The sequence below is a fragment of the Melitaea cinxia genome, chromosome Z (genome assembly GCF_905220565.1).
Source record: "Melitaea cinxia chromosome Z, ilMelCinx1.1, whole genome shotgun sequence".
NCBI lineage: Eukaryota > Metazoa > Arthropoda > Insecta > Lepidoptera > Nymphalidae > Melitaea > Melitaea cinxia.
The window spans coordinates 19,273,430-19,380,370 of NC_059424.1; the positions used below are offsets into that span (position 1 = coordinate 19,273,430).

General features: G+C 32.6%; 2 protein-coding genes across 2 annotated transcripts; both read left to right on the top strand.

Moving 5' to 3' along the window:
- Positions 1–13,648: 13,648 nt before the first annotated feature.
- Positions 13,649–15,697, top strand: LOC123668900. The gene is made up of 4 exons (XM_045602592.1): positions 13,649–13,904; positions 14,686–14,874; positions 15,321–15,345; positions 15,503–15,697. The coding sequence occupies exons 1-4, from the start codon at positions 13,649–13,651 to the stop codon at positions 15,693–15,695; spliced, it is 663 nt and encodes a 220-aa protein (XP_045458548.1). The 3' UTR covers positions 15,696–15,697.
- Positions 15,698–22,635: 6,938 nt separating this feature from the next.
- On the top strand, positions 22,636–87,641 carry LOC123669025 (cold shock domain-containing protein E1). Its single transcript, XM_045602695.1, is given in 16 exon segments — positions 22,636–22,677; positions 23,395–23,840; positions 24,115–24,338; positions 24,654–25,030; positions 26,518–26,725; positions 37,496–37,684; positions 48,338–48,489; positions 59,563–59,695; positions 61,005–61,202; positions 65,555–65,677; positions 66,790–66,971; positions 72,800–73,017; positions 79,536–79,712; positions 82,668–82,843; positions 85,528–85,672; positions 86,824–87,641. Coding segments are annotated over 15 exon segments (2,637 nt in total). The 5' UTR covers positions 22,636–22,677; positions 23,395–23,722; the 3' UTR covers positions 86,841–87,641.
- Positions 87,642–106,941: the final 19,300 nt, after the last annotated feature.

Here is a 106,941-nt window from a genome sequence, read left to right on the forward strand (position 1 = left end):
AACCTTTTGTATATAAATTGTATATATTTTGTATATTCATTGAGCCTAGTAAGATACAGGTAATATTTAAATAAATAAACTATTTCTTATTAAATGTAATAAAAACAGTTCTTGGATCAACACAATTATGCATAAAAAAAATTTGTTTATAATAATAATATGTTGTGCTAAACATTAAATGTTTATTTTTCCAGAACTTGAACCTGTATCTGCATTTGATACAAATTAAGCCAGTTCTTCATCGTTTTTGTCACTAGATATTGGGTTTGTAGATTTTTTTAAACTATTTAGATTACAATTTTTTTTATTACACATTGTTATTGAGAAGCATTGTACATACATAGCACTTTATTTTATTATTGAGGCAAAATACATATAAATTAAATATATTTCTAAAATATTTAGCAAAATTCGTGGGTAGATAATAGAAATATCATCATCAAGCTAATAATTTGAAGCAGCTGGTTGTCTGGGAAAGTACCTCGACCTTATAGAAGATCACAGTCAAATAATACTGCCCACAAGTTGTGTTGAGTTCTTGTGGTGATTAAAGTGGCCAGAGTTTCTGGGGAGGGTGGGGATAGGAGCTTGCGATTTGCCGTTCAAAAATATGGCCTATGGAATTATGGACTTTATTTTAAGAATATGGACTTGTTTCACATTATCCATCAGATAAAAATTACTACATTTTTCTTGTTCACAATCTCCAATTTATCCGCAAATTGTTTCTATTTTAAACGTGTGAAACTAAAAGAAAAGATTCTGGTGTTCTATTTGTCAAATAACTAAGAAGCAAAAAACCAAACACATTATTAACAGCATTAAAAACAATGTAGGCGTTTGTCAATTTTGTTTTCTCACCAACGATAATATACAACTAAGACAGCTACACATGTACACATCTTCCCCATTAGAAAAAAAACGGACTGAACAAGAAAGAACATACAATTTTTACCAAATTTCTTAGTTGCTCAATGTTTTCGTTTTTTCGTGTTTTCAGACTTACCATATAAGAAACACCAGTGCAGCACCCAGGCAGTTAAGTCATCATCAGATATAGAGTTGAATGAAAATTACAACAATGTAAGTTGATACGAGTAGCTTTATGTGTAACTAAATTAAAAAGTATTTCAATTCATCTATCTTCTCTGATGTATTAAATTCTCGTGTCGCGTTTCGTGTTTGTTGCCAAACTCCTCCGAAACAACTGGACCGCTTTTTATGAAATTTTGAGTGCATATTGGGTAGGTCAGAGAATCGGCCAACATCTATTTTTTATACCCCTAAATGTTAAGGGTGACCCACACCTAAATAAATATTTTTTTACTTTTTTGACAAAATTTTATATATTTAGTTCATTATGATTTGGCATTGAAAAATACACACACACACTTCAGCCTATTGCAGTCCACTGCTGGACATAGGCCTCCACAAGTTCGCGCCAAAAATGGCGTGAACTCATGTGTCTTGCCCATAGTCACTACGCTGGGCAGGCGAGTTGGTGACCAAAGACGCTGCTGCCCGTCTTCGGCCTGTGTATTTCAAAGCCAGCAGTTGGATGGATATCCCGCCACCGGTCGGCTTCTTAAGTTCCAAGGTGGTTGTGGAACCTTGTTATCCCTTAGTCACCTCTTACGACACCCACGGGAAGAGAGGGGGTGGCTAAATTCTTTAGTGCCGTAGCCACACAGCACGTTTGTTGATAATTTGTTGATTTATGTTTCTTTTTTTTTTCTTTTTTTCGTTGTAAGAGGATAATCTGTTTTAAAATATGCAATAGTTTTTATTTTTCATCATGCAAGTGCGAATATGTTGTGTTGTTATTTATACTGTCTTATTTTATAACATTTTAAATTGTGCTGTTATTATATATTTTGTATTGTGACGACGCTTTGAACACAGCAACTGGCTGGATTTTATTGTACATGCAGATATTTGTTGTGGTATGAGTGTTTGTGCCTTGTGTGTTGACCCCGACACATGATTCACTCACTGGAGACCTGTGTAAGCGAGACGTTTCTTTACGTATATGAATAATATTATTGTTTAAAAAAAATATAACTCATAATGGTTCAGCCTATAATATCCTACTGCTGGGCATAGGCCCCCCATTCCCATGTAGGAGAAGGATCAGAGCGTAATCCACCACGCCACCAAAAATTAACTCGTATACAAAAAATGTATTAAAAAAAAAAAACTATGTGAATGAGTACATAGTTATGTACACATTAATGATTCATAATAAATTGTATGTGTACTTATATTATGAAAAATGATTTGTTATTAATTGATAAATTTACTATAGATACATGGACCTAAACTTTAAAAATAATTATTTTGGCTTCAATCACTTTCATAAAGATATCGTAGGTATCTTTAATTTTATATAGATCTGTTTGTTACAATTTGGAACCAACATAAGAAAGGCACGAAGTTCTCAATTTTACTTTTTTTTTTGCGTGTACCCTCATAGTTTTTTACTAGGTCTAGTAGTAGTAGGAATTTGATAATTCTTTTTTTTTTTAATTGAAAGCTGGTGTTTGTTATATGGCCGTATTTTGATTGAGATTTGTCTAGCAGTTTTTGAGTTATCCCTGATATTATGTATCTAATTTACTACTTTTCCGACTACCTACGTCGTATTATTTGTCGATGTAAAATATCAGTTTTTCTTTGTATACAATCAAACACAATTAAATTTAGTTAATTAAATTAAATTTAGATTAGATTATTATTTATTATTTTAATGCGTTGCGATTTTTTTTTATTAATGAATCACAGAGCCAGCCTAGCGACTCCATACCTAGGAATATTGTAAACAAGTGTGATAATTGCAAAGACAAGCAAACTAGTTTTTTATGCTTTATTATTAATAATACCTACCTGTATAGCTTTTAATTCCTTATTTATTTAATTTTACGTGCTTATGCTTACAATTGTTTTAGAATACTGTCTAGCTGTGCCCCGTGTTTTCACGCAGTATTTTTTGAATTTAGCAAGTTTTAACAAACAAATGAACTCATCAACTTTATATTATTAGAATATTAACTCGTAAGATAAATGAAGTAAGTATACTTTATTTAGTAAATAATTATTTAACAGTTCGACAAAGACACTGCTTGTATAGTTGTGTGTCTGGGTTTGTATATATTTGCTATGGTTATCACAATAACATTTTGTATATTATCAATAATTAAGTTACTTATATTATATTAATATATAAAACAAAGTCGGGGTTTGTTCGAACAATTCGAACTCGAGAACAGCTGGATCGATTTTCATGGTTTTTGATTTGTTGTAATTATCCCCATCCTAAATAACAGAATAACTATTACAAACAGTGGAAAATAGGCGAAAAATTAAAATAAAAGAAAGAAAGTTCACGTGTTTTCTAAGTGTCAAACGTTTAATGTTCATCCCGTCATTATGGTAAACTCTCCCCTCAAATTAAAGAACTTACAATATTCGGACAATGCCGTATTTTCGATTTTAAAAATTTAGATTAATGTCAGTAATGACAAGAGATTGACATGTCATTGTTGTCAAATATTTCTGCGTGCGTTCAGAAATTAATTTTGTGTAGCTTTCTTTCATATACTAATAATGATGCACTTTTAACAGCGAATAAAATATATGATGTAATTAATTATATTATCATCATACATCATGTAGGTGGTTCGTTACGACATTAAAAAATATTGCCACCTCCTCTCTTCTCGTGGGTGTCGTAAGAGGCGACGAAGGGATAACACAGTTCCACTACCGCCTTGAAACCTAAAAAGCCGACCGATGGCGGGATAACCATCCAATTGCTGGTTTTGAAATACACAGGCCGAAGACGGGCAGCAGCGTCTTCGGTGCGACAAAGCCAGCCCTGCAGTCACCAACCCGCCTGCCCAGCGTTGATGACTATGGGCAAAACACATGAGTTCACATAATTTTTGGCGCGAACTTGTGGAGGCCTATGTCCAGCAGTGGACTGCGACAGGTTGAAGTGATGATGATGATGATAATGCTGATGATCATATAGCTATACTAATATACTATAATATTATAAAGTATATCAAGAACTACTGGTTTGAATTTAAAAATTCTTTTTGTGTTAGATACTCAATTTTCCAAAAAAGATACACTATATAAGATTTTGGTACACTTTTTTCAATTTAAATTAACGTGGTTGAAAACTCGGGGCATAGTAGGCTCTTTAGTTGTTAATTGTAAAAACTTTTAAATGGCTTTTAGTTTTTAATTGTTTTTTTTTTAATTTGTTATAGCTGTAAGTTTTTCTGAATAAATAAAATAAAAATAAAATAAATAGCTAGTAGGCTATTAAAAAACCATCTGTCTCACAACGAAATATAAAGACGCTTTAGGCCCTTTTCAACTTTCAACTTTATGATCATATTTGACTATGGTTTTGCTTTGCGAATAACTAAAAAAGCTGTTTGAAAAATGTACTGACCACTGCAATTTTATAACACGATTTGTTTTATAGTTCGAACCGTAAACATTAAGTAAAGTTGTCTTTGCTTAGCTGCGAGATATGATGATTAAAAAAAAAATCTTATATACATCAATTATTAACATTAATTTATATATTCCAGGCTTGAATATAAATGAAGAAAATGTTGATAAGATGAGGTTTAATAACGATGATTTAATAAAAAAGATCACAATGTTGGATGTGAATACAAAATAGCTAAATAACTACCAATGTCTTGGAAAAGTACCGGTAAGCTTATGTTAGCATACAGCATATATGTTCATACAGCAGGAAATCTGCTTGAAATGAAGCACTCCGACGAGGGACATACTTCAACCTCATACTGAAAGGCACAGCTAAATAACACTGCATTTAAGTAGTGTGAAAAAAGTAAAAAATTAGAAAAATGCTGGTTGGCCCTTAAACCCTTAAATAACGGCCCTTAAACCCTTAAATAACGGCCCTTAAATAATTTGAGCTCAATAAAAATTTTACCTTAATTATCATAGGTATTATAGGAATTTAAGATAAATTTCAATGTAAAGATGTACATTGAAGCTGACATAAATTCTTTAATACGGTGTATTCATAAAGTGTAAATTTTCATTACAGATCATCGAATGCCTGAACCGCAACAAAAATAATAATAATGTCTCATAGTCAACTTATACTAGGACTTACTCCTATTTCGGGGGTTCCGGTAACATACAATTTACTAGCATAAATGCCTAGACCATGGTAAACATCTATATGACCAATACAAATGTTTACTATGTATGGAGTTGGAACCCACAACCACCAGCGCAACAGCCACAATCTTGCATTGTGACTGTTGCGCTAACGCGTCTTCATCACTATTATACACATTGTGATTTCTTAAGATATCTTATACCATTTATTTAATATAAATTTGATAAATATATATATTGTGTGGCTACGGTACTAAAGAATATTGCCTAAGCTAAGTTCTGCGCCACCCTCTCGACCTCACTGGCTAGGCCCACAGGAACGACGAAGCGATACGTGTGGAGCCAGTTCGGCTGCAGGAGTCTTTCGCATTTTAGAGCTATACCACGAATGCTTGACGGATACCCCATTCCGGCTTTCAAATGAAGTTTTCCTTCTCCAGGACCCTGATGATTTTTAGCCAGGTTTATCCCTCGGTCGCCTTTTATGATCCCACACCACACGGCAATAATAAACGCTTTATTCGCAAAACACACTGCAATACAATACGATGAACATTAGATACAAAATACATACATATAATCACGCCTCTTTCCCGTAGGGGTAGGCAGAGACCCACTTCTTTCCACTTGCTACGATCCTTACATACTTGTTTCGCTTCATCCACTTTCATTATTCCCTTCATACATGCTCGTCGGTTTAGGGTACTCTTGACCTGGCCTTTTTTCAAGACGTCCCCGATTTGGTCTTGAAATGTCCGCCTAGGTCTACCCCTTCCAACACTTCCACTCACACTCGCCTTATACACTTTTTTCGTCAGTCGTTCTTCATTCATTCTCTCGACATGACCAAACCATCTCAGCATACCTTTCTCAATTTTTGTCACTACACCTTCTTTCAGACCACACCGTTTCTTTATCTCACTATTTCTCATCCTGTCACTCAGTTTAACTCCTATCATACTTCTTAACGCTCTCATCTCAACTGCATTTATTCTGCTTTCATGTCTCTTCTGCCATACCCAACTTTCGCTTCCGTACATGAGTGTCGGAAGCAACACCCCCTCATGCACAGCCAAACGAGCCTTTTTAGACACCTTCCGACTGCTCATAAAGGAGTTCAAAGCTCCGTTCACCATGTTTCCTGCATTCACTCTTCTTTCAATATCACTCTCACACTTTCCATCTCTTGTAAACTTCGAACCCAGATACACAAACTCTTTCACCTGTTCAATTTGTTCATCTCCAATCACGATATTACAGTCTGTCACTACCTCATCTCTTTCAAACACCATCACTTTCGTCTTCTTTACATTCATCTTCATTCCCTTTCTAACAAAAGCTCCACTCATAGCAGTTACCATCTCCTGCAACTCCTCGGCCGAGGACGCAAGTAGTACTTGGTCATCAGCATAGAGAAGACATTTGACGAGTAACTCACCCATTCTCAACCCACTTTCATTCTCTTTTAACTCTGTCAAGCAATTGTCCATGAACAAGTTAAACAGCCACGGTGACGCTACACATCCCTGTCTAACACCTTTTTCGATATTAAACCATTCAGTGTATGCCCCGTTTATCCTCACACAAGCACTAGAATCCCTATAAAGAGATTGTAGTGCTCGCATGAGTGCGCCGCTCACACCGTACACGGACAATGCTGACCACAATTCATTCCTCACCACTCTATCATAGGCCTTTTCCAAATCCACGAACGCGCAATAGACCTTTTTGTTTTTTGCTAAAAACTTTTCGGCTATGCACCGCAAGGAAAAGACCTGATCCGTACATCCCATTCCCTTTCTAAATCCCGCTTGTGCATCCCATACTTTTTCATCTGTTTCATTCACAACCCTTTCAATCAACACTTTCGCATACAATTTACCGACGACGCTGAGAAGGCTTATACCGCGGTAATTTATGCAGTCCTGCCGTGACCCTTTTCCCTTATACAACGGCACGATTACGGCTTTGCACCAGTCTTCCGGTACTTGCCCATTTCGCCAGCACAAATTGAAAAGGCAGTACAGCTGGCTAGCCACTATACCCTGTCCAGCCCTCAGCATCTCGACGGTGATCCTGTCATACCCTGCAGCCTTAACTAATCTCATACTTTTCAGCGCTTTCACTATTTCATCCATGCTTATCTCACTTTCATCGACATTTATACTACTCTCAATGGAAGGTGCCGGATGTTGTACCTGCACTTCCTCTCTTTCAAACACACTTTCAAAATACTCTTTCCATCTCTTTAACACACATTCTTCTCCATTTATAACGCTCCCATCTTGACTCCTGATTGTGCTCAGCTCCGAGGGAGAAATTTTTCCTCTGGCTGTTTTGATGGATTTCCAGAAAAACTTAATGTTTGACTGAAAATCTTCAGTGAGCCTCCTATCAAAATCATCCTTTTGTTCTTCTTTCTTTCTAGACACCACTTCTTTCGCTACTGATTTCAATCTTTTATACTTCGTTCTTGCTTCCTTTACCTCGTCATCCGTTGCCTTTTGAACCTTTTGGTTAGCTTTTGTTGCTAACCAATCCAACCACGCTTTCTTCTTTTCTTGCACAGCCTTTTGTACATCTTTATCCATCCACACATTATAGTTCTTTCTTCCTTTCCTTCTTTTAGCTACCCCGCACACCTCAATAGCACTATTCACGACCCCTTTCTTAAAAGTCTCCCACAAATTCTCAATCACACCTATCTCTTCTATGCCTTTAAAACTTTCTTTCAGTTTCTCTACATACTCATCTTTCTTTTCTTTTCCTTGTAGGTTTTCCACTTTTATTCTGGCTAAAACACTCGTAGGCTCGGCCCCTCGGTGGCGCCATCGTTTAAAGAGGCCACGTATTCGGGCTATGACCAGGAAGTGGTCTGTGTCGAGACCAACACCGCGGTATGCCCGAGTGTCAAGCACTTTCTTTCTCAGTCTTTCATCCACAATTAGAAAATCAATCATACTTCTAGACTCACCCTCATCTCTTGTATACAAATGGATCTTTTTGTGTTCAAACATTGTGTTGACCACGCAAAGATTCCATTCCAAGCATACTTCAAGCAGACTTCTCCCATTGTCATTCACTCTTTCGTCCCCAAACGTACCCAGAACTCTTTCATACCCATCACGCTTTACTCCAACCCACCCATTAAAGTCCCCTAACATTACGATCCGTTCATTTTCTCCGCATTTATTCAAGATCTCTCTCATGCTATCCCAAAATTCCTCTCTCTCTTGTTGGTCTTTTAATGACCCACCTCCGCGCAGATCCGTCGGTGCATAGACCCCAAGGATAAACAAGCGAGTGAGTCCGACTTTCAACCTAATCCAGAGGAGTCTTGGGCTTACACATTCATGCTCCATCACACATTCAACCATTCGAGAGGAAAGGATCACACCAACTCCCTGACAGGCTCGGCTGGTTTGGGGGACTCCCGACCAGTATGCCGTGTAGGGTCCATGTACCGTGGTGTCACACCCTTTCCTCTTGGTTTCATTCACGCACAAAATATCTATGAATCTTTCATCCATCATCTGACATACTTCATCTACCTTACCATCCATTCCTCCTCTTACATTCCACGTAGCAAAGCTGCTCTCCATGGGCCGCTTTTCGCCCCCACCACTTCGCGAACCACACCGCCGCCATTTTTATGAATAAAATTTTTTCGGTTATCCATTGCGTTCCCACGAGTAGCTAGGGAAAAGTTTGTCCACCGGCAGAGCCCCGCATGTCAGGGTAAGGCTGGCCTTATTCTGGGTCGCCCGGTCCCAGGGCAATATGGCACGCTTACGACTAGGCTTGCCCCTAGCCATGCATCCATCCGCGCGGCAGACGTTGGATTGGCGGGGAGGGTAGGAATAGGGAAAGGGAAGGGATAGATACAAAATAAGTAAATAAAAAAAACATCAAAGTAAACGTTGTAACTTAACTAAAATAAAAGTTGTAACTTGTACACCTATGCTGACGCTAGACCATTTCTTTTGCCCTAAGGTTGCCTGGAAGAGATCGCTTTTTAGTGATAAGACCGCCCTTTGTACCTGTGGCGACATCTATCGCGCAACATACTAACTACGTAATTAGAGAAAAACTGACGTATCATATCGCGCTATCAGATTTTTCAAAGTGATTGAGCATATATACAAGAATCCGACAACAACCGTTGGGGGCGTTAGCCCGCCAGACACAACACTCGTCTGGTCGGAGGATCCTCCCTTTTCGGTGGCGGACGTGATTCTTCACACCAGGTTTCAGACGTCACCAAATACCTAATGAATACATTGTTAATATTTTTCTTTCCTATGAATTATTTCTGTTTTTGTTGTGTAATTAAGTTTATTATTATTATTATTTTTAAATGTAGTAGAACTAACTATAAATAAAAATAAAAAATAATAATAATAAAAAAGAAATAGAAATGATTAATTTAAAATTGACAATAGACATTTAAAATAATACTCACTATAATATAATATATATAATCATATATATATATTATAATCAGTGGCGTGCATAAAGTTTTTAGATAGTAGATCTAATATATTTCAATTTTGTTGGGAATAAAGGCTTTTAGATAATTTCAAGAACTGATAAGTAAATTATTAGACACGTTAAGTGCATTTATACTTACCTATAATAATGCAGGCATACAAATACACGTACAGCAAGCAACTGATACTTATCAAACAAATCAGTTACTGTATAGACTGTGATCTTATAAGACCGGCACTCTGATAAATTCGTTTGTGTAAAACATAGAAAATCATTGATAACACTATTAATTAGTTACGAAATTGTATGCTTAATGAAAGTACTTGTTTATTTATTTATAAATGAAAAGTTATAACGTCATTGTTATTTGTTTGTTAAATCGATTCGCCTGAAGAATTTTTAATTTATCCGTAAAATCGAACGTGTTGAATTTGGATGCACTATTTACTTTCATCAAACACACATCTCCGTTACATATTTCACAAGTTTATATCATAGTACTCTGTGATTTTCACTAATAACAAGAACGCACAAACGAAAAATTCAAAGCGAATTACTACTATTACGAAATTACTCTGTGAAATGTTGCGATTATGCGTCCGTGTCAAAAATCATAATTATTGGTAAAAACAGTATCGAATTCAAGACAATTTGATTTGACAGGTTATTAGTAGGCTGTGCCTACTCTCATTGTTAAACCGACCAATGTTAAAAACATAATAATTTGTTCGTATTCCATATAACGCGCGACATTATAAAATTGTAGGATTATATAATGTCTTACTGTCATTGCTAACATTTTGTTAGCGATTGTAGGCAGAAGTTTCATAAAAGGCCCGTCGTCGATTCGCGCAAAGCGCTGATATCGCATATATGACGGCGGGTTTTTTAATTGAAGCGGATTTAAATTGAATTACGGTTTATGTCTTTTTCAAAAATAATGTATTGTTCATGTTTTTTATATCATTTTTAGTAACATAACAAGGTAGGCAGTGCCTTTCTGCCTATATGGAATGCTCGCTACGGGCTTTATTAGTATAAAGGTAGCAGCGTGTCTCACAAAAAGGTAAGTCCTCGGCTTCAGTTGGGGATAAACCCTAACACCAATTTTCAGGACCACCTGTTAAATTTTTTTTTTTAATTTCATCCTGGCGGCAGTGGTGTACAACTAGTGAATAAATGTAATACCATAAAATATACTTACACATATACATATACACATACATATATACATACATACAGACGATGTAGCCGTAGTGATCGTCGCCAAACACCTTGATGAGATGAACCATATGTTCGGTATCACCTTCGAGCAAATTGACCGATGGATGGAGTCAATGAACCTGCAACTGGCTAAACAGATGATTGAAGCTGTGCTAATTACCAGCAGAAAAGTAGTGGAAACGATCACGCTGAAAGTTGGCGAGAAGAAATCACATCGAAACCATATATCCGACACCTAGGAGTGATGCTTGATGCCCGACTCAACTTTAAGCAACAAGTTGAACACGTGAGTGCCAAAGCATCAACACTGGTTGCTAGCCGGACCCGACTGATGCCTAACATCGGAGGCCCAAAGCAGAGTAGGAGGCTACTACTGTCTTCAGTGGGCACACCAATGCTCACATATGGAGTATCCATTTGGACGGACGCACTAGAGACACTCAAGAGTCATTGAGAAAGGCTGGACCGGTGTGCCGTCAGGGTGCCTTATGAGTTGCCAGTGCCTCCCACACAGTTTCTGAGGAAGCAGCATCTGTCATCTCAGAAACTTTACCCCTTAAAGTTCTAGTCGAGGAAAGACGAACCCTATACCAACGGAAGAGGTAAACCACACTGAGCGCCGAGGAGCTCAGAACTGAAGAACGGCGGAACAGCATAACCCGATGGCAACAACAACGGGAAGCCGCAGTGAGGGGTAGGTGGGCGCACAGTTTTGGCTGAACCGAAGTCACGGCGAGGTCAACTATTGCCTTCACAGATGTTGTCGGGACATAGCTGCTTTCGGGCTTACCTCCATCGCTTCAAACACGATGATTCTCCGGAGTACCCTTCTTGCCCGGGAGTCACTGTAGATGCAGAGCACCTTTTCTTTGTGTGTCCGCAGTTCAACCCTCAGCGTGATGAACTGGAGAGCATCCTCGGCCGGAGAATCCAACCAGAGACTGTAGTGGAGGCAATGTTGTCCACCGAGGCTGCTTGGAACGCTATCAGCACGTTTTGTACAGAGGTCTTCACCGACTTGCGTTCCACAGAAAGAGAGAGAGAGTAAAGACAATATCTAGAAAAAAGAGATAAGATCTTACGTACCTGAAGAAAGAGCGGCAGCTGGTTCCTCCCCCTGCGAAGTTATGCCTAACGGTGGTACCGTGGGAATCAGAGGCTGGAGAGTGAGGGGGGTTTTTTTAGTGGGTGGAAATCCCTCACTACTCACCATCATCTTTCACGGCGGAGTCTTTGGAAGATTTTTTCCTCCTCACGCAAAAAAACACACATATATATACTTTCATATATAACTATCGTTAAATAAATAGACAGATATAATATATCGAAACCTTAAATACTTTTTTTCAAAATCATAGATCCAGAATACGACGCGTGTGACGCGTGTGTGAATATGCGTGTGTTTCAAATGCATGGTAGTGTGTGTAATGTTTTTTTTTTGTTTTTATTTATTGATTTAATGGATTTTTTATGAATGATTTTAGAAAAAATATTTGCATTCTCCACTCCTTTTTTATATAAACTATAAGTGTTCGAATGGTTAGGACTATCCAGATATACCTTACTTCTAAATATAATTTTTGTTAAAAAAACTGTTATTTGCTTCTTGTTACTTGACAATAGTAGGGACAAAAAATCAACCAGTGACATTGAGAAATTGCATTAATAATTAGAATTTACAGAAGCAATTAAGCAAAGAACTGAACTAAAATCACAGAAGGTTTCTATTTTTGATACCATGATTTCCTTTCAAGTAAACACTATTATTTGCCTGTGCTCTGAAATTTCTCCCTTATATATTATATCGATAAAATAATCATATAGTATATCGATAAAATAATCTCATTGACACACTTGTGTTTTCAATTTCCGTGTCAACATATAAAATCGCTTCAGTAGTTATAGAGCGAGAAAAAGAAGGAAAGTATCAAACATACCTCTTTTAATGTTTGTACAGATGTTCGATCCCTGACTGCGTTCCTTCAATTTGGGGGTTCTGTAGGTGTAATAGATCACGTTCCGCGTGAAAAAAAAATCTAGTCCTTTTTCAAATTTTACTGAACAATTGCAGTTGACTTTGAAGGAACGCAGTTAGAGGAGTTGAAGTCAAACTATTGGGATACTAAATATTATCTAAATAGCCATTGACCCTAAAGAAGAAGAAGAATATCTAAATATGACTCATAAATAGGGTTTTTATTTTATTATATATGGTTTTTTTATCCTATTTTTTAATATGGTAAAATATACTGAGATTAAGATTCTACTGCCATCATATATCTCATTACATAATATATCATCTCATTATATTGTCTAACAGCTGTGCCCGCGACTTCGTTCGCGTGGAATTAAAAAAAATATATTGTCAGATCGCAGTTACAAAATAAAAACAAAAAATAAAAGTAGCCTAAGTTACTCTCAAGTCAAAATCGGCCCAGCCGTTTCAGAGATTAGGCGGAACAAACAGACAGACAAAAATTGAAAAAATTGTTATTTTGGTATATGTACCGTGTAGACATCCATATGCATTAAGTAATTAATATAGTATTAAATAAAAATCGGTTATTCTTTATTTTACAAACAGACACTCCAATTTTATTTGTATAGATGTAACTAAAAAGAAGTCGGTTTTTTATATATAAAAACAAACAATTATGTTAATTAAATTTGTTATCATTAAATAACTGTATTAAAAGTATCTTCATGGTTTAACGGTATAAATTATTGTCAGTGTAATTATCTAGATGGCTTTGAAGTTACAATGAATGAACACATTGAATCCAATTCTGGGCCAAAATTTACAAAAGGAGAAAAATGTTTATTTGCTCACTTAGTGTCAACTTTCTCATTGATTTTCCTCCTAACGGTACTATACTTGATTCACTTATATTTTGTTAATCATAATATACACGAAGTTTTTAATACAAGACGATCAAACGTTTACAAAAATGGTAACTATATTATTTTTATTTATTTCATGCAATTTATTAAGTTTTGTTCCGCCAAGCCGCATTGGAGTAGTGTGGTTGATTGAGCTCTGATCTTTCCCCTACATGGGGAAAGAGGCCTATGCTCAGCTGTGGGATATTACAAGCTGAAGCGTAAGCGTTAATTGTTACGTGATTTTAAAATGAATTTTGATAAATGAAATTAATTATTCATAACAGTCGAAATAATAGGTATATTAAACATACATATAACATTGAGATAAGAAGAATACAACGCGAATAGCGCTGACGAGTAACGTAAATTTCCGTGATATTTTCTAACTTGACGGCGAAGAAAAGATAGTAGAGGGAGAGAATATCTTCACTAAACTAGAACATTTTTACACCGTTAGATTTATTTATACGCCTATGGTATCATTTTCGATATAAGTAATCCATAATTGCACCATAAATATATTATGCCAAATAAGTTTATTAACAAGTTAACCTTGATTACTGAGATAGTGCATAACAGGAAATTTCCTGCTCAAAATATGAAGCATCCCGACTGGAGTTGTACCTCAACCTTACAAAAGATCACAGCTAAATATTACTGTTTTCAAGCAGGGTTGTGTTTCTGTTGGTTAATAAGATGACCAGAGTTCCTGGGTAGAATTGGGGCAACGCACTTGCGATACTTCTGGTATTTCAGACGTCAATAAGCTACGGTAAATAATCTCTTACCATCAGGAGAGCCGTACGCTTGTATGCCGACCTAGTTGTAAAAAAAAAGTCCGCCTGTAACTGCTTAAGAAGCCCTTTAATATGATATCAATAATATATGATTTAAAACGAGAACTTAATTTTCTAGATTATTCAGAGCTCGAGACATTTCCAATAGGGGAATTGTTTATTAATACCACGCCCATCTATACTTGTAATATAATGCTGTTGACATCACAATGGTCTGTGGGTCCTGGTCATTGCATAGCAATAAGATCAGACCCTGATTTATTCGATATATTGTACTTTTGGAGGGTTAAATACAGACACAACCCAGGTAAAAAAAAATGATGCTTCGTATAAAAATATATGGTAAGAATTTTAACGTTGCTGAGAAATGAATTTAACTGAGGTAGGGCACAGCAGGAATTTCCTGCTCAAAATATGGAGCAGCCCGACTGGGGTAGTTGAAACCTTGAACTTACAGAAGATCACAGCTAAATAATACTGTTTTCAAACAGTATTGTGTTCCTGTTGGTGAGTAAGGTGACCAGAGCTCCTGCGGGGGTATTGGGGATTGGGTCGGCAACGCGCTTGCGATGCTTCTGGTATTGCAGGCGTCTATAAGCTACGGTAATCGCATACCATCAGGTGAGCCGTTCGCTTGTTTGTCGACCTAGTGGTATAAAAAAAAAAAAAAAAAATATGAAATATCTAATCATTGCCGTTGCTGAGTAATCTGATTGTTTTTATTAAGAATGTACCTACAATTTCAAAAAAAAGTTATGCTAGCGACTATTATTGTTTGGTATTGACGATTGGAGCATCACCATATTTTTTAATCTTCGGCATTCAACGCTAATTATTTTATAAGCATATGTCGATCATGTTTGAAATTCTACACGATGGTGGATGGTGGAACGATTGAGGAAAGAGAAATAAAGAAATAAACTTAAATGTGCCAGTTTAAAAATCAAATTCAAACTTATAAATACTCTTGATCCTGATATCTATACAGATGTTACAATCAAAATGAGCATCGTGCACCCTCATTTCAACAGAGATACTTTTGCGAATAACATTGGACTTTTAAAACACGACACAGTACGAGTTCTTCAGGAATATTATAGTAAGTATTTTAAATACATAGAAATGTGATCTCAGTCCAATATTTAACGATTTTCTTACCGGAAACTTTGAATTACACGTCAGAACTGTCGTCATTTTAAACTATTCTTTGTTCATTACTTGATTTAGTTATTTGTGTAACGAAATAATATCATTCTAAACGCAAAAATAAATGAATAAAGAAAAGCAAAAATAAAAAACCGTATAAAATAGTTAATCGACACATATCAATAACACTTATTTACTTAAACTATAGTCGCCAGTGATCGAAATTCGATCATAATTAATTGAAATTATAAGTTTGAACATTATTAAAATTCTTTTGTCAAAGACTACTTACTTCTACAATAACAAACAAAAAGTATATGATTATGCGTGTGTGTGTCAAATACATAATAGTGTGTGTAATGTTTTTATATTGATTTAATGTACTTTATATGCAAAATAAAATAAAATAAACGTTCTGTACTCTTACTCATGGAGTATAATTAAACTATAAGTGTGCGAAATTTCATAGTCCTCCGTCCGCACCATTTTTGTAACAAGGGGAATCACCCTTTCCATGAGATTTTCTAACCTACCCCACCCCAGCCTGCAAAATAATGATAAATATACATAGTTCGAACAAATTTAACGTTTATATCATAAGCCAGGTGAGCGCTGCGGATGCGCATAGACAATGATGGGAAGCAAAAAAATTACCTACCCCACCCCAGCCTGCAAAATAATGATATTTGTAATCAAAAAAATACTAACTGATAGATTTTGAATTGCTCAATTCAACTACGTTGTCCTTTTAAATTGCTCACCTCAAATTATTTAATTAAAAATCAAAATTTAAAAAAAAAAATCAAATATTTTCAAACTCCTATATCTTTTGATGTATACAATATTTTAAATTGCTCAAAGTGTTAAAAAACTGCTCAAGTTGCATTTATAATTGCTCAAGTATAGTTTGGAACGGATCCACTTCCCTTAATTTTTAAATAAATATAAATAGTTTGAACAAATAAAACATTGATATTTGTAAAAAAAAAATACTAATCGATACATTTTCAATAGCTCAATTCAACTACGTTGTCCTTTTAAATTGCTCACGTAAAATTATTTAATTATAAATCAAAAAAGTCGTTGAAAAATATTCTTTTATCAATATTTTCAAACTCCTATATCTTTTGATGTATACAATATTTTAAATTGCTCAACGTGTTAAAACCCTGCTCAAGTTGCATTTATAATTGCTCAAGTACAGATTTGAACAGCTCCACTTTCCTAAATTTTTAAATAAATATATAAAGTTGGAACAAATTTAACGTTTATATCGATAAAGTGAGCGCTGCAGATGCGCATAGACAATGATGGGAAGCCAAAAAAATTGCGGATATTCGTAATAATAATTGTGTTTGCTCGCAAACGAAAAAAAACCAACTTCAATTACATCAACGAGTAATACAACGTAGATCGACGAAAAAATTGTCAAGTAACTACGTGTATCAAAGATTACTCAAAAAGTAGTTATCAGATCTCGATAAAATTTATATGTGACCATATGATAAATATCAGCTTTCGATTAAATTAAAAATCATCAAAATCGGTACACCCAGTAAAAAGTTATTACGGATTTTCGAGAGTTTCCCTTGATTTCTCTGGGATCCCATCATCAGATCCTGGTTTCCTTATCATGGTACTAAACTAGGGATATCCCCTTTCTAACAAAAAAAGAATTATCCAAATCGGTATATCCAGTAGAAAGTTATGCGGTATAATACAACGTAGGTCGACGAAAAAAGCGTCAAGTAAAAACGCATTATTAGATATAACTCGAAAAGTAGTTGTTAGATCTCAAATAAATTTAAATGGGACCAATTGGCACACACCACCTTTCGATTAAAACAAAATTTGTCGAAATCGGTCTACCCGGTCAAAAGTTCTGATGTAACATACATAAAAAAAAAATACAGTCGAATTGAGAACCTCCTCCTTTTTTGGAAGTCGGTTAAAAAGATGCTAATCGTTCGATTTTCAATAGCTCAATTCAACTACGTTGGCCTTTTAAATTGCTCACTTCAAATTATTTAATTAAAAATCAAAAAAGTCGTTGAAAATATTCTTTTATCAATATTTTCAAACTCCTATATCTTTTGATGTATACAATATTTTAAATTGCTCAAAGTGTTAAAGAACTGCTCAAGTTGCATTTATAATTGCTTAAGTACAGTTTGGAACAGCTCCACTTTCCTTAATTTTTAAATAAATATAAATAGTTTAACAATTTTAACGTTTATATCATAAGACAGGTAAACGCTGCGCGTGCGCATAGACAATGATGCGAAGCAAAAAGATTGCGGATATTCGTAATAAAAAAGATGCTAATCGTTCAATTTTCAATAGCTCAATTCAAATACGTTGTCCTTTTAAATTGCTCACCTCAAATTATTTAATTAAAAATCAAAAAAGTCGTTGAAAAATATTCTTTTATCAATATTTTCAAACTCCTATATCTTTTGATGTATACAATATTTTAAATTGCTCAACGTCTTAAAGAACTGCTCAAGTTGCATTTATAATTGCTCAAGTACAGATTTGAACAGCTCCACTTTCCTTAATTTTTAAATAAATATAAATTGTTTTTTTTTTTATTCTTTATTTATAAAGCCATACACTAATATAAATTGTTTGAACAAATAAAATAATGAAAATTGTAAAAAAAAAAAAAAAAGAATATTTTTCAACGACTTTTTTGAATTTTTAATTAAATAATTTGAAGTGAGCAATTTAAAAGGCCAACGTAGTTGAATTGAGCTATTGAAAATCGAACGATTAGCATCTTTTTATTACGAATATCCGCAATTTTTTTGGCTTCCCATCATTGTCTATGCGCATCTGCAGCGCTCACTTTATCGATATAAACGTTAAATTTGTTCCAACTTTATATATTTATTTAAAAATTTAGGAAAGTGGAGCTGTTCAAATCTGTACTTGAGCAATTATAAATGCAACTTGAGCAGGGTTTTAACTAGGGTTGCCAGATGGTCGGGATTCGTCGGGATTATCCCGACATTTCGTATGATGTCCAGAGTCCGGAAAAAATACTAAATGTCCCGACAAACAACAGCAAAAACAAAAATCTAAAACTATCGCGATAATAAATGTAATGCGAAGTACATGTGGCAGTAATTTATCAAAAAGGAGTTCAAATTACTAATAATTATAATACTTATTAGAATAAGTGATTGTGATAATTAATGATCTCAGAATCTGCCAAAAATTGTTTTTTTTTTTTTGTTTATTGTTTTTGTGATTTTTTTTTTTATAATAAAAAGTAATTTTGTTAATTGTTTTTGTGATTTAAATTTTTATTATAAAAAGTGATTTTTATAATTCTTAATATTTATTTGTCCCGTTGGTCCCGACCCTAATCCCAAAATCCCGACTTTTTGAAAATTTGTCCAGATATTTTAGTCTACCCATCTGGTAAACCTAGTTTTAACACGTTGAGCAATTTAAAATATTGTATACATCAAAAGATATAGGAGTTTGAAAATATTGATAAAAGAATATTTTTCAACGACTTTTTTGATTTATAATTAAATAATTTGACGTGAGCAATTTAAAAGGACAACGTAGTTGAATTGAGCTATTGAAAATGTATCGATTAGTATTTTTTTTTACAAATATCAATGTTTTATTTGTTCAAACTATTTATATTTATTTAAAAATTAAGGGAAGTGGATCTGTTCCAAACTATACTTGAGCAATTATAAATGCAACTTGAGCAGTTTTTTAACACTTTGAGCAATTTAAAATATTGTATACATCAAAAGATATAGGAGTTTGAAAATATTTGATTTTTTTTTAAATTTTGATTTTTAATTAAATAATTTGAGGTGAGCAATTTAAAAGGACAACGTAGTTAAATTGAGCAATTCAAAATCTATCAGTTAGTATTTTTTTGATTACAAATATCATTATTTTGCAGGCTGGGGTGGGGTAGGTAAAAAAATTGCAGATATTCATAATAAAAAAAAAAAATACTAATCGATAGATTTCAATAGCTCAATTCAACTACGTTGTTCTTTTAAATAGCTCACCTTAAATTATTTTAACTATTTGGAGGACTTTTACTTTAACTATTTGGAGTTTTTCAGTTGGCAAATTTGATCAAAATATTTATGATAATAATGAAAATTTATTTATAGTAAGCTGGAATCATGAAAGAAGACTACAAAATGGTAAATTAATAATTTTATAACTTTTATTCTTTTATAACAAGTTTTCGTATGATTAGAAAAGTAGAATAGAGAAGTAAGAAAAAACCTCTTGTCTTTCCTACACAAAAGAGACAGATTTTTGGGGCAAAGAAATGTTTATTACGAACACAATGATGAAGAAATATTTACATACAATATACACAATCAAAAGTCTATACAAAAGTATCTGTATACTAGCTCTTACCCGCGGCTTCGCTCGCATTGACTTTTTTTAATAAAAAGTATCCTATGTTACTTCTAATACCTCCAAGAATATGTGTACAAAGATTTATGATGATCGGTTAAGTAGTTTTCACGTGAAGGCGTAGCAAACAAACTTATATTCACATTTGTAATTTATAATATTATATATAATGACAGAAAAAAATAACAATAAGTATAGAAAAATCCCAAACAGCTGATTGGATTGAATATTGACGTGACCGTCGATAATACAGTGCAACGGTATTACAGTACTCAGGATTGGAACTTCATTACTGGACTGCTAGATGGCATTGAACTAGCTAGATTTTGAGAATTTTTGACATTTTTTTTTATTTTTCATAAAAAGTATCCTATGTTACTTCTAATGCCTCCAAGAATATGTGTACAAAGTTTCATGATGATCGGTTGAGTAGTTTTCGCGTGAAAGCGTATCAAACAAAATTACATTAACATTTATAATATTAGTAGGGATTGGGTTATCTGGATAAAAGGCTAATTAGTCACAAGTCCACCCATTCAAATAAAAATTCCAGAACTATCTTTAAGTTTTGTTTGCAAAATATTTTTAGTTTCTAATAAAAGTAAGGGTAAAAAAAATTTTTACACCCTACAGTAAAGTTGGCAATTTTGAGGTGTGTAGTGTAAAAATTATAACAATGATCAATCATATTCTAGAACATAATAAATTTTCGCACATGTTTTCAGATGAAAATATTGAGATATATCCTATTCAAATTTTAAATGTCCAAAAATGTTCATATTACATGGCACATATAATAGAACTGAGAAAGTATGAGTTTTGTATCACCTTAAAAAACAAAGTTAACACAGTTTTAGGTTTGTTCAATGTTTAATATTGTACTTAGTGTGTTTACTTACAGTAATTTACATAACAAATAGTCAAAGAATTTTTTTTTTTTTTTATTAATTGAGGATTGATTGCAGCAAGGTCCAGTCAAAGATTTGAATATTTTTACTTTTTTAATTAAGCAACAAAAAAGTACTTATATTTGAAAAACATTTACATTATAAACATGACTATTAATATTATATAATATGTATATTTTTTTTATCATCATCATCATCATCTCTTCAGCCTAATACAGTCCACTGCTGGGCATAGGCCTCCACAAGTTCATGCCAAAAATGGCGTGAACTCATGTGTTTGCCCATAGTCATCACACTGGGCAGGCGGGTTGGTGACCGCAGGGCTGGCTTTGTCGCACCGAAGACACTGCTGTCTGTCTTCGGCCTGTGTATTTCAATGCCGGCAGTATTTTTTTAGGACTTCATAAAAATGAAATTTTTTCTTTTTGTAGTTAATAAGCAGATATTTTATTAATATTGAACAAAATCTACATCATGTTTAATTCACTTATCTAAAATGATAGAAACAATTTTTGACTTCCCACTAAGTTAAACTAGGAAACTAATATCCAATTCACATTTATGTAGGCATTGCAGGTTTTTTTTTGTAACACTAGAATTTTTTTATAAAAATAAAGTCAGCAAGCAAGTGTACGGCTCACCTGGTGGTAAGCGTTGTAAGCAATTACTGTTGCCTATAGACCCCTGAAACACTAGAAACATCGCAAGCGCATTGCAGACCCTACCTCCAATCACCCCCGGGAGCGCTGGTCACCTTACTCACCGCAGGAACACAACACTGCTTGAAAGCAGTGTTATTTAGCTATGGTCTTCTGTAAGGTCGATGTACTTACCCAATCTGGCTGCTCCAGATTTGAACAGTATATTTCCTCTGTGCCCTACCCCAGTTATTAAAATAATAAAAAATTAAAATTTGTAACTATTTTTAATTTGTAGGTCACGGATCTTTAATAGTAAATCATAAGGGCTCACGCATTTTAGGGTTTTTTACGTGGGGAGAAAGATACGACCGTTCACTGCCCCTTATTATGCTTAACGTAACGCACTTTCAAAAATGGTTTAAAATAATAACATTGTAAATATTTTTCGTATTTAGAAATATACGTTAAATTGTTAATTTATTTATGTCGTTTTATTTACAAATATCCATTATCAAATACTTGTCAAAACTGTTTCAAATCTCTCACAGATTATGCATACACGAAATTAAAAAAACATTGCCATAGAAATTAAATTGGTAATAGAACTTTAATTTAAAATAATTATATTAATATTTAATTACCATCATAAAATATTAAATACGCTATAATTAACGAAAATGTATGTTAAAATAAATAATATTTTATAATCACAATCATATTTATAAACAAATTTATTAACATTAGCCACTTAGGTACAATGAAAAAGACATAAAATAGAGAAAAACAAATACAATGATTGATTTTCGATTTTGACAAAAAATAATAACAAAATTTTAAAAAATTCTTGCTATTTACAAATCCATAAGTCGGCGTAAATTACTTTATGAACAAACGAAGCTATAAAGGGAATTTGTAACAAAGTTAAAATTGTTTGTATGGCATGCTCAAAGGCGCGATTATGTTGACATTCAATATGGCGGTATGTCGTCAGTGCTGTGCTGTGTCGTGGTGAGATTTGATAATTTTATGAATTGTGTGTATATACTTCCTCTACGATTTGTTTCTAACTAGCCTTAATCTACCACCAGTTAATAAATTAATAAAATATTACTAAATTAGTTTCGATGTATGTCAAATAAAGTCAAGCGGCAGCGGACAACGTTATAATTTCTGCACATCGTCGGTCGGGTCGGGCAGCCGATACCTACCTAGATAGCAATAATAAAATGTAGAACGATATTACGATGCGACGCTTTGTTATAATTCGGTTGTTTCATGAAGTTAACTTGTATGTATGTAATAGTATTTTATTATAAATGACTATTATTCGTGAACGGAATTCTCACGGTTCAATTTTTTGATTAGGTTTAGTGTCGATCGGATAGTAATTTTCAATTGAATTGAACATAGGCATAGAACGTCAAGTGAGTTTGTGAGGGTATAAGTATATTCTATCAGAAGTTACCCCACAGTTCGCGAGTTCGGACAATTTTTGTTGGAAGTTAAATAATAAAATATCCGGCGCGCGCACGCAGCTCAAGCAGTAAAATTACTATAAATTAAACGTCTACGTACAAGTTGGAGTTAGTTTCGAATTGGTTCTTTGAGCATTTACATTTCCGATTGAAACCTTTGGAGAATTTGATGGAAAATGTTCTAAATTCTGCTTGTATTATTTTAAAGTTTAAAGATTAAATAGTAATTTATGATATGTTGTTGCAGTAGGCAGTGTGAGTAACAAACTATACATTCAAATAAGCCTATACACAGGGGAGCTCCGATTCAGCAAGCATTGAAGACATCTGAGGATCTAGTGTAGTTTATTATTAAGTACATATTCTTTTGCAATAAGAGTGTTTTGGTGTATAAATTTGTGACTTCTGTGAAGACAATTTGTGTTCTACAAAACATTAAAGTTGAATAAGATGTGATTTCATTTATAAATTTATATTGGTTTTGTAACATTAACACCACACTTTTTTCTGTGATATATTGGTACATAATACTGAGATTTTTTGACTTATATACAAGAAGAGAAATATTGTCCAAAATAATGTCGAGTAATCCTCAGTGGAAAATGTTCCAGCCGCCAGATTCACACTCCTCACCTTTACATGATATTTTAGATATACAGCAATCAAATATGCAGGCAAAACAGGTTTTTCGTAATGGTAAGTTTAACAATTAATAAATTAATTTTACTTGAAAACTTCTCACTTTCAAAACATATAGCATATAATATCATAATTCATTTGCGTTTTTTTTTTTTTTGCCTTCAAAACATGCTTAGAATCTTGTTTTTAGTTGTCCTGAAATTAAAGTAGCACATCTACTGAGTACTACTACTATATGCTGCATGAATTTGTGTAAGGTTGAATTACTAAAACTGTTAATTTATTACAAGTAATTGTTGCCTCAATATCATTATGATTCCATTATTTAAAGGAACTTACAGCAGTGAGTATCCAAGTTCACCAAGAGACAACTATCATAATATGGGCAAATCGGGTGGTAGTAACAGATTTTCCCTTGGAAATTTCAATTTGGATTCTTGTCCCATGGGAGATTCAGCGGGAGTGTACTCATCCAGTTCGAACAACAGCCAACCTCAGTATGATTCCATGAATCACCCACCTATCAGGGAGACAGGGATAATTGAAAAATTACTTGTGAGTTTATTTTAACTTACCACAAAAACTATAAATATCCCAATATTTTAACAATATGTAAATGAAATTTCATAAAAAAACATTGATCTGTTACACATTTACAACTATCGATTTCAGTTATCCAAAATATATTTCACAGATTAACTTGATAAAATATACACAGATTTAAATTTTTTCTATTTCTCTATCAAAAGTAAAAAAATGTGTTATAAATATAAAGTTTGTAACATCTCATAAATATAATTCGAAACATTTTTCCAATTGGATAAAGTATTTATTGGTTCAGAGTATACAGTATACTATTTTTTTTTGTAGCATTCCTATGGCTTTATACAATGCTGTGAAAGGCAAGCACGTCTGTTCTTTCACTTTAGCCAGTTTGGGGGTAACATAGACCATTTAAAGATAGGTGACCCAGTTGAGTTTGAAATGACATATGACCGTCGCACCGGTAAACCAATAGCTTCAACCGTTACAAAGATAGCACCAGAAGTAGTGCTGAGCGAAGCACGCGTGACCGGTGTAGTAACTACTGAGGTCAAGGGAGAAGGGTCAGGCGACAATACAGGCAGGATCTCGTATGAGAACCGAGGTGAATGTTTTTTCCTGCCTTATACAAAGGACGATGTCGAGGGCAATGTGACTCTCCGCACTGGTGATGCTGTGAGCTTTCAAATTGCTACCAACCAAAGGTTTGTATTAAAAGACTTATTTTTATTAATACATGTATAAGATATGTAAATCTATTTATTTACTTCAATTTCAAATATTCCTGTATTATAAAAGTCATATATGTCCTAGGAAAACGTGAATAAAGTTCTGTGGTGTGCAAACTTTTCGTCATTTTCTAATATATAAAAAAAATACCTTTGACATATGCAAGTGGTCTAAAAGTATTTTCTTCAGAATATAAAATGTTGAAAGACTTAAATCAAAACTAATTAAAAACACCCCGTAAAACGTATTATATTTGTTTACCCTCATTTAAAACCACTTAAATTGTTTATAGAATTTTTAATTTATAGTCTATACTTACTGACACAAACTCGAAGAAATTAAGAAATCTCTCGAAATATAACTTGCTAACAAAAAAAAAGTTACAACTATATAAATGAAGTCAATATTTTATATTAAGTTTAAATATTCAGTGTAGAAACTCAAAAAATCGTAGACGCTGTCGTACTCAATCATAAGTTGACGTAGTTCTTGATCTATGAAGATTGAACATTAAGACATTGATTTATATCTGAAACAGAGTATTTGCCATGTTTTTTGTTGGTCACATTGCGTTCACCAATAATAATAATATTATTATCCTTTTTTATACATTAATCATAGTAATAACTACCATGAAAATTTAAAAATTACATTGACTATTGAATAATATTGAAGTAACAAATACTTATATATTCTTAATGTGATAGTAGTACCGATTAAAAGAATAAATTCTGCTGAAGAAAATCGATAAGATATTTAACACATTCTTACTTAAAAACTTCTCAACTTATTAATAATAATAATAATAATAATAATAATAATAAACATTTATTCATACTCACACACATACATCGATATACAGTAAAGACAAAAAAATAGAAATCACAACATAACAATTCTATTACAATATAACTCTATAGATATTATGACAAATAGCTAAATTGGAAACAATGAACACAATATACAACCGAAATAAAAGACAATGAAATTAAAAACAATAATAATAGGTAACTACCCACATAAAATCAACAATAACAATTAAAAAAATAAAAAAAAAACAAAATAATGAAAAATAAGCAAAATGTATATAAAAAAAGAAAGAAAGCGGTAACCTGTATAGCAATGTACTGATGGGAGCATTGAGATGGATGACGCTCGGCATTTGTTGGAGAATCAAGACTCCAACGCCGATTTTCAGCATCACCCGTAAAGAGATAGGCGGAAAGCAGTTCTTATATAAAATATATTTATAAATCTATAATAATAATAAATTTTGAACATTGGTACACATATAATAAGATACTAAAATTAACTACTTAAATTTTTAATTCTTCACTTTAAACTGTCAATACTCCACAATTTAAAATTCAGTCATATATCGACTAGACTTTAGGAGTATACAATTGCAGATTACCTGGTAGACTCTACTTAGTAATTGTACTAATCTAAGTAACATTTTCAGAGGTACACTAGGCGCATGTCATGTCCGCTTTGAGAATCCAGCTCACCCCGTAAAGTATCATGGTGTGGTATGTTCTAAGAAAGAGAATTTTGGTTTCATTGAACGAGCTGACGTTGTCAAGGAGATTTTCTTTCACTATTCCGAAGCTAAGATCAAAGAGGAGTTATCATTAGGAGATGATGTGGAATTTATAATTCAAACTAGAAATGTGAGTATATATTTTTATTTTGTAATATATTTGGATTGTACAATAGGTTTTAGATTGTTAACAAAAAAAAAAAAAGAACTCGTAGCTACGCGCTCAGGCTACAGCTAGTGTAATATAAATATAAATGCAAAATAGTGGGTTGTATTTTTTTTTTTTTTTTTTTCTATAATTCTGTAACAATGTTAATATAGATAAAAAAGAATTTGTAAAGAAAACTTAAGCTTTTGTCCTATAATAAATATTAAAATAAGCATGTACAAATATTTGTTTTCTTCTTGTAAGGTTCATTTAAATAAATATCTCCAGACAGCTTGTGAAATGCAGCCTTGAAGTGAGACATATTTTCATAAACTATTCTCAAATACACAGGTTTTGTAAGACGCTGCGCTGCGACTATACAAAATTGTAAACAAGATTTTGTCCTACAAAACACTTTTTAAAATTTTAATTTAATTTATGTACCTACTTTGGACTTTTAATTTATTCACCTTTTATGGACAACCTTCGAATATAATTGTGTTTGCTCACATACGAAAAAAAAACCGACTTCAATATTGACGAAAAAATAGTCAAAATCGGTTCACCCAGTAAAAAGTTATTGCGGATTTTCGAGAGTTTCCCTCGATTTCTCTGGGATCCCATCATCAGATCCTGGTTTCCTTATCATGGTACCAAACTAAGGATATCCCCTTTCCAACAAAAAAGAATTGTCAAAATCGGTACATCCAGTAGAAAGCTATGCGGTATAATACAACGTAGGTCGACGAAAAAAGCGTCAAGTAAAAACGCATTATTAGATATAACTCGAAAAGTAGTTGTTAGATCTCAAATAAATTTAAATGGGACCAATTGACACACACCACCTTTCAATTAAAAAACAATTGTCGAAATCGGTCCACCCGGTCAAAAGTTCTGAGGTAAAAAAAATACAGTCGAATTAAGAACCTCCTCCTTTTTTGGAAGTCGGTTAAAATGTAAAAAATTGTGAATTTTTTCCAAACGAAAAATTCACTTCTTTATATCGACTTACACTATTACTTAATACAACGTACGTTGACGAAAAATTAGTCAAGTAAATACGCATTATTAGAGGTAACTCAAAAAGTACTCGTCAGACCTCAATCAAATTTAAATGGGACATTAAACATGACAAGTACCAGTGTTCGATTAAATAAAGGTCGAATTCCCCCCAAAAGCTATGATATAGCAAATAAAAAATGCAGTTGAATTATGGATCCTCCTCCTGTTTTTTTTGAAAACATTGTATATTTAGATTTTTTTTATTATATCTGTAAACCCTAATTAATACAAAAAAATTGTCCTACTAAACACTATTACTATAATATTAAATTTTAGCTCTTATTCTTTCTATGATCTTTCATTATTTAAATCTAATTAATATTAGCACAGACAATGTTAATATGGATTGATTTCTATCAATATACATATATGTTCATAAAGGTAATGTGATAATACACATACGTAATAAATAATAAAGGGTTTAAAGCTTTGTTCGAAATGCATCTCTACAATATGCACGTAACGCAAAGTTGATAATGGAGCGTAATCTGCAGAGTAACACAAATCCGATTAAAGCTTATTCCATCGTATAGGGTGTTTTTTTCATTCATTTGGAATTTAGAATGTTGTCTTTTAAATTTCAATTTAATACGTACTATGATTATTTTGCTAAGAGAAAAAATCTTTTCGATAATACTTGTATGATGTTTATCTTATTTATTTATTTTTTTAATTTTGTATAAATTGTGCAATGAGCAGCTTCTAACGATATTTTTTTTTTTACTTATTGTGTAGTACGAACTATATACAATAAGTAAAAAAAATAATCGTTTTTTTTTTTTAAATTAAAACTTTCGAGAGGTACCATACAAATAGTGTTAATAAACTCTCCATACACTAAAGTGTCTAATAGGCGCAATGAGACGTCGAGTTGCGGAGAACAGCCCGTGAAGAAACAACATAAAGTCTCCATACACTATGCTGTGTGGTTACGGCATTAAAGTATATAGCCACCCCCTCTCTCCCCGTAGGTGTCGTAAGAGGCGACTAAGGGATAACACAGTTCCACTACCACCTTGGAACTTATAAAACTGGCTTTGAAATACACAGGCCGAAGACGGGCAGCAGCGTCTTCGGAGCGACAAAGCCAGTACTGCGGTCACCAACCCGCCTGCCCAGCGTGGTGACTATGGGCAACACACATGAGTTCATGCCATTTTTGGCGCGAACTTGTGGAGTCCTATGTCCAGAAGTGGACTGCGATAGGCTGAACTGACTGACTTAAGCTTAAAGATATTAGTAGGACAGCCGAACTAGAGACGAACATCACCCATCAGCTTAATAGATGAAAATTATTTTTTATATATTTTTATAGTTTTTTTTAAATGCATCTACGAGATTAAAGAATAAATTTAATGCCGTATAAACAGGTATATTATTTTATTATATATATACATACGTATATTGTTCTAGTAACATTCATCCACATGTTTAGTAAATAAATCTTACAGTAAAATGAGCGCCGTTTTATTGCGAACACGATGTCATAGGGTTGCCTACTGAGAGTTTGGTTTGAATGGCGGTTGCTGAATATAATATAGCCTGGCCAGGAAATTCCCAGACAACTCTTTCGCGATTTATCCTTAACATACAAGTGGATATAATTTTTTTTTTATCCATTAAGCACATGGGTGAAGTTCATGTCTAGTTCGGATGTTATAATTAGACTATATAAAAATATTTCATATACGTCCTGCATCCAATAGCTATCATCTGATTACAGATTCTAGCCGGTGAACAGATCAGATTTACATCCTTTTTTTTAAGATTTTAGCCAATTTGACGGCCAGGTACAACGTATTAAAAATAAAAGAAAATCGGGTCGCTTAGTTTTACAAACAAAGTTTGAATAGATAGATAAATAATACGGCTCCTTTGTTCGCATAATTCATATTAAAATATGGTTATTAACTAGCCACCGTTATATCACGCAGATTCAATGTAAATTTTATGAATTAATTGAAGTTATAACCTTTCTCAATAAACAGGCTATTAACCGATAAAATAATTTCCGATACGCCAATAGAAATTTACATCTGGTAATAATTAAATGTATGTAAATAGATTCATTCATGTATCGTTCGTTATGTGTCAATGTATTTGACGTTTATGATCGCTTTGATATTGCCAATCTTGACATATTAATATTAAAACTATAGTGAACTTTTTTCTACAAATAATCTCAATCACTTTGTTACTTTAATAAGGACATTTAAATATTACTAAAATGTCATAACACAATAGTAAAAACACGAAAAATATTTTAGATGCATATATGCATGTATCAAATGTCGTTTCTAGAAAATATTCCGAAGTTTTCAGAGTCGAAATGTATTTCCTTACACTGTAATAAGACATGTGACAAAGCTATTGTACTTACAAATCATATTCGACTCATAAACATAAACGAAAGTCGGTATACAATGTAGACAAGTTTACGGGAGCGCGAAAGGGCTTTTTAAAAAAATATTACATTAATTAAACTAAAACTATTTAATTAAAAATTAATTAAAATTACAATGGACACGTCCGAACAGAATTACATGCTCTGGATTAATCGCCGATTTAATTCTAATAAAACTTTCTCAAGACATATGATCCCAAAGCATGAGACAACGTGAGAAACCATTTGTTATTCCTATTCCGCTGATTAAGCATTTACTTCTATTGTTCTCATGCTTTGGTCCAACATAACTCTTCCCCCCTTAAGTTCGAAACCGTCGGAAGAATTTGACTTCTGAAGGTTTCGACCCTTGCTTAAAATTTTATTCTTAACACTTTTTATAACTAAAATTAAACAAATAGTAACTAATATAAGATATAAAATTAGAGTTCCTACACTGACACTGTTAACTTTTATTATTGATTTAATTTCACTTTCACTTTCACTTGAACTTTTCATTTTTAAGGCCGCAGATAGATACTTTATGTCATCCAAATTAATTCCCTTAATATCAATCGGATCGACAGGAATAGGGATTTCCTTCTTTGGCTGAGGTAAATTAATAATAGGTGTCACCTTGTATTCAAATTTTTCCAATGTGTGTTGAAGATAATATAAATGAAGATCATTAAGTAGAATCTCGCAGCCAGGATCTATTTGAACGAGATAAGTTCCCATCATAGATGTTTTTGTTATATCGTTTCCACATTTGTAAGACATTACTTCCTTATTTCGTGAATATATTATCCAACGGGCAGAAGAAAGACGTTGTGCTTTAACTTCTTCGATATTAACTACTCGTCTATGACATTGAGTTAAGTCATTGTGAAACTGCATCAATTGTTCCATACACGTTATCGTTGAGTAAGGGATAAAATTATGTTCAGTGCATATGTACTGATTATCGCCGAACACATGTTGACACGGAGACGCGACCGGCAAGTACTTCGAACCTTTCACCATAAGGAAGGGATATTCGGGAATAATAATGAAAGTTTTGTTTTTAATTTGATCAAAAATAGGCAATGAATAAATTTTATAATAATTATACGTATTATTATCTGTAAGGGGAACTTCTATTATAAATGTTATCTGGTTTCCTTTTACATACGCCTTAAGAGACAATGTTCGCTCTATTTTAATTATATTACTTTCTGTTACAGGATACAATAAACTATGATATTTTTTTATAGAAGACAATATGTAAAACAATTTAGTAGAATTAATTATTGATTGATGTAGCACAGAAATTTTACTAAAGGCTAAGGCTGTCTCAATTTCACTTAGTGATATATATATTGAACGGAAATTATTAATAAACGTATTATATATACTCAAAACATAAGTGGAATATATTGAGTTTTCTTCTTTTGTCACCATGTCTTTCAACATACTTTCTACGCGTTTTAAACGTTCATTAATAATTAAAGAATTGTTATATAAAATTTCTGTACTATTAATAGAATAATCCAACATTTTGGAAACCAGGGTAATTTTATTATCGATTAAATTTTGTTTGTTATATAATTTGTTAATAAGGTTATCATAGTAAAGCGCGTCTTCGTGATCTAAGTTACCAGTTATCGATTTTATAATAGAACCTACGGGATTAAGCAAACCTCTTCGAAATCTTTTTGTTGGTGCTATCTGTTTTGTCTTTTCTATAGTTATATCTTTTAAATATTCTACTTGCATTTTCATATTACTAAATTCATACATATAAGGTTTATCTGTATTAATTACTCTATTAAAATCACTATACTTATTTATATTAAACTCTAAATCGACAAATATAGAACTTAAATCTAATACTTTTATAATTAACCACTTATTTTCTTGTTTATAGGCCTGACCTTGTTTGACAGGCAACAGGCCTGGGTTACCTTCAATCTTTTGAAGTTGAAGGGATTGGGTCTCCTTCATCATCGCCAGGGCGATTAAACACCACCTGTGGAGGTCGTTTTATATTTTTTAATGGAACCTTAGTTATCCGCTTTCTAATCTTTACAGGCACTAAATTACGACTAATTATACGTTTGATACATTCTTTTATATTAATAGTGCCTTTCTTAAATAAGGAAATTATTATATTTGCGAAATCTTTCCTATGTTCCTGGTGTTCAAAATATATAAAATATTTAATTTTGGGGCGGATATACTCTTTGAGGAATTGTTTTATTAATTGTAAATTATTTAAGGGGAAGAAAACTTCAAGGATTTTCTGTTTTGACCTTGTTAAACCTTTAACCTGAATTTCGTTTTTAAGCCACGAAAATACTAATATCTGATTAGGCTTAGTATTGATAACTTCATGTAAAATTGGAATACTAGAAGAATCACGTTCTACATTTGAGTGGACTGTCTCAATACTAGTGCTAGAATCAGAATGATCTGGAGGTTCGATTTCAGATAAATCTCTAGGACTTGCTGATATTGTCGCCTCCGAGTCAGTTAAAGTTCTAGAATCGTCTGTATTACATTTTGGGGATAATTCTAAAATTTGGTCTGTCTCTGTCATGTCACGTAAGTGTTCTTGGAGTTGAGATTCTCTATTATCAACATTTACTGACAAAGAAGTATTATCATCTGACCCTATTGCATTTAATTTTATACATATGGAAAAATTTTCTTCCTGTTCATCATTATCAAGGTCACTAGAATTTCCTTCGTCAGTCTGCTCGTCTGTTTGTTCTAAATTGTCTGTTACGTCGTACATGTTGTAGTTATAATCATGAATATATGTTTTATTAATCGGGAAACTCGGTTTATTACAAGTTACCGTTCTCATTGAAACGTCATTTTGTCCTTGTCCGTCTGGTCTAAAATTATACTTATAACCAAATTGTGTCGGGGGATTATTATCTTTATAATTAAATGAAGGACGATACCCTAATTGTTGTACAGGACGGTGTCCGTATTGAGGATTAACTCTTGGTGGTGGTATTTGTGGTCCCTTCGGAATACCATATTTAAATGGAGAAAAATTTGGTCTAAAACCTGTAGGCATAGGCATAAATGCTTTTTGATTTCCTTGAGGAATTCCAAATTTATATTGAGGTTGTTGATTGTATGAATTAAATATCATAGGTGTATTAGGCTTCGTAGTAAAATTTAATTTCGAATTTAATAAATTTGAAAATTTATTACGTTGATTATACTGTTCGTAAAAGTTTAATTCTCCTAAAACAATACTTAAAGCAGATTCTAATGATGTCGGTGATTTTAATCTAACTATTCTAACCATATTTTCGGGTAAATTATAAAGAAAAACGTTAAGGGATGTATTATTGTAAATAACTGTTTTACTTTGCCTAATATCCTCGTTTAATATTTGATTAACCTTGGATAATAAAACAGAACGCACTGATTGGATTCTATTACAAAAATCGAGGTAACTTTCTCCCGATTTTATTTTTAAATTTTCTAATTCTATTGCGATACATTCTTCGCTTCGCGGATCTCCAAAATGTTGTATTAATAAATCTTTAAATTCACTCCATGAAACAATATCCTCACGCTCACTGATAAGCGCGGCAGCGTCATCGACTAAGCGACTCGTTATGCTATGCATAATATAGACATTTTGCACATCACTGCCTTGAAATTTATTAATTACATATTCACATTTTCTTATAAATAAGTTTAATTGACGTTTATCGCCACCAAAAAGAGGAATTAATTTTAATATTTCGTTTGGAATCAGAGTTATTTGTTCCATTTTTTTTTATTGTTAATGAAAAGTTTTAAAACTAAAATTATTAATTTTATACACAAATTATGTTAATAATATTTCAATGATTTTGAATTGAAATATTAAATTAATATATTAAACAATTTATTCAAATTATTTTATCATAAGTACAATGTTTAATATTTAAATTAATTATTCACAAAAATACGTAAGAAAACCAGAAAACGTTATAATAGGAGAAGTCTTATCCCAAAATAACAAAAGACAGAAGGAAGGTGAAAAGTTCTACTCACCAACCGGTCACCAGCATCGCCAGCTCCTGGACTCCTCGATCACTGTCTTATTTATTTGGTTCGGGATTGTTTCTTACAGACCTTCGAAAGCCCAATTATTCGCTGATTTTGAAGACGAATTCTTAAGAACGAAGGCAGTAATTATTTTGAAACAATCCTACCGGCTGCGCCAGACAAGTTTACGGGAGCGCGAAAGGGCTTTTTAAAAAAATATTACATTAATTAAACTAAAACTATTTAATTAAAAATTAATTAAAATTACAATGGACACGTCCGAACAGAATTACATGCTCTGGATTAATCGCCGATTTAATTCTAATAAAACTTTCTCAAGACATATGATCCCAAAGCATGAGACAACGTGAGAAACCATTTGTTATTCCTATTCCGCTGATTAAGCATTTACTTCTATTGTTCTCATGCTTTGGTCCAACATAACTATGTACATATTATGTTTATTAAAGCTTTGTATCTATAGTTGCCTTCAACAAAATAGCATTATTGGTAAACAAAATTGTTTATAAAACAATGGCTTTTTGATATATACGTGGTATTAAGAATCAATTAATATATCGTTTAATTTGAATAATTAGTTAATTTATCTGAAACAACATATTTTTTTAACTATCGTTGATTTGACTTTTTTTTTTCTTTTAATTGTAGTGTTGTATGTAAGTACCAACGTTAACGATTAAATCAATTGTAACTCAATCGCCCAGAACTCTTGAGATGATCTGAAAAAAAAAATTACATACATCGATGTAGAAAATCTGAGATACTTATTACAAGGCTATTTCTTATCCCGCAATAGATACTTAGTTATTAGCTTAGTACCTATATAACATTTTTGAATTTCTTATTTTTTGATAGAATTTAATCAAGTAATCCTAAAACTAAAATGAATTAGGTACTTGACTTTTTCAATTAACTAATGGCGCATCTAATTAGGGGTAAGGTTTCACCACCGGATCACGACAAGCTTCAATATGTACCTTAATAGTCAATACGATATATTAGGCTATACTACACTTCTTCGGGGTGGTTTTACCCGTTTCTGTTAGTTTTTACAAATTTACAAACATGTCAGTCAGTCAGTCAGGTACTTAAAATAATTGTTTCGTTACCTAAAAATTTTAACGTTTTTTTTTTTACACAATTTTCATCATTATTATTCCGTAAACAACTTTCAACAAAGTATTAGTAAAATTAAAAGAAACAATAGCCGACTTGGTCCCGCTTCACCCGAATTTTGTGTTTAGCAATACATTAAGCAATTAATTTTTAACCGACTTCAAAAAAGGAAGACGTTCTTCATTCGAATGTTGTTTTATGTGTTTTTCCTCATAACTTTTTACTGGGTGTACTGATGTTGATTTTTTTTTTAATTGAAAGTTTAGTTTTTGTAGCTTTTAAGATCGAAGTCGATTTTCATATAAGGTTCCGGTATGAAAAAAATATGAGAAGTAAAATCTATTAAACGAATGACCTCGTTACGTTTGTGTAACGCCATCTATCGACTACGGCGTTTACGACAGTATCGGTTACGACGTTGTTTGATTCGTTTATTTACCACGTTATTTGGTATTAATCTTTTATTTAGACTAGTAAACCTTTTTTTGTGCATATTTAGACAGTCGATCTGAAGGAGTAAACTCCTGTCGTGCGTCGGAGCCAACACACAGTATTTTTCAAATTATGGCTAGTAATACGTATTTACTAGAGTACTTTTTCGTCTACATACGTCTTACTTGCCGATGTCATTAAAGCCGTTTTTTTTTTCGTTTGCGAGTAAACATATCTATTATTTATATAGAACGAGCCATGGTCTTGTTCTATTTTTAGACGATAACTGCCTCAAATCTGCTTGTCAAAGTTCATCTAGATCGTTCTAGCGCGAGGAACAAACATCTAAATTACTGCATTTATAGTAGTAAGGTTAAGCTTGGCTGAAATAGATCACTTAGAGATAAGTTCGCCATTGCCATATTCCGTCCAATCTAATCTTACATATAAAATTCTCGTGTCTGAATGCTAGTTACCATACTCCTCCGACACGACCTGGACCGATTTATATGAAATTTTGTGTGTTTTTCCCGATATGTCCACAAATAATTAAAACAATAGGTCCTTTATTTTTTTTGACAATTTTTTTTGTATTTTTATTTTATTATGATTAGGCATTGAAAAATATATACATCTTCAAATTTTCACCCTTCTACGATCAACCCCTATTTTCTAATAGCCTTTAACGGCAAATCTACGTTTGCCGGGTCAGCTAGTTCATTTTTTTATTTTATTTTATAAAAATGTATATTTTTAAAGTACATTAAAGCATACTTGGTGGTACTTTTGAAATCTACTCAAGTCTATTATAGTCTATCAAAAACTCAACTACGATATTTTGAACTATTTTTTTTTAACCTTAAAATTATGTTTAAGAGATTTAGGTTATGTCAGACTTGGTGAGGAAAGGAATTTTTTTCAATACTTAGAAGAAGTATTTTGAAATTGTGGAGATTTTTGGATATTACCTCCTAATAATCGGTTTAAAGATACCTTAAATTTTTCTATTACTCTTATGTACACTTGTTTATTAACCTAGTTCTATGAAGAAAAAAAAAAGAACGTGTACCACTATCTGACAAAGTAAATTTAAAACCCGAGTGAAACCCTGAAAATTATATTAATTTCGTTTATGCATCGCTCGTGCGATTTTTCATCTAAAAGACTTCAGAAAATTTACTTTGCGTTACATAGCCCATATGAGATTCATATTAAATAGACAGTTTATATAATCTTATCTCTTTGAGGTTTTTTCAGCATTTACTATAATAGCTATTTGACGTATAACGTATCCAAAGTTAGTAATTCAAATAGTAGAGTATCCAAACTAGGTAAGGCCGTATTTTTTTATGGCAACTCTATTGGCAAATGCTCAGATATATATTTCATTTGATAAAATATAATTTTCATCAGGTAAGCAGATGAGTGAAGGCCGACTTGCTTGGGATCTTGGACTAAAAAGTCATCTTTGGTATTGTCCTTTATCACGGACAAATTTTTATCTAATGTTCATATTCGTAAAGTCTAAAAGAATAGAAATATAGTCAGTTTATTTGCTGAGGCTGTTTTACTTTTTGATAAAAACAATCAGTAACTTATATGAAAGATCAATTTTCTTCATCCATCAGCGAAACAGGACGTACCAGTCATTTATCACTACATGTTTAAGGAATTTTATTAAATTACTTCAACAATTCCAGGGTAAAGAAGTGGCGTGCAACATAACGAAACTACCGAGTGGTTCAGTGGTGTTCGAGGATGTCAGTCCGGAAATCATGCGGGGTCAAGTCTTGAAGCCTCTGGAACGTGGCAACATGGTCAGAGTGCCGCAAAACGATCCGCTACCCGGCAGGATTAGATACCGCGCCGCAGACCATTCGGAAGTAGAGGTAGGTTGAGATTTTATTAAAAAAAAAATTTGCAGTTTATCCCTTGACAATTCAACCTGTAATATCCCACTGCTGGACGTAAGACTCTTTCTCTATGTAGGAGAAGAGAAGGGAGTTTATTTCTTTGGAAACGATAAGGCACGTGGTATGAAAAATATGGGTCGTGAGATCATTGTGAGACAATTGACGTGTGACAATGACGCCGAGGGTGACGCTTAATTGCAAGATTGTAATAGCATTTACAGTACAGATACTAACTGCCTTTCGTCAACTTATATTTTGATTTTAGAGTTTTATTGTTTTATTTAACCATGAGCTGATCCATTAATATAATATACCATTTTAATTTGTAAATATCGTTGTAATCAATCTTTAGGCGTGAAGTCCAGGCCCGTAGATTATTATTTATATAACAACTAAATAAATAATTTAAAACAGTCCAATGTGAATTAAGTCATGTTTTTATATGGAAATTAACTTTCCTATATTATGCAGAAGCATAACTCTACCATCTGAGGCCCGTGGCAAAGCCATCATTCATTTGCAATAAATTCATTGGATTCCCATTTGTCCTAATTGGAATTTCATTCAAGAATGTATACTACATCAATTTTAAAATTGAATCAGCCTGTAAATTGCCCACCGATGCCTCTTCTTATAAATAAGACTAGCTGTTCCCCGCGGTTCTGCACGCGTTAATTTTATGAAAAAAAACGTACGTAATATTTTCAAACCATTAGGGACTGTTCATCTCAATTGACTTACACTGGAAAACAGCGCGACGTGGTGTCCAATTTATCCTAAGTTATTCGTCCAAATTAAATGCTATAAAAGACAACATTTTTCTTCATAAAATCGCCTTATTTATAAAGTATTTTTTTTTTTTTCCTTTGTAAGGATTCATATTCGTGAACGATGGTAATATTATAAAATCACGTTTTCATTTTTTGTGGTCGTTATTTCATTTCGGAGTTATTTTAAAATTATATCTCGTAAGATATTTAACGTATTTATTTGGATAAGGATTTACACCATGTCTATGAAACTACTTTCGAAAATAATGAACTATTTTAGAACAAACTTGGTTATAAAAGTTTGAGTGCTGTGTGGCTACGGCACTAAAGAATTTAGCCACCTCTCTTCCCGTGGGTGTCGTAAGAGACGACTAAGGGATAACAAGGTTCCACAACCACCTTGGAACTTAAGAAGTCGGCCGGTGGCGGGATAGCCATCCCACTGCTGGCTTTGAAATACACAGGCCGAAGACGGGCAGCAGCGTCTTCGGTGCGACAAAGCCAGCCCTGCGGTCACCAACCCGCCTGCCCAGCGTGGTGACTATGGGCAAAACACATGAGTTCACGTTATTTTTGGCGTAAACTTGTGGAGGCCTATGTCCAGCAGTGGACTGTATAGGCTGTAATGATGAAATCAAGGTAATCGTTATGTTAAGGATTACTATATTAAGGTTAAACTGTATGGCCTTTTAGAAACCCCCCCACACACATAATAAACTTAGCCCGAGCTGACGCAAATATGAAGCAGCCCGACTGGGGTAGTACCTCGAGCTTACAGAAGATCACAGCAAAATAGTACTGTTTTCAAGCAGTATTGTGTTCCTGTTGGTGAGTAAGGTGACCAGAGCTCCCGGGGGGATTGGGGATTGGGTCGGCAACGCGCTTGCGATGCTTCTGGTGTTGCAGGTGTCTATAAGCTTCGGTAATCGCTTACCACCAGGTGAGCCGTACGCTTGTTTGCCGACTTAGTGCCATAAAAAAAAACCTTTTAATGGGAAAAATTTAAAAATAGACCATATATCCCACATAATATGAAATGGAAAGGGAAAAAATATTCGAATACAATATGACATTTTTCGTATTAAATACAATGCAGAGCTTATTATTTTATTGTAAAATGTTTTATTAGAAAAAATTCTTGTGCTGTTAAAAGTTTAACGTAAAGAAACGCAAACCGCAGTTTACGCGATCTTGCATTTTTTAATTTTAATTATGTGACAACGTGATAATAATTTAATATTTTTATTTAACTCACTTTTTAATGAAACTTTATATTTAAATTGTCATTATCGTGCATATTTTCATATATAAAAATAAAAAAAAATAATTATAAAACTACTGTTCAATAATCGAACAGATCGAGAATAAGAGAACAGTCGTATACAGTCACAATATTAAATTGACAGCTAAATTATATCAAAAGTAGTTTTTTTTTTCTATTTACCAGATGACTCCAATGAGATTGTTCTGCCTTGCTATGTATTAAATACATAGTACATATATACGTAATACTTAACTCGATCATTACCTTTTTTGAAATTTTTCATTATTCTGTCCAACTTTTATATATTTTTTATGTCGTGACATCTTTTTAGTGTTCGAAAAAAAAATTAGCTAAATTGGTCCAGCCATTCTCGATTTTTACACTGAGCAATACATTTAGCGATTTTTATTTATATACTAGTTGTGTCTGCGACTTCGTCCTCCTGGAATTTAACATTAAAGTTATTGTTTAGTTCGCAGAGTTATAAAATAAGTACTAAAATAAAGAGTAACCTAAATTCTTATTACATCAGGTATCTGCAAAATCAATCGAGCCGTTTTAGAGATTATCCGGAACAAACAAACAGACACATAGACAAAAATTTAAAAAAATGTTATTTTGGTATATTTGTATAGATTTGTATAGATAGAAGAGTTCTTATTACAATATCTTTAAATGCTCTTAAAAAAATCACATCCCTGTTCATAATTATCTGTGATCATTAAATACATTTTATTCCGTTCGAATATACACAATCGTTATGCAGCGGCAGAACTACAAATTGAATATAAATAAAAATAAATCCCTATTCATTTAATAACGTGAATGCAGTGCTATTTGCAAGCGATGCCACAAACAACGTTAATTTTTAAATTAAAAGCATTGTTTACTGGTTTATTAGTGGACAGTTGTTGAAATTTCTATTGAGATATGTACTGAATTATGTACATATATTAATTACGGTTAATTATGACATCTGTCCATCTACATATGTACAAAATTGAAACTCCGAAATCTAGGCAGGCGAACGACTAGACTGAAACTTTGTTTTTGTGTTTGTTATTGTTAGGAAAAGTTTTTTTATGAAAAAAGTCGATATATTCACAAAAAAAAAAAAAAAAATGACGATATGAAACTCGGCGTATAGCTAGTTTGATATAAACATACGTGAAGATAAATGACGCAAGTGTCTTGTCTCGAAGTAATTTAAATATCTCGTATATGATGGTAACGAATGATTTTATTAACCGACTTCCAAAAAAGGAGGAGGTTCTCAATTCGACTGTATTTTTTTTTTTTTTTTTTTTATGTATGTTACATCAGAACTTTTGACCGTGTGGACCGATTTCGACAAATGTTTTTTTAATCGAAAGGTGGTGTGTGCCAATTGGTCCCATTTAAATTTATTAGAGATCTAATAACTACTTTTCAAGTTATATCTAATAATGCGTTTTTACTTGACGCTTTTTTCGTCGACTTACGTTGTATTATACCGCATAACTTTCTACTGGATGTACCGATTTTGATAATTCTTTTTTTGTTGGAAAGGAGATATCCCTAGTTTAGTACCATGATAAGAAAACCAGGATCTGATAATGGGATCCCAGATAAATCGAGGGAAACTTTTGAAAATCCGCAATAACTTTTTACTGGGTTTACCGATTTTGATAATTCTTTTTTTGTTGGAAAGGAGATATCTCTAGTTTAGTACCATAATAAGGAAACCAGGATTTGATGATGAGATCCCAGAGAAATCGAGGGAAACTCTTGAAAATCTGCAATAAATTTTTACTGGGTGTACCGATTTTGATAATTTTTAATTTAATCGAAAGCTGATGTTTGTCATGTGGTCACATATAAATTTTATTGAGATCTGATCACTATTTTTTGAGTAATCTTTGATAACGCGTAGTTACTTGACTATTTTTTCGTCGATCTACGTTGTATTACTCGTCGATGTAATTGAAGTCGGTTTTTTTTTCGTTTGCGAGCAAACACAATTATTTTATTTTATATTTTCGTACTAAAAGGTCAAATAAAAACTGAATTAGAAAATGAGAATTTCTTTATTAAATAACTTGATGTATAATTTTAAATTAATAATGTTGGAATTTTTTTTACGGGTGTCTTTTTAATTAATACTGCCAGAAAAAGATTTTACGGAAGAATTTTTTGAGATCATTTCGGTGGATTGAAAAAAACTTGAAAATATTATATTCATTAAGCTCAGTTATACTGGACTTAAATATCTTGTTAATTTAAAATTAATATCATATAAAAAAAAAGATTTATTATTTTCATTATTATATATTATCGATACCTTAGAAAATTCGAAAAATAATTTTCAACTCTTTTATCCTTAATTGCAAGTGATATAGGCTACAAAGTGCCACATAACAGTAGCCATACATATATATACATACATAGGTACATGTAGGGATGTTTACCAATATACGCGGCTCGCTCGACCTACCACAAATTACATTATATGCCACAGAATGCCGAACAAACGCTAGCTTTTAGCTTAGCTAGCTAAATATTTATTTATAAATGCTATATTAAATAAATTACTAATTTGTATAAGGCCACTACACTACTACCAAAATCATTGTTTATAAGCTAACAGGACGTAAAAGAACAAAAGATTTTGGGTCTGAAACATTGGTAACTGAACAAACATTTTGAGAGGATTCTTTAAATATGTATGCGCTATTTATAAAAAATACTATTATATACTGTTTGTTTCCATGAAAAATATATATTAAAATGGGGCAAAAGAATATAATAAAAATAGCGATTAACAAAACATCAAACTGTAAACGAGTGTTAGTAACAATTTCAATATTATAATGAAACAACTTTTTCGGATTTTATCGCGGTTTATTAGGTTTTTTCGGTGTGCTTACGGCTGCTGTGTGGTTACGACTGTAAGAATATAGCCACGCCCTCTCTTCTCGTGAGTGTCGTAAGAGGCGATTAAGGGATAACACAGTTCCATTACCACCTTGGAATTTAAAAAGCCAACCGATAGCGGGATAACCATCCAACTTCTACTTTTGAAATACACAGGCCGAAGACGGCCAGCATCTTCTTCGGTGCGACAAAGTCAGCCCTGTGGTCACCAACCCGCCTGCAGCTACGGGCAAAACACAAGAGTACACGCCATTTTGGCGCGAACTTGTGGAGGTCTATATTCAGCAGCGGACTGTATTACGCTGAAGTGATTAAGTTTTTAAGATGTCCGACGTTTCGGATACTTTACAACAACCCTGGTCACGGGAGGACCGCGATAAAATCCGAAAAAGTTGTTTCATTATAATTAGTGAAGTTCGCGTAAACATTAAAAAATCACAATTTCAAATTTTTGAAAACTGATCAACAATAATTAAATAGGTAGGTACACAGCTTCAACGTAACTGAAAAGCTTTCGCAAACGTAAGCCTTACAAATGCTCGTCTTGTTTTTAGACGGCCATAAAAAATATATTTTTGCTCAACAAAAGGAAAACTTATTTCTATACAGAACACCATCAAACACGTTTTTAGGCGACGTTTGAAAACGTTAATTAATAAATCTGTGTAATTTTGCTGTATTTTTTTGAGCATTTTTTTTTCTCTTTATTTGGGTAAACAAACAGTATTACAACAGGTATAAGATAACAATTAGTATATAAACAAAAAGTACCTATCGTAACAGCATCATTGTTCACCACGTATTACTCTAAATATTATTAATAAGTCGATTACAGTTACAAGACAAATAGCTAAAATTACAAGGTTAATCCGATTAATTCAGACATTTCAATACAAGTTTTTTATAAGTTTAGGGACTCGTTACAGCAATATCTATTACATTAAACAGATCGTTATAAGAACAAAGCATTCGATGTAGGAATATTACATATGACTTAGGAATATTGCGACAGTGGATTTTATTCGGCACTCCATAACATACTTGGTTCACTAGACCAGGAAAATCAAATTTATTGTGACACAAATCATACACAAACATAGCTTCAAATTTACTACATCTAGCTTCTAGGGTAGTAAGCTTATCTTTATATTTTTTAATCAACTGATCATACGGCAGTCGACACAGACAACACATGTAATGTATACTCTTTAAGAGTTTTGTTTGAATGTTTTCGAGTATCTCGCTATATTATTTGTAAAACGAGTTCCATACAAGCACATTCACAAGAATATTAGCGGACCAGAGCAATATATAGTTTAATATAATAGGATGTCAATTCTAAAGATCTTTGATGGATTTAACAGAATCTAATTTTACATTTTATACTTCATATTGAAAGCGACTAACATATTTCTTTTTCGTAAAAGTGGCGTGCTTACATTTGTTTATACTAAAAGTCCAGTTTATTGTTAATACAGTAAGTAGAAATCTTAGTAAGATCTGCTTGAAATTTGATATGATCATTACAGTTGTCTACAGGTTGGTAAATATTTAAGTCATCTGCATATAGTAAGATATTACAGAACTCAAAACAATTTTTTATATCACTAACAAATAATAAGAACAGTAAGGGACTCATTATCGAGCCCCGAGGAACAACGCCGCGTTGGCGCAACGGTTACAGCCATGGATTGTACCTGTTGCGTTGGCGATTGCGGGTTCGATCCCCGCACGTGACAAACATTTGTATTGGCCATACTCCCCACCGTACCTCGGAGAGCACGTTAAGCCGTCGGTCTCGGTTGTTATCATGTACACCTAATAGCGATCGTTACTCGTAGTAGGAAATATATCCGCCAACCCGCATTGGAGCAGCGTGGTGGATTAAGCTCCGATCCTTTTCCTACATGGGGAAAGAGGCCTATGCCCAGTAGTGGGATATTACATCCTGAAGCGAGGAACACCAGATGTTATAGAAATTAACTATGACTAACAATCATTAAATTTAAAAGAAAGCGGAAAATAATGACTTGGTGACATACTCGTATATTGTGAATATGACTTTAATACGATTTAGACTCGCGATTTCGTTCACGTCTAAACAATTTGTGTGCCATCTTCTCTTTCAACGAATTCGTTCTGAGTTTTGAAAACAAAAAGTATCTAGTTCCGTAGCTATGACGAATTTAAGTCATGCCAAATTACACTTCGATTCGTTCAATAGTTTTACCGTGATACTCGCTTAAAATCTTGGCGTAATACGCGCCCAAGATCCTTACAGAAATATGAAAGATTTTTTTTTTGTCTTTCGCAAAGATTAGCGCGTCTTCTAAGAACATTTTTTGATGTATCATATATGAAGTTAGGTAAAAAAAATCTTATCTTAATGCCTTAGCGCTGTGTTCACGATAATTGGCTGGTTCGCGTTTTATCACAGCTCTTTTCAATTGTTCATATAGGTCATACAGGTTTGATCAACATATGTTATAGGGTTGTATGGTTTACAGAAAGAGAATTTCCATTCAATTGGGAGAAATGAATGAGAGTCGTTTAGTATTATTAATATTAACTATCGTCGTTATTACAATGAGATTCACTGATTATGTAACAATTATGCTTTGACACGAATACAAATGATGCCACTGTCGCTTGAGACCGAATAAATGCAATCTTTTTGTTAGTAGTAAGGGAAATATTTATTTGTCGGACGTCTTTAAAATCTAAATGAACTATCAAAATTACACAGATACAAAAAATATGAAACATATATGTCTAGTTTTGAATTGTCGCTGCTGCAGTCGATCGAACGCTTCATTTTGCTACTGAATAATTCTGAAACAACTAAAGTCAATACCGAGGTAGACATTTCACACTCCCGATTTTAGCTCCACTGTTCCGATTGTTATCATCGAAAACACTTGATAGCGATCGTTACACCTTATGAAAACTATCAACAGGCTAATTCAAAATAATACCGATTATTTTACCTTCTTAATTTATAAAATAATAATTAAACAGAAATACATTATACACAGTTACGTTATACAGAATTATAATAAATAATATTACAAATAAAAACGCAATGAACGTTTAAATATTGAATGTACGTAGTTGCAGTTGATCGGAGGCATAATTTATTTGATTGGATCAGTTTAGGTGCAACACGTAGTACAGGGTCAAGTGTACATTATTGGTATGATTTTTCAATTTAACTCGCTAAATCCGCTTCACTCCCCCATAAAAGCGAATAAAAAATGTGTCTGTCTAGACTAATGATTTGTTGTTTTTCTTTTGTATTCGTTTTTAGGGTTCCTCTCCCAGGTAAAACGCTTAACTTCTAAATTTTCACGTCATAAAGTCTCAACTTTACAGAAAGTGATAAGCGAGCCATACAGTTATGAAGTAGTAGTAGAGCTCCTGGGGTAGCACTGTGTTGATAGCGCTGGAAGAATTTACAAGTATCCATAGATAATGGCAACCAATTACCACCAGGCGGGCTGTTATAGGGCAGTATGCTTATTTGAAAGTCTAGAGATACAAAGAGGTATATCAGACTTTAATGAGCATTAATTGTCAATGTACGCTTAAGATTTTGCGATAGTAATACGTCTATAATGTCTACGTATAATAATATTCAAGTCAATTGACTTCAGGCAAAGCATTACAGTTTCCACGAATATTGTAGTACTAGATTCATTTATAAAAGACACTTCGCTAAAATCTTAGGATCGAGAAAGAAATTCCTGTCCATTTATACATGGGATTACTTACAATTAGTCTTACGAGATTCGAAATAGAACCCTTCAATTTTAAATACGCATCCGGTAAGGTTTTATCCGTTCTGAAATTTTTAATTAAATCCGTCAGAGCCCACGGCGTGCAGAGTAAAGTTGTGGGAGTGTTTCAAACGATTCCCGGCAAACGGATGGAAAAAAAAAATATATATATATATATTTTAATACCTACGATTTTATTTTTGTGTTACCCCCACATTAGGAATTCTAAACATTTTTGAATATCATATCAAAAATTGACCGCTCCAGCGGGATTCGAACCCGCGTCTCCGACTGACCGTGTCGGCGCTCTAGCCAATTAAGCTATGGAACGGATGTACCCGCTAGAGCGAAATTTTTGATATGATGATTTTTATTTTCGGTTTAAGCGAACCGTGGCGCCGTCTGTAGTGAGTTCTTTACAGAGACCCGTAACTATTCAAAGTTTCATATTACAATGAAAATCTTTGACAGGAGACGACACCATGCTATTATTAATACCTACGATTTTATTTTTGTGTTACCCCTACATTAGGAATTCTAAACATTTTTGAATATCATATCAAAAATTGACCGCTCCAGCGGGATTCGAACCCGCGTCTCCGACTGACCGTGTCATAAATAGCGATGTAAACGAAATAGCGAAAACGTTTAATCAATTTTATATATTTTAACGTGAATTGTTAGTGAAATGTTGAAATCATACGCGGATGTGAGTTACGAGTGTGGTAATTGTTTTAAACTAGCTTTTGCCCGTGATTTCGTGTAATCGAAGAAACGTTTCATTCTCATCATCGTTGCTTTACCGTCATTTATATTTATTGGTTGGTATTATGTACTGTGTGGCTATGGTACTAAAGAATATAGCCACCCCCTCTCTTCTCGTGGGTGTCGTAAGAGGCGACTAAGGGATAACACAGTTCCGCTACCACCTTGGAACTTAAAAAGCCGACCGGTGACGGGATAACCATCCAACTGCTGGCTTTGAAATACACAGGTCGAAGATGGGCAGCAGCGTCTTCGGTGCGACAAAGCCAGCCCTACGGTCACCAACCCGCCTGCCCAGTGTGGTGACTATAGGCAAAACACATGAGTTCACGTTATTTTTGGCGTAAACTTGTGGAGGCCTATGTCCAGCAGTGGACTGTATAGGCTGTAATGATATTTATTGGTTAAGGGTTTGTCTCATATCAAAGTGTACGTCGCTCCAGTCTTGTCTGGAGTGCTTTTGAGTTTTGCGTTTAGAATCGAATTCACCGATTTTATTTACATAGACTAGATGAATGGATAAATGTATTATTTTAGCTATAAATAATCAATCGTATATACGTAATAGTTACTAACTGCCAAAGAAGAGACGTGCGTCACTCTTGCAGTTTAAATAGTTGTCAGTTTTTTTTTTAATATTCCGATTTTCGGCGTTTTGTTTTTAAAATTTTTATACTATAAAAATCTACCATTAAGTACGTATCAGGATAATAGATTTCAATACAATAACATCACAAAAAAACACTATCACTAAAAACGTTTTCATGTTATGTCGTGAGCAAGGAAATGGGAATTCATTTTTGTTGATTAATTAATAATTACGGATTATCTACTTTAGGAATAAGCGACCGTGTGTGTATGTTGAACATATTTATTTCAATTAATAATCTTTATATAAAATTTTCGAGTCACAATGTTAGTTACCATACTCCCCCGAAATGACTGGACTGATTTTTATGAAATCTTCGGTATAAATTTCGGTTGAAATTTCTGGTACGTCTGAGAATCGGCCAACATCTATTTTCCATATCCAAAAGCTATTGGGGGGGGGGGGGATTAATAACATATATGACAAAACAACGCTTACAGGATCAACTAGTGTTGTTATATTATATAATTAATTGTATATTTTTTCGAACAGGTACCTTTCGGTGATAAAGACCAGTGTGGTGAGTTCACGCTGCGGCATGGAGATTGGGTCCAATTCCAAGTGGCGACAGATAGACGGGACCAGTTGAAACGTGCTACTAATATATCATTACTTGACGAATCTTTCAATGTTTCCGGCGAAAGGTAATATATATATATATATATATATATATATATATATATACATATTTTTTTTTAAATTAATGCTTATTATACTTAAATTGTAATAGAACTCTTTGGTTTTTTGGAACAGTATGTGCCTGTTTGAGTTGTTAATATTTCAAAAACGCTTATAACTTTGCTTCTATGTTAATGTTATAAAGGTGAAAATTTTGGTGGGAACGCGCTAAATTAAATACTTTACAATTTCTTAACTCGCAAAACTGCGTGACAGCTTATCGGCGGAATTAACGCTTATCAACGTATATTATACAATATTCATTTTGTTTTCTTTACTATACCTATTTAAAATAATTAAACAGTTATTAAAAGCAAGACTTTATTAAACTTACAAACTTAAAAATCAATATTTAAGGTATAAATTTCAAACTAAATCAATATATAAATCTCTACTATTGAAAAATACAATATTTAATTGTAAAATAATCGATGTCCGCAGTTAACTACACACAACAGAAACATCGCGTGCAACAATATAATTTATTTCCATTTTGACCTAACAATCGTTTTACAGTCAAGCTGTTACACATAAGGGGTCAAGTACGCGTCGCGTCCACTGACTATATTTCCTTTGATGAATATTTTATCATAACGTAAAGATAATGCATTCCTTGAAAGCGCTTTCTAAAGGGAAGCTTAGGATTGATTTTTTTATGATTGTTTTGAGGATTGCTTGGTTTTGAGCGTTTAAATTATGGTATTTGAGGTTTAAAACTTGTATATGGTAGACATTTTTTTACTCTGAACATAGAATGTCTATTCTCAAGCTCATTAATCTCTTTGGACTTTTCTTATAATAATGTGTATTGTGTACGATACGATACGATATAATTCAGCCTGTAACATCCCATTGCTGGGCATAGACCTCTAGCTAGGTAGGAGAAGGATTGGAGCTTAATCTACCACGCTGCTCCACTGCGGGTTGGCGGATATGTTCTGATTATTCGTAACGATCGCTATCAGGTTTATGATAACAGCGGAAACCGATGTCTTAACGTGCTCTACGATGAACGGTGGTAAGTCCCACAAGGACAGACATCCAAACCGCAAACCGTCGGTGTTCTAGGCGACTACACGCATTACACCATAGCGGTGTATTGTGTGATTTCTATATAATTGATTCGGCAATATATTGGCAGTGAATATTACATTCGTACATATTTTGGTAATTTTAAAAAAATTCTCATCTGCTCATTTTGATTTTTGTAATTAATTTTTTTTTTGTGTATGCTTCTATTCAGCATTAGATTATTTCATTATTATTGAATATTTTTACTAACTTTGTTTGAAAGAAATTTCAACATCAAAAACGACAACGATTTTTTTTTACATAATTTTAACATTGTTCCTATTAAAAAAAAAAAAAAAAACTATTGAAAACAAACTTTCTTTGAAATGTTGTCATTGTTAAAAAGTTGTGAAAATACCCTACTGATTTGTAGGACACTTCAGTCTCTACATTCATCGATATTTTAGTCGATCAAATGTAACAGAACAGAGAATCGAAATCGAATTGAGTAAAAGAAGAGTAGGTACAAAATATTTCAGAAGTAAAGTAACAAAAATCGCCCCCAAACGAGTACTCGGTCCTTGTTGATGTCTGTACTCCTATGATTGAATCAATTGCCAGCGATTTCCCGTTCCCCTTATCATGTTCTATTACGGTTTGGATGTTTTTGTATCGGATGTTGATATAATTTGTCGGAGACCTACCTCTGTTATACGGATTCACATAAAAAGATTCGTTTAAAACGATATATTTAATAAAAAGCTTTTGTATTATAAAATGTATTAATACGTGAAAAAAAAATGTGTCCCTTTTTACGAAAATTGCGCGGACGGAGGAGTATGAAATTCACGCTTATAAACTATAAGAATACAGAATGTAATATTTTTTTAAAAATTACGCTTAAAAAATACATAAAATAATACACACACTACAATTTATTTGTCACACACACACGCATATATACTATTTTGGTTTAATGTTCAGACTTATAATTTAAATTAATCATGGTCGAATTTCGATCACTAGGCGACCACTAGTTATGTTAAAATCTATGTGGAGTCGAATCCTAATAACTATTATAGAATCTATTATATTTCTTTAGCATCGTTGTGATTTGAAAAATAAATGTGTCACGATAAAGAAACAAACACATGTGTGTAGGAGAGAATCAGATAGAGTACTTTACACAGTATTCTATATACTCGGTAAAAAAAAAAAAATCGCAGAGACTTTTTTTCAGATGTATCACTTCTGCTGTGTGTGAATTAATACATTTTTTATTGTGTTCGTCATAGGTAACATTAGTATAAAAAATTATAAGGTAAATTAGGTAATTAGATTTATGAAAAAGTAGTATGGCGGCAAGATTTTCGCCGGAGCATCTAGATCAGAGTTCCCCAAACTTTTTTGTGTCGTAGACCCCTTGCCATGTTTTTCCGTGTTGGGTACCCCCCCTACTTACCTGATATTGATTTCCTGTAAATTTCTAACTGTAGTGAAGTTTAGTGTTGAAAACTTAAAGTAAAAACATATGTTAATTTATACATTATTAATTGAATTTAAATTAAAACTACTCAAAATAAAATTATGTATCTGTTATGTAAAATATACGTAACATTAAATAAACATAAAATAAACTATAAATAAAATAACATAAGCAATAAGTCAATATTTTTAATGAGAAGGATGAACCTGATGCTTTAATAATAAATTATCAACATTCAAGATAAGTAAATAATAAGTAAATAGGTACTATCAGTGTATGTGTTGAGATTCACTATCGTGGACCCCCATTTTCATTTCTTGGACCTCCAAATTTTTTTTTCGCTGACGTAGACCCCTTGCAGGTTGTCATAGACCCCTAGGGGGTCGATATAGACCACTTTGGGAATCACTGATCTAGATGCTTTGTAATAGGATGTAGAAGGATAGGTATAATTATACTTGAAATCTGATTGCAATTAAACGAAGTTATGCTTCATCTAAAAGTATACCGACCTTAACCGTAACCGACTTCCAAAAAAGGAGGAGGTTCTCAATTCGACTGTAATATTATTATTTTTTTTTATGTATGTTACATCAGAACTTTTGACCGGGTGGACCGATTTCGACAATTTTTTTTTTTTTATCGAAAGGTAGTGTGTGTCAATTGGTCCCATTTAAATTTATTTGAGATCTAACAACTACTTTTCGAGTTATATTTAATAATGCGTTATTACTTGACGCTTTTTTCGTCGACCTACTTATTTATTTATTTATTTCATACATACAAGTTTACAGAGCTTTGCTCCAAACACAAGTAGGTCAATCAAAATTAAAAAAAAAAAAACCCAAAAACACAGGTATGACAAATGAAGTAAATAATGGTAAATGTAGAATTAAAAATATACAATCCTATCAAAATACAATAATTAAAATTTACAATGTCAATAAAAATATACCTACTTAGTTGATAATATTAAAATAACTAAATATCAATAATTTTGTTAAGAAATTCATATGTAGAAATTACAATATCAATGTCAAAATAAAATATCCAGTCAAAATTCAGAATTCTGTTTATAAAAATACATTCGTGTCAGTATATTAGATGTCAAAACGAAAAAAAAACGTCAAAATTAAAAAAAATTAAATATTACATTGTATTATACCGCATAACTTTCTACTGGATGTACCGATTTTGATAATTCTTTTTTTTTGTTGGAAAGGGGATATCTCTAGTTGGGTACCATGATAAGGAAACCAGGATCTGATGATGGGATCCCAGATAAATCGAGGGAAACTCTCGAAAATCCGCAATAACTTATTACTGGGTGTACCAATTTTGATAATTCTTGATTTAATCGAAAGCTGATTTTTATCATGTGGTCCCATATAAATTTTATCGAGATCTGATAACTACTTTTTGAGTAATCTTTGATAACGCGTAGTTACTTGACTATTTTTTCGTCGATCTACGTTGTATTACTCGTCGATGTAATTGAAGTCGGTTTTCTTTTTTCGTTTTCGAGCAAACATAATTATGTACTATTTCAGACTGTAACATAACTCTGTACTAAATTTCATAAAAATCCGTCGAGTTGTTCTGGTGTGATTAAGTAACAAATACCTTTCCTAACTTTCGTATTTATAATATAATGTAGTAAGATTGTTGATTTGTCTTACAAAATCTTTATAACAATTCCCAGTATACGTATACTATGTATATACAATATGTCATGACAAACTAAGGATATTACTCGCAAATTCCATTAAGTTGCAATCTTTCTCATATATGAAGAGGAATCCTTTGTCTAGCAAAGAGACGTTTACGGGCTGATTCAATTTAGTTGAGTTCACGTGTAAAAGCGTATGAGCAGAAATTTCTATGCTAAATATTATACATTATTTATCTGCGACAACGTTATTTAAATTTCAAAAAGTTTACTATGGTGACCGGTATACAGGTCACCTAACGTATAAAAACTTTGTCGAGTTCGTGTTTTACTTGTGAACTAGTCGGTAGCGGTATTTATGCTTACAGAGCGATTCTCGTTTTACCTCTAACGGACGAACAACTTGCCTTTTACCATTCAAATAACCAACTTTCTGGAACTAATTTTTTACGACTTTTTATTTATTTATTAATAATAATAATAATAAACCACTTTATTGCAACTAAACATAGAATACATAGTAAACCTTAATATTAGATACGTGTAGTGCAATAGGCGATCTTATCACTAAATAGCGATATCTCTCTTCATTACCCAACCGAAAGGAACTAGCAGTGTAACGGGCTTGTATTATTAGTTCGCTTTGAAAATCAGCATAATTTCTTGATGGTATGACTAGTGAACAAAAAGCTCTTTTGACCAATTTTCTTAATATTAATGGCATTATTTGCGAAATAGTTAATATCATTATTTTATTATTTACATTACCAGTGACCCAAAACGTCGAGTTCTTTTGACGATATCGTCTTAATATTAATGGTACTAGTTACCAAAAATAATTTGACCTGGTAAGTATCTCGACCTTACAGAAAATCACATCTAAATAATAGTGAGTTACCCAGAGTTACGGGGGGGGGGGGGGGGGGTTAAGGGTCGGCAACATGCATGTAATGCTGCTTGTGTTACAGGCGTCTACAGAATACGGTTTTCCGTTTACCATTACAATTAAACGGACCGTACGCTTACTTATTTGTTACTTTTTTTTTAAATAATATTTTTTGACTAGCTAGCTTAATTAGTTACTACTATTGATCTAAAATTCTAGTTTGTATTATCAAATATTTCAATATTATATCTTCTAATATATAAAATTCTCGTGTCGCGGTGTTTGTAGTTAAACTCCTCCGAAACGGCTTGACCGATACTCATTAAATTTTGTATGCATATTGAGTAGGTCTGAGAATCGAACAACATCTATTTTTCATCCCCCTAAATGTTAAGGGTAGTCCACCCCTAATTTTTTTTTAATTTTTAGATAAATTATTTATTTTTTATTTTATTATGTATGATTTGGCGTTGAAAAATACATACAACCCTAAATTTTCACCATTCTACCACCAACCCCTATTTTTAAATAGCGTTTAGCGGCAAGACAACCTTTGCCGAGTCAGCTAGTTTTAATATTATATTTTAATATTATATTTTATATAGTTAGTGACATTAGTGGCAAAAAAGAAATAGTTTCTTTTGACTAATTGAGGTCCTTAGGGTAATTTACCGATAGACAATCAGTAAGTAAGTACCTCATGTGCGAGATTACCATTATAACTAACATATTTGATTTATAATAAGGATAACTTGAAAGAAAGCTACGTTATACCTAGGTCAAAATGCCAATATAACTTTTAGTTGTTGAAACCCATTGACGTAACAACTTTAGTCAAATCGTTCATTAAAGATTGAAAAAAAAAATGTCGTTATTAAACGTTTTATAATGGCTTTCGTTTCACTACGCACTGTGGTTTTATCTGCGAAACTTTCGATGCTATGGAAAAGCGGGATTATTCTAGTTTTCCAGCTATTTTCCATGTGCCATTGCGGTCTGTGCTGTACTTTATAAAAGGTCTGATTCTAAAGTAGTAAGCAAGTTGTTGCTCGTGTTTTTCTTTAGCTGTGTATTACCACCCAGACTCAGTGCGACAATTGAAACCACAACTTTGAAATAGGAAGCAGGATCTCTGCGATTGCGTCGACGGGCGATTATGCATCCAAATCATATTTGACTAACTGTTGCGGTAGTACGGTAGTGACACTGCTTACCACGCTAGGCTTTGTGGTTTTGATAGACACTTCGATTCTATGTGTAATATTTTATATACGGGTTGTGTATATGTGCATTTATTTATTAAAAAAAAAATGTATAAATATCTATTAGTCGACTGTTACATATAGCATTGACATTCAGTTGCATCTTGGGCTCGGACGACCTGTATGCCAAAGACAAAGAAAAAAAAAGATATTTATTTAACTGTTAAGTACTGGATAAATTAATCTACAGCGGGTTGATAGATAGTTTTTTTTCCCTGCCACGAGTAATGAATGTTGTCAGATTTCTATGAAACAACCGGGATTGATTGCTTTACGAGTTCTTCGAGACACAAGGCATATATGAGTAAACATCAAGGGAAAATCTGACTCGTGACTACCTGCGTTGAGACGTTATTCAATATTCAGAAACGTTTTAATGTCGGTTTTGCAGATAAATTACCTACCAATAGTAATGATCGAGTTCGTAATAAAAACTAGTACATTCTCCTTCAGAAACAAATTTTTGTAAAAACAAATAAGCGACCAAATTATATCTAACTAGCGACCCCGCCCCGGCTTCGCATGGTTGCAAAAACTATTAGTGTTCCTCTACTGTATTATGATGCGTGTATTATACATATAAACCTTCCTCTGGAATCACTCTATTTACTAAAGGAAACCGCATCAAAATCCGTTGCGTAGTTTTAAAGATCTAAGCGTACAGACATCGGGAAGCGACTTTGTTTTATACTATGTAATGATAATGATTAGTAGAGCCTGTCGCACCACTTAATCAGAATATTTGTTTTATTTTGTACGTACATTTAAAAATAATTTTCATTTCCTAATCTTTTTTAAGGCTTCATCTTATTATTATAACATATTATTATAACATAAGTTGTGAGTATGGAGTTACAATTAGGAGTTTGAAAATATCAAACTCCGGTTCGTTTCACCGTTGGTTTCGGTTTCTTACATCATTAATACTTATTTCATTCCCTTGTGGGTTAATTAAAAATTACTTTTACTCTGAAGATTTATATTTTAAATTTACTTCTGTTAAAAAGATTTAAGAGGTTACATACAGTTAGGAGGTCCAAGTGTACTGTGTGGCTACGGTACTAAAGAATATAGCCACCCCCTCTCTTCCCGTGGATGTCGTAAGAGGCGACTAAGGGATAACACAGTTCCGCTACCACCTTGGAACTTAAGAAGCCGGCCGGTGGCGGGATAGCCATCCAACTGCTGGCTTTGAAATACACAGGCCGAAGACGGGCAGCAGCGTCTTCGGTGCGACAAAGCCAGCCCTGCCGCCACCAACCTGCCTGCCCAGCGTGGTGACTATGGGCAAAACACATGAGTTCACGTTATTTTTTGCGTTAACTTGTGGAGGCCTATGTCCAGCAGTGGACTGTATAGGCTGTAATGATGGGGAGGTCCAAGAAAAGGCGACTTATTAGGATTTTTCCTGAAAACACCTGTAAGTTTATTACTGTGAAAATTTGTGAACATGCTGTGTTTTTTTATATATAAAAATAATAATTTAGACAGTTCATCTCTCGAAGCTACTTGTAAAAAAGGTGTTTTGCGGTGACCACTATGTATCCGGACTGGATTATCTGAAAAAAAAAAACAAACGGATTTCGTTAAAGTATTATATTATCTAATAATTCCTTGAAGGAATAACCGAAATACCTTTTTTTTTTTAAAAACATTTTGGCTCATCAGCTCAAAATAAAAATGTCGAATTTTCACTAAAATGGTGGTCTTAAATTGTTTATGAAAATATAAGTCGGTCAGAATAAAACTATCGATTATTTACTAAAAATATATTCAAGAAGCGTGTGTTAAGAGACTGATAGGTTCAGTCGTTTTTGATTTATGTTAGTCACCGACTTTGAAAACAGAGTATTGAGAAAAAAGCGTTTAAATTTTTAAAAAATACAAGTTATCAAGTTAATTCCTTTGCCTGTTCAGATTTAAGTACTGCGTTGTAACATTTATCATTCAATTTGTGAGGAGAAAAATGTAGATTTATCTTATGTATTGTCTTTTTACGAATTGGATAAAATTTTAAGAGAATATTTATAACACTACTAGCTTTTACCTGCGACTTCGCTCGCATCGATTTTTTTAATAAAAAGTATCCTATGTTACTTCTGATACTTCCAAGAATATGTTTACAAGTTTCATGATGATCGGTTAAGTAGTTTTCGCGTGAAAGCGTAACAAACAAACTTATATTCACACTTATAATATTAGTAGGGATATATATAGAGCAGATGGTTAAAATAAATGGGATATCGTCCTACGAGACGCAGACGGTAGGGCTTTTACTTTCAAACGATCTGACACGTCTTTACAAAATTCGTTAACTTCTATACTAATTACCGAATTGACTAGATATTTTCTGCGTGTGCTTAAATGTATTTGCATTACGAAAAAAAAAAGTATTTGAAATAATACTATCTGACGTGTTATGGTATCCGATTGAGAACTGTATTTGATCTGACAAACATTTCTTTTCGATATTTGTAAATACAAAATGTTTATTAATTTAAAAAAAAAAAAAGGTTTCCACTATCCTCATCTAGCCCCGTTGACAATCTTAAATATTGTTTAAAACTCATTAAAATAAAACAAAACTACTATAATTTATTTATTCAGGGAACTTACCATGACCATGAAAACGTATATTTGTCGTTGATTACGTTATTATGATAAAATATATCAGAGGTATAAAAATAATAAAGTTAGTTATTTTTCTCAATTTCCTTTGAACAGAAAACTGTAATATCCGCTTTAGTCACTCACACATTACCTGTATGGTAAATTTTCCGTTCGGTTGAAGCGGTGCGGCGTAAAAGCGTTACAAAAAAAAAAAAAATCACTCGTGTTTATTTCGTAGTTATTGAAAATTAATAAACGGTAACTAAAAGGAAAATATTGCTTGGAATTGTTCTTTTGCAAATTGTCAATCGTAGAATTTTCTTCGTAAAAATATTCCTAAAAAAAGGGATCCATATCATAAGTATTAGTAGACATAATATTACATTATGCTTAATGAAATAAATATATAAATATTCTAATTTGGATATCAATTATACGTATACTTCCTAAATTCATTTTCTATAATTATCATATCCTATATACATTTTTTCTGAGCACTACTTCAATAAAAGTATCATATCTTTGTATAATATGCTTTTTTCCTTAATCGTGTTCAATAAAACTGTTTACTATGTTGACACGTACCATATAATAAATATATTGCCTCGGTGACCGAGCTTTTTTTGTAGTAATTCGTGTTTTTTAGCCGACTTCCAAAAAAGGAGGAGGTTCTCAATTCGACTGTATTTTTTTTTTTTTTTTTTTTTTTTTATGTATGTTACATCAGAACTTTTGACTGGGTGGAGCGATTTCGACAAATTTTCTTTTAATCGAAAGGTGGTGTGTGCCAATTGGTCCCATTTAAATTTATTTGAGATCTAACAACTACTTTTCGAGCTATATCTAATAATGCGTTTTTACTTGACGCTTTTTTCGTCGACCTACGTTGTATTATACCGCATAACTTTCTACTGGATGTATCGATTTTGATAATTCTTTTTTTGTTGGAAAGGAGATATTCCAAGTTTAGTACCATCGCAAGGAAACCAGGATCTGATGATGGGATCCCAGAGAAATCGAGGGAACTTCTTGAAAATCCGCAATAACTTTTTACTGGGTGTACCGATTTTAATAATTTTTAATTTAATCGAAAGCTGATGTTTGTCACGTGGTCACATATAAATTTTATTGAGATCTCATAACTACTTTTTGAGTAATCTTTGATAACGCGTCGTTACTTGACTATTTTTTCGTCGATCTACGTTGTATTACTCGTCGATGTAAATGAAGTCGGTTTTTTTTTTCGTTTGCGAGCAAACACAATTATTGGAAATCATATTTAAATACGAATTACGTATTGATAAAATATGAATAATATTTTTACAATTTAAAAAAAAAAGGCAGAAATAATCGATCGAAGACCTGAGTTTGAACTAACTTAGCTATTTATAATCTTTTAAATAATGGCGAAATTTACCTTCACATTCTATATTATTGTAGCAGTTTTTCATTGCCTGAAAACATGGACAAACCGACATTTTCTAAAAATGACTCCAAGCTAGATCGATTTATCGCCCCCAAAATCCCCAGCATACTGAATTTCATGAAAATCGCTGGAGCCGTTTCCAAGATTCAAATTATCTATTTATACAAGAATTGCTTGTTAAAAGGTATCAGATTAGATATATTAATACGTGAAGCGAAAACTTTGTACCTTTTTTTACGAAAATTACGTGAACGGAAAAATACATTAAATCAGGGGTGAGCAACCTTTTTTAGTAGAGTCGCAAAATTTTGAAAAGCACAGATTGATAGAAAATAATAAGACTTAACGGTACAAGTATTGAATTTTGATGTGCCTTATTATAATAAAATTGACAGTTATGAAAATAAAAAAACTGGCGGGCCGCATACGGCCCGCGGCCGCGGGTTGCTAACCCCTGCATTAAATTAATAAAAAAAACGTTACACACACTACTATGTATATGACACGCACTCTTGTTTATTATTATAGAAATATATGTTCAAACTGATAATATAAATTATTTATGGTTAAATGTCGACCACTGGTCGACCACTAGTACTTACAAATTCTTATAAAAAATATACATACACCTTACATACTTCATATAAATTATGTTATCATTATATTTATTGTATGTTATTTTTGAACAGGAGGGAACAAGGCGTCGTGTGCTCCCTCAGGGAGGGATTCGGGTTCATACGTTGCGTCGAAAGGGAACAGACGATGTTCTTTCATTTCGCGGAAGTTCTACGTCTCGGTCAAGAGCTAAGTGTTGGTGATGAGGTGTGTAATAACTGTGGTTTTGTTTCTTTTATTTAATTTTTGTTTTTGTGGACTTTGAATATATGAAGTAAAACTTCTTTACGTACGCTCGACTTGGGGAGTAAGTAAGCTGTTGAATGCGTGACGAGAGCGTTACGAAAAGTGTGATCGGGTGAGGAGAACGAAAGTTGTGAGGGAGATATAAGTTAGTGAAGAAAGAAAAAGAGAGTTACGTCTTACTTCAGTCGTGTAATCTAAAGCACACTCGTTTTTTTACAATGATTTTTCGTGTAATATATATTTGTTTATCTGTAAGTTTCGACATATATACATCAGCCGGCTGTTTCTATATACCATATGGATGAATTAAGTCGGCTGCCTTAGGAACAGATGACTTATGCATTTGCTTACATCTATATTCAGAAAAAAAATTTAAAAAAATGTGTATAGTTTTACTCATATCAGTAAAACTTAGACACGAAGTCAGCCTATGTTAGATACAGCGATTGCTTGTTCCTATCCTGTGTATTATCATATATTTTTATTTCTGAAATTTCCGTTTGTAACGCACATTATAACCTGACGAATCTAAATAGTACGATGAAATATATATATACATGTTATACATTTATACAATATAAATATACATGTTATACATTTTCGTCACAATAAAAATACGTGTTTATATAGTTTTTTTGGAATATAAGTACTAAGTGTGAATAGATTAACCGCCAATAGGAAGAATGGGTTAGTGGTCTATCAAGGAGAGGATATTGTATGTTGTTGAGGTAACGTCCTTGATCGATATTGTGTTGTGCTACTGGTATAAATATATTATCTTGTAACATTCACACAGTCTTTTGTTCCTTCTTCTTGTTTAAGATAAGCAAATTAATGTTGATATGATATTCTTTATGAGTATACATGGAAATAATATATATACGAGTATATATACAAATATCACACCCAGACTCAGGCGGTAATCGAAGCCACAGCCCGCGGAGCAGAAAGCAGGGCCACTACAAACTGTGCCATCGGGCTATTTAATCTATATAATAAAATGGATATATATGTATACCTATTACCGTATATATTATTTTCATATCAACATACGTGACATTGACGAAAGTGATATGTCTAAAGAAAGACAAAATTAATTAATTAATCACATATTCTTTCGGAACGAAAAATTGTGGAAATTGTGTAGGAAATTGAAAATGTCCTTAAAACGTGACAGTTATTTAAACAACGTTTTTGATAGTTTGCAAAAGAGGACGTCTGTCGTGGCATTTAATTATACAATACAGTAATTATTATTTTTTTGTACTAGGTCGAGTTCACAGTCGATCCAGTGTCAACATTCTCAAACATGAATACTCGTCAGTCGGCGATACGTATAAAACACCTAACGCCCGGCACCGTTCAATTCGAAACACTTCTCGAACGCGGCGTCCGAGGCATCATCACCAAGGAGGCGCAGATTTTATCATCATCATCGTCATCGAGTCCAACCAGAAACCCGCCGACTGTGAGTTCCTTTGACATTTAATTAATAAAAAAATAAATAAATAAATAGACGCTACAAACTCAACGGCCCCCACTAGGATTCGCTCCTGTGTCGGGAGTCCGCCAACATACAAGCACAAATACAAACACGACAGCGAAAAACATCTGTATGGCGAATAAAATAGTCTGTTATGAGCTGATATCGAACAACAGTCAGTACTATGACCGTTGCGGCGATGCGTCGAATACTTTTTTAAAAAATATTTTGAAAATAATTTTAATACTTATGTCACTAATATTGTCTAGTACCCACTAACTATTACTAGATACAACTAAGTATTTAAATGTGTGCGAAGGCGGGAAATCGTTTCCCTCAAGCTACTAATGGAGTAAGAAGATAGAACATAATACATATTAACATTCGGTTTATTTCATTGTGAAAAATGTAATGTAATATACCAATGTAAATATTTCGTGTATTAATATCTATTAAACCATTCAGCTTTAAAAGCGTTTTAAGAAATATGCATTCACACACACATACAAACGTACATAATAAATTAATATAAGACGTAACACACGTTGTCAGTTATGTTAGAAATACAATATATTTGCAACGTAATATCTCAAACAGATTTTTATATATTTTGTACGTTCCTCCTAAAACATAATCATTAAATTATTTTCCATTATTGGCTTTTACCCGCCTGTGAACAGACGACCGTATATAGATATTAAAAAAAATTATGGTACTGTATAATAACCCTATAATGTCAAAGTCGGTAAATACATTACAAATACAGTCAAATAACAATAACAACGGTCATTACCATTCATTTGTATCTGAAAATCATCTTTATAAAATATATTTTCATAATTCTTTGAATGAGTTATTTTAATAATAATACCCATTAAATTTAACTTTTGATTGGAATATAAATAGACGAAAGAGTCCTGACGACAGAATCAACAAGTTCCTATTGAAAATCAATAATCGATATTTATATTCTAAGTTCAGATTACGTACGTCGCGGCAAATTTGATACGTTATTAGAATTAATTTCGTATATAATGAACATGATTGGTTTCACCAATCTGATTCCATTAAAACAGGACTCTTACACGAATTATTTATTTGGTTCTCCGAAAATATACACATTAGTCGCAAACAATTTGAGATACAATAAGGCTTAATCAATCGCAAATATTTTTAGCGAAACACAGCATGATATGTGATCACAACCACGCAACATCGTTTTTAGACTAAATCGAAACGAATCGAGTCAAATTAATTCATAATATCACTGATATTACACATCTGTACTGATGTACTGTGTGGCTACGGTACTAAAGAATATAGCCTCCCCCTCTCTTCCCGTGGGTGTCGTAAAAGGCGGCTAAGGGATAACACAGTTCCGCTACCACCTTGGAACTTAAAAAGCCGACCGGTGGCGGGATAACCATCCAACTGCTGGCTTTGAAACACACAGGCCGAAGACGGGCAGCAGCGTCTTCGGTGCGACAAAGCCAGTACTGCGGTCAGCAACCCGCCTGCCCAGCGTGGTGACTGTGGGCAAAACACATGAGTTCACGTTATTTTTGGCGTAAACTTGTGGAGGCCTATGTCCAGCAGTGGATATTACACAAACAAATATTTTTAGAAAGCTGACAAAATGTTTTTCATTCTGAAGAGAGCAGGACAAATTGAGATTTACTTAATTTCTTTGACGACTGAACAATTGAGAGTAACGAGTACATAGGCAGTATGTTATCAAGTAATGCAGGGTGTTACAGTAGGTTACCTGAGTTCAAGGTGTACTTGGATCTGTTACACGTGTGCTGTTTCTTGTAGACGAAACGTAGTTTTACTGTTCAGTTAAGTCATACATATAACAATATCGGCTTGTGGGCAGTGGCACTTTTTCGGACTTGATTGTTACGATTATCAATTTCTTGTCTAATACTTTTATTTTTTTAATACAACTAAGTCGGCAAACAAGCGTACGGCTCATCTGATGGTAAGCGATTACCGTAGCTTATAGACGCCTACAATACCACAAACATCACAAGGAGCTCTGGTCAACTTACTCATAACAGGAATACAATACTGCTTGAAAATAGCATTATTTAACTGTGGTCTTCTGTAAGGTCGAGGTACTACGTCAGTCGGGCTGCTCCAGATTATGAGCAGAAAATGCCTGCTGTGCCCTACCTCAGTTAAATTATATTTATTATCTCATATTATATTTTAAATATAAATATAAAATTATACTTTTATTATTTAAATTATATTTTAAAAAACCATTTGAATTACTTTCCTTTTTTTTTTGTAAATTCGTATCATAGCAAATGTCTATTAAAACATTTACAATAACAATCCGACCGCGCACATTAATGACGGTATGACAATACGGACGGTATGGTAATGACGACACATTTTATTTTATTAACGGCTTCGATGCGACTGAAAATAATTCGATCAATTCCGTGTATCATAGGGTTAAGCGTTCATATGTGAAGTTCAAACGATGAAATACATCGTTACCGATCAAACGCAGGACCATGTCTACGTATCAACTGATTAGATTCCTATTGCACATCGGTGCAATTAAGTATTTAAATGCTATAAAATTGGTATTAGTAACTGGTAGAAGTGACGTGCAGTTGTGTATTTATTGCTTGTACAAAGATTGGGAATGATTGAATCCAATTTTTGTGCACGAATCTTTGTTCGGTTTGATTTTGAAAATCGAATGATAAGATGCTTTCGTGTAATGTTTGCGTATGACATTCGTACAATTTTTTTTTTAATTGTTTTCTCTGTAAATAATATTGGAATTTTCCATGTCTCTTTATTTACCGTTAAAATAAAATACATTTTTTTCAAGGCTTTAAAATTTTCGAATTTCGTATGTTGTTTTGATTATTCGAAATGTTGTTATTATTTGTTTGCTTCTTGGATGAAATTAAAAGATTGTTTGCAGTGTCTGTGTTTATTTAACTTTCTATGCAAACTATCTGTTATTTTAAGCTGAATTTTTACGGCTGTGTAGCTCACAGATTAAAGCTTGATGAAAAATAATGTTACAAAATATTATTTTTACGTGCTTACACTTTAATTGTTTAGTAACAATTAACTTACCTATTTTAACAAAAAAATTATATTACCTTTCAAAGGTTGGTTCTTTAATAATAAAACCAAATCCCACCAAAAACATTTTCATGTAAAATGTTGCCAAGACGAGATCATATGGCTCGCACTGTCAAAAAGTTATCAGATCTCATGTAGAGCCAAGCTTCTAACTCTACACGCCCTAACTCTACAGGCCCTAACTTCACAAACTACACCTCAGTCAAAATATGTGGCTTGGCCGTAGATAAATACCTCTAAATTACCTACATCATTACTTAGTATAAAACAAAGTCGCTTCCCGCTGTTTGTGTGTTTAGATCTTTAAAACTACGCAATGGATTTTGATGCGGTTTTCTTCAGTAAATAGAGTGATTCCAGAGGAAGGTTTATATGTATAATACATGCATCAAGATACAGTAGAGGAACACTGATAGTTTTACGAAATTAAAAGTCGTAGTCGTTATATTAGTCGTAAATAAACACATTTTTTTGCGGTTACATTGCGAATTTTTATTTTATATTTTGTATCAACATTGCACCCGTGCGAAGCCGGTGCGGGTAACTAGTTCGTAATATTTTAAACCCACGAAATGAGATTTACAAATAACTCGTTAAGTCAGAAAACTTTAAACGTAGTCATGATAACCTTCAAAATCTTGCATCGTTTGTGTCGTTCCTTGTTAAGAATTTATTATCTAAAGTAGAACAACTGGAAATGAACTTAGTGCGGAAGTTATTTTACGGTTGATTTATAATTTTATTCTTGGTTTGTTTGTATGTGTGCGTAACGGAAGTTGGATCTAATCGCGAATGTTTCATATCTTAGAAAGAAAACCTATTTCATTGTTCAGTTATCTTATTAACGATTATGTATTATTTTAGGCTGCGCTTTTTTTTTAAAGCAGTATCAAAATCGATGGCTTACAATATTTTATCGACAAAATATAACATGTAATTACAACCCATTCCAATTGAAACTTTGTTTTTTATTACTGTTATAATTAGTACCTGCGACTATGTTCGTATCGGTGAGGAACCCAATTACGAATGCTTCGTTGCATTTTTGTATATCAATTTTATTTTAATCTGAAAAACTGCAATATACAGAAGATTGGTTTTAATGTTATACATGACAGTATCGTGTAGAATTTTGTCATAATATGACATTGTCATGATATGACATTGTCACGACATGACATGACACTATCATGTGGACAATTAAATATTTATGTTTGTTCCAGGAAACTGGTATCATAACGTGCCAGATCAATAATATGAAGAAATCAATTTCGTATACAGCGAAGAAATGTGAATCGAAAATGCTTCCGCGCGTCGGAGACAAAGTCACCTTTGACATTTATCAGGTAATAGTTTAGCGAGCTCAATAGTTTTAAACTTCTGATGAGCTTTTTGTGTTTAACTTGAGTAATCTTTGATGATGTTCGCGTTGAATTCTTGAAACTTAGCTCCGTAACTTGGTACCCGAAGAATTAACGCTAGCTTACATGTTTATTATCTGTAATATGTTCTAGTTATTTGTATAATGTAACTAAATTATTTACTACAGTATATCGACGTTGTTATTTATATGTAAAGCGAGTGTAACCGTTTTAGTGAACATGACAGACATGGCACAGAAAAGTTTTTTGTTGATTATTATTTTACTTTAAATTTGAAATATGAATTACTGATTGATAATTATTAATTAATATTTATTATTATTATTAAGTGCATAATTTCATTTTAATTTTAAAATGGTTAGTCTATCAGGTATTGCAATATGGTAACCATAATTAGTAGTATGCGAGTTTAAACTCGATACTGCGAAATATGATCCTGATTTTCAATGGCTCTTAGTGCTGTGTCCAAAAGTAAAAGGTTGTGTTTCTGTACTAGTGATTTTTGCGCTATAATTAGACTCAAGAAAGTTGTTCTGTGTATAATTAGACTCCAGAGTGTCCTTTGGAAAAAGTTAATTATACTCAGCACTTGAATTGAACCGGTAAAGTTTTAATTGAAGACTAGATCATCGTCTTCACTTTTAAAATAAAATAGAACTAATAAATAATCAATTTTCTGTTATGAATAAAATCAAAGTTCTAACGCTAATTGGTTACTAATTAATACTTGGCTCGCTTACTCCTTTCTGACGACATGTCGTAGTGTGTGGCGAGGCTTGTGTGTTCGATTCCCGCTCGGAGTGAATAATGGTGTTTTGTGAAGTTGGCGTTTTTAGGTTTTTTTTCCGTTGTTCATGTTGTTGTAAATTAAGCTCCTATATTACTCCTGTATAAAATAGGAGGCCAGTTCGAAATTCACTTCAGCTAATAAATGAGATTTTAATTAATATCTTTCACAGTTTCACCATATATTTTCATATTAGACCGATTCCTGTCAGTCGTAACGTGACATTCTATAACCTACCGACCTCTCCAACTAACTGGTAATACAATTTATTTTTTTCTATTTTTTTCAGGTTAAAAGAACAAAGGAGTTAATCGCTATGTCGATACAGATACAGCACAGCCTAACGAACGGTAGCAACACAAACGGTAACAACCAGCGTCCTATCATGCAGGGCTTCATAGCGGCTTTGAAGGACGCCTTCGGCTTCATCGAAACTGCCGATCACACGAAGGAGGTTTTCTTTCATTTCAGGTGATTGTTTTCTTATTATTATTTATATACGACTATGTCAGCAAACACTCGTACGGTTCACATACATGATTGGTAAGCGGTTACCGTAGTTTATAGACGCCTGTAACACCAGAAGTATCTCAAGCGCGTTGCCGACCCTACCCCCCTATCCCCACAAGGAGGACTCACCTTACTCGCCACAAGAAATCAACACTATTAATTGAGTCAACTACTGTTATGTTCCTGTGTCTTGGAGTTGCATAGTTTACTGTAACCGCTTGCCAACGAGCACACTATATGATTTGTTTTTATACTTGTGCATGATTTATTCACTCGAGTCTTTTATTTATTTGAAATAATACTTCTCTACGCACGCTTGACTTATAAATAAGCTGGGGAATGCGTGACGAAAGAGTTACGAAAAATGTGATCGAGCGAGGCAAACGGAAGTTTAGAGGGAGTTAGTTATAAGAGGAGTAAGGAGAGAGAGTCACGTTTCGTATATAACTGTAGGGGCAACTAAAAAAGTTTTACTTCAGTCATGTGGTCTAAAGCATATATTATACTCATTATTACAATATGTAGGTATTTCTCCCACTTATCATAATTTTAAATCGATTCTTTATATAACAAGAAAATATATCAAACAACATTGAAAGGGACATACTTAAATTAAATTGTGTGTTTTGTGTATTTGTGTTGTCTTTTTATTAACATTTTATTTTTCATATGTTTAAGTATTGTATTTGCCAAGCGGCTTTTATGTTTCTTCAAAATGGATCGCTAATTTTTTTTAACGCTATCGATATTAATTATTTCAAAAACAACTCTATTTATAAAGTACTACTTTACCTTAAAAGCATTAATAGCTCTGCGAATAATTAATTTTTATACTGTTTCAAAATTATAAATTAAAAAAAAATATTGTTAATATAAGCACTAAGCGAATTAATATTATATGTTGCGATTATTATCTTTTACATTTGTGAAATTTTACACTCTGACAGAACAGACGTTTTATAGTGCAAAGCGAATAGCTCCTTACTAAATGTTTATAATGCTATTGTTTATTTTGTTTCGTGTGCTTTGCGAAGTAAATTTGAATGCGATTTTCACCCAAAATCATTATCCCAATGCTTGCTTGTTTCTTATTCATATTTTGTGTGAACTATTTTTTTTATATTTAATATCTTGTATGATACTTTGTGAATTAAATATCTATATGTAATAATTTTTCCGCCATTACCGCCATTTCCGCCATTTATCCGCCAACCCGCATTGGAGCAGCGTGGTGGATTAAGCTCTTATCCTTCTCCTACATGGGGAAAGAGGCCTATGCCCAGTAGTGGGATATTACAGGCTGAAGCGTATGTAATAATTTAATTTTTGAGGTAATATTATAGTAAGCGTTTCATGTAGTACAGAAAATTAATAAGATTATATTTATTATATTATTGAAGAATTTGTACTTAGTCTGATTTCAATTAATTGATTTGAATATTAAAATTGATTAAATTGAAATATTTTTAAAATAGTAGATCCGTAAACAATTTCGCGAAGGTGATTCAAAACTAAAATATTGGTGTGTGAAAAAATGTAACACATCCAGTTGGGATTTTTTGTTGTTGTAGTTTTATTATTCGACACGTTCAATCTGTGAAATGCGCTCACCGGTGATGTTCACAGGACTTTTATTTATTCGTTATTTTATTGAAAAATGCTCTTGATTGAATGAATTTTTTTTTTATTGGCTTCGACAGTGGCGTTATATTTATTGTTACAAATGTACAGTTTTAAGAAATATTTGAATTTCAATCGTTCCACACGGGTGTTTGTAATAAAGCCATATCTATACTTCATACAAATAAATAGAATTGGAGTGTCTGTTTGTAATATTAAAATAACCGCTTTTTATTAAATGCATATGGACGTATAAACGATACATATACCAAAATAACATTTTTTACAATTTTTGTCTCTCAGTCTGTCTGTTTGTTCCGGCTAATCTCTGAAACGGCTGGATCGTGTTTGACGGGACTTTCACTGACAGATAGGTGATGTAATAAGGAGTAACTTAGGCTACTTTTATTTAAGAAATATTTTTATTTTGTAACTCTGCGAGCTGAACAAGATTTTTTTTAGTACCACGCGGACAATGTCGCGGGCACAGCTAGTTGTACAATATGACTGTTTGTTTGTACAATTTGAACCGGTTGTTTTAAGTTTATCTCGCGCATTAGTTACTGACAAGACATATCAGCAGGATTCCGTAAAACACTTTGCGTAACACACACGCGGCCTCTTAGCACAAATAATAGCATTTAACGTTTGTTTATAAATGTTGTAAATAAAAATATCTGACGGATAAAGTGAAGTTAAATGGTGAAACCAAATAACGTATCGAAAAAAAGTTAGATACTGCTTATAATTAGCAATACGCAAACAGCTGCGGGTTCGATCCTCGCAAATGACAAGTATTTGTATGATTTTTTTCGTATGTTTATATTAGTCTGGGCGTTTCTGTTTACGTTGTTTTTCTTGACTTCGAACAAAAACGTATCCAGTTAGATAACATTGAGCGAAAAGCGTGTATTATTGAAGAAAAAAAATATGTAATTTTGCATTGACAATTTGCCAATAACTAAAATTATTTTTAAACTCATTAGAAGCGTAGGAATTTTAAATGAAATTTAAATAATATATGAAAGCTGTAAATAAACGATAGTTTTGTAAACTAATATATTGCTGTAGTTTACTAACAAAACACCCAATAAATTAATAAATCGAAACCAAATAAGGCAGGCAGAATCAATTTTGTCTGAATTGATTTTATAATTGTACTAGCTGCAACCCTGCGCGCGTTGCTATGCTTTTTTATTATTATTATATTTTTTTGGTCGTACCAAATTAGAAACATTTGTGGGCTCGTGCACAATACTTTGCTGTAGATTATGACATGATCAAATGCATAGCTTACGATTCTATAAAGGACATAAAGACAAACATTCATTTATATATATATATATATATATATATATATATATATATATGGATGTTTTGTTTTACTCGCAAATTATTTATTAAACTTTTTTTCATGTTTAAACTATTTCTTAAATATAATTTGTTATAGTTTTACTAAAAAAAAACAAAGTCATACTGGTGGTATTTATTACCAGACACTAATAAGATTATATTTTAAAATCCGTACAAAATATTCTAGGAACTCTGCACTACTAAATATAGTATAGTAGTTGTATATATATTGTCAATTAGAAAATAAGGTAATGTCTATAAACTTTGACTGTAATGCGCTATGAAGCCCAAAATTAGCCATTTGTCTCCTTCCAAAGGTCGACGTGAATGCTATATGGCCGGGTACTTTACATTTGCGTGTGTGTATTGAAGGTTTTAATCAAAATATATATGAAAAGCAACGTTTCACGAAATTAAAGTAGTTTATTTTTGTTTCAATCAGAATATTGTTTCAACTCATACCGTTACTCGTATACACGTTATTTTAAAATGAAATGGATATCGTTTTATCAAATTAAAATTTATTTCGTATTTTCATTAAGTATATAGTATTTCCAATCGTTTCCGATGACACTATGTTTTTAACGATTAATTATAGTTTAAGTTAAAGGCAGTTAATAAAATGTTATGAAGAAAAAATCAAGTCACAGCTTCGATTAAATTAGTAGTTAATGACTATTTGATTATGATAATTGGCCCGTCGTGGCCGTATTTTATCTTTGAAACTATGTCGAGGACAAATTGTTTCATTTTAAACCTTTTGTCCAAGAATCAAAATCAAAAATCACTTCATTCTAGTTGGCGGCAAAAGAAATTTAGAATCGTCATTTCTGAAATGAAATGAAAATGTTTCGCCAAAAGGTGATTAATACCTTACACTACTACATACTACACATTTGATAAATATCAAAACAAAAAAAAGTGTACATTCTTATTTCAGAAACTGAAATTATATTCGTTTTTGATTAATTAATTATCGTTAAATAATTAATTTAAATTATCGAATAATTTATTTCCATTACGTAAAATAATAATCTTTGTATCTATATTTGCTGTTAAATAATACACATACTTATAATACTTATAAACATACTTATGACATAATTTGGACATACAACACGTGCTGAGAAATTCTTTTTGGGAAATTAATAATGAGTTTAAAATAGGAATTGAAATATTTAATTATTTAAAAAAAAATAACAAAGAATATTTAAAAAAAAAAATAACTAAAAAGTTACTAGAATTAATGTAGTATAAAATTTTCAGTTACTTCATTATGGGATAATTATTTGTATCTAATAATATTTACGGCACTTAATTTAATCCGGGTAATTAAAAAACGTATGTTTCACAACGCTCAGTTATATTTCATGTAAAATTATATACTCTATAATTACTTATGCGATTCGCAAGTACATTCTTGATGCGTACGGCTAAAGAGTGGAACTCTACCAGCGTCTGTAGTTCCGGATAGCTACAATCTAGGGATCTTTAAGTCGCGTGTGAATTGGCTACTTCTAGGTAAGCGTGCTCCATCCTAGATCGCAACTTCACTTAACATCAGGTGAAATAGTGCTCAAACGCAAACCTATCTTAGTATTAAAAAAAATATATTTTATTATTTCAAACCGTGTGGTTAAATAATAACAAAAATTATTTGTTCTAATTTGATGTACGTGTGTATAATCATCTTATTATGGAAACGTACTTAATCTATAATTTTTTACTTACAATGAGAATTGTTGAATATGACTACGTAGTCATATTTTATTTCGTTTGACGGTGGCGTTTTATTGAGAGTTTAAAATAAGCTCATTTGATTTATTTCTGATTGATTGATATAAATAATTGACGTTAATATTGAATTGACGCTATGTTTGATAAAATAAATATATATTTATAGCACAGCGAATATTGTTGATTGTTTTAAAAGAATTTTATCACTATAATTTTTAAATAATACATATATTGTTTTCTTATTTTCACGCGAATTTCACTCATTATAATGAAACAACTATTTCGGTTTTTATCGCTGAAATGTGTCCTCCCGCGACCATGGTGGCTGTAAAGTATCCGAGACGTCGGGCATTTAAAAAAAGTTTTTTCATTATAATAATTAATGATTGTCACTTCATTACCAAAAAAGTAATTGTTTTTGATTTTCAATTATATATATTATGTTGGCGTGAAATGAATAAGAAGTAAATGCTTGTTCGACGTCGAAATGAAATAAATAAAAATTCTATTTATAAGTAATCTGAAAATAAAGTCCATTATCCACTTAAAAGTTATTTTTATACAACATCGTGATAACCAAATGTAAACGTTTGTAAAAAAAAAGATACCGAATAAAAAATATATTTATAATATTGCGACGCGTTGGCGCAGCGGTCAAAGCACTGGCTGCTGGCGCTGGCGGTCGCGGGTTCGATCCCCGCTCAGACATTCGTATCAGCCATATAGATGTCTATGTCCGTCGTGGTCTGGGCGTTTGTGATCGTGTATTGTGTGTATTTCGGGACCACACAGGAGAAAATCCTGGGGCCGTTGGGTGTGAACCGTTTATTGAAGTGATAACTTCCTATGGGAGGGTAAACCGCTTCGTTACGTAACCCGTTACGGTGCCAGCCTGGTTGCTTCCCTTTCACTCACGCATACGGCAGCGGTAGGCAGGCTCCTCTCTCACTTTAACCCACAGCGCCAGCAGCCAGTGCTTTTTTTTTTCTTTTCTACAATTAATAAAATAAAAATAAAATTAAATAAACATATTTTTTTTTAATTATTATGTTAATTTATTATTTATAATATATTTACAGTAACTTGGAAGGCAACCCGGACGGACTCGAGTTGGGTACGGAGGTGGAGTACAGTCTCGGTCGGATCAACGGCTCGGGCGGTGGTTGCGCCAGTGCGGAGTTTGTCAGGGTACTGCCGAAGGGCACGGTGAGCGTTGCCAAGCCCTTGGAACCGGCGCTCAGCGGCACCGTGACCCGCACGCTGAGGGCCCTGAACCCGGACCAAGCCAAGTATTCAGGTACTTATTTTCGTTGTAATAATAATAACAATAATAATAATAATATACTGTAATAAATTAAAACTTCGCTGCTAACACTATCAAACATGGTAATATATTTTCTGCAAAATACACAAAACATTAACCGGAATTCGGGGACAACAAAGTAACATAGTTGTAACGTCATTAACACAATAGTCTTTATATCACAACTACTAATATTAATCTCTAAAGTGTTAATTATGTGAATAGACATTTATGCTAACATCTTAAATTAGCATAAAAATAAGCATTTACCAATGGTAAATATCAAGACAGTAAACTAAGAAAAGCCAGTTCAAAGTAATTGTGCACCGATATTATCCAACGGTATTAATATATTTCTTATCAATAAAATAATGACAACAGATATACTTAATTTAGAAAATATTTCAAGGCTTATTAAAATAATAGAACACGCTTTTGCCTTTGGTAACTATGCGAGGGTTAGGAACTATTTCCAAAATGTTTCGTATAGCTAGAACATGTACTAAACATTAGAACACCAGTCTCTATACTTGTAAATTTATTTTCCGTCGAGTCAACGCTTCTTCTGTAAAACATAATCTTTACATAAAATAAAATCGAAATCAACATAACTTTATTCAAATAGGCTTCAAAAACGTTTTCGAATCGTCATTTAACTATATTAATAAGTGAAGCTATCACCGATTCGAAATAATGAATTCTGCAGAGAAGAATTGGCAAGAAATTTCGCAGTAACTCTTAAAATAATACATAAACTGTATTTTACTACAAAATTAGTAATATCTTGCATGAAATACAGCGTCACTAAGTCCACATATTTTTCTTCGTAATCTATGTAATCCTGCTCTAAATAATAAGCTTTATCATAATTTCTTTTTAATAAACACTTTAAATCTATGTTGAGACGATTGCAAAATCGTTTGAGGGATTTTATTATACATGCGAATTAATACCGTAACCCAGAAAGGAGACTTACTTTTCGCAGTCGGAAAGTTGGGAGTTACAATTGTTATTTATATCATAACAATCAATATTCTTATGAATATACATAATCTTATATATATATATCTTAATATATATAAATCTCGTGTCACAATGTTTGTCCTCAATGGACTCCTAAACTACTTAACCGATTTTAGTCAAATTTGCACACCGTGTGCAGTTTGATCCAACTTAAAAGATAGGCTATATTTTATTTTGATATATTATGTTATTATTATATTTCAGAAAAAAATAAGGTGATACGAAGTTCGCCAGGTCAACTAGTATATATATAAAGTTCTCGTGTCACAATTTTTTGTGGGCATATCGGGTAGGTTTGAAAATCGGCCAACATATGTTTTTCATACCCCTAGGCTATAAGGGGGGGGGGGAGAGATTAAGGGGGTTAATAACATATATGGCAAAACAACGCTTGCGGGGTCAGCTAGTATTGTTATAAATACCTATATTATGACGCAATTGTTAATAATTATATCTACCTCATGAAAAACATCTCGAAGGGAGACTCGAGTTCGTAAGATCGTAAATGCCGCAAATAGCCCTTTTCTGCAAAATAAGATAAACTCTCAATATGACCGTAAGACAGAACACTATTTTTATTAATCATAATAAGCGATTCACACACCTCGGCCCCCAGTAAGATTTTCTCCTGTGTCGGAGGTCCGGAAACACACACAATACTCAAGCACGACGTCCAGACCACGACAAACATCTATATGGCCAATACAAATGTCTGTCGTGAGCGGGAATCGAACCCGCGACCGCCAGCGCAACAACCAGTGCTACGACCGCTACGCCAACGCGTTCTCAAACTACAATGTATCTACTATCTATCTATATCTATGTACTATGGATGGTAATATGAACCTTTAATAAGTCTATGTATATTGTTCTTTTTTCCCAAGTAAATTTACAAAGACTCCGTTACTTATTTTTGATGGATGAACATTTTCTTTATTAATTAATTGCTATTTTTGATCGTTAAACATTGAGGTGGCAACTCTTCTATGTTGAAGTTTTTATTTTTATTCTGTCTTTTTTTTTTTTTCGAATTACCCTCACCCTGAAGATGGAGCAAATTGTAATAGTCACCGTCTCCCGATGGTAACTCAGCGGTTTTTGAATAAACACACGTGCACATTACGACGCCTTTCGGCCAAGTTACTTGAATACTGCGCTCTCAACCACTTGGGTGTTACGAGACGCCTTTGAATCGCAATCTACAAAAAAAGAAATGTATCATATGTTAGAATAAGAACCGGTCGGTGGACTCGCGTCTCTGTTGGAGACATTAAGTTAGTCTAACTTAAACAGCGATGTTACTGAGTAATGCCTACCTTGATTTACAAAAAAATTGCATGTTTTAGAGATAAAAAAGGACATGGGTTGAAAAGCCCGTCGATGTATACTACTTATATAAAAAAAAGTGTAACAAATTCTTACGGAAATCGATTATTAGACTGCTTGATTTAAATTATGGTTTTCTATAGTAACAAATGATAGAACATTTTACTCCATGCCGGCGACAAGAACTTCGGAATTTTATGTAAAATATCTCACTTCAGCCTATTGCAGCCCACTGCTGGACATAGGCCTTCCCAAGTTCGTGCCAAAAATGGCGTCAGCTCACGTGTGTTGCCTATAGTCACCACGCTGGGCAGGCGGGTTGGTGACCGAAGACGCCGCTGCCCGTCTTCGGCCTGTGTATTTCAAAGTCAGCAGTTGGATGGTTATCCCGCCATCGGTCGGCTTTATTAGTTCCAAGGTGGTATTGGAACTGTGTTATCCTTTAGTCGCCTCTTACGACACGAAATAGTTGTTCATTACACAACTATAAACCTCAAGTTCTTTTGCACTATCTAAAACCATTGAATATTATTTATACCGTCTGGTGCCATTTTTTTTTCTAATATGATATTGTAATAAATTACATCGTAGTGGGACATCTATATTTATAACTAGCTGACCCGGCGAACTTCGTATCGCCTAACACAAACTTTATCGTATGGTATTAAAGTTCAAATTGACTTTTAAGTATTATCACAAATCTTTTGTATGGGAGTATAGAAAAGTGTTGTTTTTAGACTTTTTCAGGAAATTTAAATATTTTTTTTTTAGAATTTTTCTCTCCGTAAGAACCATCCTCGTACTTCAAGGAATATTTTAAAAAAATAATTAGCGAAATCGGTCCAACCGTTCTCGAGTTTTGCGCTTAGCAACACATTCAGCGACTCCTTTTTATATTATAGAAGATGAAAAACAACTGAGCTCGTAAATAGTATGTACAAACGTAATAGTGTTACTTCAATTTTCTACATAAAATTGAAAAAAATATTCTGTAACTTAAAACAAAATTGTTTGTTGACTGTCGAAGTGTAATATCAATATCTATTTAATTATTGAACCACACAGTTTTACTGAAATAATTACAAGAACTAGCTGTATAGACATACATACATATAATCACGCCTCTTATCCACTTGCTACGATCCTTACATGTTTCGCTTCGTCCACTTTCATTATTCCCTTCATACATGCTCTTCGGTTTAGGCTACTCTTAACCTGACCTTTTTTCAAGACGATATATTTGGCCCTTGCGTATAATTCGCAATAAATAAAGTACAATAATTATCACTACAAAATTACAAAAAAAAGTATTTATTTATACGTGAGTTGATTTGAAATTAAATAAAAAATTTACCGACCGTCAATCATGTTGACATGTATATATGATTTTAATAATTACATACAAAAGCAATAGTAATTTTTTTAGTTATTGATGCCGGCAAAGCAAGCAATTATCTATAAAATGATATATAATTTATGTGTAGTAATGGTGAGGTTTTTTCTAAAAAGGGAGGCAAATATCTCTTAACCTTAGCGTTTTAAGATATATAATTTTTGTGAATATTCAAAGAAACCTGACAGTGAATGAAAATGTATTGATTCTATCTAGATTTAAACCTCGAAAGGGCCGTGTCATTTCTGCGAAAAATACATAGAACATCGATGATATTTTGAATTTTATATACACTTTGGACTCGGTTTGCAATATCGTTTTTACTTATCATAATAGAATCCTACAAAGACAAAAATACTTTTACAGTAAATAAAGCTCACGTGATATTTATAATATTGATATTACATTCTTTTTATTAATAAATAATTACTATTTTATATCAATTAGCATTTATAAATTTCTTATATCTAGAAAACCATCATATCAAAAAAAAAAAAAAAAATTGTCGCAAACAAATAACAGCGTCGTATTTCAAACGACATTCGGTAAATTAAAAGTGCTCGTTTCAAACGTAGCTTGTCGATACTTTTAACAAGCGTTATTGAGTTTGCGTCCGCTTCAACGAAATTCGTTTATCATACTCGGTACTCCTACGGTTTGTGAAACACTTTTATGAAATTAATTTCACAGTATTTCTCGTTAGTTTAGTCAGTTTTTCTTTTTTTGTTAGTTTATTACTAAAAATTGCCAATAGTGTTCAATATATATATTTCAAAACTTTAATTATACAGACATACACGTATACAATGGGTGAATCTTAATCCTATATTTTATTAAATTTGTTAATAAACTATTTAATAAAAAAATATCTTTTGATTAAAATATTCATTAAAAGTAAGATTAGGTTTAAGGAATATTTATTTCTCATTATAAACATACAGTCACTTACACGAGAAATTATCAACAATAATATAGGTAAAATACAAAGAATATCCAGCAGTATACAGATACATTGCGATTTGTTTTGTTGACAGATACACAGTAACTTCATTACATCACTAAACATTTTACATACTAAATTAGACTAATCTTCAATGTATAAGATTAATGTAAGCTATAAAATAAATAAGCTATAAAAATTGTGACCTCATATTAATTCAAATTAAGGAATCGACTTGCCGTTATCGAGATTTAGGTGATAGTACCTGGGTGACCGAGCCTAGCTCGGTATTTTTAGTAAATCGTGTTTTTTGGAATTCATATTTAAATTCGAATTACATATTTATAAAATATGAATAATATTTTTTTTTAAATAACGAGTGCAATTAAAAAAAAGGAAAAAAATAATTGATCAGAGACATTGGGATTTGAACCATGATCTCCTCGGTTGATCCCGACCGGCCGATTTCCCACCGAGCTATTACAACTTTAATGACAGTTGCGAAATTTACCTTCGTATTCTAACGATATTGTAGCTATTTTTTCACTCCCTAAAAACAGGGATAAAACGTCATTTTCTAAAAATGAATCCTAGTTAGATGGATTTATCTCCCCCGAAACCTCCTATATACTAAATTTTATGGAAATCGTTGGAGCCGTTTCCGAGATTCAGATTATATATATATATACAAGAATTGCTCGTTTAATAGTATAAGATTGCATGAATCGCTTAGCAGAATACTTTATTATTTACAAAATTTCTTAGTAAAAACTCGTCGTATTTTAAAATCGTTTTTATAAAAATGTATTAAATAAATTAATATGGCGTACTAGTTCCGGATGATGTCTTAGAAATTTAGAAGTCTCAGTCAATCCAGTCTTAGCTCGAAGTGCAGTGATCTATTGTTATATAATTACATTGATTTAAATCTTAATTTTTACATTTTGTTTATAAGACTTTAAGATACATGCCATTCAAACAATATTGGTGCTTACCCCTAGTAGAGATTTATTTCAACATACCCTAATGGTAAAAATTACACGTGCGATTAGAGGCAGTACCTAGATACACTATTACAAAATTGAAACTGTCGGTATTTATAACACTGATTTTAATACGCAGCAAATAAGTCACTGAACACTAGAGTTCTCACATTTTTCACCAACCTACGTATAATTATGCAATTTAAATAGAAAAATACATGAAATTAAAAAAAAAAATAACTTCATAATTTAGGTATAAGCTATTCTTTAGCTATTTAATAAATTATTTGATAACTTATATTATGTGAGACGCCTACAAGACTATGCTGTTAATTCCCGGCGCGGTGAGATGTTTTCTAGATAGTTCTTGTCGAATCCGCCGTATACTACGGGTATCGTGTGGATATGCTTGTATATATATGTACAATCTGACCCTACTAAAAAGGGGGTTGATGGTAAAAGGATGAAAGTGAAGGGTGGTGTAAGGTTGTGTGTATTTTTCAATGCCAAATCATTATAAAATAAAAATTAAAAAAAATACCAAAAAATGAAAAAAAAAATTAGAACTTAGGAGTTTAAAAAAAAGTTTACAACCGGTTCTCAGAACTACCAAATATGCATAAAAATCTTCATAAGAATCGGTCAAGCCGTTTCGGAAGAGTTTTCCCCATAACACTGTGACACGAGAATTTTATTTTATGTAAATGTATATTATTATTATTAAGTTAATTATACTAATATTTCATAAATGTACGAAGTGTGTGGTTATATAAAATATAAATAAATAAAGAGTATCTCATATCTTTGAACATACAATATTTTATGAAAATACATATTTGTTCCACAGGTCTAATTCAAACAGAAGGCGGAACGTCATACGAGTTCGGTATAATGGGTCTATCGTGCAAACGTGAAATACTACAAGTTGGCGACCCGGTGACCTTTCAAGCAGACGTCGAAGGAAGGGCCACTAACATTGTACCGGTGAGGAAGAAGAGACGTGCTACTGTTGACGCTATAAAAGGTAAAATTATATTTAACTAAACTATAATACTAATATGTTGTGTGGCTACGGCATTGAAGAATATAGCCACCCCCTCTCGTCGTAAGAGACGACTAAGGGATAACACAGTTCCATTACCACCTTGGAACTTAAAAAGCCGACCAATGGCGGCATAACCATCCAACTGCTGACTTTGAAATACACAGGCCGAAGACGGGCAGCAACGTGTTCAATTCGACAAAGCCAGCCCTGCGGTCACCAACCCGCCTGCCCAGCATGGTGACTATGGGCAAAACACATGAGTTCACGTTATTTTTGGCGTGAACTTGTGGAGGCCTATGTCCAGCAGTGGACTGTGATAGGCTGAAATGATGATGATGATGATGATTATGATAATATTAATAAAAAGTATTGTAACCCCTAAAGTGTGTACATTAGTACAAAGTTAAATATGTGACAGTGAAATGATCTACCTTAATATTAAATTGAATGTATACCTACTCATAATGTCGTCGATACTCATGTCCGTTTCGGCGAATGAGTATATGTGGCATCTTTATATTGATATTTGCTATTTATATTCTTTATTTTTCGTATCTTTATAAATAAACTAGCTGACTAGCTGACCCCGCAAACGTTGTTTTGCCATATATGTTAATAACCCCTAATAAAATTAAACTACCTGTTTTATACGTCATTTTATATGAAAACTGTTAATATATATATATATATATATATATACTAGCTAACCCCGGAAACGTTGTTTAGCCATACATGTTATAATAAATATATAAACCCCCCTTAATCCCCTCCCTTACTTAGGGGTATAAAAACTATATGTTGGCCGACTCTCAGACCTACCCAATATGCACACAAAATTTAATAAAAGTCGCCCAGCCATTTCGGAGGAGTATTTTAACTATCATTGTGACACGAGAATTTTATATATAAATAATAGCTTACATACGGTGGTACGGTAAGTGCTACACGGTGTTGCTTCTCCTTGCTTTGGTGTTGAATCTCCAACAGTTAAAATGGTACTTGAGAACTAGAATTTAATATATAACTATTCAAGTTGACTATGTGCTAAAAGTTACAGGAGAATACTATATAATAAGAACACAACAAATAGTTGAGTTATTATAATTGTGTTTGCTCGCAAACGAAAAAAAAAAACCGACTTCAATTACATCGACAACGTAGATCGACGAAAAAATAGTCAAGCAACTACGCGTTATCAAAGATTACTCAAAAAGTAGTTATCAGATCTCGATAAAATTTATATGTGATCACATGATGAACATCAGCTTTTCATTAAATAAAAAAATATCAAAATCGGTACACCCAGTAAAAAGTTATTGCTGATTTTCGAGAGTTTCCTTCGATTTCTCTGGGATCCCATCATCAGATCCTGGTTTCCTTATCATGGTACTAAACTAGGGATATCCCCTTTCTAACAAAAAAAGAATTATCCAAATCGGTATATCCAGTAGAAAGTTATGCGGTATAATACAACGTAGGTCGACGAAAAAAGCGTCAAGTAAAAACGCATTATTAGATATAACTCGAAAAGTAGTTGTTAGATCTCAAATAAATTTAAATGGGACCAATTGGCACACACCACCTTTCGATTAAAACAAAATTTGTCGAAATCGGTCTACCCGGTCAAAAGTTCTGATGTAACATACATAAAAAAAAAATACAGTCGAATTGAGAACCTCCTTCTTTTTTGGAAGTCGGTTAAAAAGAAACATTAACGAGGGCCTTTCATTAAGAGCCAGCAAAAAAAAAAATTAAACAGCATTGCTTTATGTTATACACGATGTGCCCTGCGATATATATACCGAGAAAGGCTATATAAATATTATATTGCCGTCTTCATAGGTAAATGGACAATGGATAGGTAAATGGATTATCCAACATAATTGTGTTTGCTCGCAAACGAAAAAAAACCGACTTCTATTACATCGACGAGTAATACAACATAGATCGACGAAAAAATAGTCAAGTAACTACGCGTTATCAAAGATTACTCAAAAAGTAGTTGTTAGATCTCTAATAAATTTAAATGGGACCAATGGACACACACCACCTTTCGATTAAAAAAAAAATGTCGAAATCGGTCCACACGGTTAAAAGTTCTGATGTAACATAAATAAAAAAAAATGCAGTCGAATTGAGAACCTCCTCCTTTTTTAGAAGTCGGTTAACAAAAATATTTTTTTTCGCTTCTAACTTTTTTTTGATTCGAACCACTAGTTTCTGAGATTGGCACGTTCAAATAAACAAACTATTTAGCATTATAGTTTTATTATAGATAGCCTAGGTTGTATGGCATGTATCATCTAGCTTAATAAATAATTATTTATCCAGTTCTAACCTAGGTTATAATACGAGTATTTTCAACACAAAAACGGTTGCGGTCGTCGCTTCCTAAAGTATGTGTTTTAGGTAACAGCTGTTTGGTATAGAGCATTTTTCGTTGTAATCAGTGTACATATGAAAAACACAAATATAGAAATATACACTAGAAATCGAATCCACTACCCTCTAAGCAGAAAACGGAGTCGCTTTAAACCGCGGCGACAAGCTAGTCATAAATCGCAGTATCATATTTACTATTCCTTGTAACAGTTAAATAATAATATCAGCAAATGTTTGTCACAGGTCACTCACTATTAGTAATAGGACCGCCTTTGCATTTTTTTTTTTTTTTTTTTTTTTTGTATACTCGTGTCACTATTTTTTTTTTTTTTGTATACTCGTCTGTAAGTTGATATCCTGATTTAATTACTAAAAAACACCCAAGTAATAATGACGTGTTTAGTCTTATCGTTTACTTTAGCCACGTCGTTCGATTTCTTTTATAAAGATTTAGGGCGGTTTGTTTTCGCTCGTTACACAATGGCGAGGCCTACGTATAGTATTTGAGACGAAAATAAAAATGTACTAACAAACTGAATAAATAACTTCCAGGTGGGTTCGGTTTCCTGTCGATAGAGGGCGAAGAGAACCGTCGCCTGTTCTTCCACATGTCGGAGGTACGCGGCAACCCTGCGGATTTGCAGTCCGGCGACTCGGTCGAGTTTGTGATGCTGACGAATCCTAGGAACGGGAAGTCGTCCGCTTGTAATGTTGTTAAAGTCGGGTAAGTGGGTTTTTAATTGTACTTTATAGTGTTTTTTTTTTTTTTTTTGACAATATGATTGTCGGTCCCGGTTGTTATCATGTACACCTGATAAGGATCGTTAGTCATAGTAGGGAATATATCCGCCAACCCGCATTGGAGCAGCGTGGTGGATTAAGCTCTGATCCCTTTCCTATATGGGGAAAGAGGCCTATGCCCAGTAGTGGGATATTATATTCAGGCTGAAGCGGAATGATTGTATATTAAATTTATTAAGTATAATGTTAAAACTTGCATTTAAGTTGTAGTGTAAGTGTAAAAGTTGCATTATACAAATAATATGTACGAGTAAATGCTCCATACAACAAGCATGTTATGTACAGCTGTTGTTGAATAATCTATATATTAATACGCGAAGCAAAAACTTTGTACCCGCTTTTTACGAAAAATGAGCCGACGGAGGAGTATGAAATTTTGCACACTTATAGTTTAATAGCTGTACCCCGCGGTTTCACACGCTGTAATTCGGAAATAAATAGCCTATAGCCATCTTGGATAAATGGGCTATCTAACGCTGAAAGAATTTTTCAAATCGTACCAGTAGTTCCTGAGATTAGAGCGTTCAAACAAACAAACAAACAAACTTCAGCTTTATAATGTTAGTATCGATTAGTGACGTGCCAGATCGTCAAAAATGTATATCCGCGGATACGGATCCGGAAACGGATATTGAGTGTCAAGATCCGCGGATACGGATACGGATCTTTATTTACTCTCTCAAACGGTGTCGATGAGTGATATTGAAACGATAGTTGACGTCACACCCACCGCAACGATCGGAAGAAAAAAAAAAACAATTTTTGGGATATTGGGACTTTGGTCGGGAGAAACAAAAATAAAATTAAATTTGATACATACATTTACAAAACAACAAAATTTAACGTTATTATTAATCGTCCGCTGCCGATCGAAATGTGTATATAAGTAAATACTAACAAAAAAAGTAGAAAATGGTTTTCTCATTACTTATATTGTCATATTATCAATAATTGCCGAAATCGAATAAAGTAATTAATTTTATAGCTTTCACGTGTATTTTGTATTACTCTTCACAGACTTTACCATTTCAGTGCTCTTTCACTATTTAATTTGTAATTCAAACAATTTACCTCAAAGCTGAGTGAAATGATTACCTCTGTTTTTATTAAATAAATAGACTGTTCAGTAAACTAAACACTCTTCCACAATAAGCATTTCTTATTTAAATAGTCAGTACTAAGTATATAACCTCATTGCATCTACTGATAAAATAGACCTATATTTTGTCATTGGACATATTCATTTTTCCTTCTGGGGGGTGATTTAAATGAAACGTTTCTTTTAAAGAACAATAGGTAATAATTATAAAATTCATCATTATTGATGTCTGAATTGATGATTGCTAGCTGGCTAGTAGCTTTCTCATTACAGCATCTTTTTTTATACAACTAGGTCAGCAAACAAGCGTAAGGCTCACCTGATAGTAAGCGATTACTGTAACTTATATACGCTTACAACACCAAAAGCATTGCAAGCGCGTTCCCGACCTTACTCCCAATCCCTCCCAGGACACCTTACTCACCACAGAAATACAACACTGCTTGAAATCAGTACTATTTAGCTGTGATCAAGCTAAGTAAAAAAGTAAGGTCGGGGTATTTCCCCAGTCGGGCTGCTCCAGATTTTGAGCAGGATGTTTCATTTTCGCGACTCTTCCTTTGACGAAAATTAGGAACTTAAAATTATTGTTTTCTAAACTGAAATTGTTTTTCGGGAGTTTTTTTTTCTTTTCGGTAGTCGGGAGAGTATACAAAATTTTGAGAGAATCTCGCCAAATCCCGACCATCTGGCAACCCTAGGCAGGGAAGGATTCGACTTACATTGCGCGCCTATTACGTTTTTTTAGCAACTAGGTCCAGGAAAAAAATTTAATAAATCGCGATAAAATCCTAAAAAGTTAATTAAATAAAAAAGTTATTTGTTTTTCATTTTCTTATATTTATAAAAGTAATGACATAGTTCTATGTTAATAGTGATCTAATAAGATAGTTGATTTAGTGTCTTTGAGTTACATACTACTAGTATGGTAACTTACTAGAATATATGTTTGCAATCAAAGGTGCCAAATAATTATTTAATTATATTACCAATAATTATTTAATTATTTTACTTAATTACATAATCTCAGTTGTTATACAGCATTTTATCCTGTCAATTGAATTTGAAAATTAATAAAAGATCCGTATAAGATCTGCGAGGAAAGTGATGGATACGGATACGGATACGGACCTCATTTTTCCCGCGGATATCCGCGGATACGGATATGGATATCCGTTACATCACTATTATAGATATAGAGAAGGAGTGCAGAATACGTTTTTTTTTTATTAATTATGAATATAAAATACATGAAATCAATAGTAATAAAAAAAACACACACTACCATGTATTTGACACACACTCGCATATGTACTCTTTTGTTAATTATTATAGTTAATCTTTGACTGAATCCAAATTAATGACGGTCGAATTTTCCGATGATCACACGCGATTGGAAAGTAATGTTCGTTTAATTTCAGAAAAACGCAAGTTTATTTGTACTCTCACACAAATAGTACAAATAATGCCATACCTGTATGTGTATTAAACAGAAGCAAGCCGGCGACAAAGTCTCTCCGTGAGCGTCCGGAGCGGCTGTTGGCGCGTCTACGCACGGTGTCCTTGGAGGAGGCGGCGGGTCCGCGCGTCGTACTCGCGAGGCCGCCGCGCGGACCGGACGGCAGCCGCGGGTTCCGGCCGAGGAGACCGCTGGCCGGTGAGCACTCATTATATAACTCAGTCAGTCAGTCCACTGCTGGACGTAGGCCAACCTACACCGGCAACTTTATCGTCGGTCCTTCGAGCCGGACGTCGTACCAAGCTGCGTTTACCGACACGTGGTCTCCGCTCCAGGACACGTATATTTACTCTCTAGTAATGCCTGCGTCGGAATATTATAACATTTTATAAAGTAAGTTTTTGTCGTGGAAAACGTTAATAATGCCGTAGGATCTAGTACTGTTCTACTTTTCAGTATTGTCATATTCGACATGTTGGCGAGTTTTGTCCAGTAATAAATTTTTATATGTAGCTCGAGCGCTTCAGATTATAATGCTATTCTATGCTTATTTATGCTTAATCTTGGTGGTCTCGGCATACTGAGCGAAATTTGCCGTTGAGAGTATATGAAGGAAATTCCTCAATCTGCGGGTTTGAAAAAAAAATTTCTATCCCTTTGTATGCTATCACCGACTACGCACCGAGAGATTAATATTTTTCCATTCACTTTAACCTATCGCAGTCCGCAAGTTTACCGCCAAAAAATGGCGTGAACTCATGTGTGTTGCCCATAGTCACGACGCTGGGCAGGCGGGTTGGTGACCGCAGGGCTGGCTTTGTCGCACCGAAGACGCTGCTGCCCGTCTTCGGCCTGTGTATTTCAAAGCCAGCAGTTGGATGGTTATCCCGCCATCGGTCGGCTTTATAAGTTCCAAGGTGGTAGTAAAACTGTGTTATCTCTTAGTCGCCTCATACGACACTCACGGGAAAACAGGGTGTGGCTATATTCTTTATTGCCGTAGCCACGCAGCTTATTTTTCCATTATCGTTATATAATTATTTCCATATTAACATTTGACGAGAACAGACTCTTCATAACTTCACAGACTTTTCACCCCCTCTTCATTTATTATGTAATATTTTATAGTCTATATACACATAAAGTATTTTTCGATTCGAACTAAGAGTTACTGAGATCGATGCTTTTTGTATAGACTAGTATAATAAATCAAACCAATCAATTATCCTCCAAACTTTTCAAAATAACACACAAAAACACAAACAAAAATAACGTCTAAGCATTTAACAAACATGTACAAATTGTACAGGTTTAATACATGTATAACGATATACATTTATGAATTTCAGAACAATTGGCCGAGTGAGTCTTGGATATCGAACGGCGAGGCCTGAACAGTTACTTTACTACAGCTACGTAGGTAAACATCCTAGGTTTGATTTTCAAATTATCAAAGGAATGGTAAACTATATCAACCACGGCACCCTCCACTACACACACTGTGTCTTTAACTCATGTCCAATTACGTGTAACGTCTTTTTTAGTCTTTTTTATTAAATATTAGCTGGAAATGTGTTTGTTTGTTGAAATTAATTCCGTTTTGATAATATTGTTTTTATACAATGCGCTATAGAGCTTGAACAGGGAGTGCCTTTACGTTGTATAGTTTACCTGAACGTCATTTGTATTCACGAGAGACTGATCCTTTCTTTAGCAGCATTTAGGGAATTTTCGTTATTTTTACTAATATAATTTAGGTGAAAAAAAAAAAATGATTAAATAAAAATTTAAAAATTATATAAAATAAAATTCAGCTGTTCATTAATCGATCGATACATCACCGATTATAGTTTGTAAACGAGCGAGGAACATATCAAACTAAAGAGAAATGTTGATTTGCTTTTTATTATATAATTTTAATATGAGGTTCTTTTTCGCATATACACGTTGTTCAAAATTCCGTTACTGTTCCGAGGATAGTTCTTAGTCGATTCTGCGACGCATATCATGTGGAGTCATTATTAGTATTATATTTGGTAGATAAATTGCTTATTAAAACTAGCATGGTCTCCCACAACTTACGTCGAAACATATGTTATATTTTCTTGTTTTCTAATAAATTATAGAAATTTACTTTCTAACGTGTCAATAAAATCATTTAAATTGACGCTTATTTTTTTGAACATTTAAAAAGTTCTAGAAGATTTATACGAAATACTAATTTTGTACATACATATATTAAAAAAATGAGATTTTTTTATCACTCGGCTTTTACGTTTATATAAATCTGCCAAAAGTAAATTTTACTTGATGTAATCGCAAATCCTAAATTGCTTAATTATACAATATAAAGAAACAAATATAAATATATACAAGGGTTGACTACCGACGGTCTGTATAACCTTTGACTTTGTTTACTAATAGAATTTTCACAATATGTATGCCAAAATCTAATTTCCAGTAAGCGATGTCACAAATAGACCAGCCGCATATTAGTATGGATCGGTTCTGATATTTATAAAAAGATTCGTTTTGCATACGAACCGTTAAATTTCGACATACACGCCATATTTAAGCTTATTTATAAAGAAACTCTCAAATCGAAGCTTCGATTTTTCTAATTTTTAAGTTCATTTGTTCATCTGTATTTTCGTTAGTACTGTATTTGAGTGTTTTTACATGTAAAGCTTAGGAATGGGAGTATATGTTGTTTAATTCAACGCATCTCGCTTGTGTTCTGTATATTATCGCCAAGTAAAAAAAGATCTATACGAAACCCAGTGACCAGAACGTATGTGAATATTTACCGGAAGAAACCACTGAGTAAATTTTAACCTGATTTTGTGTTTAACAAAACGAATAATAATTTTAAATTTGCATTGCATACAAGTCCCTTGTAAACTATTAATTGATTCTTAATACATAATTTACATAATTTTTTAATCTGATCAAAGTTTTCGAAGGATTTTATTTTTATTTTCTTATTGAACAAATTAATAAAGTTTATTAATTAAACAATTACTTAAGATATAAAAATTAAATTATTATACTGGTTCTTAATAATTTACTTTGTAGTTGCAATTTTAAATGATAAAAAAATTGTTTTGTTTCAATGAACTCACCGACGTGGCTTTACGTGGTATCTGCAGTTCTAGGCTTTCAATTGTTATATGTTTAACATAAAAAAAGTAGCAATCAAAAAGTGATCAAGACAAACTGAAGTCAAAAGTTGAAATTATATACTATAGTATAAGTCGATAAAATCGCACTTGTTTTCTGAATAAATTTAATAATTAAAAAAACCTTAATATAAATATAATTATATATAAATAAATAACCTTTATAACTCATTCTCTTATAGTAATTTTTATTCCAACAATTTCAATGAAATTCGATCGAAAAATTCGTTAGTCCAAAGTTAACGCAATGAACCATTTTGGTAGTAGGCGAAATATATACAAATAAAAGTACATCAATATATGAATAGACTAAGTAATCCTAATTGAAATGGTTCAATGATTGTGTTATACTTAAAAGACCAAGTTTTAAACATTCTAAAAATAAACTAAGGACACTCAAATGCCATACTGTTATTGATTTGACTGTATTTTGCAACTTTTCCACCTCTAGCCTTTTTATTAGTAACTAATAAATTAAAATCCAGTAAAATTTTACATAAAAAAAAAACAATTAAAAATTAGAAATTTAGACATAGATATATTGATATTTTTTTGTTTATCCATTACGTAAAGGATTTGAGTATATAATCGTATGTACAATTATATATTTACTATCAAAGAGCAATGATTATATGTATATAAATTTATCATATTTTGTTTTGAGCGTGTTCTGAAAACAGTTATAATTAAACCAAGTTTCGTTAATAATTATTAATCTTATATTCTGTTTTCATTGTTTAAATAATGAAAAAAATAATGCCAATTCAAAACGTACCACTATAAATATATTATGTCTAATTTTCGAAATATACTTTTTTTATAAAAGAAAGAAAAAATCAAAATATATAAGTGGTATATCGATCTTGATTGCCTCCCACACATTAATTTTAAACCTAATAGACTTCTTATAGATCTCTTTCGGAATAATCTGTGATTTTTAAATAATTCATGTGCAATAAAAAATGGAGATGACAAAAATATTGGTTTTTTTTTTAATAAGCTCATAGGGCGTAGGAATTAGTTTTATCCCCAGTTATGTATAGCTTTGTAAGATTTGATACGACACGCACACACAACTAAAGTACCGACAGTAGAAAAATGTGTTCACAACCATTTCTTTTTAAGATATAGAACCGTCGTAGAAACACTCTATTTATTTCTTTTTCTCTATATAACAAAATTACTCTAACTTATAATTAGCACGACCGTTGTAATATAAATTGTGTTATCAAATTTTTTTGCTATCCGTACGCTAAGTTCCTGTGTGTGTCAACTGTTATCACGGCTAATTCGTCACATGGTATGCGTCAGTAATCGACGGTTTGAATGTTAGCGAACAAATTTATTTGATTTAAAACGGAATAGAGGACATTTAAAGTATTGCTAAGTACTAGAATGGAACCAAAGACTGAGAAAAAAATATTTATTGCAATAATACTATTGGTATTAGATTATTTTAAATAAGAGATAATTTGTAAATTTCACGTGTCCTTTGTGGATCGTGGAAAAACGTCGTAACTGGTGAATTGAGCGGTTGAATTAATTAAGATTCATAAATTCGGCAATAATATTCTAAAAATCAGCAATAAATCCGATAGAATGCGTGACTATTTTAAATTTAAGAACAATAGCGCAGTTACGATGTTTTTCCGATTTAAGTGGTCGTTGCGTCATCGATTCAACGACTACTCGTATAAATCAATGCAACGATGGAGGAACTTATTCGAAATAAAAAATAAAGATCGATTTTCAACATATTTAGTTATCATTTAATCTGTTAAAATCTTCAAATTTTCGTCGAAAATAATGGTAATTCAGACTGACATTACTAAGAGCAATATGAAATGTGTTCATATTTGCATTCACTGAATAAATAGTCGTTTATATCGACACCTCGACGTTTGGAAATTGAAACGGAACGTTGTAAATTGAAACACATCTAGATGTTACGGCTTATATATGTACCGGAATGACTGATTCATCCGAATAGAATAATGTCTCGGATACTAGATTAAGTTACTATGTAATTGTTAAATTATATATCTTCATGTCATTCGTTTACAATTGTATATAATATTCGATAGTGAACTCTATAATCGATTCAAAATTTGTTTCGATTGATAATATTTCCTTGTCGATAAAATAGTGATCGGTTATAGAGTTGATAAACGTGTAATAGAATAGTAACACTTTATTCAATGTAAATAGAAATAAAATAAATTAAAAAAAAAATTATATATACTCGTGACATTATCCAGTTCGGTTACGTTATATGTGATTCGATTCTACGAAATTATTTGTGAATAATTCCAAAGAAATACGTATGTAGGAATTTTGAACAAACGTTTTATGCTGTAAGCTTTACTCGCGTACGATTATTTGCTTGTATCATATACGCCCATGTAACCATATATAGTAATAGTGAAAAAAATAATGATGTATTAATCTGGATATTGATGTTGTAGTGTTGAAAATATAAATATGTCCCGGGTCGTTTCGGGTATAGTTATTACTGTATACTAGTCGCTAAGAATGACGCCCGAAATACTTCTCAAATGTAAACCGATTCGCTATCAATAAGATATGAGTGAGCCGCGTGACGTCACTTTGACGTACTCCGTCAAAGCAATGTCAAGTCACTCGAACTAAATCAGCAGCTATTTAGCTAACCTTTAAAAAGAAAATGTAATGCAGTGCCTAAAAGAACCTCGATGTGAGATACCAAAACGATGTCTGAAATTGAAAATATGTTGATTTCTAGCCTTTCAGAATTACAAATACATTGGAATTTATAATAAGGGTTTATTTTATTTTAGTTCTTCGTAATGTTAGTACGTGTTATTTATGCCAAATGTTTATAAAAATACCGATTTAGTATCTTTCGCCAACGAGGCATGCCTTCTTAGGGTTCAAAGTTTAACATAATAATGTTCGTGTTGTCACGTTTGTGGTGCGTCGAGTAAGTCGAAAGTATATGTGTTAAGCGGGGCGACTGTCGGCCGACCGTTGCCATGCCAACTATATTTAGCTATACGATTCTTGCAATAAAGTTCATTAAACACATACTAATAAACGATGTCATTATATCATTTCGGGTCTTATGTTATTTGTTTCAAGGTTTTATTATACACATTTTCCTTAAGTAATAAAAATTTATGTCACATATCCTGTTAATATTAAATCGTAGCTTCAAGAAGTGGAAGATTCAACCAAAGAAATATTTTTAATTTTCTTAAGGCAAATATGATTTAATTTTTTTTAGAAAAAAAAACCCTATTACACTTTGTTATTAAAAGCAAAGCTTGTACATACATAAAATTGCTACAAATGCTTTTTTTACCTGAAATAGGGTTTGATAAAGAAATATTTTCACTAATAAATATATTATTAACTAAAGACTAGATGACGCAGTGAAATTGAATTTGTGAAAAATATGGATAAAAAAACACTTTCTGAACGCACTTATATAAATATTTGCCAACCAAGTGACATTTTTTTTTACCGAAGACACCAGATGTTCACAGCTATAGGAATATTTATATTTCTCACAGTTTAAGCCTTTCTTGAACTTCCACAAATATTTCAAGATTAAAATAAGCAAAATCGGTCCACCCATTCTTGAGTTTTAGCGAGACATAAGTACATCACACACACATATATATATATATATATATATATATATATATATATATATATATATATATATATATATGTGTGTGTGTGTGTATATATATATATATATATGTACGGGACGGATGTGTACGGGACTTTTACTGCTACTTTTATTTTAGTTTTTTTTTTTTATAATTGCGAACTGAACAACAACTATTTTGTTAAATTCTATGCGGACAAAGTAGCAGGCACAGTCAGTATGTAAATATATTTCAGAATTTCATTGTCAAGTTGTGCCGTCATAGTCCATCAACCGTTTTGAACAATTTATAAAACATCTTAGTCTGAAACACGAAGGTATGACTGTAAAATTCGGAAAATGTACGCTGCATGCTGAAGCCTGTAATACTCCACTGCTGGGCATAGACCTCTTTCTCCATGTCTATGGAGAAGGATCAGAGTCCACCGCGCTGCTCCAATGCGGGTTGGCAATCGCTATCAGGTGTACATGATGACAACCGGGACCGACGGCTTAACGTGCTCTCCGAGGCACGGTGGGGAGACTCACAAGGACTGCACAAACACTCAGACCACAGCAAACACATACATATGGCCAATAAAAATGTTTGTCATGTGCGGGGTACGAACCCGCAACGGCTAGCGCAACAACCACAAACCAGTGCTGTGACCGTTGCCTTGGAAAATGTTTATAGTCCTGTCCACCCTCTTTAATATCCTTCATGATCCTAATGCTCCGTTGTATATTCAATCCCAATTTCACCTCCTGCCCTCTCCTACTCGTTCCAGGCGCCCTGACAGTGAAGCTATGTTAGACATACCGAAATGTAACACAAAATTTAAGTTAAATTCATTTACGGTACGCGCCTCCGTACTATGGAACAATCGCCCAAGTTACATCAGAACTAGTCCTTCCCTTGTTTCCTTAAAATATAAATTAAAGAAACACTTGCTTTCACATGCAAATGTGTAATCATCTGTATAGAATATGTATGTATTTACGTATGTATTGTAGTGAGTTTGTATATGTTTATGTACATGTACAAGTGTATTTTTGTATTTTGGTATGTATCTATACATGTATATATATATGTGTGTGTGTGTATGTATATGTATGTGTATGTGTGTACGTATATATATGTGTATGTGTGTACGTATATATATGTGTATGTGTGTACGTATATATATGTGTATGTGTGTACGTATATATATGTATGTGTATATGTATATATATATATATATATATATATATATATATATATAGATTTATCAAATTTATCATCTTTTCTTCTTACGTTTTTGTTTTTTTTTGTTCTTAGTAAATCTTGCACAGTTTGCCTCGCTATATAAAACACTTACTCATGACCATGGGTTGACTGGAAGAAATCTCTTTCAGAGATAAGTCCACAAATAAAGTATATATATAATATAGTTTGTACTTGGTACTGATCCAGTTTGGTACTGTATAATATAATATAATATATTAAAATGATAAATTGTGTGTTAATGATTTTATTTAATAGACAGTGGTATATTTACATGAATAAAAAAAACCAGCCGTTGCACCCACTCGGGTGCAGCCTCCCAGAAGGCTCCCCTTCTTCCTTCGCGGCCGGTGTCTATAGTACCCGGCCCCTCTCACCGGTAACGCTGTAAAGGCCGATAGGGCCAACAGCACTCGACATTCCGTCAAAAAATAAAATAAAATAAAAGATGGAGGCGAGTCGAACTCGCGCACGAAGGGTTCGTACCATTATCTATTAAAACGTGCAAAAAAAAATCATTTCTGTTTTATTCCTTAAATATTTATTTTATTTTGATTTTATTATTTATTTTTGTTATATTTATTTATTTAATTTATGATTAAAAAAAAACTAATAAACGAATAAATAAATAAATAATATTTTTAAATTAAAGATATTTCAATTAAATTGATTGAAAAATCTTCCTAAGTGAAATCGATTATTATTTCAAATCGAATCATTAACGTGTGAGGGAGTTACTAATTTCGAACTTTCTTGAACTGTCATAAAGAAAATAAACGAATGGACAGAGTACATATAATTTATTTTTCTATGCAAGGACGATAATTACGATTATGACGAATCGCTCGCTACTTTATTATTGCAATTTAAAATAGAGAACTATAACACTGATAGCGCCGAACCCTTCCGTTTTAATTCTTTTTTTTTTTTTAGTCAATACTTATAACTATAGAAGTTTGACTTGTCAAGGGTACGAATTTCAATGAATTTATTCAACATTTTGATCTCAGTGAATTTTTTTAAGTATCGCTATTGAGAGAAAAAAATCCTAATGTGTTTCAGAGTATGAATATTGCTATTTAATATACCTACATTGTTTAATACGTTTCGTGGCTTTTTGTTTACTTGTTACTATGCAGCTTAGATTTGAGGACCAGTGTCGACCGAGCATCACGTTCTTATCGCTACCTTATCGCCAATAGTTTCATTCAAAAGGCATTTATCGCTTCGTTTACGCATAGATTAAATAAAAACGAATATTTAAATTAAATACAGAGATTGAATTAATAAAATTTTGCGAAAAGATATTGGAATAATTGAAAAAATAAAAATTACGGCTCTTGTAATACGTACGCATTCAGTTTTTATATCAACATGAAATTTATTCGAGCTGTGTGCTTTCGAAAAATTTAGAGCAATAAAATTTTTTTTTTTCTTTTAGTATTAAAACCCTCCGTGGGCCTTAAGGAACACACAAAAAAAAATTAGCCGAATTAGTCGAGCCATTCTCGAGTGTTGCGCTTAGCAACATGCATTTTTATTTATATAAGATTATCTATATATATTGTAATAAAAACCATATTTAGTTTATTATTTTAATAAATCATGAAAATTGCTCTAAATAATGGATTACCTCGCACTCAACGGACTCAACTGTCATAAACGTGGCACAACACAAACTTGGATATGGCCTGTACAAGTTTATTTATTTTGTTGTGTAGATATCAAAAGTATGGCATCGAAACATTACGTATATATTATATACTAGCTGAGCCCGCGACTTCGCCGGCGTGGAATTCAACTAAAAAATTATTTTTCAGTTCGCAGGGATATAAAATAAATAAATTTTTAAAACAAAAGTAGCCTAAGTTACTCCTTATTACATCAGCTATCTGCCAGTGACAGTCCCGTCAAAATTGGCCCAGCCGTTTCAGAGATTAGCCAAAACAAACAAACAAACAAACAGACAGACAAAAATTGTAAAAAAAAATTATTATGGTATATGTACAGTATATACGTCCATATACATTTAGTAAAGAGCGGTTATTTCAATATTACAAACAGAATCCAATTTTATTTATTTGTATAGATTACTGTGTGCTTTTATATACAGTATGTGAAGTAATAAAGTGAGGATAGAAGAGGGTAAGTATAAAAAAAGTCAGATAAAATTTAGTCAAAAAAAAATTTATATATATTTTTCTCAATCTATTTAGTCTCCAACAGCATTGTGGTTTTTTAATGGCCAAAAATAGTTAACTAAATAGAAATAATAATTTAAAATGAAATTTTGAATAAAAAAATTAGTGTCACAAAATATACCCAACTACAGTAATAATTTGAATGCCTTTAATTTTTTTTTTAATACTAAACATGATTTTTATTTTTCAATGACTGAGTAAGAGACACTGCTACAGATCATATTACCCACATATTCAATTTTTTTTTGTCAAAACTTTTGTAAACTTAAAAACTTGTATAAACGTATGGCAATCTTATAATTAGTCAAATGTTTTATTTTTTATTTCCTTGTTTTATTTCAGAAAAATGACAATTATTAAAAGCAAAAGTAAAAACAAATAAAATGATGGGTAAGTACTTTTTCCCTAAGTATACTTTTTTAAATAATAGCCCACTCAGCGAAGACCAAAAACTGCCAAATAGGAGAAATAAATCGTGTAAAAGCGATTTTTGGCATAGTTGTAGGGAGGGGGTGGTGTCCAAAACCACATACGATGAAGATAAGAGGTGGGGGCGTAAAGGTCCCTTTTTTTAGTTTTTCTCAAACAACTTAAACAGTGGCTCAAGTAATTTATAAAAAATTCTTTTAAAAAAGGTTCACATTTTTTTGCTGGGATCAATATTTTATGACATATGAAGGAAAGAAGATGAACAATTATAAAATACCTACTAATATTATAAATGTGAATGTAAGTTTGTTTGTTACGCTTTCACGCGAAAACTACTCAACTGATCATCATGAAACTTTGTACACATATTCTTGGAGGTATTAGAAGTAACATAGGATACTTTTTATTTAAAAAAAAAACAATCTCCGCGAATTCGGGGGTAAAAGCTAGTAAACTTATATTCCTTTAACTAGGTGTGGAATAAATTAAAAAAAATCCAATCATTGTCTAAATCTAAAATATCATCATCAACATCATCGTGAATGGTGTCTTGGACACCGCCGTAGACACAGGAGCAGACAATTCCTGCTCTTCGGTAGCAGCATCGCAACACACACCCAGTCGTGCATCGAAAAAATATGGTGTTGAAAATGGAGTCAGGTGCCAATGGAATGGTGCCGTTGGTTGTCACCGGCTTTAGGATGCCATCGTCTCCTCTGGCCCAGTTCCATTTAGTGGGTGGTAGGAGGTTGCCGAGCCATTGTACTCGGAGTACCTGTAAAATATGTGAAAAGATCAACGTAAGTATTTAGCTCAAGTTTATAATTATGTTGACACAATGAAGATATAACAAAAAAGTTAAATATAACCAGCTGACATTAATTTTCATTCATAGTAGCATATGAACTATCACCAGATAAATTTTTATATAATTATTTTTTTTTTCGTGTTCAAGCAGCCAGTTGACGTATAATCCATTATGGTCAGCTGATTTTATTTATCCAAGATATTAGGTAAACTATAATCCGACAAATTTTACAGTGGGAGGAAATGACTAAAAAATCTTTTCTTTCTACATGCGAGAGGCTGCCACTGCCAGCCCCATCTACGAAGTCGCAGCTGACGATCGCGAATATTCATAATATAAATCCGAATTCGATTGGGAGGAAATTGATCTTGAAAATCTGTCACTGGCTCCCGAACCATTTCTTTTTTTGCCACAAACATGAAAATTGACTTTGATGGAGTTTATAGTTAGTAGACGTCTATGTACCTTAAGTTGTAGATTGTAAATATGTATAATATTTGTATTTCGAAAAAAATCTGTCTGCAACGCGCCTCCGATGCTTCTAGTATTGCAGTCTATTTAGGCTACGGTAAACGCTTACCAGCAACTGTACGCTTGTTTGCCGACCTTGTTGTAGGTATATTAAAAAAAGTTACATTTGCCATTTCGACTCATTAGTCAACATTTCAGAACATGCGTTTTAATTTCGAGCATCCCAGACTCTTAAATTCTTTTTTTAACCGACTTTAAAAAGGAGGAGGTGTCTCAATTCGAAAATATATATAAAATTCTCGTGTCACAATGTTAGTTAACATATTGCTCCGAAACGGCTGGACCGATCTTTATGAAATTTTGTGTGTATATCTGGTAGGTCTGTTAATCGGCCAACATCTATTCTTTATACCCCTAAGTTATAAGGGGGGGGTTGGGATTAAGGGGAGGGTTAATATATATATAGCAATGAATCATCAATAGAAGGCATCGGCGTGGGAAATTTTTTTTATATTGTTAAGCCTTCTATTATTTTCATTGTACCAAACCATAGCGTGATTTAAAGTACATTTAACGCCATCTATTATAAACATTTTGAACACCTATACCGTAATAGTACCTACAAGAATATTCTCGACAAATGTTAATGAGAAAGTAAATTGGTTTTATTTGTTAGTAAAAATCGCCTTGCATTTCAAAGAAACTATTTTAACGCGAAACTTTCGGAAGTTTGAGTCCTCTGACAAAAGAGCCCTCAAAAGTTTTTAACTAAACAGTGAAAATATCTAAGATAGTCCAGTCGTTTTAGGCATTTTAAACTCATCTCTGTGGAAAAATTCCTAGTGAGCTGAATTTTTGTATACACCTTTATTACGGCATTGTAATGAAGATCTGAAAAATCAACATTGATATAGTGCCGGCTAAAAAAGTTATAAAGGTCAAATAAATATATATAATTCAGAGTACTCGCGAAACATGTAGAGGGAACACAACAAGAGTAAAACTATCTTAAAAATCTATGTCATGTGACTGTATAAAAATGTTAAAAAGCCTCAGCATAAAAACATTCTCAAAAGAACAAATAAAACAAGAAACAAGTCTGATTGTCTTGCTATCACACGTTCTCATAACGTTGGCAAAACCTACATTCAATTTTGATATTTTGATTTATATCTGATTATATTTTATACTAGCTGACCCGGCGAACTTCGTATCGGCTAACAGTCGATTCTTTAATTTTAGTAATTTTTTTTTTTAGAATTTTTCTCTCCGTAAGAACCATCCTCGTACTTCAAGGAATATTTTAAAAAAAGATTAAGCGAAATCGGTCCAACCGTTCTCGAGTTTTGCGCTTAGCAACACATTCAGCGACTCATTTTTATATTATAGACTAGCTGACCTGGCGAACTTCGTATCGCCTTATTTTATTTCCTTAAATATAATAATTACATATATCAAAATAAAATATACCCTATCTTTAAAGTTGGATCAAAATGCACACGATGTACAAATTTGATTAAAATCGGTTAAGTAGTTTAGAAGTCCATCGCGGACAAACAACGTGACGCATAATTTATATATATTAAGATTAAATTATAAAGTTTTGATCAATGAAGCACAAATAAGTAAAAAACAGGATTAATTTCACTGTATTATCTTCATTATAATATGAATTCAATTTACACTTCAGTCTAAGTAACACGTGGCCGGCTATGCTAACACCAAAAATTTAAAAAGTGGAAATAATTGAATTATACGGTATTTCGTTCACTACAAAATAAATTTAATTAATTTTATAGCGTCAACAACACGTGGTAATTATGCTGTTAAAATGTTGCTTATATGACACGTTCGTAGATTTACCATAGCAGCGCCATCTATTGATTACTTACTCAACCCAGTCGAAAGGTATCGACATCTGTTAGAATCATTTGGAGTTAACAGATAATTGTGACTGTCAAATAATAACAGACAAATAATTAGCAATAAATTAAAATTGCGACTATAATTTGAGATGTAAACTATCCTATCTCTCAAGTTGGATCGAACTGCACATGGTGTGCGAATTTTATTATAATCGGTTAAGTGGTTTAGGAGTCCATTGAGGACAAACATTGTGACACGAGATTTATATATATTAAGATATTACTATAAATTTTATAATATTAGAGTTTAACTAATGGAAATGAATATATTTTCAAAGGAATTTATATCTGAATGTGCTAAAGACTTTATACTAGTAACTAGACACTCAAGACAGACCTTAAAATTTCTTTCTAGTTTCATTATTAGGTGCGGCGCATTAAGCTAATTAAGTGCTGATAAGATCAGAGCCGGACCTACCATATGGCTTTATAGGCTTCAGCCCAGGACCCCGTGAATTCAAGGGCCAGCTAAGTCAAGTCAAAGTCAAAAATTGACGATAATGGGAAAGAATTCATAATTTTATTAAATTAAATAGATCGTATGGTCTGCAGATGATGCAGATGATGATGTTAATCAATATGCAGCAAGAAAATAGGCAAACAAAATCTGAGATGTTGGCAATGAAAGAGGATATAACAACAACCATTATAAATAATTTAAATGAAAAATCTACATATTTAGAAACAAAACAGAATCTGTTGGAAAGTAAACTTCAACAACAAAATACAGCAATAAAGAACTTCGACAGGTATTTGCGACGCAAAAATCTGATTTTGTTTGGTGTAGAGGAACAGGAAAAATCATACCATGACCTAGAAAAAACCGTTATAGAATTGATAAATACATATTTTAACTTTCAGTACGATATTTGTAGTATAGAAGATGTCAGAAGGCTGAGAAAAAAGAAAGACTCGATTAGGCCTATAAAAATTACTTTTACTACTATGGGTTTGAAAATAAATATCTTGAGAAATAAGAAACTCTTAAAAAATACGCCATACTACTTCAAAGAAGACTACCCATTAGATATCTTGACTAAGCGTAAGGAGTTACAAGTTCAATTAAAATAATTGTGTTTGCTCGCAAACGAAAAAAAAAACCGACTTCAATTACATCGACGAGTAATACAACGTAGATCGACAAAAATAGTCAAGCAACTACGCGTTATCAAAGATTACTCAAAAAGTAGTTATCAGATCTCGATAAAATTTATATGTGACCACATGATAAACATCAGCTTTCGATCAAATTAAAAATTATCAAATTTGGTACACCCAGTAAAAAGTTATTACGGATTTTCGAGAGTTTCCCTCGATTTCTCTGGGATCCCATCATCAGATACTGGTTTCCTTATCACGGTACCAAGCTAGGGATATCCCCTTTCCAACAAAAAAGGAATTATCAAAATCGGTACATCCAGTAGAAAGTTATGCGGTATAATACAACGTAGGTCGACGAAAAAAGCGTCAAGTAAAAACGCATTATTAGATATAACTCGAAAAGTAGTTGTTAGATCTCAAATAAATTTAAATGGGACCAATTGGCACACACCACCTTTCGATTAAAACAAAATTTGTCGAAATCAGTCTACCCGGTCAAAAGTTCTGATGTAACATACATAAAAAAAAAAAAAAAAATACAGTCGAATTGAGAACCTCCTCCTTTTTTGGAAGTCGGTTAAAAAGAACAACAACTTGGCCACAAGGCCTACATCAGATATGATAAACTAATTGTAGTTAAGAATAAAGATCAACAAACCCTTCATAGGCAATCAAATAAAAGATATCTATCTGAATCACCGGAGTTAATACATATGGAAAATAAATTGCAAAATCAAAACAAAAAAGAACCAAATAAAAAGAACAAAGTTTCAAGCATTAAAGATTTTATTATTCGGGAACAGAATCAGGTTTATAATTGCGTCATCAACTCTCAAGATCAGCCTGAGAACTACATACAAATCAATAAACAATGAAAATTACAAATGGCCCCTCCACGTCTCCCATTACGGTTGGTCACCGCGGGAGAGTCCGACCATAACCCTCCAGACAATCTTACTAGTAACGGACATATAACGTGAGAAGTTTATCAACCAGTTACCGTCTAATAGAGTGGTGAAATTTTTGGAAAATACGGAATATGACATAATCGGCATTTCGGCATCGGCGGTCCGACGTGTGGGCACATCAATCCATTAATATGACAACTATCAAGTCTGGAGGAGGCCTTCACCCTCAAATAAGAGGGGTTCTTGCATGAATGCATGATATTAACTAAATAAGTAGATATAATTTGGATACATTTTATTTTCGAGCAAATTTGAATTTGGTTTTTTAAAGTTTTAAATTTAATTTTTACAATAAATCTTTAAAAATTAATAAATTTTGAAAACAAAATATTAATTTTATTGTTTAGTTAGTTTTTTATTTTTTAGTTTTTATTATAATTTTTCAATGTGAATTTTCAAATTTATGAAATTGTCAATGCAATGTATTAATCATACTTTAGTTATATAATTATATTACAAATGGAAAATGATTTTGATAAATAATATTTTTTAAATATTATTTGTTCATTATTACTATTTTTTAATCTTTTAAATTGTACTTTACATTAATTTAATTTTTACATGCAATTGTTTAATTTCATTTGATTTTATTGGTCTTGTTGATTGTTTTTGTTTTATATTGAAATGCATTGAAATTGAGTAGCTAAGATTTTATTTGATTAAATTGAATAATGTCACATGATTTAATGAGATTTAATTTTTTTTAACTGTACTTGTGTATATTACTGTTTGATTTAATTTCAGTGAATATTGTGTCATAAGTCTTATTTTTACTTGCATAAAAATAAAGAAAAAAGGTTTCTAGGCTTTGTGAAATCAAAAAAATATATATTTAAATGTATTGTATTTGCGTCTAAAATTCGCAAGAAATAAAAGGCTTTTTTTTTTATGGTCTGCAGCTCTGCGAATCCTACGATTAATTAAATCCATTCAATTTATTTAATTCAAGTCTAAGTTCAGGTGTTGGAAATTTGAACTGACAGTTAAATGTTCGGCTGCCACACACATCACATTCATCAACACATTCGTCTCAATCGTGGTCGAATTTGGTTGGCCCCGAAGTAGTATTACGCCAGGGACTTCAAAAATTATTCGGGTAGAGAAGAAATTAAACTGGTGCTTAACGTTTACATTAACTTAAATACTAATATGAACGCTTGGCAGTGATAGTTTAATGTAGTCGATCCGAAATTATTCACGACTATATATATATATTGCTGATAAGAATTTTAATAGCGCGATTTAATTTCGTACAGTGACATCTAGTGGATGGGTTGTTGATGTTAAACGTAACATCCCCATTCTACTTTCTCATTCCCGATCCTCTTCACCCTCCCCTATAAAAGCCACGTTCCTACAAATACGGCGCATGCCTATAAATATCGCGTCGAAGGCCGCGCAGTCGCGCTTCGCTCTAAAGCACTTTATGATTAGCAGCGATCGCCATTTATCGGAGCTCCTAGCAAGGAAAATTACAATTATTACTTAATAAAAACGTGCTTTTCATCGCGACAACGTAATCGTTCTTATGATTATGTTACGATAAATTTAAATTGTATATCATCGATATTGTATGATAATACAAATTGTACTATTAATTATTACTATACTATTTAGAAGCAGTTGTTTCCATAATAAAATGGTACAATTAACACTTTTACAGTTAAGGTGGTATAAAGAAATGTATTTTATTGTAATTAAAGTGCACCTGTTACCCAAACTAGTTAGATGACTGTAACGGGGTTCTCCCCTCTAGGAATCTACATTGATTAACAAATTAGATGCGAAGTGTAATACAGAGCAAACAATTGTTAATAAAATAAAATATTCTTGTGTAGGCATGTGTGTGTGTGTGTAAATATGAAAATATAAATTGTTATGTAAAAGTTTAAATTAGAATAGGAACTTATTTTTTTAGAAAAATGAATAATTAGTAATAGTGCAAGTTTTGAATCAAATGCAATCAATTCCAGCATAAATTAAACAAAAATATTTTCTGCCAGCTACCAAAACGGTCCTGACACATACCTGCTACAGCTACGTGACACTCAGTTCCCAGTTCGTTTCCGTGAATATATGAAGGTGGCATGCATCCATATTAAATATATAGTAATAGTAATGTATTTAAATACTAAAGTGAACTCTTTTTTTAAGACAAGTCACATATTTCGAAAAAAATGTGTGTTCGTACTTTAGTTGGTAGTAAGGTTATTTTTTAACCGCACTTAGTAGGTTATCTACATTAGATTGGATAGGATTAGATTAAAACCACAATTTATAAATTGTATTTCTTCTATTAAGATCTTGGATCATTTAAGTTCAAAAAAGAACTGAACATAACAGGTATATTTTGTTGTTGATAGTATTTAGTATCAGCATTGCACCCGTGCGAAGCCGGGGTGGATCACTAGTTTATTAATGAAATCCTTTTGGAACGAAGTTCCTTACGGCAGGCTTAACATTTGGCTGGGCGACCGAACTGAGAAGAATGATACTAAAACCCTAAGAAAAATATATAACGGAAGTGACGTAATATCAGTCACACGACTGTATAATATGATGTTTGTAAAACTAAAATATTATTTATCTATCTAATTTTATACTGTCGACAAAAATAAATAAACACACGTTTTTTTTATTTCACTTAATAGTTTGAATTATTATTAGTGTTTTGTGTATATATTTTATTTTACGGTATTTGTTATTTTCTAAAATACTAAATTACTTAAATACTTTTATGTACTTAATTAAAAACCAATCAACAAAAGTAAAAAAAAAATCAAGAACTAGAAAATATATTATAAAATTCAACATTTTTTTTTCAAATTGTGTTGCTTCTATACTATCCGAAGGAACTTCGTTCCTACCTGGTGTCCCATGACACCACATATTTAAAGTTTATTGAAACGAAAATAATAGTTAGCTAATCAATTTCAATATTTTTAGTTTTTAAGTTAAATGACGAATCGATTTTTTATTTGATGTGGTCACAGGTACGCAAAAATTTTTTTTTTGTTGTAGCTCTTTTTGTTTCTATGATCGACAAAGTAGATAATGTACAATATATGGTACGATACGATATATGCATTACGCCATTTTAACTCATCAGCTCTAGTTTACCTAATACACTAATTTTAAATTTTAAAACTGCTAAAATCGGCTTAACCGTTCCGTAAATCTTCCTCTTGAAGCCCTCTCTCCATTGGTGAAACCGCATGAAAATCAGTTCAGTAGATTTTGAGGGAACCGATCATATACACTTTTGGGAACTTTGTTTTATAATACACTAACTGTTGCCCACTACTACGTTCGCGTGGTTATGCATTACTATTAAGATGTTTAACGCAAATTATTTTTTTATTTCAGTCACTTGAAATGCTTATCACACTGAGTAACTTTTTAAAAGGCACAATTTAATATAATTTAATAGTTATTTTTATAAAACCTCTCTATACACCACATTTTTATTTTTATTATTAGGCTGCAGTATAAATAACATATCAGGCGAACTTATGGCTGCTGTATATGTTTCATACAAACTATCAACCCCAATTAAACCCCGTTAGCGATGGAATATCGCAAAATCCGTTCTTGGCGGACGTTTAATAACTATAATCTACCTCCCTGCCAAATTTCATTTTTGTCCATCTTGGATGGATGGACCGAAAGTCTAGGAGCGCTCGTACTCGGTTGTCATGAGTAGAGATAAATGGGGGTTTTGCATCGGGCCCACCTTGCGCTCCAGTTCTCCGGTGGAAGAAAGTCCTCGTAGTGGCCTTTCTTGGTCTTGAAAAGATATTTGATCTGACTGAAGATGATTGATTATTATTAATACTTACAATATTAGAATTTTGATTAAGCAGAAAGTTTGAAACTAATAAACCACGCTGCTGAGCTACAGAGAGAGAGAGCGACGGCTTTTCGTCGAGGTATGTTACTTATAATGCACCCGGCACAAAAAAAATGCACAAATGTTAACATATTATGGCTTGTAAGAAAAATCATACTTAGTTATTATTTTTAATAAATCATGAAAATTGCTGTAAATAAATATCTACCTCGCACTCAACGGACTCAACTGTCGTAAACTTGGCACAACACAAACTTGGATATGGCTTGTACCTACAAGTTTTTTTTTTTTGTGTGGATATCGAAACTATGACAACAAATCATTAAATATATGTATATCACATATTACTGTTTGCTTTTATATACAGTATGCAAAAAAATAATGTGGGGACAGAGGATGGGTAAGTATAAAAAGAACTCAGTCAGATAAAAAAAATTTAGTACAAAAAAATTAAACATAAACTTATATTATTTTTCTTAACCTATTTAGTCTTGTAACTGCTCTTCAATAGCATTGTAGTTCTTTATTAGCAAAAATACTCAATATAAATGATAAATTTAAATTGAAATTTAATAATAATTGAAATACCTTGTTTTAAAATAAACATTATATTTATCTCTCCACTAACTGTTCCCCCTCGCGTTACTACGTTTTTTTTTGGTCATACCAACTCAGAAACCTTTGTTGGCTCATGCACAACACTTTGCTGAAGATCATGACATGATCAAAAGGATAGTTTACGATTCTATAAAGGAGATAGCGACAAACATTCATTTATATAAAGCAAATTTCTCGACAGACCCACCAAGGTCTGTTAGGATATGCCTCACATGTAAAACAGAGTATGCGTGCAGTTTGGCGAAGCGCTATTCTTATATTTCTGAGATATGGTTTTGGTACACGTTGCATAACTCATTTTCAAACGATTTTTACTTCTTTAAGGTAATTTATGTGATTTAAACGTTCGATACAAAAACGATGGAGATCTCATTTGAACATCTATAACTTAGTTTTGTCATATTTGTAAATTTATCGTTTTATTAATCTAGTCACAAAATAGTTTCATTTATTACAAAACGATGAGCATAACTGACTTTGCAAATAAACATTCAGGGGCGATAATTTTGCCAATAAATTTTGCATTTTTTATTAAAAATTTACTTATGTAGAAATATTTGTTATTTCAGAATTATACTATAAATGTGTAGTTAAACAGAAAACTTAAATCCAAATATTAGCTTTAATTAAAATCTTAAATGTATACAAGAACAGTTATAAAAATATTTTTTACTACATTTGTTTCTGTATCTTCACTTTGATTATCATTAAGACCTAACACAGTCAATTTAGTTATCTAAGTTTTTTAATTCTTCATGATGGGAGCATTGGCTATTCATCAAAATGTTACATAAGTTTTTCATAGTAAGCATTGATAAAGAAAACAAATTATGATCTCCAAAGAATACCTACGTCGCAATCTTTCTAATTTAACGAATCTCAAGAATTTCGAACAGTTGGAAGACTAGACGACGTTAGTGTTACGAGCTATCTTTCAAAATCTTTAATATTATACCTGTAACTTGTTCATATCCTCGTAAAAAGGAATGATATTGTATCATAAAATAATAAAGTCTAAATAC

What these genes read in the sequence shown, in the direction of transcription:
- LOC123668900 (XM_045602592.1), top strand. Translation starts at nt 13,649, where the DNA reads ATGAATGAACACATTGAATCCAATTCTGGGCCAAAATTTACAAAAGGA. An exon ending in TTCCGCCAAGCCGCATTGGA is followed by an intron (nt 13,905 to 14,685) that starts GTAGTGTGGTTG and finishes TTAATTTTCTAG; the next exon opens with ATTATTCAGAGCTCGAGACA. An exon ending in TAAATACAGACACAACCCAG is followed by an intron (nt 14,875 to 15,320) that starts GTAAAAAAAAAT and finishes TTCAAAAAAAAG; the next exon opens with TTATGCTAGCGACTATTATT.